This window comes from Miscanthus floridulus, chromosome 11, assembly GCF_019320115.1.
Source record: "Miscanthus floridulus cultivar M001 chromosome 11, ASM1932011v1, whole genome shotgun sequence".
In the NCBI taxonomy this organism is placed as follows: Eukaryota; Viridiplantae; Streptophyta; class Magnoliopsida; order Poales; family Poaceae; genus Miscanthus; species Miscanthus floridulus.
The window spans coordinates 69,170,355-69,286,446 of NC_089590.1; the positions used below are offsets into that span (position 1 = coordinate 69,170,355).

General features: G+C 48.1%; 6 protein-coding genes, 1 non-coding gene and 3 pseudogenes across 7 annotated transcripts; 4 read left to right on the forward strand and 6 right to left on the reverse strand.

The window, feature by feature from the left end:
* Nucleotides 1-4,244: 4,244 nt before the first annotated feature.
* LOC136492134 (probable receptor-like protein kinase At5g24010) lies at nucleotides 4,245-5,522 on the forward strand (annotated as a pseudogene).
* A 5,485-nt stretch (nucleotides 5,523-11,007) lies between these two features.
* On the reverse strand, nucleotides 11,008-12,555 carry LOC136492135 (uncharacterized). Its single transcript, XM_066488254.1, has one exon. The coding sequence runs from the start codon at nucleotides 12,253-12,255 to the stop codon at nucleotides 11,008-11,010; it is 1,248 nt and encodes a 415-aa protein (XP_066344351.1). The 5' UTR covers nucleotides 12,256-12,555.
* An 8,722-nt stretch (nucleotides 12,556-21,277) lies between these two features.
* Nucleotides 21,278-22,555, forward strand: LOC136492136 (probable receptor-like protein kinase At5g24010; annotated as a pseudogene).
* A 3,298-nt stretch (nucleotides 22,556-25,853) lies between these two features.
* LOC136492137 (putative E3 ubiquitin-protein ligase RING1a) lies at nucleotides 25,854-37,181 on the forward strand. Its single transcript, XM_066488255.1, has 10 exons — nucleotides 25,854-26,126; nucleotides 26,287-26,365; nucleotides 27,259-27,317; nucleotides 35,092-35,173; nucleotides 35,319-35,439; nucleotides 35,549-35,590; nucleotides 35,713-36,231; nucleotides 36,565-36,672; nucleotides 36,776-36,976; nucleotides 37,146-37,181. The coding sequence occupies exons 1-10, from the start codon at nucleotides 25,925-25,927 to the stop codon at nucleotides 37,179-37,181; spliced, it is 1,449 nt and encodes a 482-aa protein (XP_066344352.1). The 5' UTR covers nucleotides 25,854-25,924.
* Nucleotides 27,917-29,573, reverse strand: LOC136494686 (uncharacterized; annotated as a pseudogene).
* Nucleotides 37,182-49,633: 12,452 nt separating the features above from the next.
* On the reverse strand, nucleotides 49,634-51,043 carry LOC136490599 (E3 ubiquitin-protein ligase PUB23-like). Its single transcript, XM_066486800.1, has one exon. The coding sequence runs from the start codon at nucleotides 51,041-51,043 to the stop codon at nucleotides 49,793-49,795; it is 1,251 nt and encodes a 416-aa protein (XP_066342897.1). The 3' UTR covers nucleotides 49,634-49,792.
* Nucleotides 51,044-54,199: 3,156 nt separating this feature from the next.
* On the reverse strand, nucleotides 54,200-57,039 carry LOC136493338 (uncharacterized). The gene is made up of 8 exons (XM_066489412.1): nucleotides 56,877-57,039; nucleotides 56,260-56,376; nucleotides 55,828-56,021; nucleotides 55,640-55,745; nucleotides 55,376-55,523; nucleotides 55,115-55,251; nucleotides 54,829-54,995; nucleotides 54,200-54,742 (listed from the first exon to the last, which is right to left on the reverse strand). The coding sequence occupies exons 1-8, from the start codon at nucleotides 56,968-56,970 to the stop codon at nucleotides 54,449-54,451; spliced, it is 1,257 nt and encodes a 418-aa protein (XP_066345509.1). The 5' UTR covers nucleotides 56,971-57,039; the 3' UTR covers nucleotides 54,200-54,448.
* Nucleotides 57,040-60,696: 3,657 nt separating this feature from the next.
* Nucleotides 60,697-64,662, reverse strand: LOC136490825 (uncharacterized). The gene is made up of 2 exons (XM_066487012.1): nucleotides 64,568-64,662; nucleotides 60,697-61,197 (listed from the first exon to the last, which is right to left on the reverse strand). Exon 2 carries the CDS (start codon nucleotides 61,185-61,187, stop codon nucleotides 60,927-60,929), a length of 261 nt encoding a protein of 86 aa, XP_066343109.1. The 5' UTR covers nucleotides 61,188-61,197; nucleotides 64,568-64,662; the 3' UTR covers nucleotides 60,697-60,926.
* A 223-nt stretch (nucleotides 64,663-64,885) lies between these two features.
* LOC136492138 (uncharacterized) lies at nucleotides 64,886-65,692 on the reverse strand. Its single transcript, XM_066488256.1, has one exon. The coding sequence runs from the start codon at nucleotides 65,690-65,692 to the stop codon at nucleotides 64,886-64,888; it is 807 nt and encodes a 268-aa protein (XP_066344353.1).
* A 10,401-nt stretch (nucleotides 65,693-76,093) lies between these two features.
* Nucleotides 76,094-76,202, forward strand: LOC136495105 (small nucleolar RNA R71). Its single transcript, XR_010768886.1, has one exon. It is a non-coding gene; the product is annotated as a small nucleolar RNA R71 (small nucleolar RNA).
* Nucleotides 76,203-116,092: the final 39,890 nt, after the last annotated feature.

Sequence of the window (116,092 nt, forward strand, 5' to 3'; positions counted from 1 at the left end):
ATGCTGCAGTGAATGATAAATTTTTAGGCCAATCATACACAGAGAAGGAGCTCATCGATAAGATTTGTAGTTAATTCCATGATACTTTGCATATCTCAGTTTGTAAATTTCATCAACATCAATGTGTTATTCACTAAAAATTGTATCTTTTCACATGAATTGTGCGGTTGCTTCTGATTCAATTGTCAGGCTGTCCAATGCATTAATCACATTAATCTTATATTATAATATCAAAATACATGTTGCTTTCAAGTTACTTTTCTTTACTGTATATGCTGAGCTGCCGCTAGCTCCACACCTCAAGTATAGTCTTGGCTCTTAATTGTTTCAACTGCATTGTTTTAAAATCCTAAATTCTTTACTATAAACATGCTTATGTGTGATCGCAAGTTCTACAGTAGATGGTCATTGCAGAGTACTCCCTCCTAATTTTAATTCCACGACCCTCTCGGCCTCTCCGTTTCTTTATTGTACTTGCAGAATTTTACATGTATTTTGTAAGATAGAACAACAAGTGCAAGGCGAGATTAGAATCCTAATCCTGAGCCCATCATCGTTGACCGACACCCATAATCCACCACCAGTTTTGCTGCAATCGAGTTGACAACGACATTATCATCGGCCACCGTCGTTAAGCCTGATTGCTGGTTTCAAAGGCTCCCGTGGGTGAGACAAGAGTGCAGGAACCAGAAGGTAAACAATCCTCGTTCAACTCCTACTCTTGATCTATTTACTTGGGTTTGTAAATAAACCAGATTTCAGTTGTTTTAAATCATCTAGATCCCCTTCGTTCTTAATTCACTTGGCTAGATCATCTAATTTGAGCGCTGAAAATCACTACCAATAGTTGTAAATCAGCTGCCTCCTCTCTATTCTTAAATTACTCGGCTAGAGCATCTAAATTTAGTCCCGAACAAAACTAAATATACAGCGAGGACCAGTATGAAAAGTGGATAAAGGAAAAGGAGATGGGTTGACACCATTGCTAACTTCTATACTACACAAGCAGCATTTATCTACCATTTCTTCTGAAATTGCCATACAATTTAGCTTTCTATTCAGGTTACATAGCTGTTATGAATAGTATACTACTGTCATATCGCTTTTGGCAAAAATCATGTGAATCGAATCGAACTGGTATTTATTAACGAGAACTACCAAATCATTAGATAAATATATTCATCGGAAGTGCACCAAACAAAGAAAAAAATATAGACCTGAAAAAGTTGCCAATATTGAATTCTTTGCTTCATTTTTAGACTAGTAGTGATCCTTGATTCAGATCTTTTAGCATTACATAGGAATATTTTGCATCAAAGAGTCCCTTACAACTTAATCTAAAATACTTCTATTGTTCATGTAGAGGGTGACCATGGTGAAACGGGTGGACCTGTAATTGTTGGGAGCAGGTGAACCTCTAATCGTTTGAAGCTGATGTTGAAGCTCTGGTTTATGAGGGTGCTAACATTAACAGCTTTATATTGTTTGAATAGCCTAATCACTTAATCGTTACGACCAAATTTGTACTGAAAAACATATTGTAGCCACTCAGACATTCAGAGCAGAACTACCCAAAGCTTTATATTTACCTATAACATTCACACGTAATTATGTAAAATAAATTGAGATGGACTCAAATAGTAGCCATACAATATTTGTAGTTCAAACTTTCGTACATGAATTCTTATAGGTATATATTGTAATACATTGATAGCTCTGTTAAAGTGTTAATTATACAGGCTCAATCTAGGAAGGGCGCGGCAAAGCCGCACCTGTTTTTCTAGTTTAGATAGGTTCCAGGCTTTTGACACAAAGCAAAAAGAATTGGAGTTCTCTGTAGCTACGAGCAAACAAGGAAAAGATGTACTAGCCTCAATATGCCAGATATTCTACTATTTTTACCATGCACCGCTACACAAGGATTCAATCCTGAATTGCTCGCCACGCACAGGAGCCCTAGGGCAACCAAACAAAGCACGGTTTTTGGTAGGAAAAAATTTGGAGATCAAACTGATGCAAACCATACTAGGAATGAAGACACTAGACCAAGAACAAGATCAAAACACAACGAACCCTAAGACGCGACGAGGGACGACCGTTCAATAAAGCAAACGGAAATTTAAAAAATTGCAACGGCACAACGGGACTATAGAACTGGAGATATGTGGCCGTGTATAATTTTTTTTGGCTTTTGTGGACTCTAGGTAATGCAAAAACTGATTCAATCTAAAGGGAAAACGAAGATATACCTAACAGGCAACTAGATTTCTGATACCACTTGATTTAGACAAGGTCCGATCTTCTGATAGGTACGATAGCGTCGATTGGTAGAGACTCGACATTCATGATCTAGGCTTCAAACCAACACTGATTCGGACCCCCACAACCGTTACACCACTACTCCGTTAGTTATCAACCACGCGAACGTGATTGACCTCGCCGAGAAGGCTTTCCTGCAAGCGAATCGAGAACACAAGCAAGAATGGATAAACGTAATCTGAAATTGCAAATAAATATGAGGCTTATGAATATGAGAAGAAGTTCAAGTCTTTATTCGAAAGGACTAATCGTCACAGGCGAACAAGATCAAGAACAAGGGCCCTAGTTTAACAGCAAACGATCTTGGCGATACAGTTGCAGCAAACAATGTCTATTTCTCAACGGAAACAAGAACGCAACAAAACTCAAGCCCTAACGAGAGCAGTGGCGGCTAATTATACCCCCTTGGACGCGGCCCCTGATGGGCTCTAAGACGATACACGGTCCAACAGACCAAAATACGGTGTCGCTGCACCCTGCCAGATTCTGGACGTTGACTTATTTTGACGATTCCCGTTGACTCAGGAAGGATTTTGACGTGAAATCAAAGCCATTGGATAGCTTATCAAGTTATCTTTCCAAGCATATCTGGATTGTCGAAAACGGAGTTTGTATACGTCCTAAGCGTTGATTTTACCCTGGACTGCTTCTGGAATCCAAGATGAACTCCAAGGGCCTCCACCATTAGGAAGACGAGTTGGACGTCCATGTTGGACCTCCTTCTCTCCTTGGCTTGTACGTGGCGGAGTGATGTCCTCGTCACGAAATGCCCGCCTAGAAGCGCATGTTCCCGTAGCCCGTCCCCTGACGACTCTGACGGTCGCGATGTATTGCGGCATGCCGCCGCCCGCCCGCCAGCGGTGACGGAAGCGGGGGCGGAACCTCATGTGAGATGGATGGAGAGTCCTCACGTCAGGAAAGCCCGTCATATCAGGAGCCTCGGGACGGTTGTGAGACGACGAAGAAGGTGACTGGATGGGAGGAATGGGAGCCAATTAAAAAAATTCAACACAATAATCTCTCTTCTAATTGTTAGGATTACACGTACCAACTCATTATATGTTGACCTAAGAACAATCAGGGATTTCTCAAATCATAGCAGATGCAAAATCAACAATGGAGTGTTTTTTTTAGTGAAACTAACTCTAGCAAGGAAGAAAAGAATATTTAAAGAAAGGCTACTGTAGCTTGAAAGAGACCTTTCTCAAGCAAGACTTCAAATCAGATTTTTCAACGTGAATGGCTCCTACTATACACGGCAAAAGACAGAAAGAACAAGACTAGCAGCAGCACACACGAAGACCAACAAGATCAGATTTGCTGCAGCAAGGGCAGGACAAAACACACATAAGAATTGATGAGCTATTGAAAAGCCTAAACGAACTGCAGAACGTGACTGAAAGTTGCAACCTGAGCAACTCAAGGTCCGACAGGAAACATGGCACGTCGGACTAATCGGGGACACTGTTCCAAGCATCTGACTGAAACAACTCAGTCCACCACGGCGACAGTTCTTGCGGTTGCCGTGAAACCGCTGGAACCGGCTGATTGCCAACGCTAGCTCATCGTCCGCAAGCCATGGTAGGTGAGGAGTTAGCATAAGATCCTCCAGATCTGGACTAAGTGCCATGCTAGGCGCAGATGGGTTCTCTCTATTTTGGCTCTTGGAGGTTTATTTCTTGAGTTAAATGCACTAGAGGTTTATTAACTTGTGAGGAGGTTTCTGCTAGGTCCATCAACTTTTAAAGTGGTTTTTTGAGTCTATAAACTTTGTATGCCGTATCACTTACATCCATACTTCTCCACGTTGGCTTCTCATGCTGATGTGGCATGATGACTAGGCTCAATCAAGCAGACTTATGCCAACGTATTTTGTCAAATAGACTGCAGACGCACGAGCAGGCGCCGCCGCAGCTGTTGTGGCCATGCGGGCGGGCGAGCAAGTACTGCCGCCGCTGCCACACGGGCACAAAAGGCGGATGGCGCGGCCGGCGCCGTTAGAGAAGGAGAGCAGCAAGCCGCTGCCGTGGTCGTAGGAAAGCTCCGGGTGGGTGCTAGAGCAGTCGAGCCGGTCGGGCGAGGGCACGACCGGCGCGATGCAGAGGGTGAGCACGCAGCTCCACATCCCGCTAGAGGAGCTGAGGTCGGCCACCGACAACTTCCACGAGCGCAACCTCATCGGCGTGGGCGGCTTCGGCAACGTGTACCACGGCGCGCTCCGCGACGGCACCCGCGTGGCGGTGAAGCGCGCGACGTGCGCGTCCAAGCAGGGCCTGCCAGAGTTCCAGACGGAGATCGTGGTGCTGTCCCGCATCCGGCACCGGCACCTGGTGTCGCTCATCGGCTACTGCAACGAGCAGGCGGAGATGATCCTGGTGTACGAGTACATGGAGAAAGGCACGCTGCGGAGCCACCTGTACGGGCCGGACTCCGACGGGGCGGCGCCGCTGTCGTGGAAGCAGCGGCTGGAGGTGTGTATCGACGCCACCAGGGGGCTGCACTACCTGCACACGGGCTACTCCGAGAACATCATCCACCATGACGTCAAGTCCACCAACATCCTCCTCGGCGACGGGTTCATCGCCAAGGTGGCCGACTTCGGGCTGTCGCGCATCGGCCCGTCATTCGGGGAGATGCACGTGAGCACGGCTGTGAAGGGCAGCTTCGGGTACCTGGACCCGGAGTACTTCAAGACGCAGCAGCTGACGGACCTCTCCGGCGTCTACTCCTTTGGGGTGGTGCTGTTCGAGGTGCTGTGCGTGCGGCCGGTGATCGACCAGGCGCTGGAGCACGACCAGATCAACCTCGCCGAGTGGGCCGTCGGGTGGCAGAGGCGCGGGCAGCTGGACCGGATCGCCGACCCACGGATCCTCGGGGAGGTGAACGAGAACTCGCTTCGCAAGTTTGCGGAGACGGCGGAGCGGTGCCTGGCGGACTATGGGTAGGAGCGGCCGTCCATGGGCGACGTGCTGTGGAACCTCGAGTACTGCCTGCAGCTGCAGGAGACGCACGTGCGGCGGGACACGTTCGAGGACAGCGGCGGCGGCGGCGCGCAGTTCCCCGAGGACGTCGTCGTGCCGCGCTGGGTGCCGTCGTCGACGAGCTTCCTGACGACGGGCGATCCGGACAACACAGTCATCACCGACGTGGGAGTCGCCAACAGCAAAGTGTTCTCCCAGCTCATCAGCGGCGAGGGCCAATGATGAGCTGCTGGTGGTGCCGGCGGACCGGCTGCTGGAAACAATCCGAGTCACCTACTGGAGTGTACTAATCACCGTTTTGTTATCGTTGCTTAGTTTGACAATATTAGGCCTGCTGCTCTCCTTCTCTAACGGCGCCGGATGCGCCATCCGCCTTTTGTGCCCGTGTGGCAGCGGCGGCAGTACTTTCGCACGCCCGCATGGCCACAACAGCGGCGGCGCCGGTGCCTGCTCGTGCGCCTGCAGTCTATTTGACAAAATGCATCGGCATAGGGCTGCTTGATTGAGCCTAGTCATCATGCCACATCAGCATGAGAAGCCAACGTGGAGAAGTATGGACCTAAGTGATATATCATACAAAGTTTATAGACCCAAAAATCCACTTTGAAAGTTAATGGACCTAACCGAAATATCCTCACAAGTTAATGGACCTCTGGTGCATTTAACTCTTATTTCTTTAGACTTCAGTTTGCTGAAAAGATCGTTGATTGATCTCCCAAACCCTCCGATCTAGGGCATGTAGAAATTTCAAGCCCCTCTCATGATCATCATAGGGAAGCTACGACTTATTTGCCTGCATCATGTTCACGATTGACTGGAAGCGAGAAAACATTGAATCAACGGACTCAACAAGGTTCTCGTACTCTCGACGGTGGGTCTCGAGTCCAGTTTTGACATGAGAAGTGCCCTCATCATATCTCTCGAGGGTGGACCAAATCTCCCGAGCTATCTCAAGGTTCTGCACATGCTCAAACTCAGGAAGTGCAAGAACAGAGAAGAAAGCATTTCTAGCCTTGTTGTTTGCCTCATGACGGTCAATCTGATCCTGACCGATCCAAACAGCAAACACCATGTAAGTAGCACCCAAACAAATCTCCCAAACTAGAGATCCCAAGTTTATCGATCGTCTCTGTGCTCCACAACTGCACAACAACACAACCAAGAGACATGTTGCATACACACTCATGCAATAGTTAGTCTTCAAACTCAACCAAAACCGATCATTTTCTACAAATCACTTATCACAAACTTGACACATAAGGACATATCAACCTTGTGTTCGTAGATGAACGACGAGGCAGCGCCTCTACCTCTCCACCAACACACGTCATCTTGGACATCGATTCCCTGGGTCCTAGATGTGTCTGAGAGGTTTCGCAGATCCCGACGACGAGCAGGTGGGTGCGAGAGGATACGAAGTCGACACCGACAGCGAGTTGACCCTGAGGCCTGAGCGCTGGCGCTGGTGGCATAGATGAGTAAGCCCCACTCCGCTCCCCTGTACTCTCACCCTCTCCGACCGACCTCTCCCAGATTGTCTCCCGTGGCCATCAAGGCGATCCGGTGGAATGAGGGGAGAGTGGTAGAACAACGTGTGCGATAATTGAACGTGTTGATCATGACCTCTGGTCGTGGGTCCGCGAGCTGATCACCAGCTAACACTGGCAGCAAAAGAGACATGGTCATATGGTTCCTGCTAGAAGCATGCATTGAGCGTGCGTGGAGTCGGGCATTCGATGGTGTGCATGTTTCCGCTGTAGTGACTGTTCTCGTTGGATGGCGTAGCTGTGGCAGTGAGTAGCAGGAGTAGCAAAAATTCACGATCCTTAGCAATAATGTAATGCTTCGCGTAGCCACCAAGGCCGCGTCACATCTCATGCTAGTCCCTCGAGCTCACGCTGGCCTCTTCAGGTTCTCCATTGACAGCGTGGGATGCTGAGTCAGCGTCGGTCAACTGGTGCCGCTGATCTCTCGCACCGTGCGAACAACGATCTCCGGTCATGGTTGGGCAGCCACAACAGTGCCACTGCTGTCGCCCATCTCCGAACCACCTGTCATCGCCAGCGATTAGTCTGGTAATGGCGCTTGTACGGCTCTAATACCACTTGTTGGCCCACAGGATCACCGGCTCAGGTGAGTGAACCACTCATCAGTCTTACCGAGCACCCGCTAGTGTTGTCGAGCACCCACTAGCTATGCCGACCACGAACAAGCATTGTTCGTCCCCACGCACTATGGCTAGAGGTTGAAGAAGAGGTAACACAGTACAAGACACCAGCGTTGGCCGAAAGCCCTATATGAGAGATAGCAAATCCGAACTCTCTTTACTGAGTTACTGAGATAGTCTATTTATACAACTCTATCCATCTAGTTCTAGTACAACGCATATGCTGTAACAATAACTAGATAACACAGGCCTCTGCATGTCGCTACAGTGCTGCAGGTGAGCCGTGCGGCGTCTGCACCTGCAGCGGCTACATATCACAGCAATAGATCTTTTCGACGTTGTCTTCCCTTGCTGTGTTCACACAAGATAGCAGTAGATTATGTCAGATTCTTACCTTGCTAGTATATGTCGGTAGCTTGTTCAGTTGTCACAAACCAGTGTTGTCAGCAACGTCAGACAGGCAGGCACCGGCATCGCCGGCCGCCGGCAGAGCAGAGCTGCAGAGGTCGGGCTCGGACCTCTCGCCGGAGAGGCGGGGAGCTGAGAACATTGACGCCTGTGTGGCGGCGAACAAGACGAACAAAGCCGGGGACGCAGCAGCGATTTTGCCTGCCGCGTGTTCAGCAATCTCAGCCTCAATCTGAAATCAAAACACCTGCGTGTTCTCCGTTCTCACGTGGATCGAGCGCCGAGCGGTATGCAAATACAGCCCTCGCCTTCCTCAGTTCCAGAATCGGAATAACAGCTGCCAGCCCCAGGCCCAGGAAGTCTGCAGGCGAGGCGAAGCGGCCGCGGCCCTGACGCCTGCATGCGCCGTGCGTCGCTTGCGCCAGCCGCCAGTCAGAGAAGCAGCAGGCGCCGGCCCCCACCGTCAAGCAGTCAGATAGGCCCTCCGCAAAAAAAAAAAAAAAGAGCCGTTATGAAAATCATGCTATCAAACTTTATCAATTTTCACTAGATTTATAAAAAATACATGTAATATTTATATTTTTAAATAAATCTATTATATAAATATATTCAACTATCTATCTAATTATATTAATTATATATTATAAATATTAATATTTTATTAGATATATTGAGTCAAAGTTAAAAGTTGCTGATTTTTTTTAAGCAAAAATGACTTTTTTTTTAACAGAGAGAGTAGACCCAAACCCGCAAAGCTACCACGAAACGAGCACCTCCTCTCTCGCGAGTCGCGAACCCCTGTTTTATTTTTATTTTCCTCTTCCTCTCCGCCTCCCCTTCCAGTTCCAGGCTCCCGCATCCACCTGGCCACCTCGGCAGCTCATCCTCCCCGTCCCGTCGACCCACACCGCCTCCCCTTCCTCCCAAGCACCGGACGTCTCGCCAGGGCGGCTGAACACTGCCTCGAGCCCATCGCCGCAATCCGAGAGCCAACAACTTAGGGGCGGAAAGACAGAATGCCCGCGAAGAAGCGCCGGTTCCCATCGCCGCCTTCGAAACCCCACGGCGACATGGCGGCTCCCAGTCCCACCTCTGATGCCGCCGCCGGCGGAGGCGTAGTTGAAGGAAGAGGAGGGCGCCCGCCGTTGCCGAGCAGGGGCGCCGCCAGGCCGAGGTTGACTGACCCGGACCCGGAGCCACAGGGCGGACTCGAAGACGGTGAGTGAGCTTGATGACGACGGCATCGAGATCGAGACCGGCCTCCCTCCTATAGTCCTATCTCGTTCCCACCCCACGATGTGCATGTCGCGTTCTGTATCACCGCGCGTATATGGCTAAGAGGCGGCTTGTGCTGTGTGTGCTTCGATGGGTTTGGCAGATTCGGACGCGGAGGGTGACGGCGGCGCGGACGACGGCGACAGTGAGTCCTCGCAGTGCGACCACGGCGGCACCGACGAGTGAGCTTTCCCTCCCTCTTGGCCTCTTCCACGCTCTATCTCTCCGATCCCGTGGACCCCTTTGGTTGTCTACGATATGCTTGTGGCCTGCTTGTTGCGGAGTCGCGGTGCCTATTGCCTCGTGCCGTCGTGCGCCTCGCCCGCCGGTTCCTCGTACCCGACCTGCCAGTGACTCGTTCGAGGCGGTGCATACCGGAACCGGTGACTTGCTTAGTCCGTGTGATCTGGTCGCGTCTATGCAAACGCACCGATCGCCGAGCCGACAAGGCCGATGATGCATCATGTGCATTCGAGCTAGGCAGGAATGCCGTGGCCTATACATGTATGCATGCTTCTGTCAGGGTGCAGGCCATAGCTGGGATTGAAATTGCCGGCCTGCTGGGAACTTGGCGCTGTCCTTTTTTGTTGTGCGCTTATCGTGCTTCAACCACTGCTTTCATGTTTTATCTCAAGTTCTGAACTGCTCTGTCGTCTGCCGTGGCTTTAGCTGTACGTTGAGTTTCCGACTTGTAATGCACATCATGTTTTCAAATCGGCAATGCACATGCTTTAGAAATTCATAAGGTGAAATATATATTCTACAGCTCGGCTTCAGTCTCAAACATGTCTTACTCATACCTCCTGGATAGTTAAATACTTAAGTATGCTCAATATTATTTTTTTAGTTAGTTAAAAATCGACCTTCACTTCCTCCTGCTTTACGTGATCTTTGTGTAGTGTCATAAAATAGCTATATCTTTTTGGTTTCAAAAGAACAAAAATAGATGCTACATTTCTTTATATTTACCTGCATCTCACTGCTCTTCAAGATCATTATTCAGGTTCGTGGACTTTGGAATATTTGATGTTTTACATGGTCTGAAGCTTATAGTGAACTGTTCTGTCTCTCTCAGATATATGCTAGTGAAATTAGCAGATATACGGAAGGAGGTTCAGTGCCCTATCTGCTTAGGTGAGAAAATCCTTTCTCAGTTTGCTTAGGGATATGGATATTCAATTGTTATTCTTCAGTTTTCTAGCATGACTAAAGCATTCAGATTAAGGAGCCGTGTTTCTCTATTGAATTGTCTGCACTAGCTGTTTGCTAGTACAAACTCATCTTCCAGTTAATTGTAGCACGATAATATGGCTGCCTTGTATCATATATATACATGCCATTTTTTATGGTTTACCCCAAATGTAACTGTTTGCTTAGATGTAGTCCGCTTTGTCGTTCTTATTTTAATACATCCTGTTATGTGGCTGCTAGGATTGAGAGGAGAGAGTCGAGGGGAGCGACGGCGGATGGCGGGCTACAGTACCCGCGGCGCTACAGTACCGCGGGTACTGTTTACGGGACGGCGGCTAGGGCTGCAAGGGCGCTGGGGGAGGCCGGCCGCGGGGCTTCGCCCGCGGCCGGCAAGAGAGAAGGGATTTTCTTCTAATCTCTTGCTTGATTAGATTGATACATCTCCTCCCATTATATAGAGAGGTCTGACTTGGCCCCTAAGCAAGTGACTAATTAATCCTAATGGGCTAAAGCCCATAGGCCCTTGACTCCTCTAACACTACACCCCACCTGGACATGCAGCTCGTCCTCGAGCTGCAATCTAACGATGACACTAACGATGCCTCCACTAGACACAACCCTAACACCTAAAAATAAGCCTTTTACATCTCGGCTTATTTTATTGACTTAAAGAAGACTACGACTCTTTATTTTTGACTCCTGAAAATACGGCGGGCACCCTCCGCTTGCTGGACCAGCACGTGTGTAGCCACCTGGATCCCATGGAGACCATCGGAACGAGAGGGGTGCACGGGTATGGCCACCTAGAATTGGTGGCAACAGCAACCAGCGGAGACGTGCTCGTGGCGGACGGTGGCGGAATGCGATGGCGCTAGGCAGTGCGTCCCCGCCGGTGACAAGGAGGGAAGCTGCTCCCATATCGCCAGTGCCGCAGAGTTGGAGTTCGCCGCCCACGGAAAAAACACCATGCTTGCGCCTGAAGACAACAGCAGGTTGGCGCGGTTGCTGGTGGCCGTCCGACCAGGCGAGGTCGACCGACCATGCTAGGTCGCGCTCCCCTATGCTGAGGTTGACCGCCGCCAAGGTCGCCTCGTGCATAGGTGAGCGCATCTTCTGCAGCCGCCGGCGCGCTAGGAGGCCACGCGCCGCAGCCTGCAGCCGCACCGCCGCAAACACCTTGCAGGCACTTGCCCGCGCAATCGCCTTCCTCTCCGTGAGCTGCAAGGCTGCTGCTGTAGGGACGACTGGACGCCGCCGCTTGAAGATGGGGTGTTGTCGTCCCTGCCGGCGCGCTAGGAGGCAATGCGCCACCGCCTGCAGCTGCGCCGCCGATGTCTGGATGCCATCCACGCCCCCGTAAAAGACGCCATCGCTGTCCTGCTGTGGCGGCACGGGGCTGGGGGTGGTGAATGACGGGATCAGTGAAGGAGAGGTGGAAAGCAGCGTGGGACTGCTGCTCGGCACCGACGCCGGCTGTGCTTCAATGTTATGGACGAGGGTCGCGAGGACGTCCATCTGGCGCTGCAGGTGGTCGAAGGTCGCCATCCACTCACCGAAGGCACCTGTGGAAGGTGGAGGCTGCTGTGCAGGCAAGGGCGCCACAGTGGCTGTGGCGGTGGTGAACACGGGCGGAGCTGCGGAGGACAGGGCCGGCGGTGCTGCGGAGAACAGGGCCAGCGCAGCCCAAGGATGTGTGGCGAGCGGCGTGGAGATGGGCATGGCGGCGTAGGATCCGGCCGGCGGCGCTGCGGAGAACAGGGCTGGCGCAGCCCAGGGATGTGCGCCGAGCGGTGTGGAGAAGGGCACGGCGGCGTAGGATCCGGCCGGCGGCGCTGCGGAGAATAGGGCTGGCGTAGCCCAGGGATGTGCGCCGAGCGGTGTGGAGAAGGGCACGGCGGCGTAGGATCCGGCCATGGTCTCTGATACCAGATGTTATGTGGCTGCTAGGATTGAGAGGAGAGAGTCGAGGGGAGCGACGGCGGCTGGCGGGCTACAGTACCCGCGGCGCTACAGTACCGCGGGTACTGTTTACGGGACGGCGGCTAGGGCTGCAAGGGCGCTAGGGGAGGCCGGCCGCGGGGCTTCGCCCGCGGCCAGCAAGAGAGAAGGGATTTTCTTCTAATCTCTTGCTTGATTAGATTGATACATCTCCTCCCATTATATAGAGAGGTCTGACTTGGCCCCTAAGCAAGCGACTAATTAACCCTAATGGGCTAAGGCCTATAGGCCCTTGACTCCTCAGGTTGATAGGATTTCGGATCCTACCGGCGATTGGTCGGAGGTTGTAAGGGTGAGAGATCGGGAATCGAGGCTTAAACCGCGATGGAGCACGGCGGGGCGCCGTGATCTCGCGAAGGGAGAGGGTGGCGTCGCTACAGTGCCACGGTACTGTTCACGGGAGAGAGAAGGCGGCTAGGGTTTCTCCCGGCTCCCTGAGGAAGCCGGAAACAATAATTGTTTCTGCTTACCAAATGAGTCCCTGATCACAAGTATTTATCTCGTCCATTGAAATATGAAAATAACCCCCTGATTCTATAGAAATTATCTAGACTTAGCCACTAATACCCTTTCGCCGGCCATAATGCATGCCGGTCATAACATCTCTCCCCGCCTGCGCAAACAGCTCGTCCTCGAGCTGAAAGTAGGGGAAGTGAACACGGAAATCCTCCAAGGGCTCCCAAGTAGCGTCGTCGTTCGGAATCCCACGCCACTGGATCAACACATGCCAGACTCCACGGCGCTGCTGCGCCCGTAACGCCCGAGCCGGCTCCGGAGACAGCCGGCCATCGACGGTCGGCGGCAGCGCGCCTGGCAGTGCTGGCAGCTCCCCCCGATGGCGCTTTAGGAGGCTCACATGAAAGACATTGTGGAGCCGGGCACCCTCAGGAAGCTCCAGGCGGTACGCAACAGCGCCCACGCGTTCCAGGACCCGGAACGGCCCGGCGTAACGTGGCCCGAGCTTGTGCTTGGCGCGGGGGTCCAGCGACTACGTAGTGCGGTGAAGTAGGCGTAGCCAGACCCAATCGTCGACGGCGAACTCGATATCGCGGTGGCCAGCGTCGTAGTACCGCTTGGCGAGCTGCTGGGCCTGTAGTAGACGTTGACGAACCTCCGCGATAATCTCATCGCGGCCACGGAGGAGGGCGTCAGCAACCTCCGTGCGCGCCGTCCCCGGCTGGTACGGCACCATGGGCGGTGGCGGGCGGCCGTAGACGACCTCGAACGGCGACACGCGAAGGGCGGTGTGGAAGGAAGTATTATAACAATACTCCGCCCATGAGAGCCAGTCCACCCATGCGCGAGGACGATCACCTGTAACACAGCGCAAGTACATAGCAATCACTTTGTTAACCACCTCGGACTGGCCGTCGGTCTGTGGGTGGAACGCCGTACTGAGGCGCAACTTGACGCCCGCCATCCGGAAGAGATCACGCTAGACATGCCCGGTAAACACCGGATCCCGATCACTGACGATGGATGTGGGAAACCCGTGCAACCGGACGATGCCGTCGAAGAATGCCCGAGCGACGGAGGTGGCCGTATATGGGTGGCCCAGCGCAATGAAATGCGCATACTTCGAGAAGCGATCCACCACCGTCAAGATGACCGACTTGCCGCCCACCTTGGGGAGGCCCTCGATGAAATCCATGGAGACGTCCGCCCACACTTGGGATGGCACCTCCAAGGGCTGCAGCAGCCCGGCAGGCCGTAGAGACTCCGTCTTGTTGCGCTGGCACACCTCATAGGACCGCACCCAGTCTTGCACCAGGGTGCGATCGCCGGGAACGAAGAAGTCGGAGCGAAGGCGGTGGAGAGTCTTCTGGACGCCCTCGTGGCCAGCGGAGTGGGCCAGCGAGAGCACCCGGTGGCGCAGATCGCCGTGGTCGGGCACGAAGACGCGGCGCCCGTGGAGAAGCAGCCCGGCGTCCGAGCGCCAGGGCGCCTGCAGCTCGCCGGCCGCCAACTGCTGTTGCAGCAGCTGCGCATCAGCCGCCGTCACCGTCGTGCGGCGGATGTCATCGATGAAGGCGAAGGAGGGGCCCGAGATGGCGCACGCACTGGCGCCCCCTTCCCTGCCCGAGTCGGCCACTGACTCGGTGTCGCGGCGGGACAGGGCGTCAGCCACCGTGTTCAGCCGGCCAGGGCGGTATTCGACGGTGAAGTCGAACCCAAACAGCTTGCTGATCCATTGGTGCTGGGGTACCGTCGACAGGCGCTGGTCCAACAAAAACTTCAAACTGTAATGGTCAGTGAGGATGAGAAAATGACGACCCCAGAGGTACGGCCGCCAGTGGCGCACCGCTTGCACCAAACCAATCAATTCGCGCTCATACGCCGCCAGCTTCAAGTGACGAGCCGCGAAGGGACGGCTGAAGAAAGCGAGGGGGCCGGCGCCCTGATGCAGGACGGCACCAAACCCCACGCCCGAAGCGTCACAGTCCACCATGAACAACTGGTCGAAATCTGGCATTTGGAGGACCGGTCCGGTAGTGAGGGCGCGCTTGAGCGCCTGGAACGCCTCCGCCGCCTCAGCGTCCCATACAAACGCGTCTCGCCGCAAGAGACGCGTAAGCGGGGCAGCGATGAGGCCGAAGTCCCGAATGAATTTCCGGTAGTAGCTGGCGAGCCCCAGGAACCCCCGGAGGGCCCGGGCGCCACGCGGAGGGGGCCACGCCACGACGGCAGCCACCTTGTCGGCGTCCATAGCGACGCCCGCAGCAGAGATGACGTGGCCAAGGTAGGCCACCGACGTCGCGCCGAAGGAGCACTTCGAGCGCTTGAGGTGCAGGCGGTGAGCACGCAGCGCGTTGAGGACGATGGCGATGTGCTGCAGATGCTCTGCCCACGATGAGCTGTAGATCAGAATGTCGTCAAAGAAGACGAGCACAAACCTTCGCAGGAGCGGTCGGAGCACGTCATTCATGAGGGCCTGGAATGTCGCCGGAGCATTGGAGAGGCCAAAGGGCATCACCAGGAACTCGTAGTGCCCGTGGTGGGTGCGGAACGCCGTCTTGGCGATGTCGTCCGGGTGCATGCGCACCTGGTGGTAGCCCGAGCGCAGATCGAGCTTAGTGAAGAATTGAGCCCCATGGAGCTCGTCAAGCAGCTCGTCCACGACCGGGATCGGGAACTTGTCCTTGGACGTCTTGGCGTTGAGGGCGCGATAGTCGATGCAGAAACGCCACGAATTGTCCGCCTTGCGGACCAGCAGCACCGGGGCTGAAAACGGCGACGTGCTGGGCCGAATAATCCCCTGAGCCAGCATATCACGACACTGGCGCTCCAGCTCATCCTTCTGGAGGTGCGGGTACCGATATGGGCGCACTGCCACAGGCGTCGTCCCCGGAAGGAGATGGATGCGGTGGTCGTATGAGCGGGGAGGCGGAAGGCCCTGAGGCTCGGCGAAGATGGCGGCATGCTGCTGTAGGAGGCGGTCCAGCAGGGGCTGCTCGGAGACAGCCGCCGCTGCCGCAGTGGGCGCCTGTGACGCCGCGTCGGTGGCGCCACCCTCACCGCACCAGACGATGCGCCTGCCCTGGCGCCAGAACGATAGCGTCATCGCCTCGAAGTCCCACAGGAGAGGACCCAAGGTCTTCAGGAAGGCGACGCCAAGGATGAAGTTGAAGCACCCCAAGTCGAGGCCGACGCACGTGATGGCGAAGGACTCGGACCCGACGACGAGGGGTACGTTGCGCGCGATGCTCACACACGGAAGTCGATCTCCGTTGGCGACGGTTACACGGAGCTGAGCACCCCCCGAGGCACAAAGACCCAGGCGGCGCATGGTGGCACTCTGAAGGTAGTTGTGGGTGGAGCCGGTGTCAAGAAGCGCTAGCAAGCGCACGCCCTTGATGGAGACCGGCAGCAGCATAGTGTTTTCCGTGCGGATGCCGGCCACCGCATGGAGGGACACCACCAAGGCGTTGGCTGCTGTAGGTTCGGCGGCCTGTTCCTCCTCCGCCAGATGAGGCTCATCAGCCGCCGCGTCGGCTGCCAGGAGGTCGTCGTCAATGTAATCATCAGCCTCCAAGTAGAAGAGCCGCGGGCACACATGGCCACGGACGTAGGGTTCGTCACAGTTGAAGCAAAGGCCCTGCCGGTGACGTTCAACCATCTCCGCCGGGGAGAGACGACGGAAAGGGCGAGCGCCAGCCGCGGGCGCCTGCTGGGTGTTGGGCGCGGCCTGCGCGGTAGCCCCGGCCTGGCCGTGGCCTCCTCTAGGCTATCGACGGTAGTTCGCAGATGGCTAGGGATGGTGCCAGTGCCAGCCACTGTCGTGCACACTGCTTGCTTGATGAAATGCCATGGTGCGACGTCACGGGGCTTCGCGGGCTTCATTTGCAGGATTGGCCACGCTGCCATCGCACCATGTCGCAGGCAGGCACACCTGTGGTCCTTCACCTGATAGATATGGACAACAAGAAGGATGAGGAGAGCAGTGACGCCAACTACGTCTTGTTCAACCATGAGACCGTCCCCAGCTGGTGGCGGACTACGACAATCCCTCTGAACAACACCTATAGGTATCTCTATAACACAGGTACGCAAACAACCGAAGCAAAGAAATGCATCAGAGTTGCCAGCTCAAACACCTCTGTTACTTCAATTCCAACATGTATATAGCAATAAACTTCCTTGATTACATTTTTGTTTAATTTACATGATATGGATTTAAGAAGGGCAAAATCAAAATGCTGCAGTGAATGATAAATTTTTAGGCCAATCATACACAGAGAAGGAGCTCATCGATAAGATTTGTAGTTAATTCCATGATACTTTGCATATCTCAGTTTGTAAATTTCATCAACATCAATGTGTTATTCACTAAAAATTGTATCTTTTCACATGAATTGTGCGGTTGCTTCTGATTCAATTGTCAGGCTGTCCCAATGCATTAATCACATTAATCTTATATTATAATATCAAAATACATGTTGCTTTCAAGTTACTTTTCTTTACTGTATATGCTGAGCTGCCGCTAGCTCCACACCTCAAGTATAGTCTTGGCTCTTAATTGTTTCAACTGCATTGTTTTAAAATCCTAAATTCTTTACTATAAACATGCTTATGTGTGATCGCAAGTTCTACAGTAGATGGTCATTGCAGAGTACTCCCTCCTAATTTTAATTCCACGACCCTCTCGGCCTCTCCGTTTCTTTATTGTACTTGCAGAATTTTACATGTATTTTGTAAGATAGAACAACAAGTGCAAGGCGAGATTAGAATCCTAATCCTGAGCCCATCATCGTTGACCGACACCCATAATCCACCACCAGTTTTGCTGCAATCGAGTTGACAACGACATTATCATCGGCCACCGTCGTTAAGCCTGATTGCTGGTTTCAAAGGCTCCCGTGGGTGAGACAAGAGTGCAGGAACCAGAAGGTAAACAATCCTCGTTCAACTCCTACTCTTGATCTATTTACTTGGGTTTGTAAATAAACCAGATTTCAGTTGTTTTAAATCATCTAGATCCCCTTCGTTCTTAATTCACTTGGCTAGATCATCTAATTTGAGCGCTGAAAATCACTACCAATAGTTTGTAAATCAGCTGCCTCCTCTCTATTCTTAAATTACTCGGCTAGAGCATCTAAATTTAGTCCCGAACAAAACTAAATATACAGCGAGGACCAGTATGAAAAGTGGATAAAGGAAAAGGAGATGGGTTGACACCATTGCTAACTTCTATACTACACAAGCAGCATTTATCTACCATTTCTTCTGAAATTGCCATACAATTTAGCTTCTATTCAGGTTACATAGCTGTTATGAATAGTATACTACTGTCATATCGCTTTTGGCAAAAATCATGTGAATCGAATCGAACTGGTATTTATTAACGAGAACTACCAATCATTAGATAAATATATTCATCGGAAGTGCACCAAACAAAGAAAAAAATATAGACCTGAAAAAGTTGCCAATATTGAATTCTTTGCTTCATTTTTAGACTAGTAGTGATCCTTGATTCAGATCTTTTAGCATTACATAGGAATATTTTGCATCAAAGAGTCCCTTACAACTTAATCTAAAATACTTCTATTGTTCATGTAGAGGGTGACCATGGTGAAACGGGTGGACCTGTAATTGTTGGGAGCAGGTGAACCTCTAATCGTTTGAAGCTGATGTTGAAGCTCTGGTTTATGAGGGTGCTAACATTAACAGCTTTATATTGTTTGAATAGCCTAATCACTTAATCGTTACGACCAAATTTGTACTGAAAAACATATTGTAGCCACTCAGACATTCAGAGCAGAACTACCCAAAGCTTTATATTTACCTATAACATTCACACGTAATTATGTAAAATAAATTGAGATGGACTCAAATAGTAGCCATACAATATTTGTAGTTCAAACTTTCGTACATGAATTCTTATAGGTATATATTGTAATACATTGATAGCTCTGTTAAAGTGTTAATTATACAGGCTCAATCTAGGAAGGGCGCGGCAAAGCCGCACCTGTTTTTCTAGTTTAGATAGGTTCCAGGCTTTGACACAAAGCAAAAAGAATTGGAGTTCTCTGTAGCTACGAGCAAACAAGGAAAAGATGTACTAGCCTCAATATGCCAGATATTCTACTATTTTTACCATGCACCGCTACACAAGGATTCAATCCTGAATTGCTCGCCACGCACAGGAGCCCTAGGGCAACCAAACAAAGCACGGTTTTTGGTAGGAAAAATTTGGAGATCAAACTGATGCAAACCATACTAGGAATGAAGACACTAGACCAAGAACAAGATCAAAACACAACGAACCCTAAGACGCGACGAGGGACGACCGTTCAATAAAGCAAACGGAAATTTAAAAAATTGCAACGGCACAACGGGACTATAGAACTGGAGATATGTGGCCGTGTATAATTTTTTTTGGCTTTTGTGGACTCTAGGTAATGCAAAAAACTGATTCAATCTAAAGGGAAAACGAAGATATACCTAACAGGCAACTAGATTTCTGATACCACTTGATTTAGACAAGGTCCGATCTTCTGATAGGTACGATAGCGTCGATTGGTAGAGACTCGACATTCATGATCTAGGCTTCAAACCAACACTGATTCGGACCCCCACAACCGTTACACCCACTACTCCGTTAGTTATCAACCACGCGAACGTGATTGACCTCGCCGAGAAGGCTTTCCTGCAAGCGAATCGAGAACACAAGCAAGAATGGATAAACGTAATCTGAAATTGCAAATAAATATGAGGCTTATGAATATGAGAAGAAGTTCAAGTCTTTATTCGAAAGGACTAATCGTCACAGGCGAACAAGATCAAGAACAAGGGCCCTAGTTTAACAGCAAACGATCTTGGCGATACAGTTGCAGCAAACAATGTCTATTTCTCAACGGAAACAAGAACGCAACAAAACTCAAGCCCTAACGAGAGCAGTGGCGGCTAATTATACCCCCTTGGACGCGGCCCCTGATGGGCTCTAAGACGATACACGGTCCAACAGACCAAAATACGGTGTCGCTGCACCCTGCCAGATTCTGGACGTTGACTTATTTTGACGATTCCCGTTGACTCAGGAAGGATTTTGACGTGAAATCAAAGCCATTGGATAGCTTATCAAGTTATCTTTCCAAGCATATCTGGATTGTCGAAAACGGAGTTTGTATACGTCCTAAGCGTTGATTTTACCCTGGACTGCTTCTGGAATCCAAGATGAACTCCAAGGGCCTCCACCATTAGGAAGACGAGTTGGACGTCCATGTTGGACCTCCTTCTCTCCTTGGCTTGTACGTGGCGGAGTGATGTCCTCGTCACGAAATGCCCGCCTAGAAGCGCATGTTCCCGTAGCCCGTCCCCTGACGACTCTGACGGTCGCGATGTATTGCGGCATGCCGCCGCCCGCCCGCCAGCGGTGACGGAAGCGGGGGCGGAACCTCATGTGAGATGGATGGAGAGTCCTCACGTCAGGAAAGCCCGTCATATCAGGAGCCTCGGGACGGTTGTGAGACGACGAAGAAGGTGACTGGATGGGAGGAATGGGAGCCAATTAAAAAAATTCAACACAATAATCTCTCTTCTAATTGTTAGGATTACACGTACCAACTCATTATATGTTGACCTAAGAACAATCAGGGATTTCTCAAATCATAGCAGATGCAAAATCAACAATGGAGTGTTTTTTTTAGTGAAACTAACTCTAGCAAGGAAGAAAAGAATATTTAAAGAAAGGCTACTGTAGCTTGAAAGAGACCTTTCTCAAGCAAGACTTCAAATCAGATTTTTCAACGTGAATGGCTCCTACTATACACGGCAAAAGACAGAAAGAACAAGACTAGCAGCAGCACACACGAAGACCAACAAGATCAGATTTGCTGCAGCAAGGGCAGGACAAAACACACATAAGAATTGATGAGCTATTGAAAAGCCTAAACGAACTGCAGAACGTGACTGAAAGTTGCAACCTGAGCAACTCAAGGTCCGACAGGAAACATGGCACGTCGGACTAATCGGGGACACTGTTCCAAGCATCTGACTGAAACAACTCAGTCCACCACGGCGACAGTTCTTGCGGTTGCCGTGAAACCGCTGGAACCGGCTGATTGCCAACGCTAGCTCATCGTCCGCAAGCCATGGTAGGTGAGGAGTTAGCATAAGATCCTCCAGATCTGGACTAAGTGCCATGCTAGGCGCAGATGGGTTCTCTCTATTTTGGCTCTTGGAGGTTTATTTCTTGAGTTAAATGCACTAGAGGTTTATTAACTTGTGAGGAGGTTTCTGCTAGGTCCATCAACTTTTAAAGTGGTTTTTTGAGTCTATAAACTTTGTATGCCGTATCACTTACATCCATACTTCTCCACGTTGGCTTCTCATGCTGATGTGGCATGATGACTAGGCTCAATCAAGCAGACTTATGCCAACGTATTTTGTCAAATAGACTGCAGACGCACGAGCAGGCGCCGCCGCAGCTGTTGTGGCCATGCGGGCGGGCGAGCAAGTACTGCCGCCGCTGCCACACGGGCACAAAAGGCGGATGGCGCGGCCGGCGCCGTTAGAGAAGGAGAGCAGCAAGCCGCTGCCGTGGTCGTAGGAAAGCTCCGGGTGGGTGCTAGAGCAGTCGAGCCGGTCGGGCGAGGGCACGACCGGCGCGATGCAGAGGGTGAGCACGCAGCTCCACATCCCGCTAGAGGAGCTGAGGTCGGCCACCGACAACTTCCACGAGCGCAACCTCATCGGCGTGGGCGGCTTCGGCAACGTGTACCACGGCGCGCTCCGCGACGGCACCCGCGTGGCGGTGAAGCGCGCGACGTGCGCGTCCAAGCAGGGCCTGCCAGAGTTCCAGACGGAGATCGTGGTGCTGTCCCGCATCCGGCACCGGCACCTGGTGTCGCTCATCGGCTACTGCAACGAGCAGGCGGAGATGATCCTGGTGTACGAGTACATGGAGAAAGGCACGCTGCGGAGCCACCTGTACGGGCCGGACTCCGACGGGGCGGCGCCGCTGTCGTGGAAGCAGCGGCTGGAGGTGTGTATCGACGCCACCAGGGGGCTGCACTACCTGCACACGGGCTACTCCGAGAACATCATCCACCATGACGTCAAGTCCACCAACATCCTCCTCGGCGACGGGTTCATCGCCAAGGTGGCCGACTTCGGGCTGTCGCGCATCGGCCCGTCATTCGGGGAGATGCACGTGAGCACGGCTGTGAAGGGCAGCTTCGGGTACCTGGACCCGGAGTACTTCAAGACGCAGCAGCTGACGGACCTCTCCGGCGTCTACTCCTTTGGGGTGGTGCTGTTCGAGGTGCTGTGCGTGCGGCCGGTGATCGACCAGGCGCTGGAGCACGACCAGATCAACCTCGCCGAGTGGGCCGTCGGGTGGCAGAGGCGCGGGCAGCTGGACCGGATCGCCGACCCACGGATCCTCGGGGAGGTGAACGAGAACTCGCTTCGCAAGTTTGCGGAGACGGCGGAGCGGTGCCTGGCGGACTATGGGTAGGAGCGGCCGTCCATGGGCGACGTGCTGTGGAACCTCGAGTACTGCCTGCAGCTGCAGGAGACGCACGTGCGGCGGGACACGTTCGAGGACAGCGGCGGCGGCGGCGCGCAGTTCCCCGAGGACGTCGTCGTGCCGCGCTGGGTGCCGTCGTCGACGAGCTTCCTGACGACGGGCGATCCGGACAACACAGTCATCACCGACGTGGGAGTCGCCAACAGCAAAGTGTTCTCCCAGCTCATCAGCGGCGAGGGCCAATGATGAGCTGCTGGTGGTGCCGGCGGACCGGCTGCTGGAAACAATCCGAGTCACCTACTGGAGTGTACTAATCACCGTTTTGTTATCGTTGCTTAGTTTGACAATATTAGGCCTGCTGCTCTCCTTCTCTAACGGCGCCGGATGCGCCATCCGCCTTTTGTGCCCGTGTGGCAGCGGCGGCAGTACTTTCGCACGCCCGCATGGCCACAACAGCGGCGGCGCCGGTGCCTGCTCGTGCGCCTGCAGTCTATTTGACAAAATGCATCGGCATAGGGCTGCTTGATTGAGCCTAGTCATCATGCCACATCAGCATGAGAAGCCAACGTGGAGAAGTATGGACCTAAGTGATATATCATACAAAGTTTATAGACCCAAAAATCCACTTTGAAAGTTAATGGACCTAACCGAAATATCCTCACAAGTTAATGGACCTCTGGTGCATTTAACTCTTATTTCTTTAGACTTCAGTTTGCTGAAAAGATCGTTGATTGATCTCCCAAACCCTCCGATCTAGGGCATGTAGAAATTTCAAGCCCCTCTCATGATCATCATAGGGAAGCTACGACTTATTTGCCTGCATCATGTTCACGATTGACTGGAAGCGAGAAAACATTGAATCAACGGACTCAACAAGGTTCTCGTACTCTCGACGGTGGGTCTCGAGTCCAGTTTTGACATGAGAAGTGCCCTCATCATATCTCTCGAGGGTGGACCAAATCTCCCGAGCTATCTCAAGGTTCTGCACATGCTCAAACTCAGGAAGTGCAAGAACAGAGAAGAAAGCATTTCTAGCCTTGTTGTTTGCCTCATGACGGTCAATCTGATCCTGACCGATCCAAACAGCAAACACCATGTAAGTAGCACCCAAACAAATCTCCCAAACTAGAGATCCCAAGTTTATCGATCGTCTCTGTGCTCCACAACTGCACAACAACACAACCAAGAGACATGTTGCATACACACTCATGCAATAGTTAGTCTTCAAACTCAACCAAAACCGATCATTTTCTACAAATCACTTATCACAAACTTGACACATAAGGACATATCAACCTTGTGTTCGTAGATGAACGACGAGGCAGCGCCTCTACCTCTCCACCAACACACGTCATCTTGGACATCGATTCCCTGGGTCCTAGATGTGTCTGAGAGGTTTCGCAGATCCCGACGACGAGCAGGTGGGTGCGAGAGGATACGAAGTCGACACCGACAGCGAGTTGACCCTGAGGCCTGAGCGCTGGCGCTGGTGGCATAGATGAGTAAGCCCCACTCCGCTCCCCTGTACTCTCACCCTCTCCGACCGACCTCTCCCAGATTGTCTCCCGTGGCCATCAAGGCGATCCGGTGGAATGAGGGGAGAGTGGTAGAACAACGTGTGCGATAATTGAACGTGTTGATCATGACCTCTGGTCGTGGGTCCGCGAGCTGATCACCAGCTAACACTGGCAGCAAAAGAGACATGGTCATATGGTTCCTGCTAGAAGCATGCATTGAGCGTGCGTGGAGTCGGGCATTCGATGGTGTGCATGTTTCCGCTGTAGTGACTGTTCTCGTTGGATGGCGTAGCTGTGGCAGTGAGTAGCAGGAGTAGCAAAAATTCACGATCCTTAGCAATAATGTAATGCTTCGCGTAGCCACCAAGGCCGCGTCACATCTCATGCTAGTCCCTCGAGCTCACGCTGGCCTCTTCAGGTTCTCCATTGACAGCGTGGGATGCTGAGTCAGCGTCGGTCAACTGGTGCCGCTGATCTCTCGCACCGTGCGAACAACGATCTCCGGTCATGGTTGGGCAGCCACAACAGTGCCACTGCTGTCGCCCATCTCCGAACCACCTGTCATCGCCAGCGATTAGTCTGGTAATGGCGCTTGTACGGCTCTAATACCACTTGTTGGCCCACAGGATCACCGGCTCAGGTGAGTGAACCACTCATCAGTCTTACCGAGCACCCGCTAGTGTTGTCGAGCACCCACTAGCTATGCCGACCACGAACAAGCATTGTTCGTCCCCACGCACTATGGCTAGAGGTTGAAGAAGAGGTAACACAGTACAAGACACCAGCGTTGGCCGAAAGCCCTATATGAGAGATAGCAAATCCGAACTCTCTTTACTGAGTTACTGAGATAGTCTATTTATACAACTCTATCCATCTAGTTCTAGTACAACGCATATGCTGTAACAATAACTAGATAACACAGGCCTCTGCATGTCGCTACAGTGCTGCAGGTGAGCCGTGCGGCGTCTGCACCTGCAGCGGCTACATATCACAGCAATAGATCTTTTCGACGTTGTCTTCCCTTGCTGTGTTCACACAAGATAGCAGTAGATTATGTCAGATTCTTACCTTGCTAGTATATGTCGGTAGCTTGTTCAGTTGTCACAAACCAGTGTTGTCAGCAACGTCAGACAGGCAGGCACCGGCATCGCCGGCCGCCGGCAGAGCAGAGCTGCAGAGGTCGGGCTCGGACCTCTCGCCGGAGAGGCGGGGAGCTGAGAACATTGACGCCTGTGTGGCGGCGAACAAGACGAACAAAGCCGGGGACGCAGCAGCGATTTTGCCTGCCGCGTGTTCAGCAATCTCAGCCTCAATCTGAAATCAAAACACCTGCGTGTTCTCCGTTCTCACGTGGATCGAGCGCCGAGCGGTATGCAAATACAGCCCTCGCCTTCCTCAGTTCCAGAATCGGAATAACAGCTGCCAGCCCCAGGCCCAGGAAGTCTGCAGGCGAGGCGAAGCGGCCGCGGCCCTGACGCCTGCATGCGCCGTGCGTCGCTTGCGCCAGCCGCCAGTCAGAGAAGCAGCAGGCGCCGGCCCCCACCGTCAAGCAGTCAGATAGGCCCTCCGCAAAAAAAAAAAAAAAGAGCCGTTATGAAAATCATGCTATCAAACTTTATCAATTTTCACTAGATTTATAAAAAATACATGTAATATTTATATTTTTAAATAAATCTATTATATAAATATATTCAACTATCTATCTAATTATATTAATTATATATTATAAATATTAATATTTTATTAGATATATTGAGTCAAAGTTAAAAGTTGCTGATTTTTTTTAAGCAAAAATGACTTTTTTTTTAACAGAGAGAGTAGACCCAAACCCGCAAAGCTACCACGAAACGAGCACCTCCTCTCTCGCGAGTCGCGAACCCCTGTTTTATTTTTATTTTCCTCTTCCTCTCCGCCTCCCCTTCCAGTTCCAGGCTCCCGCATCCACCTGGCCACCTCGGCAGCTCATCCTCCCCGTCCCGTCGACCCACACCGCCTCCCCTTCCTCCCAAGCACCGGACGTCTCGCCAGGGCGGCTGAACACTGCCTCGAGCCCATCGCCGCAATCCGAGAGCCAACAACTTAGGGGCGGAAAGACAGAATGCCCGCGAAGAAGCGCCGGTTCCCATCGCCGCCTTCGAAACCCCACGGCGACATGGCGGCTCCCAGTCCCACCTCTGATGCCGCCGCCGGCGGAGGCGTAGTTGAAGGAAGAGGAGGGCGCCCGCCGTTGCCGAGCAGGGGCGCCGCCAGGCCGAGGTTGACTGACCCGGACCCGGAGCCACAGGGCGGACTCGAAGACGGTGAGTGAGCTTGATGACGACGGCATCGAGATCGAGACCGGCCTCCCTCCTATAGTCCTATCTCGTTCCCACCCCACGATGTGCATGTCGCGTTCTGTATCACCGCGCGTATATGGCTAAGAGGCGGCTTGTGCTGTGTGTGCTTCGATGGGTTTGGCAGATTCGGACGCGGAGGGTGACGGCGGCGCGGACGACGGCGACAGTGAGTCCTCGCAGTGCGACCACGGCGGCACCGACGAGTGAGCTTTCCCTCCCTCTTGGCCTCTTCCACGCTCTATCTCTCCGATCCCGTGGACCCCTTTGGTTGTCTACGATATGCTTGTGGCCTGCTTGTTGCGGAGTCGCGGTGCCTATTGCCTCGTGCCGTCGTGCGCCTCGCCCGCCGGTTCCTCGTACCCGACCTGCCAGTGACTCGTTCGAGGCGGTGCATACCGGAACCGGTGACTTGCTTAGTCCGTGTGATCTGGTCGCGTCTATGCAAACGCACCGATCGCCGAGCCGACAAGGCCGATGATGCATCATGTGCATTCGAGCTAGGCAGGAATGCCGTGGCCTATACATGTATGCATGCTTCTGTCAGGGTGCAGGCCATAGCTGGGATTGAAATTGCCGGCCTGCTGGGAACTTGGCGCTGTCCTTTTTTGTTGTGCGCTTATCGTGCTTCAACCACTGCTTTCATGTTTTATCTCAAGTTCTGAACTGCTCTGTCGTCTGCCGTGGCTTTAGCTGTACGTTGAGTTTCCGACTTGTAATGCACATCATGTTTTCAAATCGGCAATGCACATGCTTTAGAAATTCATAAGGTGAAATATATATTCTACAGCTCGGCTTCAGTCTCAAACATGTCTTACTCATACCTCCTGGATAGTTAAATACTTAAGTATGCTCAATATTATTTTTTTAGTTAGTTAAAAATCGACCTTCACTTCCTCCTGCTTTACGTGATCTTTGTGTAGTGTCATAAAATAGCTATATCTTTTTGGTTTCAAAAGAACAAAAATAGATGCTACATTTCTTTATATTTACCTGCATCTCACTGCTCTTCAAGATCATTATTCAGGTTCGTGGACTTTGGAATATTTGATGTTTTACATGGTCTGAAGCTTATAGTGAACTGTTCTGTCTCTCTCAGATATATGCTAGTGAAATTAGCAGATATACGGAAGGAGGTTCAGTGCCCTATCTGCTTAGGTGAGAAAATCCTTTCTCAGTTTGCTTAGGGATATGGATATTCAATTGTTATTCTTCAGTTTTCTAGCATGACTAAAGCATTCAGATTAAGGAGCCGTGTTTCTCTATTGAATTGTCTGCACTAGCTGTTTGCTAGTACAAACTCATCTTCCAGTTAATTGTAGCACGATAATATGGCTGCCTTGTATCATATATATACATGCCATTTTTTATGGTTTACCCCAAATGTAACTGTTTGCTTAGATGTAGTCCGCTTTGTCGTTCTTATTTTAATACATCCTGTTATGTGGCTGCTAGGATTGAGAGGAGAGAGTCGAGGGGAGCGACGGCGGATGGCGGGCTACAGTACCCGCGGCGCTACAGTACCGCGGGTACTGTTTACGGGACGGCGGCTAGGGCTGCAAGGGCGCTGGGGGAGGCCGGCCGCGGGGCTTCGCCCGCGGCCGGCAAGAGAGAAGGGATTTTCTTCTAATCTCTTGCTTGATTAGATTGATACATCTCCTCCCATTATATAGAGAGGTCTGACTTGGCCCCTAAGCAAGTGACTAATTAATCCTAATGGGCTAAAGCCCATAGGCCCTTGACTCCTCTAACACTACACCCCACCTGGACATGCAGCTCGTCCTCGAGCTGCAATCTAACGATGACACTAACGATGCCTCCACTAGACACAACCCTAACACCTAAAAATAAGCCTTTTACATCTCGGCTTATTTTATTGACTTAAAGAAGACTACGACTCTTTATTTTTGACTCCTGAAAATACGGCGGGCACCCTCCGCTTGCTGGACCAGCACGTGTGTAGCCACCTGGATCCCATGGAGACCATCGGAACGAGAGGGGTGCACGGGTATGGCCACCTAGAATTGGTGGCAACAGCAACCAGCGGAGACGTGCTCGTGGCGGACGGTGGCGGAATGCGATGGCGCTAGGCAGTGCGTCCCCGCCGGTGACAAGGAGGGAAGCTGCTCCCATATCGCCAGTGCCGCAGAGTTGGAGTTCGCCGCCCACGGAAAAAACACCATGCTTGCGCCTGAAGACAACAGCAGGTTGGCGCGGTTGCTGGTGGCCGTCCGACCAGGCGAGGTCGACCGACCATGCTAGGTCGCGCTCCCCTATGCTGAGGTTGACCGCCGCCAAGGTCGCCTCGTGCATAGGTGAGCGCATCTTCTGCAGCCGCCGGCGCGCTAGGAGGCCACGCGCCGCAGCCTGCAGCCGCACCGCCGCAAACACCTTGCAGGCACTTGCCCGCGCAATCGCCTTCCTCTCCGTGAGCTGCAAGGCTGCTGCTGTAGGGACGACTGGACGCCGCCGCTTGAAGATGGGGTGTTGTCGTCCCTGCCGGCGCGCTAGGAGGCAATGCGCCACCGCCTGCAGCTGCGCCGCCGATGTCTGGATGCCATCCACGCCCCCGTAAAAGACGCCATCGCTGTCCTGCTGTGGCGGCACGGGGCTGGGGGTGGTGAATGACGGGATCAGTGAAGGAGAGGTGGAAAGCAGCGTGGGACTGCTGCTCGGCACCGACGCCGGCTGTGCTTCAATGTTATGGACGAGGGTCGCGAGGACGTCCATCTGGCGCTGCAGGTGGTCGAAGGTCGCCATCCACTCACCGAAGGCACCTGTGGAAGGTGGAGGCTGCTGTGCAGGCAAGGGCGCCACAGTGGCTGTGGCGGTGGTGAACACGGGCGGAGCTGCGGAGGACAGGGCCGGCGGTGCTGCGGAGAACAGGGCCAGCGCAGCCCAAGGATGTGTGGCGAGCGGCGTGGAGATGGGCATGGCGGCGTAGGATCCGGCCGGCGGCGCTGCGGAGAACAGGGCTGGCGCAGCCCAGGGATGTGCGCCGAGCGGTGTGGAGAAGGGCACGGCGGCGTAGGATCCGGCCGGCGGCGCTGCGGAGAATAGGGCTGGCGTAGCCCAGGGATGTGCGCCGAGCGGTGTGGAGAAGGGCACGGCGGCGTAGGATCCGGCCATGGTCTCTGATACCAGATGTTATGTGGCTGCTAGGATTGAGAGGAGAGAGTCGAGGGGAGCGACGGCGGCTGGCGGGCTACAGTACCCGCGGCGCTACAGTACCGCGGGTACTGTTTACGGGACGGCGGCTAGGGCTGCAAGGGCGCTAGGGGAGGCCGGCCGCGGGGCTTCGCCCGCGGCCAGCAAGAGAGAAGGGATTTTCTTCTAATCTCTTGCTTGATTAGATTGATACATCTCCTCCCATTATATAGAGAGGTCTGACTTGGCCCCTAAGCAAGCGACTAATTAACCCTAATGGGCTAAGGCCTATAGGCCCTTGACTCCTCAGGTTGATAGGATTTCGGATCCTACCGGCGATTGGTCGGAGGTTGTAAGGGTGAGAGATCGGGAATCGAGGCTTAAACCGCGATGGAGCACGGCGGGGCGCCGTGATCTCGCGAAGGGAGAGGGTGGCGTCGCTACAGTGCCACGGTACTGTTCACGGGAGAGAGAAGGCGGCTAGGGTTTCTCCCGGCTCCCTGAGGAAGCCGGAAACAATAATTGTTTCTGCTTACCAAATGAGTCCCTGATCACAAGTATTTATCTCGTCCATTGAAATATGAAAATAACCCCCTGATTCTATAGAAATTATCTAGACTTAGCCACTAATACCCTTTCGCCGGCCATAATGCATGCCGGTCATAACATCTCTCCCCGCCTGCGCAAACAGCTCGTCCTCGAGCTGAAAGTAGGGGAAGTGAACACGGAAATCCTCCAAGGGCTCCCAAGTAGCGTCGTCGTTCGGAATCCCACGCCACTGGATCAACACATGCCAGACTCCACGGCGCTGCTGCGCCCGTAACGCCCGAGCCGGCTCCGGAGACAGCCGGCCATCGACGGTCGGCGGCAGCGCGCCTGGCAGTGCTGGCAGCTCCCCCCGATGGCGCTTTAGGAGGCTCACATGAAAGACATTGTGGAGCCGGGCACCCTCAGGAAGCTCCAGGCGGTACGCAACAGCGCCCACGCGTTCCAGGACCCGGAACGGCCCGGCGTAACGTGGCCCGAGCTTGTGCTTGGCGCGGGGGTCCAGCGACTACGTAGTGCGGTGAAGTAGGCGTAGCCAGACCCAATCGTCGACGGCGAACTCGATATCGCGGTGGCCAGCGTCGTAGTACCGCTTGGCGAGCTGCTGGGCCTGTAGTAGACGTTGACGAACCTCCGCGATAATCTCATCGCGGCCACGGAGGAGGGCGTCAGCAACCTCCGTGCGCGCCGTCCCCGGCTGGTACGGCACCATGGGCGGTGGCGGGCGGCCGTAGACGACCTCGAACGGCGACACGCGAAGGGCGGTGTGGAAGGAAGTATTATAACAATACTCCGCCCATGAGAGCCAGTCCACCCATGCGCGAGGACGATCACCTGTAACACAGCGCAAGTACATAGCAATCACTTTGTTAACCACCTCGGACTGGCCGTCGGTCTGTGGGTGGAACGCCGTACTGAGGCGCAACTTGACGCCCGCCATCCGGAAGAGATCACGCTAGACATGCCCGGTAAACACCGGATCCCGATCACTGACGATGGATGTGGGAAACCCGTGCAACCGGACGATGCCGTCGAAGAATGCCCGAGCGACGGAGGTGGCCGTATATGGGTGGCCCAGCGCAATGAAATGCGCATACTTCGAGAAGCGATCCACCACCGTCAAGATGACCGACTTGCCGCCCACCTTGGGGAGGCCCTCGATGAAATCCATGGAGACGTCCGCCCACACTTGGGATGGCACCTCCAAGGGCTGCAGCAGCCCGGCAGGCCGTAGAGACTCCGTCTTGTTGCGCTGGCACACCTCATAGGACCGCACCCAGTCTTGCACCAGGGTGCGATCGCCGGGAACGAAGAAGTCGGAGCGAAGGCGGTGGAGAGTCTTCTGGACGCCCTCGTGGCCAGCGGAGTGGGCCAGCGAGAGCACCCGGTGGCGCAGATCGCCGTGGTCGGGCACGAAGACGCGGCGCCCGTGGAGAAGCAGCCCGGCGTCCGAGCGCCAGGGCGCCTGCAGCTCGCCGGCCGCCAACTGCTGTTGCAGCAGCTGCGCATCAGCCGCCGTCACCGTCGTGCGGCGGATGTCATCGATGAAGGCGAAGGAGGGGCCCGAGATGGCGCACGCACTGGCGCCCCCTTCCCTGCCCGAGTCGGCCACTGACTCGGTGTCGCGGCGGGACAGGGCGTCAGCCACCGTGTTCAGCCGGCCAGGGCGGTATTCGACGGTGAAGTCGAACCCAAACAGCTTGCTGATCCATTGGTGCTGGGGTACCGTCGACAGGCGCTGGTCCAACAAAAACTTCAAACTGTAATGGTCAGTGAGGATGAGAAAATGACGACCCCAGAGGTACGGCCGCCAGTGGCGCACCGCTTGCACCAAACCAATCAATTCGCGCTCATACGCCGCCAGCTTCAAGTGACGAGCCGCGAAGGGACGGCTGAAGAAAGCGAGGGGGCCGGCGCCCTGATGCAGGACGGCACCAAACCCCACGCCCGAAGCGTCACAGTCCACCATGAACAACTGGTCGAAATCTGGCATTTGGAGGACCGGTCCGGTAGTGAGGGCGCGCTTGAGCGCCTGGAACGCCTCCGCCGCCTCAGCGTCCCATACAAACGCGTCTCGCCGCAAGAGACGCGTAAGCGGGGCAGCGATGAGGCCGAAGTCCCGAATGAATTTCCGGTAGTAGCTGGCGAGCCCCAGGAACCCCCGGAGGGCCCGGGCGCCACGCGGAGGGGGCCACGCCACGACGGCAGCCACCTTGTCGGCGTCCATAGCGACGCCCGCAGCAGAGATGACGTGGCCAAGGTAGGCCACCGACGTCGCGCCGAAGGAGCACTTCGAGCGCTTGAGGTGCAGGCGGTGAGCACGCAGCGCGTTGAGGACGATGGCGATGTGCTGCAGATGCTCTGCCCACGATGAGCTGTAGATCAGAATGTCGTCAAAGAAGACGAGCACAAACCTTCGCAGGAGCGGTCGGAGCACGTCATTCATGAGGGCCTGGAATGTCGCCGGAGCATTGGAGAGGCCAAAGGGCATCACCAGGAACTCGTAGTGCCCGTGGTGGGTGCGGAACGCCGTCTTGGCGATGTCGTCCGGGTGCATGCGCACCTGGTGGTAGCCCGAGCGCAGATCGAGCTTAGTGAAGAATTGAGCCCCATGGAGCTCGTCAAGCAGCTCGTCCACGACCGGGATCGGGAACTTGTCCTTGGACGTCTTGGCGTTGAGGGCGCGATAGTCGATGCAGAAACGCCACGAATTGTCCGCCTTGCGGACCAGCAGCACCGGGGCTGAAAACGGCGACGTGCTGGGCCGAATAATCCCCTGAGCCAGCATATCACGACACTGGCGCTCCAGCTCATCCTTCTGGAGGTGCGGGTACCGATATGGGCGCACTGCCACAGGCGTCGTCCCCGGAAGGAGATGGATGCGGTGGTCGTATGAGCGGGGAGGCGGAAGGCCCTGAGGCTCGGCGAAGATGGCGGCATGCTGCTGTAGGAGGCGGTCCAGCAGGGGCTGCTCGGAGACAGCCGCCGCTGCCGCAGTGGGCGCCTGTGACGCCGCGTCGGTGGCGCCACCCTCACCGCACCAGACGATGCGCCTGCCCTGGCGCCAGAACGATAGCGTCATCGCCTCGAAGTCCCACAGGAGAGGACCCAAGGTCTTCAGGAAGGCGACGCCAAGGATGAAGTTGAAGCACCCCAAGTCGAGGCCGACGCACGTGATGGCGAAGGACTCGGACCCGACGACGAGGGGTACGTTGCGCGCGATGCTCACACACGGAAGTCGATCTCCGTTGGCGACGGTTACACGGAGCTGAGCACCCCCCGAGGCACAAAGACCCAGGCGGCGCATGGTGGCACTCTGAAGGTAGTTGTGGGTGGAGCCGGTGTCAAGAAGCGCTAGCAAGCGCACGCCCTTGATGGAGACCGGCAGCAGCATAGTGTTTTCCGTGCGGATGCCGGCCACCGCATGGAGGGACACCACCAAGGCGTTGGCTGCTGTAGGTTCGGCGGCCTGTTCCTCCTCCGCCAGATGAGGCTCATCAGCCGCCGCGTCGGCTGCCAGGAGGTCGTCGTCAATGTAATCATCAGCCTCCAAGTAGAAGAGCCGCGGGCACACATGGCCACGGACGTAGGGTTCGTCACAGTTGAAGCAAAGGCCCTGCCGGTGACGTTCAACCATCTCCGCCGGGGAGAGACGACGGAAAGGGCGAGCGCCAGCCGCGGGCGCCTGCTGGGTGTTGGGCGCGGCCTGCGCGGTAGCCCCGGCCTGGCCGTGGCCTCCTCTAGGGGCGCGCGGCGGTGGCAGCAGCGCCTGCCGCTGCTGCGGCCGTGGTCCCCGGAAGGGGGCCGGAGGAGCGGCCGCCGCGGCGCGACGTTCAAATGCCCGGGCGAGGTACATAGCCGTCTGGAGATTCTGCGGATCGCGGAGCTCGACATCCACCTTGATGTGCTCGGGGAGACCACCCACGAATAGCTCCGCCTTCTGAGGTCCGGAGATGTTCCGAGAGTGGCAGAGTACCGCGTTGAAGCGCTGCGAGTACTCCTGAACCGTCGACAGGAAGGGCAGCCGCGCCAGCTCAGAGATACAAGTATTCCGCACGGCCGGCCCGAACTGGAGGTTGCACAAGGACCTGAAGTGATCCCACGGCAGCATGCCCTCATCTTGTTCCAGGGCGTAATACCACGTCTGTGCTGCGCCCTTAAGGTGGTAGGACGTGAGCCACGTCCGGTCGGACGCCAAGGTGCGCTGCCCGCGAAAAAACTGCTCACACTGATTGAGCCAGTTCAGCGGGTCCTCAGAGCCGTCATATGTGGCGAACTCCAGCTTGTAGAACTTCGGCGGTAGTCGGTCGGAGACGGCGTCGGCACCGGCAGCTGCCGCTGCTGCGTCGGCCGAGGCAGACACTCCAGCGTCGGTTGCTGCCAGGGACGCCTCCGGGATGAGAGTGCCGTCCATGCCGCCGTAGAGGACGCCGGAGACCGACGGGGCGGCGTGGAACGCCGGCGCAGCTGTGCTGGCCGAGTATGGAAGGGACGGCTGCGGCGACGTGGACGTATAGATCGGGGCCGACGTGGCCATCGCCCACGTCGGGATCGGGGACGGCGAGCGAGGGAATTGGATTTGGTGGATGGGAACAAATGACTTATGTGGCTGCTTGATAGGTAGCTGCTCTCTGTGCCTTGTCGATCGGAGGTTGTAGCTGTGAGAGATCGGAGAGAGTCGAGGGGAGCGACGGCGGCTGACGCGCTACAGTACCCGCGGCGCTACAGTACCGCGGGTACTGTTCACAGGCGGCGGCTAGGGCTGCAAGGGCACTGGGGGAGGCCGGCCGCGGGGCTTCGCCCACGGCCGGCAAAAGAGAAGGGATTTGCTTCTAATCTCTTGATTAGATTGATACATCTCCTCCCATTATATAGAGAGGTCTGACTTGGCCCCTAAGCAAGCGACTAATTAACCCTAATGGGCTAAGGCCCATAGGCCCTTGACTCCTCTAACACATCCACTGGCTATAACTCTTCTGGTTCTGATGGGTTTATTTCCTATAGGTCATATGATGCTGTTTATCACCTGTTCTTTTCACAAAACTTGCTAAACTGGTTGTATATTAATCTTAAGCTAAGGAACATATTTGATGAAACCCTAGCAAATCCAAGTAGTAAATCTGTTTGTTACAAACTACAATAATTTACAGGTTCAGAGTTTGAGAATTTCATTTCTTGATTTGCATCATTTTTTGTCAGATGATGATATACCATGGAGTCTAATCCTTCTATTTTGCAGGCATTATCCGGAAGACAAGGACAGTTATGGAATGTTTGCACCGGTTCTGTAGAGACTGCATTGACAAATCTATGCGACTAGGGTATGATGGTTGATGGCAGGCATCATTTTCTCTAAAATTGTGTCACAATCAATTTCAACAAGTAGAATTTACAGTTTAATTTTGTCTATAGATCATAAATAGAGTGTTATTATCTGATAATAAAGATAATGCTCTGATTTTGCAGAAATAACGAATGCCCAGCGTGTCGCACTCATTGTGCAAGCAGACGTTCTTTGAGGGACGATCCTAAGTATGATGCGCTGATTGCAGCCTTGTATCCAGATATTGATAAGTATGAGGAAGAGGTGATGTCTTATGTCTATAACTCAATATGCCCTATCATCATTTAGTTGTTTGTTTTTTAGCCTCATTTAGCTTCTCCATGAAGTGCTTCTAATATACTTGACACTGCAGGAATTTGCTTTCAGTGAGCAGGAGATGATTCGGAATAAAAAGGTGATCTCATCTCCTTTGGCAATACCAGAACTGTATTTGTTTATACAAAACTCATTTTTTTTATATTCTTATATTATATTTAACCATCAATATCAACACACCATTATTTGCTTTCATTAAAGATACAAGAAGCCATCGAGGAAACATTCCGAAGACAGTCCGACGCAATTGGTAAGAAACGTTCTATGGCAAAAGCAACTGCAACTGCCTTTGCAAGGAAGTACAGGAGAACACGGGGGAGAGTTAGAACCATTACCCCTGATATCGCCCCTACTGGCTCTGCTGAGGAGGATAGAGAAGAAGAAAATGCCAAAGAGACCACCAGAGAGCAATCTTCTGCTGATGATCATTCTACAGTTTTAAGACAGAAAAGATGCAGGAAGAGATCTGGACCACAAGGATCGCCTGCTGGAACCATTGGCAGTATCGACCACAGCTTTGAGGAGAATGATCAATTAGTTGGTGGTAAAGAAATTTTAGCCACCTCTCCATTGCGGGGGGAGATGCTTGCATGGGGGAAGAATGGTACACGGAGCCAAAATCGACACGGCAGTGTTGGTTCAAATGGCAGGATTGGAAGGAGTGGACGCATTGCAAAATTGGTGGATCACCTCCATACTGCTGATGAAATGGATAAAGAGGTAGTTTTCATTTTGTGTGTATGTTCTTTTGGATATAGTATTTTCTCACAGTTACATGAACCAAAACATGTTTGGGGACTCTTTAAACAGGAACAAAACAGCAAATTTCTTGCTCATATCCTGTTTCAACAGTGTTGCTTGCCTTTTCCTTTTGTCCCTGCTCTTCAAGGGAAAAAGTAGGAAAGGATCGCTGGTCTTTTGTCACACCAGATGCATATCTCTACTGTATATATCTTCCATGCTTCAGCAGTTCTGTCGAGATGAGCTTAACCTAAACCTGAAAATGGAGTGTGTGCCAGGTCTGCTGAACTGTCCATATTTCCCGTTTTGCAGTTCCAGCTGTATCTTGTTCTCCTTCCTGTCGACGGACAAACCATACCTAACTTGGAAAAGCCTTATCTAAGTTGTCGACCAACCTTGTCCATTCAACATGTTGTACAGGTGATTGCTTGTCTCAGTGAATATCTTGCTTGGTTTCTGAACATTCCTAGTTTACTCAGTTGGACCGAAATAACAAAAGGATGTGAAATCGGTGTTATTTCAGTTCGTTGCTCTTCAATTATCTTGGAAAGTCGAAGAACTTGAGATGTACATAAGGATGGACCGCCACTGTGTAAGTGTTGGCTCGAATAATTCCGGTACAGATGAAGCAAAACCATGCCCATTTGATGGCTTGGAAAGACTGAGGGAAGATAAACTTCTGCCGGAGCTTCATCCTTCGTTTGCCTCTAGCAACGGTAACATGGTAAGACCCAGTATTGAAGCTCCGACAGCTTGACCCAGTATCGCAGTAAATTTGTTTCAATACTGGTTGCGTACTTGCTTGCTTGCTCATGTTACCGTTTTTCACATTGAATATTCTGCTTGCTTGCTCATGTTGCGCTGATACACTTCGCTCTTGTCTTTAATGCCAGGTGTTGCGATATGCTTTGAAAACTCGAGACTTATGAAGTCCCTCAGCTACCAATTTATGAAGTCCCTGTCCATACGGTGGCAATGCAAATGGGATCTGCATCTGGTGAACGGATTTATGTATAAAAAAAGAATATTCAATGTGAAAAATGGTGTTGCTGTTTTTCTCATTAGTCTTGCTAAGTTAGTTTACCATCTTTGTAATATATAACGAACTGATTAGCGAATGGTCTCAGTAGGTGAGCCAAGCTGTCTTCTATTTACTGTTCATTATTTATACGAGTCGATGGCAGGATGGGAAATCGGAAGCTGATTATAATATAAAACCAAGTCGTTCTTTCCTTGTTCACGCGCCTCAGTCTGCCACCTTCAACTTATCTAATTTCTGTTGTAAAAAAAAGAGTTAAATGCATTAGAGATCCATTAACTTGTGAGGATATTTCAGTTGGGTCTATCAACTTTCAAAGTGGTTTTTTGGGTCCATAAACTTTTAAAATGATTCACTGTAGGTCTATACCTATTTATTTAACCTTAAATTCAAAGTACATTTGTAAAAAATCCTCTACCTTTCTTTATCTTCTACGCACTCACCCTTCAGTCATCGTGAGGTCCAGGTGGACGCCGCATGCATGCACTCGTCCATGTTTCTGTGCGTCCTCCTTCTATGCAGCTACTGTTTGATTGCACTTGGTGGCAATGAGCGTGGCTTTGTTGTGGTGCCAACAAGCACCTCTTCGTCATCCAATCCTGCAGCGTGCTCACCTGTACCACAAGGTATGCAATGCAATGCTACTGATGAATACGAATCAAAGTTTCAGACTATATTCGTGTCAGTGACTTCTGATCCCAACCGTGCGTCCATGCCGCTGGCGCACCGGCATCGGTGGCGGCCACGAACAGGCCGTCCCAGGCCGAGATGCTTGGCCGGGACCGCGCTCGCAGGAACCATATCTTGCTCAAGGCATCAGGGCGCAGGATCACGCTGTCCGACGTGGGCGTGAGCATCCCGACGTCCCTGGGCGCCGCCGTGGATTCGCTGCAGTACGTCGTCACGCTGGGCTTCGGCACGCCGGCTGTGTCGCAGGTGTTAACTCTTTTGGATCGACTAGAGTAGATCAGTGGGTATTTTGACTTCCATTCGGTATGAAAGAACTAGAACATATGGATCCAGAGAGAGAGAGGAGAAAGAGAGAGGTACAGACCGTCGGGCTTGGTGGACGAGCTCGAGGAGTCCATGGCGTCGGTGTCAGTGGCGGTGTGGCAGTGACGGTGTAGAGGTGGCAGAGTTCCGGCGGGGTGGAGCTACGGCGGTCCGGTGGTGCTTCCCGCCGCTGGCAGTGCCACCCTCTGGATCGGATTAGGGTTAGGACAGTGGGACTGTGGCGGCGATGAACCTCGTATCCTGATCCGTTTGCCCCACCTCCTCTTTATAGGCACTGTGCGACGGGGGGCCACCAGCCAGTAGATGGCTGGACGTCCCCGATCAGGACGCGGTCAAGGGGTCCGTCTCGACCGTTGGGTCAAGACGGATGAGATCAATTCTAACATTCTCCCCCTTGATCTCAACTCATACTTTAACTTTAAACTTTGACTTTAATCCCTTTTACTTTTATTTGTTCCATCATGGATTAGTGCATAGAGCATGCTTCATCGTCACGGTCAATCGCCGATAGACTTAACAGCTACAATACACGTCTCTGTTCTGAAACAGATTCTTCAACTTTTGAGCCCTTTATTGTCCGGAAATCATAGGCTATACCATAAACCCATGTCGACTGTGTGTTCTCCAAATACACTGGGTGGTAAGCCTTTTGTACGCGGATCCGCAAGCACTTGCTTGTTACTTTTATGTTCAATACTTTTAGTATGATTTCGGACTTTCTCCTTCACAACGTATAACTTTAACGTCAATATGTTTGGCAGCACACTTGACCGTTGTTATAGGAGCGAACTACTTAAATGGTTATTGCTGTTGAATACCATTATCAATTCCGGGTGTAAGTTCTTTTAACCATTTCGCCTGTCCTTAAGCCTCATAACAAGCTATACTGTAGGTATGCATCTTTGATGACACCACAACTGTTTCTTTGGAGCTTTTCCACAATAAAACTCCAACTGCGAGTGTTAGCTACTATGTGGGTTTCACTAAACATCTCATCAAAATTTAACATTTGTATCCGCAACTATTTGAGAGTACTTATTCTTTCTTACTCACCATGAGGCCTATAAATCTTTGCACAATTGCACTTCTGCCAAAAACATCCCGGATACATAAACTGTGTCAGGATAAGTTCTTGCTTATAAGCATTCAGTAAGCTTCCAACAGCTGAAGCATATAGGACGTCCATTTGATCGATCTCACATTTATTCTTGGAACACTGAAAGTTCCGAAAACTATTACCCTTGACTATAGGAATAGGCGCAGGTTTATTCACATATATACTTTATTTCTTTAGAATCTTCTCTAAGTATACACTTGAGATAATTTTAATACCCCTTTTTCTTTTATCTCGGTAAGTTCCAATTCCTAGAACAAATGATGCTTTACCAAGACCATTCTCATTGAAACTTAAGGACAAGAACTGTTTCTTCTCCAACAGTAGATTAACACCACTACTAGCGAGTAAGGTGCTACCTACATGCAGGATTAGGAAAATAAATTTCCCATGTTTAAACTTTACATAAATACAATTGTTCTCTACATTCTCTTTAAAACCCAAACTTTCTTATTGTACTGTCAAACTTCAAGAACCACTGTCTTGAAGCTTACTTTAATCCATAAATGGATTTCTTTAGGCAACATCCCTTTACGTTCTTTTCCTTCTACGACAAAACCTTTTGAGTTATGCCATGTAAACTTTTTCATACAAATCCCCGTTGAGGAATGTGTCTTTACATCCTTCTGATGTAACTATAAATCGTAATATGCCACTAATACCATTATGATTCTAAAAGAATCCTTGCATGCTTATTATAATCTATTCCTTCTCTTTATGTAAATCATTTCACCACAAGTGGCGCTTTAAAGCTTTCCATATTCCCTTTGGATATCTTTCTATATTTTCTTTGGAGTCACCTTTGTCTTGTAGACTCATTATAGCCTACTGTTTTGGCTTCATTAGAAATTTCTTCTAAGTCCCAAACATCGTTGGTATTTATCGATTTCATTTCATGTTCCTTTGCTTCTTGCCATTTAGACGAGTGAACGCCTCTCATGGCTTCTTCAAATGAGGTGGAATCACTCTCTATTTGAATTTCTTCCTTAACTTTTACTTCTTAGTCGCCAGAAATATCTGATTTTCTTATTCTTTGAGACTTTCTGGGGCCTCATGGTACTTCTTTCATATGGGGCTATTATTACTCTTCATTGCCAAAAGGCAATTGTTCTATAGCCTCCTGTATCACAAGATCCTTATTTACTTATTCATCTTCTTTAAGAGCTAACATCAGGTGTTGTATATGTCATACAACATCAACGTGTATTAAGCAATTTGTTGCTCTAATACATTTTAGTGGATATGTAATCCCACTTCTATTCAAGCCTTAGGTATCTACATACCATGCTCCCCCAAATTACTCCATCTTCTTTAAAGATGGTGTATCTTCAAATTTTTTATTTTGGGTTTAATCTTTCAAAACTCGAATGGTGCTTTAAGCACCGCCTTAATAACTTTGAGACTCGTCTAGTATGAATACTAGCCGACTATGCTATCTTCCTATCGGAACTATAAAAAGTCCAGGAATTTAGCTATTTCTTTACTTTAGGGGTATCGTTATTATGACCGTCTTACTCCCTCAACGATCACACTCATCTTTTATAAATCACTTTTACCTTCAATGCATAGTATGTGTTGCATTATTTGAAGTATGTGGAAGTATCTTTCTTAATTGTCTTTCTTAATTAATCTTACATTTCTCCCCCTCGAAATGTGGTATGAACTTTTCTACCACAATTTCGAAACATTCAGAACTCTTATGAATGAGGAACCTTTGATTACTTACTTCATCCACATGATTACATCATGCAAACAAAATTCGTATGGGAGTACATTTTCCTCATTACACTTCAAAACTCAACATAGTCTATTATTATCAATACTTCTGCAAGTCTTACTTACATATCATTCTTATCTTTTGGTTCACATGCAACTTTCTTTTGTTCTCAAACTCATTGAGTACTTATGACCATGACACAATCAGAGTGTATGGTAAATACTAGAATAGCATAAGAGCTATCCCAAACTTCTCTCCATGTGCGGGATATTTCTTTAGAGCACATGAGTCATCATATCCTTCTCCCGCTATGCGGGATAAGTACTATGCCAAACTCTCCCGCCATGCAGGATTGGTTAACATATGTACTATGCCAACTTTACCCCGCCATGCAGGTATTTTCTCAATCTTTTCCCACCATGCGGGTACTATCACAAACTTTTCCCGCCATGCGAGATAATTCCCTTGAACGGACATAATTGCCAGGATTGGCTCGTGTTCAATCATCAAATTCAGAAATAAATCTGAATATTCTTTTAACACACATGTTTAATCCAATGTTAGTCAAATTAAACATGTATATGACTTTTACAACTCTCATAAGTGAAACTAAAAATAAATTCTTCTTCACAGAGAGTACATAAAAGATATTTCTCAATGAAGACTTATTGATCTATTTCTTTTCTTGGATCAATATCCTAGAATTCTTTTCTTTTGAAGCCATTCTTTAAAGAGAACACAGTCTCTTAAGCAATGACATTCTTTCATACATAACTTGCCCTCAGGCATTTCATCATCTGAGTCATAAGTACCCAGCTCATTTCTCTTACTGCCTTCAAGAATGAAAGCATGGAGGTCTTTTGTCTGAAAAAATATTCAACAATAATGCTCATTAAACTTTGAAATCTTTATGTTCTATTCTACATCACCGTTGGGTAGAAATAGAATAAAACATCATTCTTCTACATTAATTCCACATCACCGTTGAGCAGAAATGGAATTAACGTATAGAAATTCAATAATCTTGAAAACATAGAACTGCTTCTCAAAATTAAATTCTCCTGTTGGTTCGAATTTAATTAGAAGACAATCAACTTCATTGCAGCGAAAACATAAAAATACATTTCTCTAGTTTAAGAGCATTCCTTGATCTTTATCTTTTATCTGAAAAATTGGTCACTTTGATGCAAAATTCATCAGAGATTTAAACTTTAAACATAAAACTCATAGAATTATAATATTGTTATCATCAACGTTGGTCAGAAAATAACAATACCATAATTTAACTTTAAACTATCAACCGACTATTCCTCCAATTAAAATTTTCCCGTTGGTTCCAATTTTAACTAGAGGATCAACTTTTCATCATTTATTGAATAACTATAACTGCTCTTCAAATTAAATTCTCCCGTTGGTTTGAATTTAATGAGAAGATAATATTCTTTAACTTTGTAGTGGTAGCATGAAAAGTTCTTGAAAATAATACTAATTCAGAAGCATTTTTACTTTACTCATCTGTTCTCTAAACAAATGATCACGTTGGATCAAATTTGAGTAGAGATAAAACATTTAAACTTAACTTTATTCATTCAAAATAGCTTCTGAAAAAAAACTGAAAACATCTCCTTGTTCATTTGGCCTGGAGGCCTGCTTGGCCCGAAGGCCTGATCGCTTGTTCGGCCCAGCAGCTGCTCACGCAGCGCGCACCCGCGCCCAGGCCGCATCCTGGGCCTGGGCCAGGAAAGTGGCATCCCGCCTGGGCCGCTGAGTGGCCCGGTCATTCCACGCCATCGGATCAAATCCGACGGCCGTCCGGCCGTTTCGCCTGATCAAAACCTTGCCGTGGCCGGCCTCCCTCTGAACCCTAGCCTCATTTCTTTCTCCCCTTCTCTCTCGCGCGTCTCTCTCTCTCAGCAGCGCGCCGCACACGAGCGACAGCCAGCCGCGCCGGAGGAGAAAACGAAGACGGCGCCACCGCGTGCCCTCTTGCCGCACGAGCGCGCTCCCTGTCGGGAGAGCGCGCCACCGTCAAGCGGCTCCGTGTCGGCGCCCTGTACCCGTACCCGCGCGGATGTATCTCGGCGACGAACACCGGCACGGTCCGGTCTTTCCCGCACGACGGCGGAGATGGTAGCGGTGAGCTAAGCCACCGTCCTTGCTTTTCCCTTTCCCCGTTTCTTCTTGTTTGGATCTTGCTTGCTCTTCTCGGTTTTGACCGATTAGGATGGGGATCGAGTTAGGGTTAGGGTTTCGGGTTAGGGATTCACCCTTTTCTTCTTCTTCCCCGAGTCTGTAGCGGGTTAGGGTTCGGATCTCATCGTTTTCTTGAATCCGAGCCCTCTATTTCCATCTTCACCCAGTTAGGGTTAGGGTTAGTGAAAACCCTCTTTCTTTGTCTAGATCCAAACGGATCTAAACTGTTCTTATCTTTTCTGTTCTTTTGATTCTCTTCCCGCGCGTCAGCAAGCCGGCGGCGGGTGCTCCATCCCGCGTGAGGCGGTAGTGACGGCGGCGGGGAAGCCCTGGTAAGACTACCCCCGGACCGTCCAATTTCTTTAGGGTTAAGGTTCTTTAGGGTAATCCGAATCGAATTCGAATCCCCTTCTTTCTTTTTCTTTCTATCACCCGATTAGGGTTTAGGGTTCGATGAACCCTCTGTATTTCTTTTCTTTCGATCTGAACCGGATCTAACTCATCTCCTTCTACACTGCTACCCCTAACACAATCCACACACTAGATCGACGGCTCTGATACCAATGTTAACTCTTTTGGATCGACTAGGAGTAGATCAGTGGGTATTTTGACTTCCATTCGGTATGAAAGAACTAGAACACATGGATCCAGAGAGAGAGAGAGAGGAGAAAGGGAGAGGTACAGACCGTCGGGCTTGGTGGACGAGCTCGAGGAGTCCATGGCGTCGGTGTTAGTGGCGGTGTGGCAGTGACGGTGCAGAGGTGGCGGAGTCCCGGCGGGGTGGAGCTACGGCGGTCCGGTGGTGCTTCCCGCCGCTGGCAGTGCCACCCTCTGGATCGGATTAAGGTTAGGACAGTGGGGCTGTGGCGGCGGTGAACCTCGTATCCTGAGCTGTTTGCCCCACCTCCTCTTTATAGGCGCTGTGCGACGGGGGCCCACTAGCCAGTAGATGGCTGGACGTCCCCGATCAGGACGCGATCAAGGGGTCCGTCTCGACCGTTAGGTCAAGATGGATGAGATCAATTCTAACAGCAGGTCCTCCTCATCGACACCGGTAGCGACCTATCGTGGGTGCAGTGCCAGCCCTGCAACTCCTCCAGGTGCTACCCGCAGAAGGACCCCCTGTTCGACCCGAGCGCGTCGTCCTCGTACGCGCCCATCCCGTGCGACTCCAAAGTGTGCAGGGACCTGGACCCCGTCACCTACGCCAATGGCTGCACCAACTCCAGTGGCACCTCCCTGTGCCTACGGGATCCAGTACGCCAACGGGACATCACAGTGGTACAGCACGGAGACGCTGACGCTGAGCCCACAGGTTTCGATCAAGAACTTCAGCTTCGGCTGCGGCTTGGTCCAGCGTGGCACGTTCGACCTGTTCGACGGCCTCCTCGGGCTCGGCGGCGCGCCAGAGTCGCTCGTCTCACAGACGGCGAAGACGTATGGCAGCGCCTTCTCGTACTGCCTCCAGGCGGGCAACAGCACCACCGGGTCCTCGCGCTCGGCGCGCCCAGCAACAACACGGCAGGGTTCCTGTTCACGCCGCTGCACAGCGTGCCGAAGGAGCCGACGTTTTACTTGGTCAATCTCACCGGCATCAGCGTCGGAGGGACGCAGCTCGACATACAGCCGACCGTGTTCTCCGGAGGCATGATCATAGACTCCGGCACGCCTGACGTCGCGCGCGCGGTCGTCGGACACGGTAGCGCCGGCGCGCTCGTGGAGATCTGCCAGACGGGGGACTCCGTCTCCCAGACCGCCGCGGCCGGCGCGCTCAGGAACCTCTTGGCGGTGCCGGAGGTGCGGCAGGCGTTGGTGGACGAAGGAGTCGTCTGCGTCATGGTCGGACTGCTGGACCACGGCGCCGCCGCTTGCGCCGCTGCCGGAACCTCCGGCGACCCCGTCTTCGGGCACTGCCGAGGCAGGCCACGGGCGCCCCTGCGCCACTCCCCGGCGCACGCACCGTGGAGGCCTTCTCTCGGACCACAGGCGCCGACGCCGTGAGCAGCTGCACCATCGCGACGACGTTGGCGCGGCCGAGCGCCACCAGCACGCTCCGCTCGTCCCTGCGCAGCGCGTCCAGCAGCCCGTCCACGGCCCGGCTCTTGGCCTCGGGGTGCCCGATCTGCAGCCTCGCAAGCAGCTCCCGGACGTCTGCGGATGGGACCCCAGCCGCAGCCGTTGCCGCAGCCTCTGCTGCAAGCCACGCTGCTCTTCGCTTGGAAAAGAGAGTTCGCCGGTGCAGTTGCTGTGAAGGAAGAACGAGGGCACCGACTTCCATGATTCCATCGCTAGAACCGAAGGACTGCATCCTCGGTTGAGTTGGAGTAGAACCTAAGGACTGCATCCGGGACTGCGCGCTGCTCGTCAAGACCGGTGTGTTGTCAGGCGACGACGCGGACAGGCGCTGCAGCGTGAGCGCGGCCTTCTCGCGCGCCACGAGGCTGCCGGACTCCGCCAGCATGACGAGCGGCGGCAGGACGCCCTCCGCCTTGTCCCGCTCCGCCCCTGGGAGCCGGTGGCGGACGTGGGCGACGCCTTGATGAAGAGCGACGGAAGCAGCAGGGGCGGCGGCGCCGGGGACAGCGACGGCCAGCAGCGGCAGCCCAGTCCGTTGTCTTTTGCAAGACGCCGACGTGCATGCATCATGCAGTGCATGCATGCGTGTGTGCGGGGTCCACCTGGACCTCACGATGACTGAAGGGTGAGCACGTAGAAGATAAAGAAAGGTAGGAGGTTTTCTATAAATGTACTTTGAATTTAAGGTTAAATAAATAGGTATGGACTTGCAGTGAACCATTTTAAAAGTTTATGTACCAAAAAAACCACTTTGAAAGTTGACGGACCCAGCTAAAACCTCCTTACAAGTTAATGGATCTCTGGTGCATTTAACTCTAAAAAAAACTTATCTAATTTCCGACTTTCTGTTAACAATTAACACGACTCTGTAGTTTTTTCGGGAGTTCTGGTCCAGAGCTATTGGATTTTGAGTTGTTTCATTATTTGCGAACTGTGGCCAGTGGCCTAGTCCAAAACTCCAAATACTAGGATGTGCAAAGTTTTCGTGTCCTGTTTTGTCGCCTCGCTCCAACGGCTCCGCTTGACTTAGCGACATGAGTATTGTAAATTCATTTCCCTAAAAGACAAATTTATTCCGATTTAATGTACCACGGTTGTACAGAAATTTTAATTAGCATTTGGATCAAGCATGAACAATAAAGTGGCCTAGCCGCGAGCTTCCGTGCGTGGACGCCGGCGTTGCTTGACGGCGCAAGGAAGAGGACGAGCTCGGCCCAGCCCAGAAGTCAGCAAGCACCTTCCATAGCCACGCCCTATCCGCCCCTGGCGCTGACGGGTGGCGGAGGATCCTGCCTGGTTTTCCAAATCATCCTGTGGGCGACCAGCCGCTGCGTCGGGAGGGTGGTGAGGCCAGGCCTCAACGAGGCGCCCACGCGGCGTCAGACCCCGGATCATCCCCGCCGATTTTTGGGGTAGGTGCTTCAATTGCCTATCCCGGACTCACCGGGTGGCTATCTGCCGGCTTCCCCGCCGCTGACTGCGCTGCCGAGGTTTTCGGCACATGACGCGTGATTGCGAGTGACAGAGGTCCAATGCTGTAGTTGCTACCTCCACTGGCCGCTCCTCCTGCACGCCGTTGATGGGCTCCTGCACGCTGTTGATGGGTGTATGGTGCGCTGGGTGGTAGAGCATGGTCGTGGACTAGCTCACTTCGCTTCGGCAGCATCACCGTCAAAGCCACCTCTAAGTTGCCTGTTGATTCGTCGACGCCCCACTCCCCGTTCGAGATTCCTGCTGCAAATGAGGTTGTCGTGCACTCCTCCCTGCCCTGGGTCTCCTGCGACGTGGACTTCTTCGACCCCATCGCTTCCGAGCTGCAGGCCGTGCCGGCCCATGAGCGATGGGATCCCATGCGCTCCGAGGAGATGGTTGTCACGGAGAAGCCTTCGGGTATGGGGTCCCTGCCGGACCTAGAGGGTCGCTTCCGGCGTAGCTTTGTGGATGCCCTGAGTTGGCCCTGCATCGCTCGCCCCATGGTAGGAAACGGCCGCGGACGCTTGCGCCGGATTCGGAGGTCACGGAGCTTGAGCTGTTGAGGCACAGCTGCGGGTCATCGACTGAACGACGAAGGCCGCAACGCTCAACCTCCATCGGTTGATGCGTCACTATTGGCACAATTGAAGGCGTGGCTGTGCATCCCGCTTGAGACCCCGTTGATCAACAAGCTGAGGCTGAGGAGGTCCCTTCAACGGTGATGTCGGTGCGTCGAAGTGGGAGGCTGACTGCTAAGACCAAGGCCTCCAACCTGACTGTCCAGGCACAAAATATGCTGAAGCAAAAGCTAGGGATCACAGAGGCACAAGGTTCGAACCCTTCGGATTTGGACAGTATCAAGGCCTTCTTCGTTGCGCCGTTGTCGCCCTCCGAACAGGAGGCCCTTCAGGCACTCTTTGCTCCAGATTTCGATCCGATGGCCATGAAGCTGAACATCATTGGCTTCGAGCACGACGCTTTTTAGCCACTGAATTCAAGGCCTGCTGTGTTTGTCCCTATGCTTGACCCCCTCACGGTTGCTAAGTAGTTTCTTTTGTAATCACAAAAATGTGAGCTCTGTCGGTATTTGGCTCGGTAATCACAAACTACCGTCCCAGCTTTAAATTGTAAAACTCTTCTTCTGCTTAATGAATACCGTGTCAATGGCACGTTTGAGAAAAGATCGTAGTATACATACATCAAATCTGTAACACTTGTTGCTCACAAAGATAATTTTTCCAGAATGTGAAGGCATTCCAAACTTGGCATGATCGCCTTTGCTGTTCTATCATAGAGATGACGAGGAAAACTTTGAGCAATTATGTTGGTCACACTCAAGTGATGTAAAATTTTCCCACTTTCCTTGGGGCTCTCTTACCTCAAAATTTAAATTGAACTGTTCAAGTTCCTTAAACGTATTAAGGATACAAATGTGGTCCCATCCAATCCAACCTATGTCCGGACCATTCAGGTATATCATGGGGTTCTTGAGGAAACATATGGCCACCATTGTCTGTGATGATAAGAATAGCTAACGAACAGTTTTTGAAGTTTAGGGGGGATCAAAATCCGGTTTTATATATGAGGGAGAAAAACCAAACTTCATGAATTGTGGACGGGTTAAAAGGAGTATTTCTCTGGCATGCGTTCATTTGTTCTGTGAAATTACCGGCAATGACACTCCGGAGAGAGAAAAGATGAGAGAATCAAAGAGTTTTCAGCAATTTCAGCAATAGCCTTCACTAATCATCAGGTTTAGAGCATCCACAGTAGACACTCAGCATGGTTCTTTATCACAAAATTTAGAAATAAAAAAGCTCCAATAGACTTTAAACCACTCTCTGTCTTTTCCTCTATCCAAAATCACTCTTCTCGCTTTTTATTTTTGGGGAGGCTACATGAATCTCTAAAATCTAAATGCAATATGATGGTTTTCTTATAATTCTTTCACACAAGAAATTTATGATAAACTATTGGAGTATAGAGAACAAAAAATGAAAAATCCATTGGAGACATGAGAAATATATAAAGAGAATATTCATTGATTGACTCTCCAGATAGACATATAGAGCCCCTTTAATTTGCTCTTATAATACTCCAAGTGGAAATTTATTTTCCGATTCTATGTACTATATGGTTTTAGTGGTTAATATATGGGTTTTTTTTTTAAAAATTTCTGGTCCAAAATTACAACCGGATGAATCTCCTTGTAACGCAAATTAAACGAAATGCACGCTCCAAGTTCCTTTTAGCCTCATAAAATGATGTCAATGTCGCTTTGTCACTTTGACACTGAGGAAACATTACAGCATCTTTTTTTCCAATGTCCTTTTGCCATGTGCTGCTGGAATACTCTGGGTCTTGCCCACTTGATCCAAGATGATCTTCTCGATTCTCTTTCAACCTTCAGACTACAATTATAGCAGCCTTTCTTCATGGAAATAATTATATCATATGCATGTGCTGGGCCATCTGGGCTGCTTGAAATGACAATATCTTCAGAGATATGCAGCACTCTCTGAATAATTGCAAGTTTACTTTCAAGAAAGAGTTAGCTCTATTAAGCTTAGAGCTAAAGGCAAATATCAACCCAAGTTAGATCAATGGCTAGAAGGCTTTGTGTAATACTCATGATTTTCTTTATTTCTTTATTTGTTTCCTGAGCTTCATGCTCAGCCCCTGTATTTATACATTAAAAGTTTTAATTCAATAAAATCCAGTAGGGGGGAACACCTCCTGTTTCATCAGAAAAATGATGTCAATGTCATACGTACAGCTGCACACAAAACTACAAATCATGGATCATGGATGGATCAAAATCCAAAAATCTAGCATTTTAACTGTACAAATAATGCTCATAATCGTGTTCAACGCACTCGGAATTTCTCCGCGCATTTGCAGTGACATGCAGAGATCAATTGAGGAATTTCAGGTAGTCCCTGAGGTCGGTGGGAAAGCACGGGTACTGCCTCCAGAATGCGCCGTGCACCCTGAGGAGCTTCGCCGCCTTCTCCTTGGTGGAAGCCGAGTTCTCCACCTGCAGGAGCGCCAGCAGCTTCCCCACGCCGCCGCTCATCAGCATGTCATCCAGCACCCTCTCCCCGGGCGTCACCGCGCACGCCACCAGCCACAGCACGCTCACGGCCAGCCTGCTGGCGAGGACCGACACGCGCAGCATCGTCCGCGCCACGGCCGACACTGCCAGCGCGTGCTCCGCGAAGGCGAGCCGGCCCTCGGGGCACTTGCACAGGCGCTTGAGAAGGAGGAGCGCGCGCTCGGCGACTCGGCGATCGGCGTCGGGGAGGAGCTCCACGAGCACGCAGACGGCGCCCACCTCCACGGCCTTGGCGCGCCGAGCGCCGCGGGAGCGCGCCGTGACGTCGAGGAGCACGTCGAGCGCGCGGGAGCTCAACTTCGCTGAGGCACCATCGGACAGGAGCTCGAGGAGGGACTTGACCAGGTCGTCGACGTCCACACCAGGGGTCCAGTCACGCTGGGCGCCACTGGCACTGGAGATCTTGGCGAGGATGGCCATAGCGTGCAGCCTCGACTCGGCGCTGCCGCGCTGCACCACCGCGACCACGGGCTTCATGCACTCGGGTTTGAGCACGAGCTCCACCGACGCGTCGTCGGAGAGAGGGAGCGTGGCGAGGACCGCGCCGGCCTCCTCGCACGTCCGGAACTCCGAGAAGTCTCCACCGGCGCAGCTCTCCACCAGCGCCTGTGTCATGACGCGGCCGAGCACCTGAATGCCGCCGTAGGCGACGAAGTCCTCCTGCGCTGCCACGTCTTCATCCATGCAGCGCCTGAGGTTCTTGAGCGCGGTGACCTTGAACGGCGTGGCCTCAATGCCAGCGAGCACCGACGGTAGCTTTTCCCGCGCCAGCTTATTACACAGCGGCGTGCTCGACGACGATGACGAAGAGGAGGAGGAGGCGCGGTGAAGCCAGGTGGAGATGACGCGCTTCAGAGTGTGGTTGGGCGTGAGGTCGAAGGAATTCAGCCGCTGCATGGTGGCCGGGCACGTCGTCTTGCCGTACTTGAAGAACCACCGCTCTATGCTTCGGCGATCGTAGGTGACGCCGGTGGACACCGTGACGGGGTCCTCCATCAGCTCCATGGAGATGGGACACAAGAACAGCTGAGGCGGCTCCTCCATGGCCATCACCTAGAATCGAACTCTATCTGGGGCAAATCCAAGCAGCTGAAACTGGCAACCAATCAAGACTCAAGCAGGATTCTTGGCTTCAGGTTTGTACAGAAAACAAAGTAGCATGTCTGAGAGGGACGCTGGAGGGGATCAGGGCCCAGGGGTATGGGTTTTATATCTGCATTTAGGTGTAATATAATGCAGATGTCATACTAAACCGTCAAATAACTCAGGCTCAATATGGTATAAATTAGTACTCCCTTTATTTCAAAGTATAAGTCATTTTGTCTCTAAATACTATACATCAAGATATACACTAGATCTAAGATTTGGAATAGAGGAGTAACTTTTACTCCCTCCATTTCCAAGTAAATCAATTTTTAGAGCTGTCTTAAGTCAATTCTTTTTTAGTTTGACCGAGAAAAAACGCCTAGATTTATGACACCATATTAGTATCATTACATACAACATGGAGTATATTTTCATAGTGTGCTTATTTGGTCAAATTATATTATGATTTGGTCAAATTTAAAAAATGTTGGCTTAAGACATCTATATAATTTGATCTATAGGTCGTTTTAATTTTGTAGACAAAGCGTCTAGCTAGATGCATAACAAAAACTATGAACATCGAAAGGTCAAAAATACCAATAATTTGGGACAGATGGAGTATTATGTTTCTTTTTTCAGGACAGAGGGTAGCACAGCGTTGCAGTGAAAATAGTACATCATGCAAATGCTAGGGTAATATTGCAAACAACAGCAAATTCTTGGTCCTTACAAAAGCACATGATTTTCATAGTTGAAACAAAATTCATGATTTTTAACTACTGTCTACGAAGACGCTACAAGACCAAGTGGAAGAGCGCAGCTTGCAGTATTAGTATCGTCGCAATTTGATTTCCATGGACCATAAACAGTGCAACATGGGCTGTGGTCAGAACTCAGAAGTCAGATGGCCACAAAAGTAAGCCATGCTTACATATTGAGTGCAAGGTCAACATCGATTGGCCAAGATCTACAAACTCAAGACTTTGTCTCTCATCTAAACGCTAAAAAAGGGATTTTGACCGATAAACTAGGAGTTGAGTTACATGAATTCGATGGGCGTCGACTTGAGCAAACAAGCAATCTGGTGGGCGTCGACTTTAGCAAGCAAGCAATCTGATGGGCGGCGGTTGCTCACCGCGAGGTGTCTACTCGCAACTGGATTTGCAGGCATGCTCTCTGACCTTGCGATTGCAAGACAGATTCAGTTTGCAAATGTTAGCTACCTGTCAGAAAGACAGAAACAGGTGGTGAATGTGGGAGGTTCGATCTTGGGACGTCAAATGCATCATAGAGTTGTTAATGTAGTTGCAAGAGGAGCTGGCCGGGGATGACGGTGGATCAGAATTGTTAATCCTGATCCATTTGTTTGTCGTTTTTATTCTTATATTATTTTATTTCTTGGCTGTGAGCGGTTGAGCGTTTACTTTGACTGTATCGTCAGGTTGTGTTTTCCTATTCCAAATCCCAGCCGCATTCTTATCTGTTTCTCCAAAACTAAATGGTACCCTTTCAAGTAACTAGTACTCCTACCATTTTTTATAATGAAATCCTAATGCCACTGTTAAATGGTAAACGCAGCTGATGGTTCCCGGATGAAGAACTGAAGACTATTGTATTGTATGGTCAGGAATAGTACAAGTCAACACTGAGATTTGTCTTATGTTTCTCGTGGTTTAGGTAAGTGTCTGATATCATTTTGGCATCTTTCCTTGTCATGGACTGTTCGCACTCTCTTGAAACAGTCCCATCGAGACAAGACGAGTGCAGTGACAGTCAGTCTCAACTCTCAACTAAAACACTTGCTGACACAACCTTATTCGCTCGTACTGTCTTAAATAGGGTATCAAGATTTATTCCGGCACAGAGGGATCGGATGTGTTTCTTGTTCAACGAAGTCGGAGTAGCTGGCCAGCCAGCCATTGCTCTGCCTTAATTGGCCAGGCAAAATATTTTTTTTCTTATGGTTAGAACTAGCTAAACCCAGCTTAAAGGCCTGTTCGCTTCAACTTATCAGCCGGCTTATCAGCTAGACACCCTGTTCGCTGGTTGATTTCTGGGCTGGTTTAGGCTGGCTGGTGCTGGTTTGTTATGAGAGAAAAATACTGTTGACTGGCTAGTTTGGGCTACCAACAAGCGAACAGGGTGAGAATCTACAGTATTTTTCTCTCACAATAAAAACAGCTTCAGTCGGCTTTAATACCAGCCGAACGGGCCCTTAGGGTCATGGATGATTTTCTTCATTATATCAGATTTTATGTTCTGTGACGAAAGCTGTCCATTAGTGCACAACCGTTTAGCAAAACAGGGTGCTATTTGTAAGCATGAACTATGAAACTTGCACGAAATTTAAGTTTACCGATTCTTGCAGATATTTTAGGACGAATTGACATATATCCACTTGCCAACGCGGCGCGTCACACGTCGCCCGAGGACTTCAAGCATTTGCCGAGCCACATGGCTCCGTCCAACAAACGCTTCCTGATACATTTGACTGCCGCGCAATTTTCTTTTGAACAAATGTAGCAATCAGCGGCTCAGCGCGGCTCAAGATCCTCAAGGAACTGCGAAATACGTTGACTAAGATTTTTTTTTTAAAAAAAAAACATCATGATGACAAAACTGCCACCGACTAATTGGGTTAAGATTCTGGGATTTGGAAACGTCCAGCGCGAATTTCAGCTACCGGTGAACAGAAGCAACAATTCCACTGCTGACAAAACGGCATTGACAGCGTACTACTCCAGACTTCGGAAAGAGTCCCGTTTTAGGAATGCTTTAGAGTTTACCTTGTATTTGGCCCATAGCATCTGACGGTTGCTTGAATTGGTATCCAATCCAACTAAGAATATACGTGGGCAACATTTTCCCAAAGGCGTGAGTCAGACAGTAGAAGAATTCTGATCTGATGATTCATGACAGTTTACCAAATTATCAAATGGGTTTCACAAAGTGGCACAGCTACCTGGACCTACATGATTCCTTTCAGACATCGGCCTTGGCATATTGCAACCTGCAGGAGAGAACTGATCATGACAGTTTAGGTTTAACCAGTCAAATCACTGATGTCTCAACCAATTGTGTACCTAATTACTTTCTTTAGGGGAAGAAATAAGACGACTGTAACAAACTCAAGCTCCATTCCAGATTCCAGAAGTGCAGTACAGGATGGACTAAGCCAAATCCGATTTAATAATTGAAAACAATATACAGATCATCAAGTGACTATAGTATGCCAAAGGGCTTTACTGGAATGTCATTACCATCATGTGTGTACATCAAAGTCAGATTATATGTAAAAATACAAAAAAAAAAAAAAACTTGTGTTGAACATATTGTTTCCATATGGCATGGCAGACCGGGTATTATAGATCATTCAATCCTCTCATGGTAGACATTCAGGACACAGCTGTTGAGGAGATCACCAAATGTCTTGGTCGAGAATTTTTGCACCACATGGTCTCGTGCTTGTTCACCCAATCTGACAGCAAGATCATGATCATTCACAAGTTTCAGCATGGCTTTGGAGAATTCTGCGGGAGAGGGATCACACAAAAACCCTGTTACTTCATTCACAACTGTTTCCACTGGGCCACCACTATTGCAGGCAATTACAGGCTTATGGGCTGCCATGGCTTCAAGAGGTACGATACCGAAATGTTCATCCTGGATAAGTGCGAGACACAGGCTTGTTTATTAAGGTAAATAGAATGCTTAGCTTGATGTAAGCCCTAGCACAGCAATACACTTACCTTGGGAGTGTATAAAACACAGAGGCAGTTGGAGAGAAGCTCGTTTCTTTCAGATGTTGAGCAAGATGTAACAAAATTAACCTGTCCAGACACCCCTTCAGTCACTGCGAGTCTTTTGAGTTCCTCAAGGTATTCAACATTTTCCTTCAGACGCTTATCATAGCCACCTAAAGATTGAGCGTGGTAGGAAATCAGCGCAGTCAATATTTTATATTGTTTAAAACCCTTGATTTTGTAACATTGAACATGCAACTAGAAGGAAAATAAGTATGCAAACAAAAATCACCTGCCACTGTTAATGTTGCTTCTTGCAGAGCATCACCAGGTAGAGTCGAAGCAAGAGAATGGAGCAAAGCAAATGCTGAAATGGCAAGATCAAGATTCTTTTTCCTCTCAAACCGGTTGATTGATAGGAAATTCAATCTGTACAAAAGATGGTTGTCTAGTTTAGCTAAATCTGAATATGATAATGGTAAGAAGATCTGTTTAGTCTAAAAATTGAATAAGTGAGACCTAAATGTAAGGAGATATACAAGCATGAAGTTACTTATAAGCATGGGGTTCGTGAAACTGCTCAACAGAGACAGCTGGATATAGAACACCAGGCTCGATTCCTCTAGCATGTAAACCAGAAAAGGTCCTTGCAAAAGTTGCTGCAGTGAACTTGCTATTAACTAGAATCAAATCAGCCATACCTGATATACATAAAAGGTAACCACTACAATTACAATGCTGCTGGATGCCAAGACATATTCCAGAAAAGGGAAGAAAAAATAGCAGGTACTCAAATTCGAGATGCAGAAGACTATACCAGTAGTCGTTTCCTCAATCATGTCAATTGGCTTACGATATAACCTCCGGAGCATAGTAGTATGTTGCGCAAGTAATAGATCAGGGAAGTGACAATAAAATATTATCTGGAGATACAACATATAAATTGTCATCAAGGAGCTGCAATTGGAGAACAGTAAGCACTTCATGCAAACAAGACACTGATACCTTTGATGATGCCCTTAGTTTAAGTAGTGGAATCACAACAGAAACCTGGTCTACCAATATGACATCAAAGAAGGGCCATCTGAGTAGCACACAGAGTGCAACAAAAATGCAGCGAAGATAAGCACAAACAGCATGAAAGCGGTAAAACACATGACGAGGCAGGAAATCTCCATATACAGTAACTGGAAACAAACCTGCAAACGACCAGAGAAAAAAACTAGGTAAGAATTGTATTTGCATAAGCACCAATTTTATACATAATCTGTATTTTTTTGCATTGCAGGAATTGAATTAACATGGAAGTGACCTGGGACAAGTGTTCTGAATCAAGGCACAGTGTGTAAAACACAAAACACCACAGGGAAGCTAGTTTAACTGTATTTAGAACTAGGGTGTCAACAAAATATACGTAGGTAAAGTTCTGAGCCTTACCAGAAACAGTCTCCTCAAAGCAACGGTTTTTATCATGATGTGATGTGAAGACATGAACATCATGGCCGTGGGCAGCAAGATGGCAAGCCGCATCGACAATCAATCTCTCAGCACCACCTACACAAAAGGTTGACTATAGTTGAGCAGCTTCGATCTTTCATGCTGCGAGTATGGTCATACATTGATCATACTGCAGCAGCAGGTACTGCAAAAGGTACATAGAAATTATTCTGTAATCTGTCAACTGTGAGCTACCCATGGCAAGCACGACGCAAATACACTTCAAACTAGCACAATCACTTCCTGCATCAAGCTAATTGAACGGAGTCGCTACTTCAAAAGAAGCATCACTCACGTATGTATGAAAACAACACTCCCTCGACACAGGGATACCACCTGAGTTGCCATACTCTCCTAAATATTACACAAAACTCGAGAACCTCCTGTGTCTCCAAATAGAGTTTGCGCTCCTCTTGCAGTTAAAGACACCCAAAATTTTCTGTTCCTGAAAGGTTAACCGGATCTAAACAAATAAACCTATGCGACATCTCAGATTGGACAGTGCGGGGACGCAAAGCATGAGCACGAGCGACCGGAGGTGGAAGAAGGCGACTTACCGATTCCGAGATCCGGGTGGATGACGGCAATCTTAAGCCGTTTCGTCCTCGTTCCCGACGAAGCGCCGGCAATTTCTCCTCCCGCCGCCGCCATCTTCTCCGACTGCCGCAGTAGCCAGTCGTCGAGTTCCCCGATCCGAGATTACACACTCACAAGACGAAAGCCCGGCCCAAAAGGATCCACTCAATCCAGAGTTCCTTGAATAGCCTTTGCGACGCATAGCCCATGTTCAAACGTACCGTGCGCATTGGGCCTCTTTCGTCGTGGCCACGGCCCTGCCGTGCGCTTGCGGTGGTAGACACGTGGTGTGTTTGCAATATCCATTTAAAAAAAAATACAGACATCTGGTTTAATAATATAAAAATTGTTTCAACTCAGTAAAATATGAAACCCGTTTCATATTTTTTTTCTAAAACTATTCTCTATGTTTTCCAGAGTTAGGAACCACAATGTAGAGCGTGATTTTAGGAAATACTCCCTCCATCCCAAATTGTAAGTCATTCCAAGAATCTTGGAGAGTCAAAGTTTTTCAAGTTTGACCAAATTTATATAACAAAATAATAATATTTATCATACCAAGTAAGTATCATTAGATTCTTCATTAGTTATATTTTCATATTATACCTATTTGATGTCATCAATCTTTGTGTTTCTCTCTATAATTTTAGTCAAACTTGAAAAAGTTTGACTCTCCAAGATTCTTGGAATGACTTACAATTTGGGATGGAGGGAGTACAAGAAGTTCAGCATCATAATCCCGTCCACACTGTCTTCCTACTCGATCACATGATCCTGGTGCGTGCATAGACCTATGGCAGCAACAACGACTAAGCCCTGTTCGTCTGAACTTATCAGCCTGGCTTATCAGTTATGGGCCCCGTTCGCTTATCTTAAAATTGGCTTTGTTCGGCTTCTTTTTTCAGCCAGAACAGTGTTTTTCTCTCACAACAGTTCAGCCGGAACAGTGTTTTCAGCCAGTTTCAGCCAAGTTTCAGACCAGCGAACGGGGCCATGGTATAGTGTTTTTCTCTCACTACAAATCAACGAACAATACTGTCGGTGTTTTGTAAACCGCACTAGTAAATTTATACGATTGTCGTGCTGCTCTATGAAGACGATGGTATCATTCAAAAGACACGATGATTTATACTGGTTCAGGTCGGAGCCCTACGTACAGTCTCAGAGATGATCGAGTGCGTGTTCCTCGCTTGAATGCTCTGAAGTTCTTACAATAGGAATGCAAGAATGGTGGAAGAGGTAGGAGATTAACTGCCTGAAGGGAAGCTTAAGGAGTTCGGAGGTTGTGAAGAATATGAAGATGTGTGGATGTTCAGGACGGAGGATGCCCTGGCTGCCCTTATATAGAGTGGGGGCCAGGACATGTATAAAGAAGAAGTTTCTCCCAACCGAGGGGTCGTGAGCCTGAGGGAGGGACCTAGTTAACTTGGCTTGCAAGCTACGTCGTCTTGTGGTGCACGTCTAGGCATGGTTGTCGTCATGGTCTTGTGCCCATGTCGCGGTAAGGTGTGCCATGATGCTATTGTGCCGGCCGTGGCGGCACTGTAGGCACGGTGGTGGTTCGTCAGCCGTCATGTGCGATGTGGTCTCCGCCGTGGCCTTCGTCATTGCCTTCTGATCTCCTAGGGGCGTCGTACAGGAGTTGGTAGGCGCCCCCAGGTCGTCGATCGCCTGGTTAGCTTGTGGAGTTGGTGGCCACGATCCGGGCTCTGGGGTCGTGGCTCCTGTCGGCCTGGATGGCCTCTAACTCAAGGCCTCCGTCGTGGATCACATCTCGTAGTGGGTAGAATCGTACATATGTCATGTTGGACCGTATTTGAACGACGGGTCGCCTAACTGGTAGTCATCGCTGGGCGGTGTTGTCTTGTTCGTGTTGCGTGGCACGGGGATGGCGTCTGACCGGACCGAGGTGACCGATGTCCCCTTGGTCCTTACGGGGTCAGTACGGCGTGTCCACTCTTGTCAGAGCAGACATGCTTGGCTGGGCTCGACCTCTCTCCGTTCCTCCCAGGGGTCGGAACGACGGAGAGGTCGTGAACCCTTGTGCGGTGTGCGGCTAAGACAGAAGGGAGAGGTCGTGGCTGACTCCGTCCTTGGCGTCTAGCCTAGTCTGCTTGGCTTAGCTAGGCCTTGTCGTTTGGGCTTTCGCTAGTTGATGTATCATGGGCCGCTCGGCCTGCTAACTAATCGATGCCTTGAGACACATGGGATCATAATCATGACAAGTACTTTTCAGCCTATTTTTTCAGCGAATCGAACAGGGTCACCTAAAGCAGCAGTTGCGTCCATGCGAAAGTTGTTGACCGAGTCATAGGTGTTAGTCGGGAATCTGAGAAGTAACACACCGACTGTTGTTGATGGTCCAATAAATCTACACACGTCATTGCCATGATGTCCTACGAAGAAGATAATGTTACTACAAAGTTAAACCTCATGATACATGTTGAATTGTTTTTTTTTTTGGAATTTTCCATGTAAGTCTCGGTGGTTAGGCTAGACATTGTTGTTGAGGAAACGCTTTTTGCAGTTTGCACAATGGGTTGCGTTGAGGCATGCTGTGGTCTAGAAAAACTTGTCTTGATCTGCATCCTTCGTTTCATATTTGACCTAGTTCCAAATTTTAGAATACCATATAAGGTCCAAATAATTATAAGCAAGGAACAAAAAGGTACAACATGATTTTTTTAAAAAAATGTGACACTAGTTATATATTTTTTTTCTAAGTTAAAACAATTTTTATTATTAAATAAGATTCTATTATTTTTAAATATATATTGATTCTAGAAAATATTTGGATATTTTTTTAAATATATACATAAAAAGTCAAATTGATCTCTTTGAACTATCACGAAAGGCTGATTATATACCTTCTTTGTTGCTGATGTGGCGCCAGATAGAATATCTGATGTGGCAGCTAAGTACTAAGAGCGTATCCAAGAGTTTTCTAAATTTTCCTCCTAAAAACACCATGTTTTTCAACTCTTAAAAAGATATTAGGAGAGAAAAAGAAGCTCATCTTCTGAGAGTACCTAATATTCCACTATAAAAACAAATTGATCGGTCTTAGAATGTTTTGTATCAGGAACCCTAAATTTATTTCTATACCCGTTTAAACTATCTCACCATATCTTTTTCTCTTACGCTTTTCTCACCTGGAACCTATATTTCCTCCTTTTTCCTTTTCCACTCCCTTCTTCTTCTCAGCCTCGCAACAGAGCAGATCGCGCGTGCGCGTACCACCAGGCCACGACCGCCGCCGACCACGCCCACCCGGCCGCCAGCCACCCCAAGCCAACCCGCAGCATCCCTCTAAGCTTTATACTAGGTTTTACTACTTGATGGAAGAACCTACCGGAGACAGGGAGGATGGAAATGCAGCGGCTGCGGTGCGGCTTGCTTTGCCGGCGTCCATGGCGGGCGGAGAGGGAGAAAGCGCTAAGGCGAGGGCGAGCCAGCCGGGGTCGCAAGGCATATATGCAGCGGAAGAATCGTGCGTATCCTTACGTGCAAATGGGTATGTTTTCCAAAGTTCCTAGAAGATTAGGAGGTGATGTTAGGAACGGTTGGAGAGGTGTTTATTTAATCTTGTTAAAAATTAAATGATTAGGAGAGTGTTTTGGGATCTCTGCTCTAAGGGGGTAATTCTGATGGTTTCTAAGAGTTGGAGTAAAAGTCTGATTTTTCAATTGAAGACGACAAAATAAACTCGCGCAATAGTTGAGGCAGTTTAGATGGACTTTTTCCATTCAGATCAGAGAAGATGTGTGTCAACGATCAACGATGTCACTCGCATACAGTCCCTTTCACAATTCCAGTTCCCAGCCTCCCATGCAAACATGGACGCAACTTGGCAATTGCATACAAGTATTTATTCCCTTTGGCAGTTCAAGGCGATTATTATCGAGGCCCAATGTTCTGGCTCCTGGCCTCCTGGGCCACTGGCAGATTAGCAGCACACACAACCGGTAGGTCCGGTACACGTACACCTATATGCGGCAACGTTACACACACTGATCGACACACAAGGCTCTTTAGGCGGCGCCGTTCTTGGAAGGGCACGGCGTAGGACGGGCGTCGGGCGACTGGTTGGAGATGGAGATGAGCTTCGCCCTGTACCTCTGCTCCGCCACGTCCTCGTGCCCGTTCTCATCCATGCCGCTGCCGCCGCCTTTGGGCGGCCTGATGACGGGCGCCCCGATCTCCGGTATCGACTGGGAGATCGCGATGAGGGACTGCCGCGCGGCTTCCATTTGCGTGAACTCGGCCGGTGCTGCTGCTCCGGGTGAGGCCATCAACTGAGTGCTGCAGTTCATGTTCAAAATCAAAGAGGAAGGTTGGTGAGAGCCATAGCTAAACATGGACACATCACACATGGTGCAGTGCAACTCTGATGAATGAATACTTTCTTTTTTTGGGGGCAAATGATGAATGAATACTTTGAACAGAAAGGAAATAGTAGCAGGTGGGAACATGCGTGGATGCACTTCACATGGGCAGCTGTTACCAGTAGCTATCAAGCGTGTGTACTAAATTAAGCAGCTAGATAGGTACAGGGCTACAGGCCAAAGGTTCTCACATATTTTTCAGCATGGATTGGAGTTTCTAGCTAATGCTCATATCAAAAGGCAAAGTTTCAAACTGCAACCTAATAAGAGCCGTCCAGTTTGAGTGGCAGCCTGGCAGGGAAACATCTCACTGAGGCCCCGTTTAGATCCAAAAATTTTTGGATTTTGGTTACTGTAGCACTTTCGTTTTTATTTGGCAATTAGTGTCTAATTATGGACTAATTAGGTTCAAAAGGTTCGTCTCGCGATTTCTCACCTAACTGTGCAATTAGTTTTTTTTCCGTCTACATTTAGTACTCCATGCATGTGCCGTAAGATTCGATGTGACGGGTACTATGTAAAATTTTTTAGCTAAACGGGGCCTGAGTGTACACAGGGAATGTGCAGCTAAATTTGAGAATAAATAGCATACTCCAGTTCAGTTTGAGTGGCGCGCATTCAAAGCCAGTTTAAGTGGCGCACATATACGTATAGTTGAGTTTGAAAGGACCACACTAGAGCTACATAGTGAGTCAAAACTGTTCCTTTTCCCTGGATATAGGTCCTGTTTGGATACTCTAGCACAGCTAGAGGTTAGAGTTAGTTTCTAGCTGACTAGCCCTGAACTAACTCTAGCCTAAGAGATGTTTGGATACAAGGGTTAAAATGATAATAAATGTGCTTTCCAAATTATTGGTGCAGGTGAAAGTAGAGAGAAAACAGTGGATCCCACCTCAAATAGCCCAACTAGTCCAAATAATCACCTCTTTAGGGGGATAGTTTTTTTAGGGTGAACTAGTTGCAAATAACCCACTCTAGCCCTCTTGTTTAGCTACTTTAGGACTAGTTGAGCTCCAACTAACCCAAACTAGCTCTAACACATGGATCCAAACAGAGCCACTATGAAACTAGGAAGTGAAGGACAAACAGGCTAGCATAGCATCGATCATTACTATGACCTTCTGGCCAGCTACTCCTGACAGAAAAAAGGCTAGCATAATCTTTATACTTCCTGATCGCAAGATACACACATTTATGATTTGCATTGAGAAAAAAAATTGCGTTGATTAGGTGAAACTTTGACACTATAAGCATGGACTTGGGCAAACAATACCGTATCAAATCAAACTAAACGTTCCTGCAATTTCCATCCTAACCACTCAAAATTGGCAGCAAAATAAAGTTCCAAGTTTAATGATTGAAATATAAGTCATCCGTGTTGAACACAACATAAAAACTACGAGCAAACTAATAAAGTCAGTGATGTAAACACACCCTCGTGTACTTCTTGATTTTTACAGTTGTGGACTGACAGTTACGGCGTACGACTACTTGATGCAATTAATACAAGAGAACTGCAGCTTCATATCAGCGTCATTGATAGTATGCTCAAGTTAAGCAAATCCATTCCACGCCTTGGACGACACTAAATTACTCCAAGCGCATCGTAGAGCAAGGCTAATAATATAACCGGCAGGCCCACTGTAATAATCTTTGTATCCTTCTCTCAGCCCACTCGTACAGTAGTTACCTCTTCACTATTAATACATGATCCACTTGTCTCTCTCATAAAGTTTCTTAGTTTTTTTTCTAAAAGTCGGCTGTAAGTAGCCCGTTTTTCTTCTCTCTCCTCTCATCTCTCCTTTACCTCAGCATTCGGCCGGCTATTATACTTGCTCTTAATTAGGAGAAAAAAGGGTTATTTGGATTCATGCCATTATAATTTTCGATGTTTGGAGAAACACCATTACAATTCTTAGTTTCCCACAAATATGCCACATAATACGTATGAACACGGCCGCAGCTGCAGCGTATACGAAGACGTATACTTCATCGCAGCATCTCTCCCTGTCACTGACACGCGGGCCCCACATGTCATCTTCTTCTTCCTTCCCTCCTCATCTTCCCTTGCTGAGTCAGCAGCACGCGGCCCAGTAGCAACAGCATGGACACGTGGGTGAGCGGAGCTCGCGGCCTGGGCAGCGTGCGGAGGACGCGGCGCACAGAGCTCGTGGCCGGCGCAGAGCGGGCGAACTGGGCGGCGCATGGAGCACGCGGTCGGGCTCGCGAGCATGAGGGCGAGCTGCTGCAGCGGGCGTCCAAGAGCGCGAGCGGGAGCGGTCGCGGGCCATGTCTGTCGGCGTCTGGGAGAGGCCTGGCCAGAGCTCCCGCCGGCCATGGCGTCGGTGCGGGAGGTCGGGCTCGTGAGCGCGAGGGAGAGCTGCTGCAGCGGGTGTCCGAGCTTGCGAGCGGAAGCAGCGGCACTGGCAGAAAGGCGCGAGCGGCCGCGGGCCATGGTAGCCGGCGTCGAGGAGAGGCCTAGCCGGAGCTCCCTCCGGCCATGGCATCGCGGGAGGCTAGGCTCGCGAGCGCGCGAGCGGCTGCAACGAGCGCTCAGGCTCGTGAGCAAGAGTGGCGGCGCCGGCAGGTAGGCGCGAGGGGCCACGAGCCATGGCGTCGGTGCAGGAGGCTGGGCTCGCGAGCACGAGCGGCGCGCCGGCATCGAGGCGCGAGCCGCCCAGGCCACGAGCTCCACTCGGCCGCGTGCTGCTGCTGCTCGGCCGTGTGCTGCTGCTGCTCGCCATCGCCATCGACGCGCTCAGCAAGGGAAGGTGAGGAGAGGAGGAGGAAGATGACATGTGACGCGACAACATATGCTCGTAGGTCCTGTTCGTTTTTTTTACCAGAACAGTGTTTTTCTGTCTTAATCATTCAGCTTTAGTTTTTTTTCAGCCAATTTCAAACCCAGCTAACGGTGCCGTAGAATCGTAGGAGCAGGCCACCGGAGCCTACTCCTCTCGTATTTGCTTGCAGAGCATATAGCAACTGAAGTAGTCTGAACAGAGACAACCCCCTTTTTTTCTCTCAGCACATTGAACCCAAGGCCTTGTAATTTGCAAAGTTCCAGGCTAAACAGTAAACATACTAACCCTAGAGAAGTTCTCGCGGTGGAATGTAAGAACAGCACGGTTCAGCCATGATCCATAGATCCAAGAAGCTAACCAAGCACTGAACTAAAAAACAGAGATACGCAACACCAGAACCTCACAACACACACAGTATCACACGGCTGCAACTGCAACCGGCGCGAAAACACGGACGGAGATGGCGGGACGGGGAGCGCTTACTGTAGAGGCGGAGACGAAGCCGGACAACCGGAGAAGACAAGGAAACAGAGGGAGCTTTCAGGCAGCAGCTACGGGCGAGCTAGAGAAGCGATAGGCAGGGCCGTCTCAATAATTTTGAGGGCCCTCGTGCAAGCAAGGCATAAAGGGTCCGACAATCTAATGTTTTAATATGACGATTCAAATACTGAAATACATAGTACTACTAACAAGAGATAACTTGCAGCATATATTTAGTTCAATAAAAAATAACATTACATCAAATCGAAGAAGCTAAAAGAGCTGTAAGATAACTATTATGGTTACCTCAAATGCAGTGTTTTAGTGCTTTTTAAAAAACCGCCTTCGGGCATTTCTTGATGCAAAATCTTCAATAACAATATCGAGATCAATTTTATCCAAAATATCCTTCTCAATGCTGCACATAGCCAAGTCATTTAATCTTTCTTGTAGCATAGTTGATCTCAAACAATTTTTTAATAGCTTTAATTTAGAGAAGCTTCTTTCGGCTGATGCTACTGTCACAGGAACAGTTAAGAGAATCCGATATGCAATAGAGACATTTGGATAGCAATCTAAATCTTTAACAAAGTGAAGAATCTCAAGTGCTGACATTAATTTATCTGGCAAAGTAACTTGCAGCACTTTCAATTCAGAGAAAAAATCATCGAACTCAACATCAGACTTGTTATCATGAGAAAATTTGTTTACAAAAGTGGTGCAACACTTTTGTAGATCAGTAGCATCCAAGGACTTCAGATTTTTCGAGTTAAACAAGAAACCAAATATTTCTTCAAATTTCTTTAGCTGATCAAATCGACTAGTCAATGAAACAATTGCATGATCAACAATAACTAGGAAGTACTCTTCTTTGAAGGAATCTATAGCCGAACGTTGTAATTCTTCGGTTTCATCATTTTGTTCATCAAAATGCTTCTTTCTTTTACCTTGACGTTTTGTAGGAAATGTTGGCTCTACATCCATACTAGATGCAATGGATTTTGCAGTCTCAATGCTAGCACTGAAGCCTGTATCTCTGTAGTCCTGGAAATATGTTATGACCCCATCAATCTGTTTAAGAGTACCATCTAAGGACACAATCGGAGACTGCAACTTTTTGCTCACCATGTTGATAGTAGATAAAATATCATCCCAAATAACCATACCAACTAAAAATTCAAAATTCTCAAGTGCTGTTACCAATGATTGAGCATCACTCACTGCTTTTGGGTCATCGGAAGATGTTCTTTCCACCTCTTGCAGAGCTGATTTTATTTGAGGGGCTTGATACCTGATAGGTTGCACACTCTTTATTCGACTCTCCCAACGAGTATCAGACAAGGGCTTGACAGTGAACCTCTCAACATTATCAGTCAAAATTTTCCACCTTTTAGTAGAACGTGAAAATAATGCATATATCCGTTGTATGACACCAAAAAACGAAATAGCTTTTCTGCAAGATTTTGCCATATCACAAAGAGTAAGGTTCAGACTGTGACATGCACATGGCATATACAATGCTCTTGGATTAATTTCAAGCACACGTGTCTGCACACCTTGATGTTTTCCCTTCATATTGGAACCATTGTCATACCCTTGACCTCTCACATCATCAATGTTCAAATCAAGAGTCTGCAATGCATCCAACAATACATTAAAAAGCCCCAATCCTGATGTGTCATCAACCTTTAAGAACTCTAGAAAAAATCCCTCTACTCTTGGAATGGCACTTGACATATTAACACAACGCATAATTAGTGTCATTTGTTCTTCATGGCTCACATCTGGGGTACAATCCAAGATAACAGAGAAATACTTGGCATCTTTTATAATCTTTAAGATATGTGTTTTCACAGCATCGGCAAGAATAGCAATTAACTCATTCTGAATACTAGGGCCAAGATAATGATGATAAATCTCACTATTATGAATGCGCCTAATATGTTCTTGCATCACAGGATCAAATTCAGCAATCATTTCTATCGTGGCCAGGAAATTACCATTATTTGGTTGATAAAGTTTTGCATTTGATCCTCGAAAGGCTAGATTTTGTTTAGCAAGAAACTTCACAGCAGAAACTATTCTTACCAGCACTTGTCTCCAACGCTCCTTCTCTTTTGCAATTTCCCGCTGCATTTCATCATCAATTGTTTGATTTTTGCTTAATCTAATCCGAAGATCATTCCATGTATTCATGTTTGTCAAATACTCCACACTGTTCTCATGCTGTTTTAGTTTCACACTCAAGTGCCTCCAATCCCTCACTCCTTCGGATACAAAATTAGACTTGTTCTGATTTGATTTGAACAACTTGCAGCAAAAACAATAGACCTTGTCCACATGTTTAGAGTAAACCAGCCACTTCCTGTCAACAACTTCACCATTAGTTAACTTTCTAGAGTAATAAGCATATGAAAAATGCTTATTACTAGGATCACTAGGGAATTCTAAATCCATTTCTCTCATAGACCCTTTCTCAATTAAGATATCCCTTTTGCTATTATCAATATTTTCCCATGTTCTAGGATCAAAGATAGTCGACAGTGAATCTTCTTGTTCATCCATGTTTACATTTTCTGTATCATCCGAAGGCTGTAAATTTTCCTGTAAATTTTCCTCCTCAGTAGCACCTTCATTGGAATCTTGTGCAATTATTGGTTAATCATGTTCCTGCCTCTGATCTTGAATGACTCCGGCATTTCTTGAACTTGAAAAAAACTTATGTATAGCACCCTTTTGCGATTCTTTCGATTGCTCTTCTAGTTTTCTTTTTTTCCTTTTCTCATAACCAGACAAATGTTTTTTTGGCGGCATCTATCATTTACAAAAAAATATATTTCAATTAGAATTTAGAAATTAGATCCCTACGATAACTGAACTAGAACTGCAAATTGGAAAATGCAATCACTTACTGCTAGGTGCTGGGCACAGAGTCACGGAGTCACGGCCGGAGTGCCTAATGCCGAACTGACGAACTGAATTGAAAAAAAAAAGTGATCAGGGACAGGGAGGCTAGAGGATGGAGATGGAGGCCAGATGCCCATACCCGAACGTGCTGATCCTGATCGTATATTAGTATGCTATTATAGTATTATCGTATACCTGCTGACGTAGTGACATGAAGCCGTGAAGGACTGCAGCAGCAGCACAGCAGTACAGCACGGCCCTGGCGACGAGCGGACGAGGTCACCGTGCCCACCGGCCGCCGCCCTCAATCCGCCGTGATTCCCGCGAAGAACGCCGTCGCCGTCAACGCAAAGGAAGTCGCGACTCTGATCGCAAATCGGAAGGGTCGCTCGCGAATAGAAAGAGTCGCCGTCATACGAAGCGATCGAGCGCACTAGCAAATGGACTCAGAAAGCCTGTATACCTGTAGTATAGAGGGGTATACTCATGGGCCCCCGGCCGTCGCACCCCCTGCACGTACCTTTAAGACGGGCCTGGCGATAGGGAGGGACAAACCGGCCCAATTTCTTATAGCTAACGTTTATCTCGACGGGAGCGAGCGGTGGACGACCGTGGACCGCCGCAGCGTCCACCGTCCGTTGCTCCACGGACGGTGCGGGATGCGGCTCCGTCCGTGGATCAGGTCCGGGGCGAGGCTAGTCCGGATGGCTCCAGATCGGACACTAGCTGAGGATAAAGCGACCGGGAGATTTGCAACACGCGAGTCCGCGTCACCCGGCACATGACTAAGTGGGGACCACCAGCCGGTGAGACTGGGAGCTGGGGGTTCTAGGCATTGGCGGGTCCCGCAGAGTGAGTAGCGTAGCGATCTGGCGGACTCGAGAACCCTCGCTCTCCGACGTCCAACGTGTAAAGTACTAGTAGTACTCAGTAGATACGTATGCTGTTGGACAAGACGACGAGCAGGTAATGGAGGCAATCCCCGGCAATGTTTGCTCTAGGGAGGAAGTGATGATGTCGCTGGTGCTGCCGCACCTGGAACCGCAAGCAATACCGATGATGGGTTAAGAGGAAATCCTCGGAATGAGAGCAAACTTTATTTATACTTACTGTAGCAACAACAGCACTTAGCTACAATGCATCGCAGCCACAGCGCACCCTTGTTCATGTACAGTTTGAGTCCATGAACTCGTACCCTTTTTTTATATTAAACAGAATGTGAGTCATTTTTTTTCACAACTGAGGATATGTTTAGATGTCTGAGTATCCATCTCAATTTATATATGTTTGAGGTGGATATACGGGCATTCAAACCAAGTCTAAGTGGGTCTTTGTGTGTATGCACGAGCTCAAACATATCTTCAATGTCACACTATTGCTTAGCATTTGAACATCGAATTCTATTTTAATTTCTGCATATACGGAAATATTTGTTGTAGGCATACAGTAATTTACAGCAAAACAAGTTGATTGAACAAATTTAAGGAAATTTAAGGATGCTTCTCCGTTCAGGATAATAATAATCACAGGGTAGCTTGTCTCCAGGAAACCAAACTGGATCGTGATCGTAACAAATCCAGATCCTTCCTCCCCTCTAACCTCTCGGCTCACAATGACGTCCCGGCCAATGGGACTAGGGGAGGGATCGTAACGGCTTGGAACCCCTCTACGCTCACCGCTGGCCCCTCCTTCTCTGGCCAGTTCACTCTAACACACTGTTCATGCCCAGTTCCTCTGACCTCAAGTTCACGGTCACTAACTTCTACGCCCCGGCTGACCACATAGACATGGACACGTTCCTCGCTAAGCTCTCTAATATCGTTGTGGATGACTCTGTCCCCTAGTTACTTGTTGGCGACTTTAACCTCACTCGTTCCCCTAGCGATAAGAACACCCCTGGCTTTGACAGTGGTCTTGCGGATCGCTTCAACACCACCATCAACTCTCTAGCCCTCATCGAACTCCCTCTTTTGGATCGCAACTTTACTTGGAGCAACAAGAGAGAGCGCCCTACTCTAGCCTAGCTAGATAGAGCGTTCCTTAACAACTCCTTCAGCTCTACCTATCCAAATGCATCGCTCACCTCTAGAATAGGTATCACCTCAGATCACATTCCACTACTCATACAGATCCCCACCACCATACCAAAGCCCCACTGCTTCCAATTTGAGAACGCCTGGCTCGAACACAGAGACTTCCTGCCTGTGGTCACCACGGCTGGGGCGGGTGCCTCCACCTCTATGACGGATGCGGCTGGCATCCTAGTGGCTGGGGTCAAGGCTCTTCGACACGCGGCGTATGTCTGGTCACGTAAGCGTTGATCCAAACCGACCACCTTCCATAATTGTACCTTTGTTATCCTATTACTTGATCTGTTCGAGGAGTCCTGCAGGAGAATCGCTACTCCGATCTCTCTGTCGCGACAAGGACGCCCTCTACATCCAAGAGGAGGCGACGCGATGGAAGCAGAGGGGGAAGTGCAGGGTGCTGTGGAAAGGGGATGCCAACACTTGGTATTTCCATGCCCGCGCTTCCATGCGCTTGCGGATCAACCGCATCCTGCGGTTGGAGATGTGTTGACATTTCTTAGCGTCACTACTAAAAACAGAGTTTTAAATCTAGTCCCTAGCAACAGCGCCAGAAATGCTTATTAGTATTTATTAACGTGTCACTTGTTTTTAAATAGCCACCTATTATAAACCTATATCTCCTAATTTTACTAGGTTGTCATCCCTAGCGAAGATATCAGAGATACTTGATGGTACTACATAGCATTACTACTAGAATAATACTAAGCAATTCTTTATTAATTATATGACTTGGAAGAATATATATATATATATATATATATATATATATATATATATATATATATATTTATTTATATGAAAGGAATCTGCAAGCGCACATATAATATACTATTGTAGCATTTTACCCAAGAGTATTCTAGGTATCATTATTTATATTTTTACCACAGGGAAGGTCTAGCATGGACATGTATTGATAACTTATACTATTAAAGGAGAAGTAAACCATAACCAATATTCTACTCATAACAGGGGTAAGTCATAGGATAATATATATATATATATATATAAGTATTGATCAATGATAATGATAAATCACTCAGAATACTCCTTTCTATGACACTAGCATGGTTAGGTAGAATATTACAGGAATAATTCCTAAGTCATTCTTAATTATAGGTCAAATTATACATTGATTAGTATAATTATACCTAGTAATCATTGATAAAATCATCGTCATATCTACACATAAGGGATATTACTAAGGAAGATTAAGAATAAAGCTTGCTCTTCCTTTGTAACCAAACCCTACATGCGCCTATATTTGGGGAGTGGACTACAAAGGACTCAATGGAAGTGTCACATCCACGATCTACCACATGACTTAGAATATAGGGTGTATCCATAGGTAAATAACGTATAAGCACCATGCTTACACAATGTCAATCACCCACCCATGGATCCTTAGAGTGAGCGCTATATGAACTTATACATGAACATAATGATAATCCAACTATACTAAGCATATAATCAAAGTAGACCATGAACATTATAACAAAGAACATGAATAAGATGAATACTGATATTGTCATAACAATTGTAACTAGCATATAAAAGTAATGGAGATACAAAAGAGAGGGGTACAAAGATTATACCCAACCACGCTCTTGACAAGATTGGGAATCCAAGCGAAGCCTGCTTGCCTCCCTCTAGACCTAGCCTAACTAGCTATGCCCTAGAATATGGTGGAGCTCTGAGGATGATTAGGGTTTCTGTCTTCTTAAATGACTTATGCCTTCTCAAGGGGGTAGGGGATGATATATATAGGCCGGAACGTCCAACGTGAGCCCTTAGATCAATCTGACTTAAAGGACAGTGTAGGTGCAACCTAGGAGGCTGTGGAGAACCGACATAATAACGAGGGGCTGACAGGTGGGCCCCAGGGGGTGGGCGGCTTATAGGTAGGGATGGCTGGCCCTACCTGGCGGCGTCTCGCCTTTCGATTTGGTGTGGAGTCCTCCCGAGTATTCTAGAGTCTTCTAGTGTTCGTTTCGCTGTGGATAAACACAATTAAATCTAACATGTAGGTCCACCTTGATGATTTTCTAGATAAACCCTACAGAAAATACAGATTCACCAAAACTCATAGAATTTGTTAGTTTAAATCCCTAAACCTTCATTTGTAATTATATTTATGCCTTATACATGTTATATTGACGGTTTATAATGTTTGTTAACTACAATCAACAAACTCTCCCAAGCGTAACCTTTGCTAGTCCCTTAGCAAAGCTAAACTTAGTAAATGGATCAAGAGTTTAAGGATTTTAAAAATATTGACGCAACTCCTAAAAAATACACATGCATTCAAACAAGAATTCTCCTCCGGATTAGAATAAACTGATCTGACTTTCAAACTTATCCATATTACCTTCAACCATGGAGCTTCTCAGCCTTCACTTAGGTCTTGAGCAATTGAAAGACAGAACGATCAAGTCATGCACTATGTTTTAAGTTCTTTGCTCAACCATTATTCTGGAGTTTTTATAGGTTTTTAAAATAAAACTCAGAGCTTCCATTGTATGACACTCTCAAGTCTCTCAACATATGTGGTATTTGTGGATCCTTACCGAGGCAAAAGTGATGCTATGCCTTTCTTTCTTCCTACAACTAAAGCTTATGTGGAGCTCATAGGAATAGAGATAGCATGAAAGAGCATACTTGCAATACATATATTGTAAAGTCAAACCTCGGATCCAAAGAGAGTTGAGTCATACAATCAAATCAAGATGTAAATGTGTATGGATGTATGTGGTGGATATATATTTGGTGGCTAACCTATTTCTACTATGCTCCTTGAAAACATATCTCTCTTTTGAAACTTGAAAACAACTTTACAAGAGAACATGGGCTATCTTATTCATCTTCTTTTTTTTCGGGCGGGCATCTAAGTACCCATTGTTTTAAATATATCGGACACTTGTCCATTTTTTATCATCTTTCTCTTCTTTTTTTTAATAACTTTTGCATAGCCCCCTGTCTCTTTTCTGCAACAAAACTTTTGAGAGATAGCAACAAGAACTTGGAGCATTTGTTTGGTGGATACCCTATCAAGAATATTTTTGGTGTTTTCTCCCAGTGTAGGAGTAAAACATTTTTAGGTGGATCTAGATGGAATGACATGTTGTTGTGTCTACTCCCAGTGTAGGAGTAGTGCAATTTGGGTGGTGTGTACGTGATCTTAATTTTAAGAGCATGATAGACCTCTCATAAGGGTCAACAAAGCTTGACTAAACTCAATACAATTCAAGAAGCATATAAGTGAAAGTTTTTCTAATCTATATATCATATATGGCTGTGAAAGGAATTCAAGCTTTGTCATATAGGAGCTCATCATGTAGGATTTTTATGTTTTTCAAAATATAAATCTTTAGAACTTTAGTGTCACTTGGAAGAAGATAAACAACAACTCAGACCTTCTCATATCATATCCGTCAATTACTTAGACTTAGATCAAGCATACGCTACCCACGAGTTTCAAGTTTAGAGTAAATTCTTATATCAAAACAGTCATACACAAAACTCGGGAGAATTTAAGGCTGAAAACTAGGTACTTGAAAGGAATTACAACAGATTAACTTTTTATCATTTCCATTGCAAGAGATTATCCTTAGAGTTCATTTATTTATTTAGCTCTTAAAAATCAAACTAGACACACACTTTATATTTTGTTTTTATTTTTAAGGTCACACCTTACTATTATATAGCTAATATAAAATTTTATTTTATTTTTATTTATTATGCATCCTTTTATTTTAACTAACATGAAGCAAACTTAACAGTAAAACCAAAGAGAAAGAAATACTTATCTAAATACATGGGGGATGCTCCTCTCCCAAGCTGGATGTTGTCGTGGTCTTTCTTAGAGTGAGTCTACCAGCAGAAGTCTTTCTCATCCGTCCAGAAGTTGTGTTCCTCGCGCAACGAATGTAGTGACAGTTTGGGAAAATGTACTTCGGATGGATGGCGTACTCTTGATTATCCTGCAAAATACTCCAACAAGAATACCAAAACTCATGGCATAGATTAGGCTAAGGGGTTAGCGGTCAGCCATTCAGAGATTAGTTGTCCTTGGAGGTTTAGATAGATTTCCTAATTGGCAAAGTTCTAGCAGGATGTCTGTTTAATATTTTTGGATTATCTTATTTATATAATGCAGAAAGAAAATATGCATGCATGTTATATATTATTATTATTATTATTATTATTTTATGCCACCATAGTGAATCTTCCCGTGCGTGTTTACACACGTAAAACTACTCACATGGGGCTTAGGATTTATGTTGCAACACTGTAATGTAGTCATGAAACTTTTTATCTTTTTGTTCTAAATGCAATGCTAATGTAGAAAAGTAAATATGCTAAAGTGAAAAGAAATTCATGCAATACTGAAAAGTAAATATGGATAACTACCGATATTACCTCTCAGCGAGAGTTCGGAATTTTAAGTCCTCCGGACAGGACTCTTTTCCTATCTTGTTTATTCCTTAGGTGCATCAGTTGGTCCCAGGGATGGAGACCCTGATGGTTGCACCTCTTGTGACTCTGGTGGCGACGTTACCTTTTCTTTCCATACCTGCTTGGTCTGTAGACTTGACTTTGGTAGAGCGGGCTCATCTTTTACAACTTCTTCAGGTTCCTCATCTTCCTCCCAACTTTTCTTTGGGGATTGATTCTTTTGGTTTCGGAATGATTGACGTCTTCTCCTAGAGCAGGACTTCTTTGGCTGCTTATAAGTGGTAGAACTATTGAAATAACAGCATACCTTTTCTCTAGGTAATTGGAAGTGGACTTATCCAGATCTGACGTAGATGATCACGTTGGTTGTGTTGAGGAACGGTCTTCCAAGGATGATGTGTGCATCGTCTTATTCTCCCATTTCTAGAACCATAAAGTCAGCAAGGGCATAGTGATCATGTATCCTTACCATGACATCTTTTGCTATTCCTTCCAAAAATCAAATTGATTGGTCTGCCATCTACAATTGCATATATGTAGGGAACAAAGGTTCATCACCAAATAATTATTTATATGTTACCTTGGACATTATATTGACACCGGACCCAATGTCATAGAAGGTCTTGTGGAAGATTCTTTGTCCAATGGTACACTTGATCGTGGGTACACCTAGATCATCCTTCTTAACAAGGAATGGTGAAGCGAGTAGGTGATCGTACTCTGATCGGAATGTGTTGATCATGTTGACTGATTCTTCTTGTGGCTGCCTAGCTTTGTTCTTTCTCCTTCTCCTATTATTCTTCTTGGTCATTGTTGTCTCTTCGGGCAAGTAAGGCGTCTATGGATGTCCAAAAGATTGCAAGATACAAGTCTTGAAAGAAAACGTTTCCTTTCTATCCTTGATTGTGAAATAGATCTTGACACTGTCTGCGTAGATGATGGTTTTTGTGGTGCTTAGGAAAGGTCGGCCTAAAATAATGGGTGCCCTTACATCTCCACCTGTTTCCAAAACCACAAAGTCTACGGGAATATATGATTGTCCCACTCAAATAATAGCGTCTTCAAGAACTCCCTTGGGGTAACAGAGTAACTGATCTACAAGCTATAAACGTATATTTGTGTACAACAAAGTATCTCCATTAATTTGATCATAAATTACCTTAGGAATGATGTTGACACTTGCTCCGAAGTCACAGACAGCTTCTTGAAAAATGTGAGGTCCAATGGCGATGGGATGACATGTCTCCCTGGATCGCTCTTCTTTTTTGGCAAGGTATTATTTATCCACCTTCCCATCGATGGTTGTATCCAGTAATATGCTGCATTATGAATATCGACAAGATTTGCGGTTTCTAGATCTTCCGGTTGCCTCAGAATCTTATCTTTGTCGGATGGAGGAACAACAGCAGCCAGCTAAGCTATTTGTTATTCTATCATTTTATTAAAGCTATGCTGGTTTTTAATGGCAGAAGCAAAACTATCCATTCTATTATTTATGTTCTCTAGAATTTTATTATTGGTAGCTATCTTTCTAGATAATCCTTCCATAAGTTTGGATTGGCTAGCAATTAATTCTCTCAAGGGTGGTTGATTGAAATTATTAAAATTATTACCTTGATAGTTACCTTGGAAATTACCTTGGTAGTTCGGCCTTTGTTGCTGATTCCAATCTTGATTCTGCTGAGGACGAAAGTAGTTGTTGTTGACAAAGTTCACATCCTCTTGGGTTTTAGGACAGTTGTTTCCTCAATGCCCACTGTTTCCACACACACTTCACATGTCATGCGAGAATTGCATGACTTCTTGCTTCTCATTGGCTCGATCTTCAAGCTTCTTCATCAGCAGGTCCATCTTGGTAGATAGCATGTCTACTTCCTTGAGTTGATGCATACCTCCACCCCTCTTGTGGGTTTGAATACATTCTTCATTCCAACCTTGATTGGAGGCCATCTTCTCCACAAGAGCTGTTGTAGCTGGTATGGTGTGTGATAGGAATGCACCTCTAGCAGCAGCATCCATAGTCTCACGGGTACTGTTGGTCAACCCGTGGTAGAAAGTCTACATGAGTAGCCAATTCTTCATCCCATGATGAGGACATTCCATAGTGTAATCTTGAAAGCGTTCCCATGCCTCAGGGGTAGATTCATCATGTTGTTGTTGAAAGCTTGAAATTCTCCCACACAGAGCATTGGTCTTGCCTATGGGAAAGAACTTTGCTAGAAAGGCAGTGGAGTAGTTATCCCATGTAGTATTTCTATCTTTGTTGACGTAGAACCATTGCTTTGCCTTCCCTAAGAGCGAGAATGGTAAGAGGCGAAGTAATATGGCATCCTGGGTTACTCCTTTGATGGTGAAAGTGTTACAAATCTCCAGGAAGTATTGGAGATGTACACTAGCATCTTTATGTGCCTTTCCACAAAACTGGTTTGCTTGCACCATGTTGATGAGAGCTGGCTTGAGCTCGAATCCATTGTCTCCGACATTTACTGTCGGTCCAGTGCGGATGTTGACTGTAGTTAGAGCAGAGAAATCATAGAGAGTCCTGTTAGCCATAGCTTCAAATTTTGGTGTTAAGCTTCGTCTTATATGGTTGTCTTTCAACTTAGCTGGAACTTTCATGAGTTTAGCTCTGGTCCTTTTGATTAATGCTGCTGGATCTTCAACGTAGTTTGTCAGAAGGTCAAAATCGGTTATACATTACCCTGCATAAGATACACAAGTAGACAAAACAAGGATAAGCCTATTTGACTAGAGGTCAATGGTTATCTTCGATCACATCAATAAGTATAAGTTTATCAATAATTTCTTTGCCTAGCTACCTTCCCCAGCAATAGCGCCAAAAATGTTTGTTGACATTTCTTAGCGTCACTACTAAGAACAGAGTTTTAAATCTAGTCCCTAGCAACAACGCCAGAAATGCTTGTTGGTATTTATTAACGTGTCACTTGTTTTTAAATAGCCACCTATTATAAACCTATATCTCCTAAGTTTACTAGGTTGTCATCCCTAGTGATGATATTAGAGATAATTGTTGGTACTACATAGCATTACTATTAGAATAATACTAAGCAGTTCTTTATTAATTATGTGATTAGGAAGAATAGATATGAATCTATATATTTATATGAAAGGAATCTGCAAGCGCACAGATAATATACCATTGTAGCATTTTACCCAAGAGTATTCTAGGTATCGTTATTTATATTTTTACCATAGGGAAGATCTAGCATGGACATGTATTGATAACTTATACTATTGAAGGAGAAGTAAACCATAACCAATATTGTCGGTACAGAAAGTGACAAACTAGTAAATATTTGTAGTTTTGCTGTACGTTGTGATCGGAGGTGGCCTAGCACTCAATGACATGGGTTTTATACTGGTTCAGGTAATGTGCCCTACGTCTAGTGTGGGTCGGTTGGTGACTTTATTCTCGTGCCCAGGTGCTCGAAGTCTATAGTGGGGTTACAAACAAGAGAGGGAGAGATGGGGTGTTCGGTCAGTCCGGTCGAAAGGGCCGAGATCGACAGGAGCTATGCTATGAACGAAGTGTCCAACCCTAAACTTGAACTTGAAGAGGTCGACTTGGGTGAACTGCCTATGCTTGGAGGGAGCACATCCCCTTTTATAGAAGAAGGGGATGGCTTTACAAATGAGAGGGAGAGAGAGTATGGATGTTTCTAAGCCTTGTTGCCCACGTCGACGGGGACGGGACAATGGTGGGTGCCCGCGATACTGTTGATGTCACTGTAGAATGTCAGGTACATGTGGGAGGTTGAGCTGCTTTCTTCAAGACTGGAGGATGTCGGTACCTGCAAAAATACTGTCTCGCCAACTGGAGGCATGGCTTTACCACGTTCACCTGGTACGGTGAATTCCGGCGCCCACAATACTGTTGATGCCTAGAGGCACATGGGGGGTCTTACCATATGGGTGTTTTGACCGGCGCCTACAATACTGTAGAGGTAAACATTGGCGCCTACAATACTATTTGTGGCAGGGCGGTTGTAAAGTACTGTTCCATAGGGTATGGTCCCTGGTGCCATGGTTTGACTTGCGAGCCCCGTCTTGCCTTCCTTCGTACGCCTTCTGGTTCTTCCTGAGCGGGCATCCCCGGTTAGATGGCCCCAGTCGATTCTGGCATGCCAGTCAAAGAATAGCGATGGGTAGGGTTTTCTATGAACCCCGATCGGAGACACGAGGTCAGAGTCAGAGGCAGTCCTTGGGTCAGGCTTTTCGAGCAAAAGCCATGCGAAGGTGGCCGGGACCTAACGCTAGCACTCCGATCGGAGAGGCCGTTCGGAGTTGTCCTGAGCCTGAGCTAGTGCTCTGGTCAGAAAGATGGGCCAAAGGCGGCCAGGGCCTGAAGCGAGTGCTCCAGTCTATAAGATGGGCCAAAGGTGGCCAGGGTCCGAAGTGAGTGCTTCGGTCTGTCGAATTTAGACTCTCGGGCAGGTCCAGAAGAAAAGAAGTCATCCTCCTAGGTCGAGCCCTGGCATGGAAGCTAGTCCACGAGAGACCCCGGGTTTATGAACCCAACAGGAGCCCCCGAGTCCCCGGGCGGTTCAGGTAGAACCGGCTAGGGTTTTTTTTGTGTTGCCAGTGGGGGAGGTTTTTTGTTCGGTGGGTGCGTGCGAGCGCACCCGTGGGTGTAGCCCCCGAGCCCCCGGGTGGTTCGGGCAGAACCGTCTAGGGGTGTTTTAAGCAGGTGTGTGTGCATGTTTTTTAGATGGATTTTTGTTTAACCATGGCGTCGTTGCGCGCCGTGGGATCGGGTAAGTCGGAGTCATGAACGGACCATGGTGTCGGTGTGCGCCGTGGATCAAGAGAGTTAGTTTTAGTTTGTGAAGCCGTTGCGTGAGTTTAGGAGTCACGGTCCCAGGAGCCATAGCTAGATGTCACCGATCCTGTTGATGCGAGTTTGGGGTCACGATCCCAGGGTTTATTTGGAGCGCAGTGAAGCCGTCTAAAGCCGTTACGAAGATGTTGTTAGTTTAGTTAAAGATCAGACGAGGCGGTGCGTGGGTCCTGGCGTCGGTGCGCGCCGGGGACCGGGCGAGTCATAGTCGTGGATCTGGCGAGTTCGAGGTCACCGTCCTTGGCATTTTTCTTAAGCCCTCGAGCCCTGTCGGGCCTTTGTAGGGGTCGATGTGAGTTTATGTGCGTTTACCCCATCCTCGGTTCCTCACAACCAGAGGGGCTGAGTTTCATCTCCTGTCCCGATCGCTCGGGCTCGAGAGACTAGCTCGGTGAGTTGTTAATGGGTGTGATCGAGTGGAATCCGGGTCCATCGTTCATGATGGGTTCGGCATTGCCCTCTTGTGACATTCCACTACTCCTTTACCTACAACCCGACAGATGCTTAGGTCGTTCCGGAAGACCAACCTAGGTGGCCTTTCGGCCTCCCTCGATGGAGATTCTGTGGGCTTGGCGAGAGGTTTAGGATCGAACGAGAAGGTTGAGATGACCTAGTCTGCCAGACTAGGCAAGGGCCGCACGGGGCTCATCTGTGGTTTTCTCCCCTAGCTCTGTTTCAGTTGCTCATATCGAATGAGGCAACCGCCGCTTTGTGACACAATCACAGAACGTTCTGATGCATTTCGCTGCATGTGCGATGCTTAGTTCCTGAGCCCCTAGGCGGTTCATGCCCTAACCGTCTAGGGGGTTAAGGCGTATGGTATGAAATGCACGTATAGATGTATGAAATGGTTATAAAGAAATAGAGGGGGTTTTATAGTATTTACCTTTGATAGTTTTGAGTGACAGGGCTCAGAGAGCTTCAGTCAAAAATGTCCGACCGGGACCCACACTCGTCATTCGTGATGGAGTCGGTGTGGCCCACATGGGGCATCCCTTCGCTTCCTACCTGTGTCCCGATGCTTATCCTGAGTGAATCGATCGACTCAGGAGGCCGGTTGATCTCTCTTGGTGGAGATCTCGTTGTTGGATCTCTCCAGGTCTGGCCTTGACGACTAGAGTGATGGGGTTCGAAAAGCGCCAATTCAAGACGTCCGACTGGGACCTATGCTTGTCAATCGTGGGTTAGCCCTTGTGTGAACTATTTGTATTAATGAACACATGCTCACCTTGGTGACCTGAGGGATGGGGTTCAAATAGCTTCAGTTGGAAAAGTCCGACTGGGACCTGTGTCTCAAGTGCTTATTCTGAGTGAATCGATCGACTCAGAAGGCCGGTTGATCTCTCTCGGCGGAGGTTTTGCTGTTGGATCTCTCTAGGTCTGGCCTAGGGAGACGGGGAGTCGTCCGCATGCGGTGGCGCTTCGGTTTTCGTGCCTGGCGCGCGGTAGTGGTTGATCATGCGGTAGTGGTGGCCCATGTCTCGATCATGTCCTGCCTGATCAGGAGCCATTTCGTCGTGCTAGGCACATCCCGTCGGTCAGGGGGCATCCCATCTGCATTAAATGGGAAAGAGAGAGAAATTCTCGCTCCACCATTCTGCCTTCCCCAATTGGCGCGTCCTTCCCTAACCGGCCAGGGAGAGGTTTTTGTTCCGTTCTTTTGCCTGTTCTTCTTCTTCTATTGTCCTCCTTCTTTTCTTGCCGTGAGCGTTCCTGAGAGTCGCGGTGGTCTCTAGGAAAGAGAAGGGAGAGGGTGAGAGCAGAAGAGAAGAACTTACTGATTCTTTTTGCAATCCGGAGTGAGGATGTCGGACTGGAAGTCGTCCATCGTGAGGAAGTCGGTGCTGGAGGCCTTCGTCTAGAAGGGGTTTCTGCCGTCGTAGGAGGTGGTGCACTGGAGGGTCCCTAGAAAGGAGGAGTTCCCGCAACCTTGTTCTGATGAGGTGGTTTCATTCCTTACCTTCCATGAGCACGGTTTGGGATACCCCGCACACTGGTTCCTACGCGGGCTTCTCATCGAGTGGGGCCTGGAGCTGTAGCATCTCAATTCGATGGGGGTGCTGCACCTCGCCGGTTACATTACTATCTGCGAGGCTTTTCTTGGGATGGAGCCGCACACGGATTTCTTTTGGCGGCTCTTCTCCCCGAGAGCCTTGATGGCAGGGGACTCGGTTGAGATCGCGCCGGTGGGAGGATTTGCCCTGCAGAGGAAGCAGGGCTTGGGAGACTCGTATCCCAGGTACCTCCCCTATGACTCCAATTGGGGGTGGCATGGGGAGTGGTTCTACATCAGGAATCCGACGGCAGTGCCATTCTCGGTGTTCACCGGCAGGAGGCCAGAGAAAAAAGAAAGTTGGTCGTGGGGCTACGCCAAAAAGGAGAAGCACAAGGTGGGAGTCATCGAGGCAGAGCTCCGAAAGCACATGAAGAGCGGTCTTAATGGGGTGTGGGTGTTTCACACCCTGTACTGCCGCCAGGTCATGCCATAGGTGGAGAGGGTGTGACCGATGTGGATGTATGACGGCCTTTCGGACCCAGACCGTACGTCGTCGGAGGATCTACCAGACGACGAGGTCTAGAGTCACATTGGCCAGGTGCTGCAGCTGAGGTCCAAGGAGAGGGTCGAAGGGAGACCCATACCTTTCAACTCTTTGATTGTGTCCTGCCTGGTTTGTTCCCTTCTCTAATCTACGCATCTTTCTCTGCTTTTCCTATTTCTTGACTAGGGGTCGTATGTTCCGTAGGGGCTCAAAAAGTACAAGTCCCGGCCGCACCTTCCCAAGGGACCAGAGGGCTAGGCCCGACAAGCCGCTCAGAAGGAGGCGGCAGATGCCCGGAAGAAGAAAAGAACTGAGGAGGTTCGGCGGAAGGAAGAGAAGAAGAAGGAGGTCGCCCAGCGCATGAGGGCCGGGGAACGTAGGAGCAAGGTCGAGTCGGAACTCGCGTCGGATGATCCTCCTATGGATTTGGATGACATGGTCTTCTCCGATGAGGAGGAGAGTCGGGAGGTCATTGTGACCTCGGCGGAGCATTACGGCCCTACGACGATGTCCGCTGGTGGTGACCAGGAGGCCGTGCGGCGTGCGGCGGTTCCTGCGCCGAGGAAGCACGCAGCGAGTACAGACATCGTTGGTGGGCGAGCGGTGATGCGGCTGCGGTCACCGCGCCCCTTGGCGGCGGCGTCGGTCCCGTCGTCATCTGTGGCGGGCGCGGCTGAGCGAGCCGGGCGGTCCGAGGAGCGGACGGGCGCTCGTGCGGTGACGGAACTAGTGCCAACGATGGACTTGCAGTCAAAGGAGGCCTTGCCTATCGCGGCTGCAGTTGAGCAGTTCGGGTGGTCTGAGGGGCAGACTGGCGCCCGGTCGATACACGACTTGCAGTCAGAGGACGCCTCGCCCGCTGCTCCGGTCGGGGAGTCCCGAGCTGAAGGTCGTAGCGACCTGCAAGCCGGGTAGGAGCTGGTCGGGATGACTCTGACCCTGTTCAAAGTGAGGGGCGCGGGTCACAGCCTGGGAGCGGTCCTTGGCTCATAGGTCCGTGGTCGTCAGAGTCTGCCTTTCGAGTCGTGCCGCTCGCCACCTGGTATGTTTCCTTTAGTTGCTTCTTTGATTCTTGCTGGTCGAGTCTTTTTGGAGTGTGGCTTACCCGCAATTTTTGTCAGCGGCCGGGGGATGGCGGGGTTGAGCATCGCCCCGACCCCCGTGCAGGAGGTTTGGAGGCCCACACTACAGCGTGTGGTAGCGAGCGAAGGTGGCAGCAGGGTGGTGGCAGCAAGGCCTTCCCTCCTAGGGGTGCTGCCCCTCGGGGGTTGCTGATAAGGCAGCAATGGTGGTGTCGGTGTTGGCGGCGATCCTAGTGTCGACGGTGGAGGTGACGCTTGTGGCCCCTTCTTTGGCGGTCGCGGTGGAGGAGACGAGGGAGAGCGAACTCCCTATCGCACTGGGTGGACGGCTGCACGACCTATCCTTGCCGTCGAAGCTGAAGGCACCAGAGGGAAGCATGGCCAGGGCAGAGTTGGGACGCCCGGTGGCGTCCCATGCGAATGTGGTGGTGGAAATCCCATCTGATGATGAGGCGGATATCATCGCGGAACCAATGGTGTCGCCGCGGGAGCTGGTGGTGGTCCGGTCGGAGGCTAGGCCCTCCGGCGGTTCACCGGAGGGTGACCTGGAGTGGCCCTTCCCCGAGGACCAGTCAAAGGTGAGGTTCGTCCTCTGGGATTCCCGGGAGCGCCAGGTCTAGGACATTTTCGAGGGGCAAGGGCATGCCGTGGTGTTCGAACTCACCAAGCTATCCACGAATCTTGATAGTGCCTGAAAGCAATCTCAGTTTGCCCGACAGCTGGTTGAGGTCGACCTACAGCTCGTCGCAGAGGTTAGTTTTTGGTACTTATCCTTGCCTTTTGAATCTTTTCGTCGGTTGTTTTAGCATGCTTGTTCTTCACAGGAAATAAGGAAGGTGTCGTCCCGCAAGTCATACTTCCTCTAGACGAAACACGCCCAGACGACCGAGCTAGAGCGCCGGGCGGAGTCCGCTTGCCACGAGTCCCAAGTCTGGATGGCCGAGGCGGCCGTGGCACGGGCAGAGGGGCAGCGTGCGGTGGAGCGGGCGACTGCTGCCGAGCAAGGGCTCGAGGCGGCAAAGGCCCGCCATGAGGAGATTGAGGCGGGGCTACGGACATCCCTGGCCAATACTGAGGCGGCGCTTCAAGAGGCCTTGGCGGCCCTTGAGCCAGAGCGGGCCGCCCTAGAGAGGGCACAGAAGGCCCTGGAGGTGGAGCAGAGGGCCCGATCGGAGGCGGATCAGGAAGTGCTCACGCTCCAAAGCCAGGTGATGGGGATGGAAGACGCGAGTGCCCGGCTATGTGAGCAGGTGGCCTGGTAGGCAGAGGATTTCTCCACCCTTGAGGCCTCTTGCATCGGTGCGTACCCTTTTGTTTTCTCGTGGTGTTGATTTTTCCCTCACCCTATTTCTATGTTTGCCGCCCTTCCTCCAGAGCTAGGTGAAAAGGTGAAGGCGCTGGAGCGAGACCTGGAGACGTCCAAGGCAAGCTTCAGCCAGAACGCTGAGGAGCTGGCCAAGTCCTATGAAGAGCGATGTGCTCTCGAAGGGGATCTCGACCAGATCCGCAACGTTGCCTGGCTCGTCGTCTCGGAAATCTTCGGGTCAGCGCCAAGTACCAGCGTGCCCGCGGCCTAGCTGGCGGAGGTCCCGGACGCGGTCAAGGACCTCGTCAGGAGCGGGCTGTTTTATGGAGCATCGAGGGTGCTGACCTCGGTGGCGACACACCACCCGAACTTGGACTTTGACGCTATCTGCAGTGGGTATGTTGAAGGTCTGAGCATGGAGGACATCCAATCCATCGAGGTGAGCTTGCTGCCGCACGCACGGTCGGTGTCAGAGCATGTCTCCGCCGAGTGGGTGATGGATGTTCGCCGTCAAGACATGGCCCGAAGCATGTGTGGAGAGAATGCTTCTAAGCCTATGGATAGCCCAGAGCCTGGTTCAGGGGGAAATGTCTCCTTGGCCTCGATCGAGCCAAACGTCATGCCGCCAGGGGGTGAGCAGCCTACGCCTTCGTCGGTCGCGCCGCCAGCAGATGCCGTGGGGTCGGTTTAATAGCTTGTAGAATATAAGTAGTTAGTAAACGTAAAAAGTTTTAAGTTCATGGGGGAGCCCCTGTGTAAGACATTCGTGGTGTGTTTTAATGACTGCAATCGGTTTTTTGTTTTTGTAATGGAGTTGCTCCGTTCGGGAAAGCTTGTTCCCTTTCGTTCCTTAGTTCTCCCTCAACATAATTTTGTTTTTTACTTCTTTCTTTCTCGTACCTGCCCATTTGTCCCGTAGGCTGCAACCTTGTGAGCCCGGGGCATGGCCCGTGAGGCTCAGCTACTCATAACCGTAGGGAAAGACGGGGTGTGATCAGTCAGAATGTTTTAAAGCAAAGCTACGTAAGGTAAAACAAAGGAATGAACTGCCCTTTTGTTCGGGTAGGAAGGAGTTTCTCCATATAAAAGTAAAAGTGTACTCAAAATAAACACAAAACAGAGGGGTAGTAGAGCCCCTTAGTGGAGCCCCCGAGCACCTTGAGCTGAAAAGGTGTTCGGGTCAGGGTGCTCATCTAGGAGCGTTCGCTAAGTAAACAAAGGTAAGACTAAAACTTAGGAAGAGAAAAAATGACATAGCTGTTCCAAGGTGCTTGGTGAGAGCATTGTCGTCGTTGTTGTCCTTCAGCCGGTAGGCGTCTGGTTGGATCATTTCATCCTTCAGTCATCTGGATCCTTGCCCGCTATGCCCCCTTCTTCAGTTGTAGCCTGTTTGCCTTTTTTCTTTCCTTGGTATGCCAGCCTACCTCAGGAGGCGCCTGAGGAGCTGGCAGTCCTTGTAGAGATGGTTGAAGGGATAGTTGTGGTTGGTGCATGGGCTTTCCATGAGCTCGTGGAAGTGGCCGGAGGGGCCCTGCTGGGACGGCACGCCTGCATGGTCAGCCGTGGCGACCAACGCGGAGTTGGCCGATTGGCGGCGATTCTTTCTATTCTTTTTCCCCCTGAGTGGAGGGGCCCTTGTTTTGATTCTGGCGCTTGGCCTTTCCTTTGCCATGGCCTTTGTTGAAGAGCAGTGGGAACGGCGCTTGCTGGAGGTGTTGGGCAAAGGTTGGTGGCCCTAGGCTGTCAGAGCTAGGACTCTGGTCGACGCCACGCGTGCCTCGGTTCGGTCCGAGGCGTGCGTAGATGGGCAGTTGGCACGGAGTGGTTGTTAAGTCAAGACGAGGTGCCGTTGCGGCTTCCTGTGCCATACTTGGTGGTTGTGGCGGTGATAGGGCATAGTGCCCCATCTGCTGTGTCTCTGTTCCTCGGATGGGGAGCGAGGTCATGACTCGGTGTCGTGATACGGAGCTCTCCGCTTGTTGAACAGCGGCGGTCTCCACTAGTGCCCAGAGGTTCCGGTGGATCACCTATTCACGAGGGTCGTTCGGCTCGGACAAGCTACGCAGGAGCATTACCGCGATGGTAATGTTCTGGCTGGCCCAAGCGAACTGTGGGGGATCGGTTCCCCTATTTGGGGTGTTGCGCTAGACCTGACGGGCATGACCCTAGGCACCGTTCACCGGTCTATGCGCGTGGGGCACAGCGTGGCACGCCGAGCGCGCTGGCGCAGTTGGTGGCTGATGCGGCCACTGTTGTTGAAGATCCTCCCCGTGCTCGCGTGTGGGCTCTGGGGTCTCTGCATGAGGGCCCGGAGGGGCGTGAGTTCATGCGGACTCTGTTACCTCTGGCGGCCATTCCGGAGCGTCTGTCATAGCGCACTCGCGGGATGGACGGTGGCTTGGTGCCACGTCGCTGATGCTGGAGTCGTCGCTCCCAACATCGTCGTCCATGAAGTCAAGACAACTAGGACCATAGTCCGCCATCCCCATGAGTTCAGACATGAGAGGGGGCGGCGCCGGCATCCGCTGGAGCCCTTGGGCATATGTGTCCGTTGGAGACACGAGGCCATAGGGGGACCGGTCGAATGGCGGCTACAGCGGGGACAACGGTAACCCACCGGGTATTTGGCGGAAGATAGAACATAGTAAGTAAATAACAGCATGTATATTACTCACAGCGAGGTTTGAGCAAATAGTTTGCTCGGAATGAAGCGCAGATGCAGATCCGTTGGAGTCGCGCGTCCCGGAGTCGATGGAGGACGTCCCTCCGACGGGTGCCGGGTCACGAGTCTCCTCGCGGAGGTGGAATACGCCGAGCCGATCGGCGATGAAGTCCAGGCTTCCGAAGTGGAAGGCCTAGGAAGGCTCGAAGATGGTTGGAACCTGCATCCCGATGGGTGAGAGTGCGGGAAATTCCATTGAGCCAAAGCGAATCATATCGCCCAAACCTACCACGGCAGGGGTGGCAGAGAAATGGGCCATCCGATTACCAAAAAAGTGTTGAACGTACAGCGTCTTCCCCACGGACGATGCCAACTGTCGGTATAGAAAGTGACCAACTAGTAAATATTTGTAGTTTTGCTGTATGTTGTGATCGGAGGTGGCCTAGCACTCAATGACACGGGTTTTATATTGGTTCAGGCAACGTGCCCTACGTCCAGTGTGGGTCGGTCGGTGACTTTATTCCTGAGCCTAGGTGCTCAAAGTCTATAGTGGGGTTACAAACAAGAGAGGGAGAGATAGGGTGTCTGGTCGGTCCGGTCGGAAGGGCCAAGATCGACAGGAGCTATGCTATGAACGAAGTGTCCAACCCTAAACTTGAACTTGAAGAGGTTGACTTGGGTGAACTACCTATGCTTGGAGGGAGCACGTCCCCTTTTATAGAAGAAGGGGATGGCTTTACAAATGAGAGGGAGAGAGAGTACAGACGTTTCTAAGCCTTGTTGCCCACGCCAACAAGGACAGGACAATGGTGGGTGCCCATGATACTACTGATGTCACTGCAGAATGTCAGGTACATGTGGGAGGTTGAGCTGCTTTCTTCAAGACTGGAGGATGTCGGTACCTGCAAAAATGTTGTCTTGCCGACTAGAGGCATGGCTTTACCATGTTCACCTAGTACGGTGAATTCCGGCGCCCATAATACTGTTGATGCCCAGAGGCACATGGGGGGTCTTACCATACGGGTGTTTTGACCGGCGCCTACAATACTATAGAGGTAAATGTTGGTGCCTACAATACTATTTGTGGTAGGGCGGTTGTAAAGTACTGTTCCACAGAGTATGGTCCCTGGTGCTGTGGTTTGACTTGCGAGCCCCGTCTTGCCTTCCTTCGTACGCCATCTGGTTCTTCCCGAGCGAGCGTCCCCGGTTGGATGGCCCTAGTCGGTTCTGGCGTGCCAGTTAGAGAATAGTGATGGGTAGGGTTTTCTATGAACCCTAGTCGGAGACATGGGGTCGGAGTCGGAGGTGGTCCTTGGGCCAGGCTTTCTGAGTGGAGGCCGTGCGAAGGTGGCTGAGACCCGATGCTAGCAATCTGATCGGAGAGGCCATTCGGAGTTGTCCTGAGCCTGAGCTAGTGCTCTGGTTGGAAAGATGGGCCGAAGGTGGCCAGGGCCTAAAGCGAGTGCTCCGGTCTGTAAGATGGGCCGAAGGCGGCCAGGGTCCGAAGCGAGTGCTTCGGTATGTCGAATTTAGACTCTTGGGCCGGTCCAGAAGAAAAGAAGTTGTCCTCTTAGGCCGAGCCCTGGCGTGGAAGCCAGTCCATGAGGGACCTCGGGTTTATGAACCCGACAAATATTCTACTCATAATAGGGGTAACTCATAGGATAAGATATATATATATATATATAAATGATAAGTATTGATCAATGATAATGATAAATCACTCAGAGTACTCCATTCCATGGCATTAGCATGGTCAGGTAGAATATTAGAGGAATAATTCCTAAGTCATTCTTAATTACAAGTCAAAGCATACATTGATTAGTGCAATTATACCTAGTAATCATTCATAAGATCATCGTCATATCTACATATAAGGGATATTACTAACGAAGATTAAGAACAGAGCTTGCTCTTCCTTCGTAACCAAACCCTACGTGCGTCTATATTTGGGGAGTGGACTACAAATGACTCAACGGGAGTGTCACATCGACGATCTACCACATGACCCAGACTATAGGGTGTATCCATAGGTAAACAAAAGCACCACGCTTACACAATGTCGACCACCCACCCATGGATTCTTAGAGTGAGCGCTATACAAACTTATGCATGAACATAATGATAATCCAACTATACTAAGCATATAATCAAAGTAGACCATGAACATTATAACACAGAACATGATAAGATGAATACTGATATTGTCATAACAATTGTAACTAGCATGTAAAAGTAATGGAGATACAAAAGAGAGAGGGGTACAAAGATTATACCAAACCATGCTCTTGACAAGATCGAAAATCCAAGCGAAGCCAGCTTACCTCCCTCTAGACCTAGCCTAACTAGCTATGCCCTAGAATATGGTGGGGCTCTAAGAATGATTAGGGTTTTTTACTTCTTAAATGACTTATGCCTTCTCAAGGGGGGCAGGGGCTGATATATATAGGCCGGAGCATCCAACGTGAGGCCTTAGATCAAATTGACTTAAAGGACAGCGTAGATACAACCTAGGAGGCGGTAGAGAACCGACATAACAATGAGGGGTTGACAGGTGGGCCCCAAGGGCTGAGCGGTTTATAGGTGGGTACGACTAGCCCCACCTTGTGGTGTCTCACCCTTCGCTTCGGTGTGGAGTCATCCCGAGTCTAAAGATGGCAACGGGCACAAAATATCCGCATGCCCGCGGATAGAAAACCCGATGGGCATGGATATGGGTTTAAGTTTGTGCCCACGGGCACGGGCATGGATGTGATTCTAAACCCGATGGATATTTGCTCGTGGGCATGGAAAAATGATATCCGCACCCGCAAACCCGCTAGACCCGCGCCAATGACCCTATAAGTCTATATACGATTGTATGTCTTTATTCGTGTTAATTTGTGATGACTTGAGATACACTAATGTAGACTTTTGATGACTCTTGTATGATCAATGTGTCATACTTTATCTAATGTTGAGATATAGACTTTTATTTTTTGATATATTGTTTCTTACTTGCTATTAAGATATGGTTGGGTGCTTTGTTGCTTCATTTTTGCGGGTATACGGGTGTGCCCGCGGGCATATGATATCCGCGGATAGCGGGCACGGGCATGGTTTTCTACCCGTGACGGTTAACGGGCGCGGGTGCGGGCACGGATTTTTGCTCGCGGGTATGGATATCTAGGGCTAGTATCCGCGTGGATTTTACCCGTTGCCATCTTTACCCGAGTCTTCTAGAGTCTTCTGGTGTCCATTTCGCTGTAGATAAGCGCAATTAAATCTGACATGTAGGTTCACCTTGAGGGTTTTTTGGATAAACCCTATAAAAATATAGATTCACCAAAACTCATAGAATTTGTTAGTTTAAACCCCTAAACCTTCATTGGTGATTATATTGATACATGTTATATTGACGATTTATAATAGTTTTTAACTACCGTCAATAAGGTGGATGACATCTCGCTTTTCACCCATGATGTCAAGGTGGCCACAGTCACCGCGCACTACTCTGGCATCCTGGGCTGCTAACATAACACTAGGTGGCCATTCGACATCGATGCTATTGAAAGGTCCTAATGGCTAGAGGGGGGATGAATAGCCTAATAAAAATTCTACAAATCACTAGAGCAAAATGATTAGTACAACAAATGGTGATAGCAAGTTTTGCTCTAGCTCTGCCAAGTGATGCAAGTCACCTATCCAATCAATTCTAGTGAATTATAATCTCTATGGCACACAAAGTTCTAGGTTGCTAATTCTACACTAGTGAGCTAGCTAGCTCAAGAATTAGTACTAATTACTTCTAGCTACTCAACTAGGCAATTCTAGTTACTTCTACCACTACACAAGTATATCGAAATGTAAATGCAAGTGATAGAGATAGTTATCGATCCCGGCAAGCGAAGATCAATTAATCAAATAATGAATACCAAGTGAACCAAGGAGATAAATGACACAATGATTTTTCTCCCGAGGTTCACGTGCTTGCTGGCACGCTAGTCCCTGTTGCGTCAACCACACACTTGGTGGTTCAGCGGCTAATATGTATTTCACAAACCTAGCCCTACAAATGGGCACCACAAGAACCTACCCACAAGTGAGGATAACTCAATGACACGATATTTACTAGAGTTGACTTTGCGATCTTCTATGGGGAAGGCACAAGAACCCCTCACAAGAACCTTGATTAGGGGTGGACACAATCACCAAATCCCCTAACCAATCAACAAATCACCAACCGTCTAGGTGACGGCAATCACCAAGAGTAATAAGAAATCCACAATCATAATCACCACCTAGTGCCACCAAATATGCAACCTCAAATGCACACACTAGGGTTTCCCCTAAATCCTCTCATGAAAGAGCACCAAGCTTGGAGAAGGAGAGGAGAGGGAAGAGATGCTCTTGAAGCTCTTAAGATCAACACCAGAACTCGATCTCTCACTTGAATGGAGCACAAATCCTTGGGAGTGAGAGAGTTAAGAGAGGAGAGAGCTTGTTCTTCCTTTAGGGTTTCAAAGGAACAAGTGAGGAAGAAGAATGAGCAAGGTTAGTGAGTGAGAGGTGGAAGAAGGTGTTAAAAACACCCCCACCCAAAACTAACCATTGGGGTGTTTAGCACCCGCCTTATTCATGGCGATGGCTTGGATATTCAGCCAACAGTCAAAAACCCTAGTCAACTCACGCTCTTGCCTTGGAATATCCAAGTGCGTTCATCCAGGATCAAAATATCCAAGCGCGTTCGTCTAGGTTCGGAATATCCAAGCACATTCGTCCAGCTTTGGAAAATCCAAGCGCATTCATCCAAGTTCAGAATATCTAGGCGTGTTTGTCTAGCTTCAGAATATCCAAGCGAGTTCATCCAGGTTCAGAATATCCAAGCATGTTTGTCCAGGTTCGAAATATTGAAAGGACCGAGGATGCCGCCTAGAGGGGGGTGAATAGGCGTTTCTAAAAATTCAACCCTTCAAAATGTGGAAACAATTAGAGAAATAAACCCCTCATGAGTTAGCCAACAATGTAAACAAGGTATATAAAGTATATCTAGGAGCTACAATCTTGCAACACAAAGATTAGAATGAAGAATGAATAAATTCAGCATAGGTGCGAAATACCAGACGTGTTCGGTATCAATACCGGACGCGTTCGGTATTCATGGGCTGTGCAAATCAGTTCCCCTCTTCTTCCCTTTCAATCTCTCCTTTCCACTTAGTTGTTGATGCCTTTAGGTAACCTGGTTACAAGCTCAAGCAACACACAAGATCACAAATATCAAATGTAAAGAGGGAGATCGAGACGTTCGATATGTTTTACTGAAGTTTGGCCTCCGTCGAGACCTACTCTCTGTTGAGGGGCTACGAGTGACCAACAAAGGTCAGCTCTAGAGGACCATGAAGGCCACTCTAGCCGGAGTCTTTTTCAACTCCTTTTCCTCCTTCCACTAGTTGATTTCTTCCCTTACGGTGGTGGAATCGAACCGGTACAAACTTTTCGAGGCACACCACAAAGTCTTGGGTGCTCTCCGGTGATGCCCGGCCATCTAGGACTGAAGAGTCCAAGAGTAATAAATGCAAATCATGAGATTGACAATATGCACAAGTTCTCAAGGGTGGTTTGCTCTTAAATTTGAATCTCACTCAACCCACAAGATGGATTTTGCAAGTTTGAATCAACCACTCACTAAGAGAGGGTTGGAGAGTGTTCTCAAGGCTCAAAAATGTGTGAGAATGTTAGCAGAATCAATAGCCTCCAAAGGTGGAGGCTAAGGGGTATTTAAAGCCCCTTTGAAAACTAGCCATTGGTGAATACCGGGCATGTTCGGTATCGTCTGGTATTGGCCGTATAGCCCCAACGGCCAAAAGGTCAGGGGCACTGAGGGGTGTCAGAACTCCCGACAAAATGGCTCTATAGATATTTAGATTGGAAATCTCTAGAACATCACTCCTTTCAACATATGTATACATATCTTATATACATCATAGATGGAATTTTGGGGGCCCACCCATACACACACATTTGGGCCTCCATACACACACATAAACAGCCCAACACTCCCTCTCAAGATCCACATTACAATATTTACTCCATCCTACACCCTTTATTAGACTATCCACTATTTGAGCCCCCTGAATTTACATGCCTTAACTCAATAGTACCATCATATAACTTCTCCTTGATGGAGAACCAATCTTCTCCACATGCTTCGTTCTATCATGTTGGATTGAGTTATTTGCAATGTTGATAGTTGACATGTTATCACACCAAATCGTCAATGGACCTTTCCTTAGTACCTTCAACCCCATAGAAGATTCTGTAGCCGCAACATCTCACTCGCCACAAGAGCCATAGCGCTATACTAAGCCTTAGATGTTGAACACGACACAACAGATTGTTTCTTATAGCTTCATGACACCAAATTTCCCCCAACAAACACACAATAGCATGAAGTAAACCTCGTATCATCAAGGCAGCTAGCCTAGTGAACATTGAAAGGATCAAAATGCCCAAGAGGGGGGTTGAATTGGGCTAATTCTAAATTTCTCTCAATAATTAAGCCCTACACTTAGCCCATTTCACCCCCTTATGCCTAGAAGTACTTCTATTGTTCTACCGCACGAAAGTTTTGCACCCTAGGTTCCAATCCTACTCTAGCATGATAATTCTAAGAATGTAAAGACATGAATTGAATTGCTCAAATGTAAATACTCAAAGTAAAGAGAAAGAGAGGAACGCGGCAATGTTTTTCTAAGGTATCAGAGAGTCACCACTCCCCACTAGTCCTCATTGGAGCACCAGCGCAAGGGTGTAGCTCCCCCTTAATCCGCGCAAGGATCAAGTGCTCTCTATGGGCTGATTCTTTGATACTCCGTCGCGGTGAATTGCCCACAACTGCTCACACCATGACTTGGGTCATCCACAAGCTCCGCCAGATGATCACCAAGCTTCCAATCACCATCAAGTAGTCTAGGTGATGGCGATCACCAAAAGTAACAAGCATAAACTCTCACTTGACCAAGACAAGCCTAATGAGAAAGGTGGATGCACACTTGCTACTCCCTATGCACTAATGAGGTCCTTAATCTTGGATTATCAAATCTCAATCACCACACTAGGCTCTTGTTTTCCCTAGCACTCCAAAGGAGTTTCTCAGCTAAACAAATGGGCAAGAGGGCTAAGTTGGATGAGTAGGAGAAGTATATATACTTCCCACTTTACAACATAATCGTTATTGTCTAAGTCAGCAGTTTCGGGGTGACCGGATGCACTGATCGAAGTGACCGGACATGTCCGGTTAGTAGCCAATGGCTACGTGGTGTTAGCCTATCAGGAAAGGCTATTGGAGTGACCGGACACTGGCCAGCATCCGGTCAACATCCACCGGACGTGTCTGGTCAGGAATTTTGGTCACTAGACCCTCTATGATGTTGACCTGATGCTACAAACTCGGCGTCTAGTTGTTTACTGTTCAGCATCCGGTCCTCCCTAACAATGAGGCCCTTCTACTATAGATATGACTAGAGGCGCGTCCCCCTTTTTGGTGATTGATGACAACACAACCTCAAGTATGTATAAGAGATGAGTGAGGTTTTCAACATGCTTGGTTCATATAAGTAATTGACAATAAGAACAAAAGGAGTTAGGCATGCTTATATGATCCAAGCCAACACAATGTACTCACAAGATATAAAATACGTATGAGTACACAAAGTAAAGCTCATTTGTATCAGAGTAAAATGCGGAAGCAAAGCAAATGAGCATAACAAAGTGACATGACATATATATCAATGTAGAAAGTACACATGTCACATAAGTTTCACAATCACACATATATCACATATAACACAATGCATGAAAGTAAACGTGAATGCATGAAGTATCACACACAAAAGATCGAGTCCATCTCACAAGCTCCCCCTAAATCTAACATACTCACTCCCTCTCCCCATTTGGCGTCAAGCACCAAAACCTAAGGGTCAGACGGTGGGGTAGAAGCAGATGAGTTAGGCATTGAGGTACGGTGAGAGATCTAAAAATGAGCTACATCATCCTCGGACCCTGAACTCTGAGTGGTCGGACCCTAAACTCTGAGTGGTTGGACCCTCTGTCACTGGAAGTGGAGGTGCAGCGGTATGGGTCTACTCGATGGACTCAATAGCTAGGTTGGCCTATGGTAACTCTAAAGCTATGGCAGTAGCCTGACCCTGTGTCTCAGAAAATGTCACTAGGGGAAGTGGAGCCACAACTGCAGCTATCGCTGTCGCTGAAACCTCAAGGGTGGGAGTGACTATAAGAGGTAGCTTGGATGAAGCAATAGAGGATGGGATCATCTTAGTAGTCCCTGTGACTGGAGCGGCTATGGTAGGAGCAAGGACTTGTAACTTAGGTGGTGTAGGCTATCCTATCAGCTCACTAAAAGTAGCACCCAGACTCCTAGAGATAGGGGTGTCCATCACTAGCACTGACGTGGACTAAGTAGGAGTGAAGCCCATGACTATAGGAGTGAAGTGCTAAGCCTGCTCTATCCCTAGTGAAGTAAACCATTAAGACACCGACTTGGTAGGTGAGGCAAACTATGCAGCCGGTTGTCCCTAACTCTAAAGCCCATTGGGCTGTATAGTTGGAGTCACTGGGGTAGTAGTAGTAGGCTGACCAAGCTACAACGTGGGCTGGTAAGGAGCAATCCCTATAGCCAAAAAGACATGCTGCATGAATCTAAGAAGCTGCTACTGATTGACTAGCTACTGCTGCTGATGGCCTACCGCTACTGATGGAAATGATCCTAATGTGCCTGCACCTGAGCAATGGTAGCTGCTGTCTCCTATGCCTAACAAGCCTGGTCCTACTGCATGCGCTTAAGTATAGCTACCAAGGCGGGGTCTGTCTATGCAGTTGTGGCTGTGGTGGAGCTAAGCTGGAGGCACCGGCCTCTCTATCATGTGCACGTGGTGGCATATGTAGGATGGGCTGGTAGTCCTCTTCTGAGCTATCAGTTGGGTCGCTCTCAGCCACGTCATCCTGTTGTGCCTCTAGATGCTCTAACTCGGTCTTAGCAATGGCCCTGATGGCCTCATCCTACTCAGCTGTAGTCTCTGGCATCTCTGGTCTATGGCTCGACTAGCTAGGAGTTCTCCCACTATTGTGACGTAATAGCTAGCTCATGTCATACTGTGGGAATTCTATAGTAGCACCACTCCACTCAGCCACTGTCTCTAGGACATCTATGAAACTGCTGTAAGATAAGAAATGTGATCCAGTGAGCATATGACAACTAACAATGGCCTCTGAAACCCTCCACTAAGGTGTCCATCTCTGAGAGCATCACATCCCAAATATCAAACACAGTGTGAGAGATCAAGTGGTTGACTAGCCAAAGCTGAATACGTGTCAACCCCTCACTATAGCCACTCCTCGGGAGCAAAGACCTCCTTATGACTACATCAAGGATATGAGCTATAGGTGTAAGGTCATGCAGTGTGTGGCTTGATCCCTCTCCAAATGGCTCAGTGAAGCAAGCTCTGACCAAGTCTATGGGCGGTACCAGTATGTCATGAGGGCGTCTCGGTGGCTCTATCTCTCCATAATAGATCTCGTGAATCCGAATAGGAGACTCTGGAATCCTCAATATCTCTCTAGCCCTCGAGCTCTATAGCCTATAGTCATGGCCTCTGAAGGCAAAGTGAATGTACCTATGCCTCGGGTCAATCCACAAAGAAGCATAGAAGTCTCTGACCCATGATGGAATGTACCGACCAGTCCATCCTAGGAGATCTGCCAGACCTAGTAGGTAGCTAAGGTGGGGACCGATCTGCTCTCCTATAACTGCAACAATAGCCTCTAAGGAGCATACTCTCTAAGATCTGAATGCCACACCATTGTTGAGGTAGGCATTGTAGAAGTCCTCCTGTAGCATTGTGTAGAACTGCTCTGAAGCACGCTCATCTCGCCTCGGCGGAAACCACTGCTCAAACTCCACAAAATGGAGCTGCTGCACCTATCTAGTTGTAGCTGCCCGCAAGTCCAAGTGTACCACTAGAGGTGGACCCTATGGTCTAGGAGGTGGACGAGAACCACGTCTTTGTGTCTTAGGCCTTGATGACACCTGGGTACGAGTACGACTGGAACGTCGAAGTCATGGCCGCTCTGTCTGCTCTGCCTATGCTGGGTGCTCTGCCTGCTCCTAGTGCTGCTCAGTCTCCTCCTAAGGATCAATCTCCTCCACCCGAGCGCCCTCTGGTGCATCCTCCTGAGATACACACCGACCTCCAAGCATGATAGTACCATGTGGACTACCAAGATTAGCCTCAAGCTGCTCGACTACGGTCCTCTGAGCTGGTGATAATTGATCGCCAATATGAATACCACCGCCTCTGCCACCTCTCAGCATGCTCTACGGCGATGGCCACTGCTGCTGATCTCTCTACCTCTATGTCACCTCTCTTGCACTTCTTCTTTGTAGTGGTCTTCTTTGGCCCTTTCCCTTTTCCTGCTCTATCAGGCAAGGCGAACGCCTCTCATCATCACTAGGGCCACCCCCAATATTCTTGCAATGAGCCATAACTGATACTGCAAAGAGCACAACTGACGAGCAAAGGACCACTGCCACTGACAAAGGACAACTATCACTGACTCCCCCTAGCACTGAGAATCACTTTCCAACTGACACTTGCTAAGGCTTGGCCTCAATCCTTACTCGTGGGCTTGACCCCAAGTTTATCTGTCACTGCTCAACTTCCACTGCCTCACTGCCCAATGTGGCAGAACCGCCCAAAATAACTCACTTACAGAGGCGTTTGTCTTCCACTAGACACTAAGCACTCCGAGAGTGAGCTATAGTGGGCGGATTCCGTCGAGCACACCCCAAGGGAGAGCCCGAATAATCCACATCCCCCCTCAGGATCCAATAATGAGAATGAGTTTATATTACTTAGTCCATTTCATACATCCAGAGTTATTAAAACTATATTATTACAGTACTAAATTCAAAGTGCGGAAATTTAACAGCGAAATGAAAAGTAACATCTATTGATAATATACAAGGATCCATCTATGCCCACCAAAAGAATCCTTCACACAATAGCTACTCCTCAAGTAGTACCTACAATAGGGGTAAATAAACCCTGAGTACATAATGTACTCGCAAGACTTATCCGACTAGTGGGAATAATTTTCTGACTCCAAGGGTTATGATAAGCTTTATGGTTTGTTGGGTTCCTTTTTGTAGAAAGAAATACTAATAGTGAATCCTTATGTATGTTAATTATTAGCATTCATGATTGGTTCATTATCTAACCATCCTATGTAAGCACCTATTCTACTTACAAGCAAGAGTTGAGCAAACCATTCCATTTCACCACCTTTCCTCTTTTAGTTCTTACTACGGTGCTAGATTGTAGACAAGCCATACCGGATTGTCGGCGATTCGTGAATCAATGTGCCCAGCTAGGTACCCTGAAACACATGCCCCGCTTGTACCCCAAGCACAAGCAGGACCAGCCCACCACTCTCCTATCACAGGGTCTAGGTCCTCGTCCAAACTTGGACTCCAAGCCCCCGCTCCTGAGTCTCGGACTCAGTGCGGTGGTTAGACCTCCACCATCTCCACCTCCAATCAGTCGGTCCAGAAAAGAGCCAAAACCCATGACAAAAGAGCAACAAGTCTTCCCTGCGCCCATACACAAGTATGTGCTCGGGATAATAAGTCTGTGACTTGTCTAGAATCCAATGCAACGGCCGGTCCTTAACCAACACAGATAGGGAAACAGTGTAACCAAGCTATGCCCATTGGCCACAGGACACAAACCTCTTACACCCACCAATACCCAAACCATATCCTTGCCCGATCTCCGTTTTCCTTTCACCATTTTTATCAAGAGTGATAATAATAATCAGCTATTATGAGTAACGGTAGGTTACTCACGCTACTAAAACCCTGAGCATAGAAACTACTCGCCCTATGCTAGTAGGACTCATAGGTAGGTATATCTGTTGTGGCAGAATTGCCTAAAATAACGCACTTACGGAGGCGCTTGTCTTCCACTAGACATGAAGCACCCTGAGAGCGAGCTACATCGGGCGGATTTTGTCGAGCACACCCCAAGGGAGAGCCCAAATAATCCACCTTTTTCGCTTAGGATCCAATAATGAGAATGAGTTTACATTACTTAGTCCATTTCATACATCTAGAGTTCTTAGAAATATATTATTATAGTACCAAATTCAGAGTGCGGAAATTTAATAGCGGAATGAAAAGAAACATCTATCGATAATATACAAGGATCCGTCTGTGTCCACTAGAAGAATCCTTCACACAACGGCTACTCCTCAAATAGTACCTACAATAGGGGTAAATAAACCCTGAGTATACAATGTACTCGTAAGACTTATCCGACTAGTGGAGATAATTTCTCGACTCTAAAAATATGATAAGCTTTATGGTTTGTTGGGTTCCTTTTTGCAGAAAATAATACTAATAGTGAATCCTTATATATGTTAATTATTAGCATTCATGATTAGTTCACTATCTAACCATTCTATGTAAGCACCTGTTCAACTTTCAAGCAAGAGTGGAGCAAACAGTTCTATTTCACCACATTTCCTCTTTCAGTTCTTACTACGGTGCTAGAGTGTAGACAAGTCGTACCGGATCGCCCGACGATTCATGAATCAATGTGCCAGCTGGGTACCCCGAAACATACACCCCGCTTGTACCCTAGGCACAAGCAGGACCAACCAGCCACTCTCCTATCACGGGGTCCAAGTCCCCGTCCAAACTGGACTCTAAGCCCCCGCTCCTGAATCTCGGACTCATTGCGGTGCTTAGACCTCCACCATTCCTGCCTCCAATCAGTCGGTCCGGAAAGAGCTAGAACCCACGATAAGAAAGCAACAAGCCTTCCCTATGCCCATACCCAAGTATGCCCTCAGGATAATAAGTCCATGACTTGCCTAGAGTCTAATGCTACGATCGGTCCTTAACTGACTCAGACAGGGAAATAGTGTAACCAAGCTATGCCCCGTTGGTCACAGGACACAACCTCTTACACCCACCAATACCTAAACCATATCCCTACCTGGTCTCCATTTTCCTTTTACCATTTTATCATGAGTGATAATAATAATCACCTATTGTGAGCAACGACAGGTTACTCACGCTATCAAAATCCTAAGTATAGCAGCTACTCGACCTATACTAGTAGGACTCATAGGTAGGTATATCTATGCATATAGTTTCCATAAAATGTTTGTAATGTAAATGCACATCATATATATATTCAATGATCATTCAAAATAAGGGTTATGCACTGGGACTTGCCTTAGGCACACGGGGTGTCAACAAAGTCAGCAACTGAAGGCTCTGGGGCTCCCTCCTGTACGAGAATCTCCTTCTCGTACTCCTTAATGATCTCCTCATACTCCTGGTCGTCCGTAGGCACGAACTCTACCAACTTGTCATCTACATGCATGAAATGATGATGCAACACTTAATAATACGGCAATAGCAACTCTTAAAATAAAAATACATCTATCAAGCTACTAAGCTAGCCCTACCGACTAAGACGCTAAGTTGCCTATCACTTCCACTAAACAGGTATGAAACATTTCATGTATTAACTTAGCAACTAAAGACATTCTTACTCTTAATATCGATTTACTCTAGACATGATAAAACAAGGAGTACTAGCTACCCTATTTATCAACCTATTCTAAGGCTACAAAAATTACAGTGAGCACATAATAATACAATAAACCTACTATAAAAATTTCATGGATAAATCTATCACCAATTTGCCACAAAAATTCCTACAAATATTAAGCTAAATACTACTAAGCTTTTCTAAATGAATTAATGAATCTATCATTATCATAGATAACTGTAAACTAACTACACCAACAGATAGATAACATTTTTGTGAACCGAACCAATTTTGTTTCACTATTTTTGGTCACCTATAGAATTTACTCTAATTTTCCAAAGATTAGCTCAAAACTAATTTGAATAAACCTTTACTAATTCCCTGGAAAAAGAAAAAACTGAAATCCACCCGCGCGGCCCATTGTGGCTCGGCCCACGCCCGCGCAGCGTGCGCGCGCACCCGTGACCCACCGGCGTGGCCCACTTGGGCACGACCCAACCACGCGGCAACGGCCCATGACTGGGAAGCCCGCGCACACTAACACAATTGTGAAAATGCCCTTGCGCTGATACCAAATTAGTCCACAGTCCACATCACTATTCCTACAGTCTAGACTTAAGCAATCTAACCCTCGAAACATTCTATCTTCACAACGGCCAGACCCTCGAGCACCCGCGCGGACACCGGCGCGGTGGCGCTAGCACAGGGTGGCCACACCGGCCAACCTAGACCCGCTCTGACTAAGCTAGTGAGCCGAACAGCACCTATGACCCTAGAGCCTACCCTAGCTGAAGTTATAGGGGTAGCGGAGCTCGTGGCAACGGTGGCCACGGCGCGCGGCCACGCGCGATGGCGGCATGACCACGCTGGCCATCCTAAGCCAACGTAGTGAGAGATAGCTAACCCTAAAGCACCACTTGCGTACCCCTAGTGGTTGCTGTGGTTAAGGTTTGGCCGGGGATGGACCGGGTGTGTCCGGCCACGCACACACACCAAGCTCCGCTACGGCGGCGGTGGCAGAACCATGTCAGCGGCACTAGGAAGGCAGTGGCGGCGAAAGTGGGGTGCGCACAGGATGGATGGGACCAAGGCAGAACTTATGGTGGAGGTGAATTGGTGAGAGGTGGTGCGGCGGGTAGCTATCCTCGGCTGTGGTAGGTTCCGGCCTTAATGGCACGGCGGAGGGGGAAATGGCTAATTGAGGCTCGGTCGGGCTCAATTGAAGGCCAAAGGTGACAAGGCGGCAGCAAGGCTACAACAGCAGCGCCAGGCGTGAGTAATTGCTTAGACAGTGACCATGCGCTGCGAATTTGACTCGGGCATAGCTCGGTCCCGCCTGCCGTCCCAGGCGGCCGCAGCAGTGCGCGTGAGAGATGCAGGGCCGAGACAACACGACGCGTCATGAAGCCATTTAACAAACGCGGACAAGGCGAGGGAACGGCAGCTCCACGTGCGGTGCAGTGCTTGGCCAGCAGCGGCTTGGCCCGATGTGCCGCGCGCAAAAGCTCTGCGCCACCACAACAGGGCACTGTGACCTAGGCGGGGACAGGCGCACGTGCAAACAGCAGCGGCCTTGATCCCATACTGACGTGGTGCCCACAGAGCAGAGAGACCGACGCCGTCGTGGCACCCACGCGTGAGGTGATGTGCGTGCAGTGACGCAACAATGACAACAGCATGGCCGAGCAGAGCTGAGCAAACTTGAGCGACCCCATGGCAACAGCAGCGATGCCAGTGGCAGTGACACGGCGAGGCAGGCGGCGAGGCAGCAGCGGACCGGCTAGGGCATCGGGCCCGCTGAGCACAGCATGCACATGTGGTGTGCGTGTGCGCATGCGTCGGGCGACCGACGCTGCGGCGTCGAGTGCCGAGCCACGGTGACCATGCCCGGACGCTGAAATCAGCCGGGAACGTGCCACGCATGATTTTTAAAGCGTCCAAATAAACCTAAAACATTGATCTAATCGACAAACCACCTATGCCATTCATAAGAGGGCATATTAAGCTATTAAAACCAGCCATAAACCACACCACTCCTTAACCTGATTCTTCTGCAAAAATCACCAAACCTAGCTTTGTCAAACCACTTTTCAGACTTACGAAATCGACTAAGTCTCGATCGGATTCGCATCAAATTCACTTTCCAAGCTATTAGGTATGCTAGCTAATGAATTCATTTTTCGACCGTAGGTATTTCATCATCACCTACATGGTTTGTAGTTCTAACTTTATTAAAATTTCGTATATACATTCTATAGTGTTTTCGCTTAATAAAAATTGATTTAAAACCCTAAATGATATAACATGACATTGAAATGTAACTTTCTTTTCATGTTTCTGATGATCATTTTGAATTACAAAAATTGATCTACCCTCTATGTTACATGCATTAACACATAACCATAATGCTCATGACATGTTTTAGCAAAAGGTTTATAGTGTAACACCGAGGGTGGTACATCTATGCATGTAGTTTTCATAAATTGTCTGTAACGTAAATGCACATCATATATAAATTCGGTGATCATTCAAAATAAGGGTTATGCACCGGGGCTTGCCTTGGGCAGGCAGGGTGTCAACAAAGTCAGCAACTGATGGCTCGGGGGGCTCCCTCCTCTACGAGAATCTCCTCCTCGTATTCCTCGATGATCTCCTCATAGTCCTATTCACCCGCAGGCATGAACTTTATCAACTCGTTATCTACATGAATGAAATGATGATGCAACACTTAGTAATACGGCAACAGCAACTCTTAAAATAAAATACATCTATCAAGCTACTAAGCTAGCTCTACTGACTAAGATTCTAAGTTACCTATTATTACCACTAATAGGTATGAAACATTGCATGTATCACCTTAGCAACTAAAGGCACCCCTGTTCTTAATATCGATTTACTATATATATGATAAAACAAGGAGTACTAGCTACCCTATTTACCAACCTATTCTAAGGCTACAAAAATTACAGTGAGCACATAATAATCTAATGGACCTACTATAAAAATTTCATGTCTAAAGCTATTACCAATTTGCCACAAAAATTTCTACAATTACTAATCTAAATGATATTAGCCCTTCCAAATGATTTAATAGACCTTAGCATCAACATAGACATACATAAACAAATCATACTATCAGGTAGACCACATTTTTAGGAACTCAACAGAGTTTATTTCACAATTTTTGGATACTTATGTGAATTGATATTAATTTCCAAAGTTCAACTTAAAATGTAAATTATAAAGCTAATTGTATCCCTTATAAAATGAAAAACGAAATCTAACTCGCGCGGCCCACGCGGGCGTGGCCCAACCGCGCGACGGGGAGGCCCGTGCGTGCTGGTATTTTTGTGAAAATGACCTTGAGCTACCTAGAATTCCCCCCAAGGTTTGCAGCACTATTCCTACCGTCAGCGCTTAAGCAAACTAGCCCCCGGAACAATCTGTCTTTACCACGGCCAGGTCCTTGGGAACCTGTGCGCGCACCAATGCGGCGGCGACAACACTGTGTGGTGACGCCGGCCAACCTAGCCCTCCTTGCCCCTGATAGTGAGTTGATGCTCACCTAGATGCAAACGCGAAGCGGTGGGCGGTGAAACAATGAACGGAGACGCGGTCTGGAGCTCCCTTCACAGCGACAGACACCCTACGGTGGTGGCAGTCGTGTTCCCGTGAGCCAAGGCACAACCGAGATGAAAGGACTAGAGGATGGGCATCAGCAACTCACCCCAAAGCTACCTGTGGTGGCGGCTTGATCGGGAACGGACCAGGTGCGTCCAACGATGCGCACATGGCAAGCTCCATGACGGACGGCGGTGGCACGACCGTGTCAGCAGCGCTGGGATGGCAATGGCGGTAAAAATGGGGTGCACATAGGATGGAGGGGAACAGGGTGAAGACACAGTGCCACGGAATCGAATGGAGGTAGATGGTGCGAGGTGAATTGGACGGGCGTTGTCTTTCGGTCTTAAGGTGGCTGATGGCGGGGAATCTTCAAATTGAAGCTCGTCACGGTATAGCTGCAGCAGTGGGTGAGCTTGGCGCATAGCTAGGTTCCCAATTGTGCTTCTGGAGTGCGCAATTACTCGGATTGGACCGACGCTGCGAGCTGGCCTTGGCGTGGCTCAGTGACGCCGATGCGGCGCCATTTAAGGCGAAGGTGGCTGGGGAGCGCAGAGTGGCGCATGCCACTCAATAGAAGTGGACAAGGGCACACAGAGGAGGATACACATGCGCATGTGAGTCGGCATGGCTCGTGCGGCCGCAGTGCCTTAATTGGCAAGCCAACGGCGACACGACCATGTGCTGGTGTAGCAGGCACGCGCAGTAACGGCAGCGACGACGTGACGCAAGCAGTGTGGGCGCATGCAATGTGACGACATGACACAAAGGAAAACGTGCGTGTGTTGGCGACGATGACTGCGGCCATGTGATGCTACTGCACTCGAGTGGAACAACGACGGCGTCTGGTGGAGCAGAGTTGAGCATAGCACGACGCGACACGGGCGGCCCGAGGGCACCAATAGCGGCGCCAGCGGCAGCGTGCATCACGGCGGAGAGGAGGGCTCACTGCCAGCTAGGGCCATCGACCACTGTAGCTAGCTGAGCTCGACCAAGCACGCATGCTCGCTCGTGCGGCCGGCGCGCCAACGACGACACAGGAGCACGGTGACCGCATCCACGCGATAAAACCGTCCGGGAACGTTATGCGTACGATTTTTAAAGCATTTGAAAAACCCTAAAACGTTGATCTAATCGCCAAGCCACCTATGCAATTCTTAAGAGGGCATAATAAGCTACTAAAACAAGCCATGAAACCACACCACTACTTAATCCAATTCTCCTACAAAAACTATGAAACATGGCTTTGACAAACCACTTTCCAGACTTACGAAATCGGCTAAGTCTTGATCGGATTCGCGTCTAATTCGATTTCCAAGCTATTAGGTATGTTAGCTAGTGAATTCATTTTTCGACCACAGGTATTTCATTGCCATCTACAAAGTTTGTAGTTAAAACTTTATTTAAGTAGCACATATAAGTTCTATAGCATTTTCGCTTAATAAAAATTGGTTTAAAACCCTAAGTGATATTACGTGACATTGAAATGTAACTTTCGTTTCGTGTTTCCGATGATCGTTTCGAGTTACGGAAATTGATCTACCCTCTATATCACATGCATTAACACATAACCATGGTGCTCATGACATGTTTTAGCAAAAGATTTAAAGTGTAACACCAAGGGTGTTACACCCAACTCGCTGCATAAGATAGAATGGAAGGATGTATATAAGCATTATATATTCTAGAGAAGCGATGGTCCTTAGAAGAAGCAAGCAATTAGATAAGAAAAGAGGAGTTGACTCGCTACCTTAGATCATAGTCGGGACCTGTGAAAAGGTGAGAACTGAGCACGTCGGGGCACCACACAATCATGGCAAGGGATCCTAGAGAAATTAGTAGTGAACCGAGGAAACACCGGACACAGAGCTCTGGACGTCGGGAACACGAGCACTGAGTTACCATGGTCGATGGTGGTAGTGGATCCTAGAGGCGGTGGCGACTATCGTCGTCGTGGTAAGGAGGGACACGGTAGAACATGGGCACGAGGGTGGCGCGAGCGCAGGGTGAACGGGCGGCCGCGGTGACGGTGCTACGTGCGGGCGCATGAATGAAGCGGCCGAAGCTGGTGACGGCGCGCGGTGGCCAGAGTGGCAAGCGCGGCGGCTAGGGTTGCGTGAGCGACGATGGTTGGTGTGGTGACCAGAGCAGCGCGGCCGTGAGCACAGTGAGTACGGGCGCAGCGAGGGAGGCGCGGTGGCCAGAGAGAGAGAGGTGATAGGAGAGGCACAACAGTGGCAGCGGTTAGGGATAGGGCGGCGATGACGCGATGTACGGAGAGAAAAGGATGGGTGCGGTTAAGAGAAAAGGAAGAGGATGGCCCCCATGCGTCAGTCAGATTTTGAAACAGAGCTCACGAACATAGTTGCGACCGGACACGCAGATGCAAAAGACCTGACGCTGCTCCTCCAGAGTCCGATCACAAATAGAGAGCTATAGAACATCATAGACATCGACCGGACGCGTTCATGGCACTGTGACGAGACACAGAGCTGAGTCCGGTCAATCATGGGTTCCATCTCATGTTGACTGGATGTGAATTTCAACTTGTCACCAAGCGCGTGTGAAACACTATTGATCGTCCAGTCCCTCTTCAGTTACTGTATCTCCTCCTGATGTACTGACCGGACGCTGCAATGGGTGTGTCTGGTCCTTGCGTTCGGTCCCTCTTCAGTTGTGTTTACTCCTCCTTTCTTCGTGATGCTTTCTCCCAACCAAGTTCCAACTTCAATAAGACCCAAATAAACACTAATTGGGACAGATATGAAAGACCTCTCTTAAACCCTCAATTTTTTCAAAATAATTTGCCTTCGGCTATAGTTCTTTCTAGAAAAATAGGCCACAAGAGAGTCGAGGATCAACATGTGGCAACTCAATAGGGTTTATAACCAATAGGAGCCTCAAATGCTCTCCCCATTTGTTGACGAACACAGCGAATGCTCAAAAAATAACCAAAAAGAAACGACAAAGCAACATATATGCATATGCGATGCAATACTTGAAAGAAAATCTAGTTGCTTGTTAGGTTTGACCCAAGGTTAAGCTTTTTTACACGCTTTTCGACGATTATCTTAACCATGTTAGACAAGCCCTAAGTGCATTACTAAAAAATAAACATGTTTTATATTACAATGCAATGCAAGGGACAACACAAACTCATTTTTTAGTGAAGTTACTTAGGTCAAGCACATTGAGCTCATTCCTCAACCGACAAAAAGTAGCCTCATCTAGTGGTTTTGTGAAGATATCCATCAATTGATCCTTGGTCCTCACACCCTCTAGTGATATATTATTTTTAGCAACATGATCTCTAAGAAAGTGATGACGAATATCTATGTGCTTGGTGCGAGAGTGTTGAACCAGGTTATTAGCAAGTTTTACCACGCTCTCATTGTCACACAAAAGCGGTACCTTTTCTAGAACTACACCAAAGTCTAGAAGAGTTTGCTTTATGTAAAGGATTTGTGCACAACAAGCACCCACGACAATATACTCCGTCTCAGTGGTGGACAAGGCCACACTATTTTGCTTCTTAGAGGTCCAAGGCACTAGTAGTCTACCAAGCAAATGGCACTCTCCGGATGTGCTTTTTCTATTAATTTTGCAACCGGCATAATCCAAATTAGAATAGCCAACTAGTTAAAATATAGCTCATTTGGGATACCAAAGACCAATACTTGGTGTGTGCTTAAGATACCTAAGGATTCTTTTAATGACAACCAAGTGAGCCTCCTTAGGATTAGCTTGAAATCTAGCACACATACACACACTAAACATGATGTCAGGCCTAGATGCGGTCAAATATAACAAGGTACCAATCATATAACGGTAGAGAGTTTGATCAACTGATTTACCACCCTCATATAGGTCGAGATGTCCATTAGATTGTACCGGTGTCGTGATTGGCTTACATTCATCCATTTTGAACCTCTTGAAAAGATCCTTGGTATACTTTTCTTGAGAGATGAAAATCTCTTCTCTCATTTGCTTGACTTGAAAGCCAAGAAAGAATGTAAACTCTCCAATCATAGACATCTCAAACTCCTTTGACATCAATTCACCAAACTCTTTGCAATAGTCTTCATTTGATGAGCCAAATATGATATTATCAACATATACTTGACAAATGAAGATCTCTCCATCAAGCTTCTTAAAGAATAGTGTGGTGTCAACCTTCCCAATGGTAAAGCCCTTTTTAATGAGAAAATCCCGAAGACGCTCATACCAAGCTCTAGGGGCTTGTTTTAGCCCATATAGTGCTTTGGACAACCTAAAACATGATTAGGATATCTAGGGTCTTCGAACCCAGGAGGTTGATTAACATAGACTAGTTTAATTATGAAGCCATTTAAAAATGCACTTTTGACATCCATTTGATATAATTTCATTTCATGATGAGATGCATATGCAAGAAGAATACGAATGACTTCAAGACTTGCAATCGGTGCAAAGGTCTCTTCAAAATCAAACCCTTCAACTTGAGAGAACCCCTTTTGCAACTAGCCTTGCCTTGTTCCTCACAATGATGCCTTGATCATCTTGCTTGTTGCGGAACACCCGCTTTGTTCTAATGACTCTTGCATCTTGTGATCGCTCTTCAAGTGTTCAAACTTTATTGCAGGTGAAGTTGTTCAATTCTTCATGCATAACATTTATCCAATCCAGATCTTAGAAAGCTTCTTCTACATTCTTAGGCTCAATGCAAGAAATAAATGAGTGATGTTCAATAAAGGAAGTTTTTGTGAGCGAGTCATTACACCCTTTGAAGGACTCCCTATGATGAGATCTTGTGGATGTGCTTGAAGTATAGGAGAATTTCTTCTATCAACCACTTGAGGAGGAGGTTGTGGAGCATCAACATCTTGAGCTTATGCCACCATTTAGTCATGAGAGACATGAGGATCTTTATTTTCTACTCTCCCATCTTTATCATTATCTTGTGGCACATTTGATGAAGAGGGTGGATCAATCACTTGAACATCATCTTCATCATCTTTCGGCTTGATGTCTCCAACCAGAATATTCTTCATGGCCTCCCTCAATGGTTCATCACCTACATCATCAAGATTCTCATGTGCTCCTTGGGAGCCATTAGATTCATCAAATTCCACATCATATGTTTCTTCAACCAAGCCGGTGGCATGATTAAATACTCGATATGTTTTGGACTTTGATGAGTAACCAACAAGAAAACCAATATCACAACGTCTTTAGAACTTCCCTAGGTGTTGCCGCTTCTTGTAGATGTAGCATTTGCAACCAAACACTGGGAAGAATGAGACATCCGGCTTCTTCTCATTGAGCAACTCATAAGGGGTCTTGCCAACAAACTTTTGGAGAAATAGGCGGTTGAATGCATAGCATGCGGTGTTGATGGCTTCCGCCCATAGATCTTGAGGTGTATTGTACTCATCAAGCATTGTTCTTGCAAGGATGATTAGTGTTCAGTTCTTTCTCTCTACTATACCATTTTATTGAGGAGTGTAGGTTGCGGAGACCTCAAGCTTGATCCCAACTTCATCATAATATACTTCAATATTTGTGTTATCGAATTCTTTCCCATTCACTTCTTATCTTTTTGAGCTTCACTTCAAATTGATTTTGTGCTCTCTTGACAAACTTCTTGAAACATGCGACCACTTCGGTCTTGTCATGAAGGAAGAACACCCAAGTGTATCTAGAGTAGTCATCAACTATCACAAGACAATAGAGGTTGCCTCCCAAACTCTTGTAAGTTCTTGGTCCAAATAGATACATGTGGAGAAGCTCTAGCACTCTAGTTGTTGATATGTAAGCTTTGGTTAGATGAGTATTTGCAACTTGCTTGCTAGCTTGACATGCACTACAAAGCTTGTTCTTCTCAAATTTCACATCATTCGAACCTCTCACCAATTCATTTTTCATTAACTTCTTGAGTGAACTCATCCCAACATGTGCAAATCTTCTATGCCAAAGCCACCCAAGTGATGTTTTGGTGAATAAGCATGTCTTCAAGTTTGCATCTTCGAAAGTGAAGTCCACTAGATATAGGTTGTTGTATCTAAAGCCCTTAAATATAACTTGATCATCATTTTTCTTTGACACAACCACTTCCTTCTCGGTGAACAAACATTGAAAGTCAAGATCACACAATTGACCAATGGATAGCAAGTTGAAACTCAATGAAGCAACATATAACACATTTGATATTGAGTGATCATTTGATATTGCAACTTTACCCAACCCTTGTACTTTGCCCTATGGATTATCACCAAAAGTAATCCTTTCTTGACTATCTACTTCTTCATCTAGTGAGGTGAACATAAGAGGATCACCGATTATATGTTGAGTGCAACCACTATCAATAACCCAATGACTTCCACCGGTCCTATAGTTCACCTACACACACAAGAGATCAAGCTTGTTGTTTAGGGACCCAAACTTGATGAGGACCCTTCACTTTCTCAACTAGAGATTTAGCAACCTAAATTTGCTTAGGCCTATTCTTGTTGGGTGGACCTAAGAACATGACTTTCATCTTTTCACTAGAATCTTTTCTAAGCATGTAGTGAGCATTGAAGGTAAATGGTCTAGCATGCTTGGGCAAGGGTTGTGGTGATGGAGTTTCACACTCATGAGCAAAGTGACATTCTTGTCCATACTCAAAGCATCTCTTTGGCTTAGGCTTTGACTTGATTGTTGTTGATGTGGAGCTTGAGCTTTCTTCTCTTGATTTGCCAAGAACCCAATACTTCTATCCATCTTCATCACGGTGTTCATAAGTAGCTCACTTTGGAGATATTGACCTCTTGTGAACTTGCTCAAACCAGTCTTGAGATATTCTTTCTCCAACTTGAATTTCATGTTTTCTTCTCTAAGTTCATCATGATTCTTCTCCATCTTGAGTCTCTTGTTCTCTTCTCTAAGTATCTCATTCTCAAGAACCATATCATGATAATTATCAAGATTCTCTATCACTATCACTACCATTTTCATCATTACTAGCATTATCATCACCATTACTATCATCATCATTTTGTACCTTTCGTTCACCCTTGGCCATGAGGCATAGATGTGTAGAGGATGATAACGGCAGTGTCGATGAAGATAGTGAAGAGCCAATCACAAGAGCGGCCACCTTCTCCTTCTCATTTTCACTTTCATCATCGGATGAGCCACTTGATGATTCAATGTCCGTGAGCCAATCACCAACAATACAGGCCTTGCCATTCTTCTTCTTCTTGTGAAACTCCTTCTTCTTGCCATCTTTCTTCTTGTATGGCTTCTTCTTCTTCTCATCATCATCATCATCATCACTTGAGTCATCTTTCTTGCCCTTGTACTTTTTCTTATACTTGTCTTTCTTGGGTTTAGGGCATTGATGGGCCAGATGACCAAGATCTTCACAATTGTAGCAATCCATTTCAGAGATGAGCTTCCTTCTACTACTAGTGAAGAATTTCTTCTTGCCATCAAACTTGACACCATTCTTGTTTAGCTTCTTGAGCATCTTGATAGTTCTTCTCACCATGAGAGTAAGGCTTGCATCATCAATCTCATCATCACTTGAGCTATCATGATCAACTTTTGCTTTGCCCCTCTTCTCTTGGCTAGCCTTGAATGCCAAATCTTTCTTCGTGGTGGAAGAAGAGCCATCTTGTGGAGTGATGTGCATGTATATCGCATATGCATTGATCTTACCCAATATTTGAGTTGACGTAGCGGTGGAAAGATCACCTTGATGAAGCACCGTCACAATATTTTGTATATAGATGATAAAATTAAGGATGATTCATTCTACTTGGACCTGGTATCATACTTTTTTAGTTTTGAAACAAAAACTTTTCCTAAAATGCTATATTCAAACCAAAGATTTAGGATCTCCAAAAAAATTGTAAATTTTCAAGTACATGCTAAAAAACAAGGACGATCCATTTTGCTTGGATCTAGCATCATAGGTTTTGCAATTTTGAGATTAAAATTCTTTCTGGGATGCTACATTTTAGTTTGGCTCAAGTTGTTTAGCCCCAAATTGGTTTAAAAAAAATTGGAATATATATATATATATATATATATATATATATATATATATATATATATATAAATTCTTGATTCAGAGAGTCGTATTTTATCATGTAATTTTCTACCATATGTGCTCGAGTGAATTCAAAGTTCCTTGACAAAACGCTTGCTCAAAAATAGGTTTTAATGTGAAATTAGATTTCAAAGAGTTCAAACTAAGCTAAAAACTCCATGGACGCCATGATAATGCACACAAATCCCATGTGATGCCAGAAATATACAATATATGCATTTGTTGTCTTTGTAGAATTTTAAATAGGCTATTCACCCCCTTCTAACTATCCATAGATTCTTTCACTTGTCAAACCAGATACTTTCTTGGTATTGAGACTGGTTAATCTCCAAAAAATATAGTTCTCTTGCAAAGAAAGTATGTTAGCAACTAGTGGCAGGCGCGCGCGAGGCAAAAGATTTTAGTAAATGACCAGTTCAGTTGAAAAAATAAAGAGATGAGCATAAAAAAAAAAGAAACAGCATGCAAAAAAATAAGCATGTAAATGACTTATGCAGAACAATGAAGGAGACAATCAAGGCACGCGCCATCGCGCGCGGAATCAATAGGCAAATACTGGGGCGAAAGATGCATGTTTAGTTTTGGCATGGTAATAGGATCTAGGGGAGGAAACGAACACGGTTAAGTTGCATACGGTCATATATATATATATATATATATATATATATATATATATATATATATATATATATATATATATATATATGATATAGAGCCATTACACAAGCCTAGGGGTACTTTATACATTGTTTAGTCATGGGCTACTTACACAAGCTTAGAGGTACTTTATACATTACTTAGTCACTGGCAACTTACAAAAGCTTAGGGGCATCAAAAGTCCACTTTCTAATGACATGGACACATACAGCTGCCTTTCATGTCTCTGTTGCCAACTGTGATGAAAGATAATGCTGAATCTATACCTGGCTACCTGCAGAGGCAGCAAATAGGCTGTTTAGTATCATAAAAAGGAGCGGCGACTGTCTAAAGAGATGTACAGGTCAATAAACATGTAAAGCGTGGGTTATAACCTGTGATCTATAAAAGTCAATGAAGTAGAAGGAGCAGTATGTTTTTTTGTCTACTATGTACACACGATACACACAATAGATAAGTCTAATATGCTCTGTATGTACATTTATGTGTGTCATAGGGATGAGTTGCCAGACCCAATAGAAGCAAATGCTTCTTTATGGACGACATTTTTTTGTTTCATTTGTACAGCTGCCATCCTCGACTTCTATCAAATGGCTGTCACTGCCTGAAACATCCTACCCAGTGACAAAGATGTAGTTGCTAGACTCGGTAATCAGCAATCTAACATGCACCAGCAAGTACCTAAGTGCCTGGCAATGAATGTAGAGACAAGAACATTCTTGATGCAAAATTTTGTCTGTTAACAAAGAATGGACATACATATTAGAAATATGTCTGTAGATTCTTTTTTCACACATGTGTACAAGAGTGAACTAACTTAGATATATGTAGCATATATTGTGATGGCAAATAAATTGATGCATTCAGATATATATAAAATATATTCAGTTCTGCTCATGCTATATCTATCAGACATCTTGGGAAGGAGAAAAGGAACTGCTCCATGAGCAGGACTCTGAAGTCCAAAATAAGGTATGCAGGGCTAAAAACTGACAAAAGGGAGCTGAACTAAACACAGCAGGAATAAAAGGTAACATTTATGTGCTAACTGCAAAGCATGCAGGCTATCAAGTTATATTTTTCAAAGCATCAGCTCCTATATTTAAGGGAAAGTTGTCAAACAAATATGTGACCTGCACAAATATCATCACACGCAACAGAGGCCTGAAGCCCATCTCATAATTCAAGTGCATGGGTATGGCATACAGGTTTTCATTCTCCTGATTTTCCTAGTGATCATGGATACTAAGAATAAGTTGTGATATCCAGTAGGCTGACAAACGCAAAACCTAGACGAATTTCCCAGTGTGCAGCTTGCATAGTAAAAGAAGAAAAATCATATTTCTGAAGTGAAAGAAAGAAAGCAAGGAAAGCAGGGAAAATCTAGAGAGAAAATCATAGATAAAAAAAAAGGTAATTAAGAACCTACAACCTACAAGACAGTAAGATGCAGGATAAAATAAAGGAAATCGTATTTCATTGTATATCTATGTTCGTAAATCAGAAAGAGATATCTTCTTTTCATTTGTTTGCTCATTCGCTCTTATAAACCTACAAAACTTTTAACAGTACTAAGGAATATGGGAGCTGCATTATAGGATTTCATTAGTCAAGTAAGCAGAGTTGGGCGATTTCATTAGTGGCCAAATAGATGCAAGGTTTAAAAAAAAAGGATCGTTGAAGAGGGGGTATGGATGGAAAAAAACATGTCACAAAACATGGGTCATATATGAATTAGTTTTTATTTGGCATGACCATCAGAGGTCGAATTGGCTTAATAGGCTGTAGATAATATCATCATTTGCAAACCAATCACATGAATGCACACTATTACAAAGACAGTAGAATAACTATTGGCATTATAAGCTAGAACAATAGCAAATTGATAACTGGTAGCTAACCGTTGTTATTATTTCCAAGAGGGGTAGAGACAATTTGTTATGGAAGGAGGGCATCTTCATTTGTAGATCCTTGTGGAGTTGTAATTTTAGGCACTGCATTTTCACTGCTGCCACTTGAATCATCTGCATTAGTATCAGTGTATTTGTCCTGCACAGGGTCCTGAAGACCTGAATCACTATGTTTCTGCCCTGGAGCATCATGGACTACTTGATCTGTAAAAGGAAAAACATGAATGGTCAATCCACAAGCAGGTTGCTGATCAGATGTCTAAACTATGGGGAATACACTAAAATAGATATGTGAAATATGAAAAAAAGTTGAATGGCACATTCACAAATGGAGTAACGTATAATCCACAAGCAGGTTGCTGATCAGATGCCTAAACTATGGCGAAATTACATACAAATTGTACAAAGTCCAGAGTAAGCAAATAAAAGGTGATGCATTGATATTTTTGTGATCTAGAGGGTGCTCATTAGATCATGAAACAAAGTTAAATAAATCTCAGTAACATAATTGATAGTGTCAATACTTAGATATCTGAACTGCTGGAAAACAGATAGTTGTGCCACTCAAACTTTCAGGGATGTCAATGTGAGAGAGAACATATTGTACCAGCATGCATCCTCAAGTAAATTTTGCTAACATGGCCATGCTAAGAGGACACTAACTCCCGCAGGTTTGTAGAGTTTAATGTTTGGAAAGCCCAAATTATTAACTATATTTATAGATGGTTTTGACGGACTACAGGCAATCTCTGCAACTGTGGAGGCCATCTTTTTTAGTAAATAAAGTAAAAGTAGAGACAAATTATATTGCATGATATGGAGTACAGAGAAATGATATAAAAGAATTAATCACCAACAGAGGTGTTTCTGTAACTGGACTGACTACTTTTTACCTCTGATTTGTTGTCAGAGACACATAGATGTGCAGATGAATCCATGAAGCACCAGCATAGCATCAACATACTAAGAATGTGCCCTTAACCCAAGAACCTAAGAAGATGACAACAAAAGAGAGAACAATGATTAGAAACCTAACCCCCTTTTTAACATTACTGATAGCAGTATACTTTACCATCAATAAACAATGGTGTAATATCCAGTAAAAGGATTCCAGTATGCCATGTCAGGTAGGCATCTTTGAGGCAAACACAGTTCAATAGAGACACAGTTGCAGAACTATTCCGAACATATGCCAGCCGCAAAATTCCCATTAGAGCAGTAAACCGTCTGGAATTCATAGACTCATTAGTCGGTATTAGTCTATAACTCACCTATAGAAGCTCTTCTCCAACACAGAGAGTGATCACCTTTTGAATCAGGTGCAGATAACATATTCTTTTCACATCAATGTCCCATATTATTGGAAAAACATGATATGAGACATCATATCTGATCCTGGAACTCCAAGAACATGATACGAGGCATCATATCTGATCCTGAAACTAAGAAACAATGAATGATACACTAACCCAACAAAAGTCAGGAGGGGCACCGTAAATATATTATATTCTGTACATAGAACTGCCAACAAGGCGATGGGACCGGATGGTATCCCAATCGAGATATGGATATACCTCGGGGACATAGCTGTAGTATGGTTAACCAAGCTGTTCAACCATATTTTTCGATCGAACAAGATGCCTGATGAGTGGAGGAGAAGTATATTGGTACCGATCTACAAGAATAAAGGGGATATTCAAAGTTGTACAAATTACTGGGGAATTAAGTTGATGAGCCATACTATAAAGCT

Coding starts and splice junctions, on each gene's coding strand:
- LOC136492135 (XM_066488254.1), bottom strand. CDS start 12,255: ATGGCCGGATCCTACGCCGCCGTGCCCTTCTCCACACCGCTCGGCGCA.
- LOC136492137 (XM_066488255.1), top strand. CDS start 25,925: ATGCCCGCGAAGAAGCGCCGGTTCCCATCGCCGCCTTCGAAACCCCAC. Junction 26,366..27,258: donor GACCACGGCGGCACCGACGA/GTGAGCTTTCCC, acceptor TGTCTCTCTCAG/ATATATGCTAGTGAAATTAG. Junction 35,174..35,318: donor GACAAATCTATGCGACTAGG/GTATGATGGTTG, acceptor CTGATTTTGCAG/AAATAACGAATGCCCAGCGT.
- LOC136490599 (XM_066486800.1), bottom strand. CDS start 51,043: ATGGCCATGGAGGAGCCGCCTCAGCTGTTCTTGTGTCCCATCTCCATG.
- LOC136493338 (XM_066489412.1), bottom strand. CDS start 56,970: ATGGCGGCGGCGGGAGGAGAAATTGCCGGCGCTTCGTCGGGAACGAGG. Junction 55,746..55,827: donor AACTAAGGGCATCATCAAAG/GTATCAGTGTCT, acceptor TTGTATCTCCAG/ATAATATTTTATTGTCACTT. Junction 54,996..55,114: donor AGCAACATTAACAGTGGCAG/GTGATTTTTGTT, acceptor CTCAATCTTTAG/GTGGCTATGATAAGCGTCTG.
- LOC136490825 (XM_066487012.1), bottom strand. CDS start 61,187: ATGGCCTCACCCGGAGCAGCAGCACCGGCCGAGTTCACGCAAATGGAA.
- LOC136492138 (XM_066488256.1), bottom strand. CDS start 65,692: ATGGTGAGCAAAAAGTTGCAGTCTCCGATTGTGTCCTTAGATGGTACT.